Source organism: Pseudorca crassidens, chromosome Y, assembly GCF_039906515.1.
Source record: "Pseudorca crassidens isolate mPseCra1 chromosome Y, mPseCra1.hap1, whole genome shotgun sequence".
In the NCBI taxonomy this organism is placed as follows: domain Eukaryota; kingdom Metazoa; phylum Chordata; class Mammalia; order Artiodactyla; family Delphinidae; genus Pseudorca; species Pseudorca crassidens.
This window is the reverse complement of record NC_090318.1, coordinates 18758732-18902910: the sequence shown is the minus strand read 5'-3', so window position 1 is coordinate 18902910 and position 144179 is coordinate 18758732. Positions and strand designations below refer to the sequence as shown.

Below are 144179 nucleotides of genomic sequence, written 5' to 3'. Positions count from 1 at the left end.
AGAAATAAACTCAAAATAGATTAAAGACCTAAATGTAGAATGAATACTATAAAACTCTTAGAGGAAAACACAGGCAGAACATTCTCTGACATAAATCTCAGCAATACCTTTTTTTGGATCCATCTCCTAGAATAACGGAAATAAAAACAAAAATAAACAAGTGGGACCTAATTAAACTTAAAAGCTTTTGCACAGTAAAGGAAACCATAACCAAAACAAAAAGACAACCTACAGAATGGGAGAAAATATTTGCAAACGATGCAATAGACAAAGGATTTCCAAAATATACAAACAGCTCATACAGATTAATAACAAAAAACAAACAATACAATAAAAAAATGGGCAGAAGGCCTAAATAGACATTTCTCCAAAGAAGACATACACACAAGCCATACAGATGGTCAACAGGCACGTGAAAAGATATTCAGTATCGTTGATTATTAGATAATTGTAAATCAAAATTACAATGAGGAATCAATTCACTCCAGTCAGAATGGCTAATTATTAGATAAATGCAAATCAAAATTACAATGAGGAATCAATTCACTCCAGTCAGAATGGCCATCACCAAAATGTCTACAGATAATAAATGCTGGTGAGGGTGTGGAGAAAAGGGAACCCCCCTACACTGTTGGGGGGAATGTAAATTGGTGCAGTCACTAAGGAGAACAAAAACCCTAAAAACAAGAAGAACTCTAAAAATAGAGTTACCATATGATCCAGCAATCCTACTCCGGGCATATATATGAAGAAAATTCTAATTCGAAAAGATACATGCACCCCGATGTTCATAGTAGCACTTTTTATAATAGCCAAGACAGAGAAGCAACCTAAATGTCCATCGACAGATGAATGAATATAATGGATATATATATAATGGAATATTACTCAACCATCTGAAATATTATGCTGTACTTTTGTGCTGCATCATTTTGCTGTACACCTGAAACTAACACAACATTGTGAATTAACTGTACTTAAATTTAAAAAAAAGGATATTGCTAAGACCAATGTCAAAGAGCATACTGTCTATGCTTTCTTCTAAGAGTTTTATGATTTCAGGTCTCACAGTCAAGTCTTTAATGCATTCTGAATTGACTTTTGTGTACAATGTCAGACAAATATTTTCTGGTTTCATTGTTTTGCATGTGGCTATCCATTTTTTCCAACCCAATTTATTGCAGAGACTATCCTTTCTTCATTGTATGTTTTTTACTTATTTGTCATAAATTAATTGTCTATATATTTGGGGGGTTATTTCTGGGCTTTCATTCGGTTCCATTGATTTATGTCTCTTTTATAATAATACCATGCTGTTTTGATCATTATAGCTTTGGAATATAGTTTAAAATCAGGGAGAGTAATATCACTGGTTTTGTTTTTCTCTCAGGATTGCTTCAATAAAAAAATTAATGGAACCAGACATAAGATCAATAAAGAAATAAAAATGTGGAGCCATATTATTTAATACATCATAATCAATTGTAATTAGCAGACATATGTAGAAGATACCACCCAACAAAAACAGAACACAGATTCTTCTCATGTGAACAAGGAACATTCTCCTCAATAGAGCATAAGCTATGCCAGAAAACAAGTCTCAAAAAATTATTTCTTTAGAAAACTGAACACACACTTTTCTGAACACAGTAGAAGGACTCTAGAAATAAATAACCTGAGGAAAACTGAAAATTTCACAAATATATGCAAATTAAACTACATATGCTTAAATAACCTGTGGTTCAAAATAAATCAAGGAAAGTTAGAAAACAATTTTACACGAACAGCTGTACACCAACAAATTGGACAACCAAAAGAAATGGACAAATTCTTAGAATCATACAACTTTCCAAGACTGAATCATGAAGAAACAGGAAAACTGAATAGATCAATCATAGTCCAGAGATTGAAACAGTAATCAAAAAGCTGCCTCCTCCACCAAAAAAAAAGTCCAAGACCAGAGAGCTTCACAAGTGAATATTATGAAATATATTTTAAAGATTTAATACCTTTCCTTTCAAACTCTTCCAAAAAATTGTTGAGGGAGGAACACTTCCCAACTCATTTTATAAGATGAACATCATCCTGACACCAAAACCAGACAAAGTCAATGCAAATAAGAAAATTACAGGTTAATGTTTCTGATGAGCATAGATTCAAAAATCCTCAACAAAATATCAGCAAATCATATTCAGCAAACAACACAACAAAATGATCATACACCATGATCAAGGTGGGATCCATTCCAGGGATGCAAGGATAGCTCAACAACTGCAAAATAATCAACATTATACACCATATTAATAAAATGAAGGATAAAAACCAGAACATACAGAAAATGCAATTGACAAGATTCAACACTCATTTATAATAAATATTCTCAATAAAGTGGGTATAAAAATACCTCAACATAATAATGGCTACCTCGAATCCACAGCTAACATCATAATCAATGGTAAAAAACTATTCCTCTAAAATCTGGAACAAGACAAGGATGCCCACTTTCACCACTCTTATTCAGAAGCACAGAATTAGAAGTCCTAGCTAGAGTAATTAGGAAAGAAAAAGAAATCAAGGGCATCCAAATTGGAAAGGAAAGAGTAAAACTGTCACTGTTTGTGGATGACATGATTTTATACTCAGAAAAACCTAAAGACCACCAAAAAACTATTACAAAAATAAATGAATTCAGTAGAGTTTTATGGAACAAAATCAACATAAACCTGTTGAGGAGAGACCTTCAAGATGGCGGAGGAGTGAGACGTGGAGATCACCTTCCTCCCCACAAATGTATTAGAAAACATCTACATGTGGAACAACTCCTACAGAACAGCTACTGAATGCTGGCAGAAGACCTCAGACTTCCAAAAAGGCAAGAAACCCCCCACGTACCTGGGTAGGGCAAAAGAAAAAAGAAAAAACAGAGACAAAAGAATAGGGACAGGATCTGCACCTCTGGGAGGGAGCTGTGAAGGAGGAAAAGTTTCCACACACTAGAAAGCCCTTTCACTGGTGGAGATGAATGGTGGCGGGGGGGAAGCTTCAGAGCCATGGAGGAGAGTGCAACAATAGGGGTGCTGAGGGCAAAGCGGAGAGATTCCCGCACAGAGGATCAGTGCCGACCAGCACTCACCAGCCTGAGAGGCTTGTTTGCTCCCCCACCAGAGCAGGTGGGGTCTGGGAGCTGAGGCTCCGGCTCCAGAGGTCAGATCCCAGGGAGAGGACTGGTGTTGGCTGCATGAACACAGCCTGAACGGGGCTAGTGCACCACAGCTAGCTGGGAGGGAGTCCAGGAAAAAGTCTGGAACTGCCTAAGAAGCAAGAAACCATTGATTCTGGGTAAGCAAGGAGAGGGGATTCAGAGCACTGCCTAAACGAGTTAGAGAGACAGGCAGGAGCCACGGCTATCAGTGCAGACACAACAGACTGGCATGAAACACTAAGGCTACTGCTGCAGAACCAAGACATCTGTGTGCAAGCACAGGTCACTATGCACACCTCCGTGCTGGGAGCATATGCAATCTGCCACTGCCAGGGTCCCGTGATCCAGGGACAACTTCCCCAGGAGAACAGATGTCACGTCTCAGGCTGTTGCAATGTCATGCCAGCCTCTGCCACCGCAGGCTCCCTCTGCATTCCTTACCCCTCCATTGCCCCAGCCTGAGTGAGTCAGAGCCCCCTAATCAGCTGCTACTTTAACCCAGTCCTGTCTGAGTGAAGAATAGGCACCCCAGGGGACCTACATGTAGAGGCAGGGCCAAATACGAAGCTGAACCCCAGGAGCTTTGCAAACAAAGAAGAGAAAGGGAAATCTCTCCCAGCAGCCAAAGGAGCAGCGGATTAAAGCTCCACAATCAACTTGATGTACCCTGCTTCTCTGGAATACCTGAGTAGACAACAAATCATCCCAAATTGAGGTGGTGGATTTGGGGAGCAATTGTAGACATGGGGTTTGCTTTCTGCATCTAATTTCTTTCCAGTTTTATGTTTATCTTAGTTAACTATTTAGAGTTTCTTATCATTGTTAGATTGATTTATGGATTTGGTTGCTCTTTTTTAATCTATATATATATAGGTTATATTAAAAAATATATATATTTTTTTCTCTTTTTGTGAGGGTGTATGTGTATGCTTCTTTGTATAATTTTGTCTGTATACCTTTACTTCTACAATTTGTCCTAGGGTTCTCTCTGTCCTTTTTTTCTTGGATAGTTTTTAGTGCTTGCTATCATTGGTGGACTTGTTTTTTGGTTTGGTTGCTCTCTTCTTTGTTTCTTTTTTTTTTCTTTTTTTATTACTTTTTAATTGTTTTATTATCAACAATTTTTTATTTTAATAACTTTATTTTTCTTTTCTTCTTTCTTTTTTTCTTCGTTTTCTTCTGAACCTTGTGACTGACAGGGTCTTGGTGCTCCAGCCGGGTGTCAGGCCTGTGCCTCTGAGGTGGGAGAGCCAAATTTAGGACAACATTCACCAGAGACCTCCTGGCTCCACATAATATGAAACGGTGAAAGCCCTCCCAGAAATCTCCATCTCAACGCTAAGACCCAGCTCCACTCAATGACCAGCAAGCTACAGTGCTAGACACCCTATGCCAAACAACCAGCAACACAGGAGCACAACCCCACCAATTAGCAAAGAGACTGCCTAAAATCAAAATAGTCACAGACACCCAAAAACACAGGACTGTATGTGGTCCTGCCCACCAGAAAGACAAGATCCAGCCTCATCCACCAGAACACAGGCAACAATCCCTTCACCAGGAAGCCTAAACAACACACTGAACCAACCTTACTCACTGGGGGCAGACCAAAAACAACAGGAACTACGAACACACAGCCTGCAAAAAGGAGACCCCCAAACACAGTAATTTAAACAAAATGAAAAGAAAGAGAGAACACAGCAGATGAAGGAGCAAGGTAAAAACCCACCACAGCAAAACAAATGAAGAGGAAATAGGCAGTCTACCTGAAAAAGAATTCAGAGTAATGATAGTAAAGATGATCCAAAATCCTGGAAACAGAATGGAAAAAATACAAGAAACGTTTAACAAGGAACTAAAACAACTAAAAAGCAAACAAACAATGATGAACAGCAAAATAATTAAAATTTAAAATTCCCTAGAAGGAAACAATAGCAGAATAACTGAGGCAGAAGAACGGATAAGTGACCTGGAAGATAAAATAGTGGAAATAACTACCACAGAGCAGGATAAAGAAAAACGAATGAACAGAATTGAGGACAGTCTCAGAGACCTCTGGGACAACACTAAATGCACCAACATTCGAATTATAGGGGTCGCAGAACAAGAAGAGAAAAAGAAAGGGACTGAGAAAATATTTGAAGAAATTATAGTTGAAAACTTCCCTAACATGGGAAAGGAAACAGTCAACCAAGTCCAGGAAACTCAGAGAGTCCCATACAGGATAAATCCAAGGAGAAACACGCCAAGACACATATTAATCAAGCTATCAAAATTTAAATACAAAGAAAAATATTTAAAACACCAAGGGAAAAACAACAAATAACGTACAAGGGAATCCCCATGAGGTTAAAATCTGATCTTTCAGCAGAAACTCTGCAAGCCAGAAAGGAGTGGCAGGACATATTTAAAGTGATGAAAGGGAAAAACCTACAACGAAGATTACTCTACCCAGCTAGGATCTCATTCAGATTCAATGGAGAAATTAAAACCGTTACAGACAAGCAAAAGCTAAGAGACTTCAGCACCAACAAACCAGCTTTACAACAAATGCTAAAGGAACTTCTCTAGGCAGAAAACAAAAGAGAAGGAAAAGATCTACAATAACAAACCCAAAATAATTAAGAAAATGGTAACAGGGACTTACATATTGATAACTACCTTAAATGTAAATGGATTAAATGCTCCAAACAAAAGACACAGACTGGCAGAATGGATACAAAAACAAGACCCATATACACTGTCTACAAGAAACCCACCTCAGACCTAGGGACACATACAGACTGAAATTGAGGGGATGGAAAACATATTCCAATCAAATGGAAATCAAAAGAAAGCTGAGTAGCAATTCTCATATCAGACAAAACAGACTTTAAAGTAAAGAGTATTACAAGAGACAAAGAAGGACACTACATAATGATCAAGGGATAAATCCAAGAAGAATATATAACAATTGTAAATATATATGCACCCAAGATATGAGAACCTCAATACATAAAGCAAATGCTAATAGCCATAAAAGGGGAAAACGACAGTAACACAATCGTCGTAGGGGAATTTAATGCCCCACTTTCAACATTGGACAAATCATCCAAAATGAAAATAAATAAGGAAATGCAAGCTTTAGAAGAAACATTAAACAAAATGGATTTAATTGATATTTATAGGACATTCCATCCAAAAACAACAGAATAAACTTTCTTCCCAAGTGCTCATGGAACATTCTCCAGGATAGATTATATATTGAGTCACAAATCAAGCCTTGGTAAATTTAAGAAAACTGAAATCATATCAAGTATCTTTTCCGACCACAACGCTATGAGACTAGGTATCAATCACAGGAAAAAATCTGTAAAACATACAAACGTATGGAGGGTAAACAATACACTACTAAGTAACCAAGAGATCACTGAAGATATCACAGAGGAAATCAAAAAATACTTGGAAAAAATAACAATGAAAACATGACCCAAAACCTATGGTATGCATCAAAAGCAGTTTCAAGAGTGCAGTTTCTAGCAATACAATCCTACCTCAAGAAACAAGAAACATCTCAAATAAACAACCTAACCTTATACCTAAAGCAAATGGAAACTAAACCATATGCTGCTAAATAACCAAGAGATCACTGAAGAAATCAAGGAGGAAATCAAAAAATACCTAGAAACAAATGACAATGAAAACACGAAGACCCAAATCCTATGGGATACAGCAAAAGCAGTTCAAAGACAGAAGTTTATAGCAATACAATCCTACTTCAAGAAACAAGAAACATCTCAAATAAACAACCTAACCTTATACCAAAAGCAATACGAGAAAGAAGAACAAAAAAAGAAACCCAAAGTTAGCAGAAGGAAATATCATAAAGATCAGATCAGAAATTCATGAAAAAGAAATGAAGGAAACAATAGCAAAGATCAAAAAACTAAAAGCTGGTTCTTTGAGAAGATAAACAAAATTGATAAACCATTAGCCATTTCTCATTAAGAAAAAAAGGGAGAAGACTCAAATCAATGGAATTAGAAATGAAAAAGGACAGGTAACAACAGACACTGCATAAATACAACGGATCATGAGAGATTACTACAAGCAACTATATGCCGATAAAATGGACAACCTGGAAGAAATGGACAAATTCTTAGAAAAGCACAACCTTCAGAGACTGAAGCAGGAAGAAATAGAAAATATAAGCAGTCCACTCACAATCACTGAAATTGAGACTGTGATTAAAAATCTTGCAACAAAAAAGCCCAGGAGCAGATGGCTTCACAGGGAAATTCTATCAAACTTTTAGAGAAGAGTGAACACCTATCCTTCTCAAACTTTTCCAAAATTTTGAGGGAGATTTTGGAGGAAGGAACAGAGGGAGGAACACTCCTAAAACTCATTCAACAAGGCCACCATCTCCCTGATATCAAAAACCAGACAAAGATATCACAAAGAAAGAAAACTACAGGCCAATATCACTGATGAACATAAAGGCAAAAATCCTCAACAAAATACAAGCAAACAGAATCCAACACCATATTAAAAGGATCATACACCATGATCAAGTGGGTTTATCCTAGGAATGCAAGGATTCTTCAATATACCCAAATCAATCAATGTGATAAACCATATTAACAAACTGAAGGAGAAAAACCAAATGATCATCTCAATAGATGTAGAAAATGCTTTTGACAAAATTCAACACCAATTTATGATAAAAACCCTCCAGAAAGTAGGCATAGTGGGAACTTACCTCAACATAATAAAGCCCATACTTGACAAACCCACAGCCAACTTCGTTCTCAATGGTGAAAAATTGAAACAATTTCCTCTAAGATCAGGAATAAGACAAGGAAAACAAGGTTTTCCATGCTCACCAGTATTATTTAACATAGTTTTGGAAGTTTTAGCCACAGCAATCAGAGAAGAAAAAGAAATAAAATAAAACAAATACAAATCGGAAAAGAAGAAGTAAAGCTGTCACTGTTTGCAGATGACATGATCATATACATAGAGAATTCTAAACTTGCTACCAGAAAACTACTCGAGCTAATCATTGATTGGTAAAATAGCACAATACAAAATTAATGCACAGAAATCTCTTGCATTCCTATACATTAATGATGAAAACTCTGAAACAGAAATCAAGGAAACACTCCCATTTACCATTGCAACAAAAGAATAAAATACCTAGAAGTAAACCTACCTAAGGAGACAAAAGACCTCTATGCATAAAACTGTAAGACACTGATTAAAGAAATTAAAGATAGAAACAGATGGAGAGATATACCATGTTCTTGGATTGGAAGAATCAACATTGTGAACATGACTATACTACCCAAAGCAATCTACAGATTCAATGCAATCTACAGACTGCAAAGCTATCTACAGATTCAATGCAATCCCTATCAAACTACCAACCATATTTTTCACAGAACTAGAACAAAAATTTCACAATTTGTATGGACACACAAAAGACCCCAACTAGCCACGGCAATCTTGAGAAAGAAAAATGGAGTAGGAGGAATCAGGCTCCCAGAATTCAGACTATACTACAAAGCTACAGTAATCAAGACAGTAAGGCACTAGCACAAAAACAGAAATATAGACCAGTGGAACAGGATAGAAAAACCACAGATAAACCCACACACATATGGTCATCTTATCTTTGATAAAGGAGGCAAGAATATACAGTGGAAAAAAGATACCCTCTTCAATAAGTGGTGCTGGGAAAACTGGACAGCTAAAAGAATGAAATTAGAACACTCCTTAACACCATACACAAAAGTAAACTCAAAACGGATAAAGACCTATATATAAGGCCAGACACTATAAAACTCTTAGAGGAAAACATAGGGAGAACCCTCTATGACATAAATCACAGCAAGGTTTTTTTTTTTGTTTTTTTGTTTTTTCAGTACGCAGGCCTCTCACTGTTGTGGCCTCTCCTGTTGCAGAGCACAGGTTCCAGACGCGCAGGCTCAGCAGCCATGGCTCATGAGCACAGCCACTCCATGGCATGTGGGATCTTCCCGAACCAGGGCATGAACCCATGTCCCCTGCATCGGCAGGTGGACTCTTAACCACTGCACCACCAGGGAAGCTCGCACGATACTTTTTGACCCACCTCCTAGAGAAATGGAAATAAAAACAAAAATAAACAAATGGGACCTAAAAAGTTTTTGCACAGCAAAGAAAACCATAAACAAGACCAAAAGACAACCCTCAGAATAGTAGAAAATATTTGTAAATGAAGCAACTGACAGAGGATTAATCTCCAAAATTTACAAGCAGCTCATGCAGCTCAATATTAAAAAAACAAGCGACCCAAACCAAAAATGGGCAGAAGACCTAAATAGACATTTCTCCAAAGAAGATATACAGACTGCCAACAAACACATGAAAGAATGCTCAACATCATTAATCATTAGAGAAATGCAAATCAAAACTACAATGAGATATCATCTCACACCAGTCAGAATAGCCATCATCAAAAAATCTACAACAGGGCTTCCCTGGTGGCTCAGTGGTTGAGAGTCCGACTGCCGATGCAGGGAACATGGGTTTGTGCCCCGGTCTGGGAAGATCCCACATGCCGTGGAGCGGCTGGGCCCGTGAGCCATGGCCGCTGAGCCTGCACATCCGGAGCCTGTGCTCCACAATGGGAAAGGCTACAACAGTGTGAGTCCCGCGTAACGCCAAAAAAAAAAAAATCTACAAACAATAAATGCTGGAGAGGGTGTGGAGAAAAGGGAACCCTCTTGAACTGTTGGTGGGAATATAAGTTGATACCGCCACTATGGAGAACAGTATGGAGGTTCCTTAAAAAACTGAAAATAGAACTACCATATGACCCAGCAAACCCACTATCCCTGAGAAAACCATAATTAAAAAAGAGTCATGTACCACAGTATTCACTGCAGCTCTATTTACAATAGACAGGACATGGAAGCAACCTAAGTGCCCATCAACATATGAATGGATAAAGAAGATGTGGCACATATATACAATGCAGTATTACTCACCCATAAAAAGAAATGGAATTGAGTTATTTGTAGTGAGGTCGATGGACCTAGAGTCTGTCATACAGAGTGAAGTAAGTCAGAAAGGGAAAAACAAATATTGTATGCTAACACATATATATGGAATCTTACAAAGAAAAAAATGATTCTGAAGAACGTAGGGGCAGGACAGGAATAAAGACACAGACGTAGAGAACGGACTTGAGGACATGGGCAGACGGTAGGGTAAGTTGGCACAAAGTGAGAGAGTGGCATGGACATATATACACCACCACATGTAAAATAGACAGCTACTGGGAAGCAGCCACATAGCTCAGTGCTTTGTGACCACCTAGAGAGTTGGGATAGGGAGGGTGGGAGGGAGACGTAAGAGGTAGGAGATACGGGGATATATGTACAGGTAGAGCTGATTCACTTTGTTGTATAGCAGAAACTGACACACCATTGTAAAGCAATTGTACTCCAATAAAGATGTTAAAAAAAAAAACCAAAAACCTGTTGAGTTTCTATACAACAATGAGCTAGCAGAAAGAGAAATTAAGAAAACAATCCCATTTATAATCACACACAACAAAATAAAAAACCCTAGGAATAAATTATACCAAAGTTGTGAAAGACTCCCACCATTAAACCATAAGATATTTTTGAAAGAAATTGAAGAAGACATAAAGAAATGTAAAGATAGATATAAAAGGTTCATGAATTGGAAGAATTAACATTGTTTTAATGTCCATATTACCTAATGCAACCTACAGATCATTTCAATCCCTATCAAAATCATAAGGACATTTTTCACAAAAATACAATCAAAAAGTCTGAAATTTATACAAAACCACAAAAGACCCAAATAACCAAAAAGAAGAAAGCTGGAGGTACCACACTCCCTGATTTCAAACTATATTACAAAACCACAGTAATAACAACATCATGGTATTGGCAGGAAAACAGACATGTAAATCAGTGGAACAGAATTGAGAGACCAAAAATAATCGCACAGATATAGGTACAATTAATTTTCAACAAAGAGCAAAGAATACACAATGTAGAGAAGACAGTCTTTTCACTAAATGGAGCTGGGAAAACTGGACAGCCACATGCAAAATTAAAAAAAAAAATAAAAGTGAAGCTAGACAACTATCTCATACCACCCATAAAAAGGCAACTCAAAGTGAATTAAAGACTTGAATGTAAGACCTAGAACCCTGAAACTCTCGGAGGAAAATACAGGCAGTTATGCTCTTTGACACTGGTGTTGGCAATATCTTTCAACATATGATTCCTCAGGCAAGAGGAAAAACAAAATTAAACAAATGGGACTACATCAAACTGAAAAGTCTTCTGCACAGCAAAGGAATTTATCAACAAAAGGAAATGACAACATACTGAATGGGAGAAGTTAGTCACAAATCAAATATCCAATATCCAAAATATATAAGGAATTTATACAACTCAAAAACAAAAAGACAATCCAATTAAAAATGGGCAGAGGACTTAGACATTTTTCCAAGGAAAACATACAGATGTTCAACATGAAAAGATGTTCAACATCACTAATTATTGGGAAATCATTATCGAAACCACAATGAGATATCACCTGATGAACCTCCCAGAATGGCTATTATCAAAAAAAGGCAGGAAGAAACAAGTGTTGGCGAGAATGTGGAGACAAAAGAACCCTCCTACACTGTTGGTGGGAATATAAATTGGTGCAGGCTATGGAAAACAGTATAAAGTTTCCTCAAAAAATTAAGAATAGAACTAGCATATGATCTAGCCATCCCAATTCAGGGTATCTATCCAAAGAAAACGAAAACACTAATTCAAAAAGATACATGCACCCCAAATGTTGAGAATAGCATTATTCACAATAGCCAAGATATGGAAGCAACCCAAGTGTCCATTGACAGATGAACGGGTAAAGAATATGCGGTACATTTACACAATGGGATACTTACTCAGCCATAAAAAAAAGGTGACCTTGCCATTTGCTACAACATGGATTGACCTAGAGAGAATTATGCTAAGTGAAATAAGTCAGTCGGAGAAAGACAAATACCACGTTGATTCACTGACACGTAGAATGTGAGAATATTAAAAACAAACAAAAATAACAACTTAAAAATAAGTGAAAAAAGCAAAGAAAAATATGCAGATACAGGCAACAGAGTAGTGACTACCAGAGGGGAAGAAGTTGTGAGGGGAGGATAAAATGGGTATAGAGGATCAACTTCATGGTGAGAAATGGAAGCAGAATTTTTGGTGGTGAGCATGCCATAGGGTATATAGTAGAAATACAATGTTGTATACGTGAAATTTATGGAATGTTATAAAGCAATGTTACTGCAATTTTGAAAAACACCCTAAAATTAAAAAACAAAATAAATGAATATTAAAAAGCTGGAATTTACATAAAACTGAATATTATTCAGGCTTAAAAAGAAAAGTTCATAAACATGCTACATGTATGAGACTTGAGAACGTGACAATGAAATAAGTACACAAAAGGACCAATGTTGTATGATTCCATTTACATAAAGTATCTAGAATAGGGGAATTCATGAAGACAGACAACAGAATAGAAAATAATACAGAGGAGGGAGGAAAGGGAAATTATTGCTTAATGAATGCAGAATTTCTGTTTGGAATGATAAAATGTTCTGGAAATAGTGGTAATGATTGTATGAAATAACATTCATATTTTATGGCAAGACAAGAAAAATTTTAAAATAAAAAACTCTTCTCTGCCCTTTGGCCTCCGCTCTCTCCCACTGTGCATCAACCAAACTTCCCCATCAGTAGAAATACCTGCTTAACCATAAAGAGCAAGCATGTTTTCTAGAAACCATAAATAGTAATTACAAGCTTGCCAATCTACAGAATGTTAATGTAAAAGTACAGTTTATAAATGCTTACTTCTTATTTTTGCTAGAAACTAGGCTTTAAGGTTAAGATGATATTATATATGTAACTAAAGCTACTAAACTAGTGGGGGAAACATTTCAGTATACAAGGAAAATGGGAAGTGAGTTTTCAGAACAAGAGGATATACGGAATGGAAATGAATTTTGTAAAAGGAAAAAGAAGTGCTTTTGTCCTAGAGCTGGCTGTTTTTGAATGGAAAAGAGTGAGGACAAATTAATATGGATACAGAAAGCTATGAAACGTTTGTGAAGAAGGAACATTGAGGGCTTCCCTGGTGGCGCAGTGGTTGAGAGTCCGCCTGCCGATGCAGGGGACACGGGTTCGTGCCCCGGTCCGGGAAGATCCCACATGCCGCGGAGTGTCTGGGCCCGTGAGCCATGGCCGCTGAGCCTGCGCGTCCGGAGCCTGTGCTCCGCAACAGGAGAGGCCACAGCAGTGAGAGGCCCGCATACAGCAAAAAAAAAAAAAAGAAGGAACATTGAGAGAAGAGTTTTATGCATAGCCAGGATTGGCTAAGATTGTATTGAATTTAATAAGGTAAATGAATTTTGTTATTAAGAGTATGCTGATGCAAGACATGAGTTTGGTTTTCTCTCTCTGCTGGGAAAATAAAGTTTTCTTAAAATATTGACCTGTTTCTCATAGTAGGTTGTGTTAGTTGCTTTGACTTTAAATGATTCATTACAACCTTTGAAATCTTTTATCGTCCCTTTTGTTAAGTGAATGGGTATTGTTTCTTCAAACACCTGGTCAAATAGGATCATAGGTCATTGTGAACATATGAAACTTGTTTGATATTTTTGACAAACTTTCCAAACAGCAAATTCTACATGAAGTTCATTTGACCTCTAGCTAAACCTGGGACACCTCAAATATTTGTTTTCTCTCCATCTCAGAGAGAGGAATATTAAACTAATTAGGTTTATTTGGTATGTTATTACATGGGAACCATTGACAAATGGTGATAAAACTTCTTAGGTTATATTCTTGAGTTGTACAGGTAAGTATTATTAATATAGATAATCTAGAAATTATATGAAACTCCTGAATATCTGATATGTCCTTGCAAATGTTATCCATCATAATTCTAGTTATTATCTTAAACTGTTGTATGCCACAGCAATAGCCAAGTTTGTCAACTGCATTGTAATTAGGTCTTTAACCTTGCCTTTTTAAGTCTTTTATCATTCATAGACAGTGCTGTACTCCGACACTTTTGCAAAAAATGCTTCATCTTCAAGAGCATCCACAGAAAGGGCTTTCTGACAAGTACAGGTTTCTGATAACTTTCAGATCATACTGCTGAACTGGGTAAGAGATTAAAGAATTCTAATGGTAAACCTGTGGGCTTCTTACAACTATTAATGGCAGATAAAGATCAATGATAAAACTGAGCAAATTCTGTCTGAAATACTACTGGTTTTTAATGTGTTTTCCAGGCATAAGGAAACCTTCCCCCTTAAGATAATTATGATTTACAGCAATTTGGTAAATTATATCTTTTTAAGTAGAATTGAAATATTTATCTTTTCACTCTTTCTGATCCCTCCAGAATTTAGAAACTCTTAGGTTCCCAGGCACTTATCAAGTAAATAAGGAAGGCCGCCTCCTAAGGTATTCTGGGGACCTGGAGAAGAGAGGAATTCACTGAAACCTAACACCCAAATCTACAGATATTGCATGCAGAATCTGTGACACCCCCTTGGGATGACATTCTTTATCTTGATGGTTTTTTAAAAGTTCAATCTGAGATTCCTAATGAAAAATGCCAGAACATCCAATTTAAAAGACCTTATGTGGTCAATTAACCAGGTTTATTTTGCAAACAAATAAGGTGGAATATGGTTACATTTGGTAGAAATGATGGTAATTTTAGAGAAAAAAAAGATTATGTTTCAGTGGACATTAAATTCTAGTTTTTGTTAACTGAGGTCTGTATTTACTGCCTAAGACTCACTTCCCAGAAGGCTCCCTATTGTTATGTCATTATTGTAAAGTTTACTTGAGTTATTAAAAGGGCACTCTAAGTTTGTGTCTGAAGCTTACCACAGCAATCTAACTTTGGATGACAATCAGATGTCCCATGACCTGCAACCAAGAGATTACGTATACTGGAAATGACATCAGATAAAGGACTCTTTATAGCCACGTTGGAAGGAACCATATCAGGTCTCTCAGATGAACTACAACTCCCATTTCTGACACTCAACTTCAACTAACTGAGACCAGCACTACCAGACGAGGATCAGAAGAGGATGACACCTGAAGATGAGCCAAGATGCCAGACCAGGCCTGTTAATTACTATTAACAGGCCTATTAATTACTTTGATAATTATCTGTACTTTTGCTTATGAATGAAAAGTATTATTTCTTCCTTAGCCACAATGATTTGCAAATGTGAAAAATAAGTCCAGTTGCTGGATTTGTGGCCAATTATCTATGTCCAACACTTCTGGACTACCCTGGTGGATTACACCTCTTCAGTGTTCAGCCTGGCTAGCCCTACAGGATTTTTATCTTAGAAGAAACTCTAGTGCTCACAGCCAATATCACTGAGCCAGTCAATGACACCTGTTCTGAACCTGGCCATAAATACTGCTTTTCACTAGATGTTAAATACTGGGTACCTCCTAATGGAACCCAGTGTATTTATGGAACAAGTATATGGCCTTGACTCTCCCCAACTTGGTTAGAAAGACGCACAGTTAGTACCCCTTGGGCCCAAGGTCACCTACAAGTAGCCTTGGAAACAGCTCCTGTCAATCTGTCTTTAATATGAGCATACTGGTTTCTATCACTCTTCCCACAGTATGATCATTTGACCATGATATTTGTTAACTCATCTTATGACAAATGAAGAGTCAAATTTCCACTCTGAACAATCTTTTTCCCGGTTTAGGGTGAATACGAGGAACATGGTTTAGTTCAGGAGGATCTGGGCTTAAATCTTTGCTAATGACATTGTTCATCTTATTGGCAATTTTAAGTGTAGCTTGTGGAACTTATAAGCTGATAGTTTCTTGCCTTTCACATTGTGTGTCACCTACTTGTACTAAGATAATGATATCTAAATGACTTGAAAGTATAAATCACACCTATAGTTGTCTATAAAATAATGGTCATATACAGTGCACATAAATGGAAAATTGGCTTAAGTCTTATTTGGACAACGTAGAATTGACTCTAAGTCCTTGCCAGACATTCTGCCAGTAAAACCAAAAAAAAAGGAGAAAACCAGGCTATTAGGACCCAGCATCAAGGGATATGAGAAACCCAGAGCAAGTAAGCAACCACCCTGGCATCAAGGGACCAAATATTTGATCACCTGATGCTTTCTATCAAAAGATTTATAACCAAAAGGGAGAAATTGTAAAATAAAATTCATATTTTATGGAAAGATAAGAAAAATTTAAACATAAAAAAATTTTTCTGCCCTTTGGTATCCTTTCTCCCCTCTACTGCGCATTGTGTGTCTGCATTATGCACCTCCCCAAGCAGAAATACCTGCTCAACCATAAAAAGCGACATCCTTCTAGCACCAACAAGACAATTCCCTAAAAAATAACATTCCTTCTTAATCTTGTAATGGTCCACAATGACCCATGACCCACTACATGATACACAGAGGAGGACACATGTGACCACAAAGGTAGAGACTAGAGTGAGGTATCCACATGTTCAGGAATACCTACAGCAGCTAGAAGCAGGAAGAGGCAAAAAACATATTTTCCTTTAGAGCAGCCTGCTTGCTTTTAGACCATGGCCTCCAGAATTCTGAGAGAATAAATTTCTGTTGTTTATGTACAAAGTTTATGACAATTTGTTACAGAAGCACCTGAAAATTAATAATATATCACCCATGTGATTGATTCATAAAGTCTCACTCAGCACTCAGATGCTAGAATATGATGACAAGAACAAGGCACAAATGAAAAAGTCTCTTCCTAACTTCTCTCTCAGAAAGTATAATTGAAAGAATTAAGGGCAAGGGGAGAGTAGATGGAGGATTTTAGAAATTATCATCTGTGACTGTTAGGATTTTCACTGTCCTTTCAAAATGAAAAAGAAATAGCTGTAAGGCTAGCAGCCTGCACCTATAATACACCAATTAGAAAGTGTGGTCTCAGAAAATACAGTGGGTTTAAACAGTTTGATCCACCTAAAGGTGTTATTGCCCATGGAAAGGGACACTACTATTGACAATCACCAACAGTAGACATCCCTCAGGTTAAAACTCTTTTTGTTTCCTATTTTCTACCTAAAAGCCTAGGCCAGAATGCTTCCCTCTAATAAGTCTGTCTTGAGTAATGCCTCTTTAATTGGATTATATCCATGTTCTTCAGTAGAGAACAAGATCCTTTACTTCATTATTTTTGTTTGAACTTATTTTGAGCCTTCTCCAATTCTAAGTCAAAGTAGATTCTCAGTTAAGTGATGCTTTACTCAATGATGATTTGAAAAAATTGACTTGTTAATGTTTACAGATGACAACTCTATCATAACATCCTCTCAAAACTCTAAACCTCCACCAAAAAAAAAAAATCTCCTATATCTATAAAACTCAATTTTTGCTTCCTTATCTTCATGCTGGAAATAGTATCAAAAGATCAGGCATTTGCCTAAAGCAGCCCTGAAAATCTCTTGTCAGAGGTTCTGTAACTGTCACATCTATATATTAAGCTGGTAAGGACTACACTAGGGAATATGAACACAGAAGCTGTCTTCTATTTGTGTGTAAATTATACCCTGGTCTGTAATAATAATTATGTACAGTAACTGTAATGTTTATAATTGTAACAATAATTTTAATAGCAGTTATCACCATAAGAAACTGCACATCAACTCAAATGGAGGCATATCAAACCCAGCAGGCCCATTAATTATATGAAATGTCCAATTTGATTTAAATCAAGTTTTTGAATGTCCAGCCCCTTTTGGTAGCAGTCCAAGAAAATTCAATGTATTATAAATACCAGATCTATAACCAAGAATATAAGCCATGCTTAATAAAAGCGTTAAACTGTGTGAGTCAAAAACTGACAGAACTGAAAGGAGAAATAGATGACTCTACTGTCATAAGTGTAGATTTCAACACACCCCTAACAGAAATGGACATATCCAGCACGCTAAAAATCAGTAAGGACATAGCTGAACTCAACTACATCATCATTCAACTGGACATAACTGACATCTATATACTACCCCGCCCCAAAACAGCAAAATACACACTCTTCTCAAGTTTATGTGGAAGATTCATCACACACGCATGCCGAGGACCAGCCCCAGCTAGACAGGTTTCACCCAAAGGGGAGACGGAGTCGGCGTGGACAGAGCACAAGACACCTCAGAGGATGCAAGGATCTGACAAATTTATTTTCATGATTTCAAAGCATTTATACTGTAAAGCAATCTTATTTTCAATCTAAATAACCTCATTCCTATGCCAAAAAATTCCTTACACAAGCCATAAAACAAAAGTAATTTACATCAGCAATCAGCAGGTTAAACAGGTTAAGTAATCTTCTTATCGCTTCCAGTTTCTTTCATCCCCTATGATTAGGTACATCTAGTTCAGAAACTTTGTCTGCGGTTTCCTCATGCTTTTCATGCTTCTCAGGAGATTAAGGTGTTCTTGTACCTGCACATTCTGCTCAATCAAGCTATAAACTTAAGCATATTATTCTATTAACAATTAAAAGCAGTAATACAACATCTCATTCACAGGTTTTCTTACCCTACCATTATAATCCAAACAATGTACATTATTTTTTATACTTCTAGGAGACCACGGGAGCGGACATTGTACCGTAAACTCATTGATTAAACCCACCGTTGCATAAAACCTCCTTGCCACAATACCCAGGTATTTCCCAACATATTTACAACTCCCCTGGGGAGCCATAATTCTTTCAGTTTTTCTTCTAAAGTAAGTTCTTGCCACACAAATGTTCCCACCATTGTATTTCCCCAAGTCCACTGCCCTGGCCTGGGAATGAAAATTTCAGGTATAATCATTAAAGGAGCCGGAGTAGTTACAATCTTTTTTGGCTTTACCCTAAATCGGGGTCTTTCCTAAACCCCTGTACTAAAACTATACATATTTCCCAACACTAATAACAATCCTATAAAAATCACCTTAGGCAAAAGCAGGGGAAAACAGGGGGAACCACACAGAGGAGAGCTTTGCTTCTCCATATTTGTACCTGACAGTACCAGCTTTGCTTGGCACTATGGGTCTCGTCCGTGCTGAGACTCAAAGGCACTTCCTATACGGCTCCCGACATCTCCCCCTTTTTTATTTTTTAAAAAGGCGGTATGCAATTCCACTTTGGTATTATATACACTTTGAAGGGCAGCTTGAATTAATCGGATGATGACTGGAAAAGAAATAAGAAGCAAAATTATAACCACTCCGGCAGCCCCATAATTTATTAAAATATGCATAAAGGAATTATCCTTAAAATAACTTTGTAAATTTTGTAAAAATTCTGCAGCAGCCTTAGAGGGATTCATATCATATTGAGAGGCTGCAATATCATAAATTTGTTTATGTAAATGTTCCAAATCAATTCCCAAATCACTAGAATTCCATACATTTAAAATATGCATTTGAATTTTTTCCCAGGAGTATTCAGAATAATTTACTTTTAAGGGAGTAACACATATCCAAGAATATTTTTTATGACATGTTAAAGATAGGCGAATTTTTAAAGCAGTAAGTTCTTGACCAATATGTAAAACTGCTTCTTCAAGGGCATCAACTTTAGTTTCTAACTTTCTATCTATTGCTTCCTGGGTTGCTAAAGCCAAGGATATATTTTTTGATAAATCATTAGCATATTGTGCTGTTTGTACTTCCTTTACTAAAGCATATGTTGCAACAGTAAAAGAGCTCAGTATTCCTATCAAGGCGGAAATTCCCAAAATCAAAGTAGCCACAAATCTTTTTGGCCGTATGAGCTCTCCAACCTGTCTTATAATTTCCGCCCCTATATCTATATACCAAAATTCATTAAGCGCTACTGGCAGCACAATATAAGCTGGTCTTTTTAACACCATTATGGTTGATACATTCATTTCAGGAACAATGCAAGTGGTTAGTATGCATTGCTGACAAGTAATATAAAACCTCATATTATACTGCATAATCTGCAACTTTTCACTATCATTAGAAAGCAATAAGGAATACGGAGATGATACACAGGTTTGAATATAATACTCTTCCACATGGGTAGTAGCTCTAATTAACGTTATTTTATGAGTAGTTAAAGGCAATCTCCATAACTGAGATTGATAATAGGTTTTATTTTCATAAACAAAAGTATAAATAGGAGCCACCCATCCATGACTATTCCATCTATTTACCTTCAATGGATGGGGAATATTATTCTCCTATGCTTTTTATATTCGCCTTGGCTTTTATTAAAAGGTGGTGGAGGTGGTGGGCCCCTGACCTTTAAAGTTGGATGTCCTGACCTTTTTGAAGGGAGAAATGAAGAACTTAAAGATGCCGGTGGGGCGGTCGGTAGACGACCCAAAGGGCGCATATCCTGTAAATTAGGCCTATTTTTCTTAGTTTCTTGCATTGAAAAAGCACCATGGGGTTCATACTTCCTTCTTTCATAATCATATGCAGCAGCATCTAAATCATCCTGATCTGCAAAAGGCAATTCATCATCAAAAGGAGGATTCTTTAACAAATTAGGCTTAGTATCAGTAGGTGACTCATTTTCCTCCTCTGAATCATTATCATTAAGGTTACAATCTTTTAAAGCTGCAGCCAAAACCTCAGTTTCTTTTGATGTTTTTGGGGAAAGTAACGGAGTACATTCATCTATTACTTCTGCAGGATATTTATATGGGTTCTTTTGACCTTCAGGCAAGGGAGCAATGCTCTCTCTAATAAGGTTCCATAAAGTAAAAGTATCTACTGGAACCTTCTCAGGTCCAAAATGACTGTAATATACTTGCAAAGTTTGCCCCACCTTTTGCCAGGTTTCTATATTAACTGTTCCCTGTTCTGGAAACCATGGGCATTGTTCCTGTACAAACTGAAAAAACTGAGTTAGTTGCTTACTAGTTACCTTAATTCCTCTTCCATTTATCATATGTTTAACTATATCAATAAATAAGAGCCTCTCTTTGGACTCAGCGTGTCCCATCTTGACACCGCCTTACTCACCTTCCTAACCAGTATTCTTAACTGGGGGTCTGCAGCACCCTACGGTGAGACTCCTATCCGTCCGAGAAAGAAATAATACTTACCCCTTCAGGTCCCTGTTCGGGCGCCACTTGCCGAGGACCAGCCCCAGCTGGACAGGTTTCACCCAAAGGGGAGACGGAGTCGGCGTGGACAGAGCACAAGACACCTCAGAGGATGCAAGGATCTGACAAATTTATTTTCATGATTTCAAAGCATTTATACTGTAAAGCAATCTTATTTTCAATCTAAATAACCTCATTCCTATGCCAAAAAATCCCTTACACAAGCCATAAAACAAAAGTAATTTACATCAGCAATCAGCAGGTTAAACAGGTTAAGTAATCTTATCGCTTCCAGTTTCTTTCATCCCCTATGATTAGGTACATCTAGTTCAGAAACTTTGTCTGCGGTTTCCTCATGCTTTTCATGCTTCTCAGGAGATTAAGGTGTTCTTGTACCTGCACATTCTGCTCAATCAAGCTATAAACTTAAGCATATTATTCTATTAACAATTAAAAGCAGTAATACAACATCTCATTCACAGGTTTTCTTACCCTACCATTATAATCCAAACAATGTACATTATTTTTTATACTTCTAGGAGACCATGGGAGCGGACATTGTACCGTAAACTCATTGATTAAACCCACCGTTGCATAAAACCTCCTTGCCACAATACCCAGGTATTTCCCAACATATTTACAACTCCCCTGGGGAGCCATAATTCTTTCAGTTTTTCTTCTAAAGTAAGTTCTTGCCACACAAATGTTCCCACCATTGTATTTCCCCAAGTCCACTGCCCTGGCCTGGGAATGAAAATTTCAGGTATAATCATTAAAGGAGCCGGAGTAGTTACAATCTTTTTTGGCTTTACCCTAAATCGGGGTCTTTCCTAAACCCCTGTACTAAAACTATACATATTTCCCAACACTAATAACAATCCTATAAAAATCACCTTAGGCAAAAGCAGGGGAAAACAGGGGGAACCACACAGAGGAGAGCTTTGCTTCTCCATATTTGTACCTGACAGTACCAGCTTTGCTTGGCACTATGGGTCTCGTCCGTGCTGAGACTCAAAGGCACTTCCTATACGGCTCCCGACACACGCACACGCGCGCACACACACACACACACACACAGAAGTGCACACACACACCACATTCTGGGACATAAAACACACCTTAACAAATTTTAAAAAACAGAAATCATACAAAGGTCTGCTCTCACCACAATGGAATTTAACTAGAAATCAACAACAGAAAGACAGCTGGAAAATCTCAAAATACTTGGGAGATAAAACAGCATGGATCAATAGAGAAGTCTCAAGGGAAACTAAAAATATTTTGAATTAAGTGAAAATTAAAACACAACTTATCAAAATACCCTTTATGGAATATAACAAAAGCAGCACTTAGAGGGGAATTTATAGTATTAGAAGAGAAGAACAATCTAAAATCAATCATCTATGTTTCCATCTTAAAAAACTAGAAAAAGAGCAAATTAAATCCAAAGAAAGCAGAAAAATAATAGTAGAGCAGAAATCAAAGAAAATGAAAACAAGAACTCAAGACAGAAAATCAGTGAAACCAAAATCCTGTTTTTTTAAAAAATAAAGATCAGTAAAATTAATAAGACTCTAACCAGGCTAACTAACAAAAGAAGAGAAAAGACAAAAATAACAAATATCAGAAACAAAAGAGGGAACTCTTCACTAAAGATCACAAGGGCATTAAAAGGATAGTAAAGCAGCACTTGAACAATTCTATTCCCATCAATTTGAAAACTTAGAAGAAACGGACCAATTGCTGAAAACTAGAATGTTTATGCACACAACAGGAATACAAACAACATGAACAGGCCTATATCTATTTTAAAAATTGAATCGCTAATTAATAATCTTCCAAACCAGGAAGTAGTGGGCCCAGATGAGATCACTGGTAAATTCCACCAAACATTTAAGGAAGAAATTATACTAATGCTCTATAATGTCTCTCAGAGAATAGAAGCAGAAGTAATATATTTGAACTCATTTTATGTGGCCAACATTGCACTAATACCAAAACCAAAGACATCACATGAAAGATATCTACAAAAGATATCCTAATAATTCTCATAAACAAAGATCTTCAACAAAACATTAGCAAGTCAAATTCTACAATGTATAAGAAGAATTATACACCGTAACCAAGTGAGATTTATCTCAGGTATACAAAGTTGCTTCAATGTTTGAAAATCAATTAATGTAATCCATCACACCAACAGGTTAAAGCAGAAAAATCACATGATCATATCAATAGATGCAGTAAGAATATTTGAAAAAAATCTAACATTCTTTCATAATAAAAAGTCTCAGTAGATTAAGAATAGAGAGGAACTTCCTCAATTAGATAAGGAAGATCTAACGTCATACTTAACTGTGAGAATCTCAAAGCTTTCCCACTAAGATCAGGAATAAAACATGAAAATCGCTTATTAGCAGTGCTTTTCAACATTGTGCTGGACTTCCTAGCTAATGTAACAACACAACAAAAGGATATAAAAGCATATACATAAGGAAAGAAGAAATAAAACCATCTTTCCTCACAGATGACATGCTCATCCAAGTAGAAAATATTAAAGAACTGAAAAAAAAAAAAAAACCTCCTGGAACTAATAAGCAAGTATAGCAAGGTTGCAGCAACAAGTTAATATACCAAAGTAAATTGCTTTTGTATATAGCAGTAAGAACAAGTGGAATTTGAAATTTAAAATCCAATACCATTTACATTAGAACCCCCCAAATTAAATACTTAGGCATAAACCTAACAAAATATGTGCAAGATCCTCGTGAGGAAAACTATAAAACTCTGATGTACAAATCAAAGAAAAACTAAATAAGTGGAGGGATACTCCATACTGAATAGAAAGGCTCAATATTGTCAAGATGCCTGTTCTTCCCAACTTAATCTAAGGCAATCCCAATAAAAATCTCAGCAACTTATTTTGTGGATATCAACAAACTGATTCTAACATTTAAATGGAGAGGAAACACACCCAGAACAGCCAACACAATAATACAGAAGATTAAATTAAGAAGAATGACACTATCTAACTTCAATGTTAGCTACAGTAATCAACACAGTGTGGTATTGGTGAAAAAAAAGAGATAGAATAGAAACAGATCTATGGAACAGAGAGTCCAGAAATACACCCTGATCTTTGACAAAGAAGCAAAATCAATACAATGAATAAAAATAGTGTGTTCAACAAATGGTGCTGAAACAACTGGACACCTACATGCCTAAAAAAAAAAAAAAAAAAAAGAATGTAGATACAGCCCTTACACCTGCCACAAAAATTAATGCAAATTGAATCACAGATCTAAATATAAAACACAAAATTATAAAATTCCCAGAAAATAACACAGAAGAAAATCTAAAAGACCCTGGGTTTGGTGTTAGGAGGAGAAAAGCTCAAGGAGATGAAATGCCCTGTAAACAAGGATCTCTTGCCAGCACTAATGTATCAGCATCTGTGTTTGTTTAAAATATTGAGAGACAGAGAGAGAGAGAGAGAGAGAGAGAGAGAGAGATGGGGGAGAGAGAGAGATTTTTGCTTTCTTGCAGAACATTCAGCGCAAATTTCAGCACCCAGATCTTCAGAAAACCTCATGGAGCTTCTTGAGGTGTGACCGGGAGTTAAGGGAAGAATTTCCTGCCAGAATTGGAAAATTCTAATGATAACTGACGTTGGATTATTATTTTAAAGGAAAAAAGAAACTGCTACACACTTGAAATGACACAGGTGATCACAGTGATATTTATGCTGAGTCCTGGAATTTCAAGTACATTAATGGGCTTCAGCAGTTTGCAGAGTAGGTGCAAACTGCAGCAGCATCTGGGAGCTGGTTAGAAATACACATCTCTCCCAGATCATAGGAATCAGTAACTGCAATGGGGACCTGGCACCCTGCATTTAACCTGGAAGTTTAATCCTCCAGGGGATTCTGATGCCCACTCAAGTTTGAGAAACACTAAGTGCCTTTAAAAACCACCAGCAGAAATGATCTCTAGACTCAAACACTTATTCTTCCCTACTGATTACCCTCACCGTGTGCAAGACACTCTCCTTACCCTCAGCTACAATCAAAGCTAAGGAGGATACATCTTGCCAGCTACCAATTCTCTGGTCAATATGCAAATGTATCCCTTGCAAAGCCCTATGTCCTAGTTGCCAGAACAGCAGGAAGGAAGTCAAATGAATAAAAATTGCTCATTTGGCTATTCACGGACAGCCAGTGCAAGGTTTCTCATCCTGAGCATTATTGAGTTTGGGCACATGATAATATAATTCTTTGTCTTTGGGGGCTGCCCTGTTCATTGATCATATGTTTAGCAGCATCCCTGACCTCTATGTACTAGATATGTCAGTAGAGCCACACAACAGACATTGCCACAGGGGACAAAAACACCTCTGTTGAGAACACTGGGTTAAACCAAGTGAGCTGGTTCTGGAAACTAAACTACATTGGATAGTTAAGACTATGAATTCTATAAAGGCCTAAACTATACACAGTGCCAATATCCCACAACACTTACCCACCTCCTATCTCCAGCCTATGGAAATAGAATATAGGCAGACAACCCCAGATTTCAGGCTACATTGACAGAGCCAATCCATTCTCCTACCCAAATTTAGTCATGACTGTAATCCAAAAGAATGACCCTCAGTTTGCTATACTTCTCAAAATGTTATAATCTTTCAATCTGCTGCTCAAGATTTTCATTGTTATTTTCATAACATGTGATTAAAACAAATAAAAAGTTTATTGGGTTATAAAATGCCATGGAGTCATCACAACTCTTAGTTCACAGATAACATTTGTTTTGAAAATGTGAATCTGCACAACTAAAATTAACAAAATTAACAGAAAATTTAATCATAATATAAATTTACCATTTGCTTATGTGATTTCTGAATGCATATAACGACACCCGTCTGAGCCCAGTGGCACAAAAATATGCAAAACACACACCTGTTCACATAATACATCTGTAAGCTACCTCAGCTCATGTATATGCTAAGAGCCATACCTCTCTTCACAGTAAATCACAGTAACTCAGCGCTTTGATGCCTACTTCTACAAAAATTGTCAGGTCTTCCTTAATGTAAAGAATAACATATTTATTATAATATTTATGTATTTCTTATCCATTAAATGTGTAGAACTGTGCCATTTCTTCTATTAGGGTTGCATCTTGTGTGTGTCAGCCAAGTGTTTGAACGTTGTGCGTCTAACCCCATTTCTTTCATTAGCCCTGAGATTTTCGTTGCTCGTTTCTGCAGAAAGCCATGACTTGGAAGACGGGTATCCCAGTTCAGAGTCTGAACGTCTTCTGGCGCCAGAACCAGGGCACTGGAAAAGCAGCCAAAGCCCCTCCCCGTGGGCTCCTCCCCTCGGACTCCACCTTCAATCTCAGGGCAGAGACAGCAGCCCCACCTGGAAGCCTGAGTCCCAAGCTCGCTGGCAACTCCTCCTCCTGGGCTCACCTACGGACATCTCTTCCGAGCACTGCCACCCACCCCCCTGCCCCGGTCCCCGCCAGTCCCTCAAGGGCTGAGCCCGCGTCCCCTTCATCTTGTTCCCCCCAGGGTCCCGCCACTCACCCGCTCCGCGTCACAAGGCACTGACGGAGCCCCAGCTTCCGGAAGATGTCCACCACTGTCTCCATGGGGGTGTGGTCCGTGACGGTGAAAGGGCTGAGGTTCAGGAGGCGCCGCAGCTTCAGGGGCTGCGGGCTGTTGGCTGGCAGCTCAGGGGGCTCCTCGGTGAAGTACATGACCGAGTCGCTCACGATGCCCTCCTGCCTCTGTCTGGCGTTCTCTGCAATGGGCGAGCAGGACGGTGAGCCTCACGAGACTCCCTTGCGGAGTCCCTTCCCCCACCCCATCCCACCCCATCCCACAGCAACACGCGACTTCCCTCCCCCAGCAGCCTAGAATCCCACAGAGGAGGGGCGCGGAAGGCAGACTCTACATTCTTAACGAGGAGCTTCAGCCAAACATCTGTGAAACTGGCATCTCTCTCTCTCAAGCGAATGCTGCGCGAGACCCCCCTGCTGTGACCTGATCATTCACTGCCAAAGTCTTGCAACTCGGGCCTGACCAGGCTACTTCCTTTAGCGAAATGCACTGCTTCTGCCTGGAGGCCAGGGCGCCCAGCTGGCCCAGGGCCTGCCACCCTTGCTTTCCTGACACACCTTCACCTCATCAGGGGCTGTTTGACGTGAAAAGAAACCTCACTTAGCTGCCCAATGACCTTAATACATGGTTTGGTTTTTTTTTTTTTTTTTTAAAAACTAACGTATAACTGGCCCAGATGGCATTATAAATCCTGAAAGGAACAAGAAACCAAGAGGACCATCCTAGGCTCACAGCCCAGAAACACAGTTCAGTCTAACTATGACCCTTGGGACCAAAGAAATAACCCTAGAAAGAAAAGCTGCATTCCCCCCACCCCTAGAAAAGCTGCATTCCCCCCACCCCTTGGATCGCCTCTCTTAAATATGGGCCATTTGGTGGATTTCTCAAAGAAAGATAGGAAAACTGTTATGGTAACAATTAGCCTATTTCTATCTGTAGGCGGGTCCACGTGAAAGAAAGCTGAAGAAAAGTAGGGTAACAGGAACTCATTAGAAATACAGCTTTATGCGGTACTAGAAACCTAGGCTATTTTAAGTCACACATGAAATAAATCCATCGGTCTCAAGATATTTCTCCAAGGCGATTTTCCTTCTGTTGGAATTTTAATCTTTCTTTTGCTTCATGGGAAAAGGTTAGGGAAAATGTACAGCAAGGCTTGCCTTAAAATGGATCCTGCTTTCTATAATACTTTTTTTTTTTTTTTTGCCTTCTCAAAGACTACTATTCACCTATATTGTTCTTTGAAAAATAAAATTCTAACTGCTGGCTCTAAAGCTATTTATTACAACAGAGTACTCTAATGGAAAACTGGCAGCATTCGGGGTCAGACTGAGTTTGAAAAAGGGTCTCTGTTTAAAAGGGGAACAGAGGGCCCGCTGGGCAAATGCCTGCACAGTATGTGGGTCAGGTTCAATCGAGTTACATCAGATGGAGTACAATTCAACCACAAATACCAGATGACACTGATGCACAACATGCTTTCAGCCGTAGGTGCCACACAGTACACACTGCATTTCTCTCCTAAATCGAGATGGCTCTGTCCTGAAATGCTAAGGTGGGCGGCAAACAGTCAACACACACTTATCGCCCATTTTCATAGACCGCCTGATTCTCTAAAAGTCCCATGCAACAGGAATCCCATCTATTTCAACAATCCAGTTGAACATCAGGATTGGATCAAGCCACAAAACCCCATCAAGAACTGATCACATGGATTTGCTGAGCCCCCTCATAAAACCAAACACAACCTAGCCAACTGTCAATTCACTTGGTGAAATGAATAACAAGCTTCTATTGCCTCTGAATCTACCGATTGAGTTAGAAGCCCTGATGCGAACAGCACCTAGCTCCGTGAATTCTTGATCAGCACTGCAATCCCAGTGCCTGCACAATGCCGAGAATACAGCAGACACAAGACAGGTATTTGCCAAGTGCACACATGCGTCAGTCAACCAACAATTGGATGAACGAGTGGGTAGGTCTACTGAACGTCGGTGTCCTTGGCTCTGCCTGTCACGTAGAACAGAGCCTATCTTACAAAGGAGGCATTAGGAAGGAAAGCCCTGAGCTATCCACTGCCAAACAAGAATCAAAGGCAACAGCTGGGGTCAGAGCCGGAGACCTGAGCAGCGCTCCTTGGTACTCCAAGAGTAGCAGCTGTGGCTCTCTCCAGAAGCGCTCTCTGTGAGGCCACTAAGACCTATCTTAAAGACCTATCTTAAGACCTATCTTAAGACCTATCTTAAAGCCTTGATTGAACTTTGGGCGTGGAGGTATGACGCACAGCCAAAAGCTGGTGAATGGAAGAATCAGCAAGAAAGCTCTCCTCATCTCTCTACTGGGGGAACCATCTACTCCCACTTTGGACAAGAAATCATCTGTCACCAAAATGCCTGCAACAAACTCCAGCATGAAAGTTCACAGAGGGCAGAGCCTGGCTGCTGTCATCGCTGTGCTCCCAGTTCCCGGGACAGCACCAGCACATGGTGGAGGCTACACGAAATATTTCCTGTACGAAAGAGTAAACCAAGCCCTCACCCAGCACATGATCCAGTGCTATGAGAGTATAGGCTCCCAGACCCCAGGGACTCATGGGAACCTGTGTTAGAAAAGAAGCCAAAAAAAAAAAAAAAAAAAAGATAGCCCAACATTACATGTGTAAAAGGCCTAAAAGATAAGAAAAGCGCTAAATATTAACCAGAGCCTTCTACGGTGTTGAAAATGTGGGCACCTTTTTAATTTTCTCTTTTGCTTCTGATTTCCCCAACATTCTGAGTATTACTTTTACTTTAAAAAATGTAATAAACTTCATTTTTGTTGTAAAGATCATTTTGTTACATCTAAACTTTTGTTAGCCCCTAAACTTTTTTAAATTGTTGTTAGTATTGGGGGTCTGCCGTTCTATTCTACCACAACTACCATCAGTGGCTGCAGCTCCTGAAAAATGATGTACCTTTTACGAGTGCCTGTTAAGGTCATTCAACCTGACATTCCACTTGCTAGCAGCAGTACGATCATAAGGCCAGGTGCAGGGAGGGTAATGAGGAAAGTGTTGATAAAGTGAATTCCACAAACTGTGATAGGCCAAGAAATTTTAAAAGACTGGAAATAATCACATATCCAGTAAGTGATTACAATGGCTTTAGAGCAACGGTTCTCAACTGAGAGTAATTCTGCCTCCACCCTCAGGGTACACTTGGCAATATCCAGAGACATTTTGGGGTCTCATTTTGGGGTTGCTACTGACATCTAGTGGGTAAAGATCAGGGATGATCCTACAGTGCACAGGACAGCCCCTCTCAACAAAGAATGATCCAGCCCCAATGTTAATGGCGTTAAGGTTGAGAAACTCTAACCATGTTTTTAGAGGGGTAGTACGTTATCATCCTGTTCGTTCAAAATGCTTCCATAGGGACTTCCCTGGAGGCGCAGTGGTTAAGAATCTACCTGCCAATGAAGGGGACAAGGGTTCGAGCCCTGGTCCGGGAAGATCCCACATGCCGCGGAGCAACTGAGCCTGTGCGCCACAAAAACTGAGCGTGCACTCTAGAGCCTGAGAGCCACAACTACAGAGCCTGCATGCCTAGAGCCTGTGCTCCACAACGAGAGAAGCCACTGCAATGAGAAGCCAGCGCCCTGCAACGAAGAGTAGCCCCCGCTCATCGCAACCAGAGAAAGCCCGCGTGCAGCAACGAAGACCCAACACAGCCAAAAATAAATTAATTTTTAAAAAGAAAGAAAAAATAATGCTTCCATAGATAAACAACACAGTCCTACTGTATAGCACAGAGAACTATATTCAATATCCTGTGATAAACCATAACGGAAAAGAATATTAAAAAGAATGAATGTAATCTATATGCATAACTGAATCACTTTGCTGTACAGCAGAAATTAACACATTGTAAATCCACTCCACTTCAGTAAGAAAATCAAAATTTAAAAAATCTTTTTTAATTTTAAAAAAGCTTAGGCAGATGCCAGACATCAAAGGTTAAAAACATGCTTCCATAAAACAGACGTAATTGACAAGAAAGGTTAAAATGGAAAATTAGAAGCAACTATAGTGGTGGTCAGTACAAAGGTGATGTGGTAAAAAAGTAAAAACTATTTAGAAGAAAAAGCAGATGATTTTCTGACAAGTTATAGTTTATAAGGCATGGAGAAGTCCCTCTGCATGTATTTTTTCATCCCCAGCAGAAAGAAGCAGATGACACCACTGTTCTCCATGGCCTATCCCCATCATTAACAAACAGCTCTCCCAGGAAGAAACCTCTTTATCCCTAAAGAACCCATCCAACAGATCTGATACGTACATATCTTGTTGTTCAGTTCTGGACATAGATCCCTTTCTGCAAGTGGGCCTCTTCCACATGCTGGAGAATCACCATCAAATCATCCACCAGGCGAAAAAAATGAGAGTTCCCTTAACTCTGGCCCATGACTCTAACTTTCCATCCCTTTAATCATCTTTGCGGCTTCCCACGGAGTCCTTTCTGGATCCAGCCTCACTTAACTGTGGAACTCAAGACTAGAGGAGCCTGAGCCTGCTGAGCACAGAAAGAGCCTCGTGTTTGCAGAGAGCACCAAGAGGTAAAGTCCCATCTACCAGGAACTTGAACAAGGGCCACATATGGCCCTATGTGTGAGTACGTGATGGTGAAAGGGCCACGTTTCCGAGGTGCTGTGACTAATGGCTCTCCAGCAAAGACAACAGCTATGGTTTGGCATTCCAGAGATAGACTGAAAATAAGACATTTTCAGCTTCACGGGAGCAACTGACACCTTTTTAAACATGACACGTGAGAAAACAATCTTTGCCTCACTTACTACTCTTTTCTTATCTTGGATCTATGTAAAATCTCTGCTCCTCAGTGCCCTGAAAGGGAAATTGGCATGGGATCGTTACTAGCTAAATGCTCACGTCCTATTTCTATATTCGCAAAGGGCGTCTAAGTCTGCAAATACAGGTAATGCATTTCTCCACCGGAGTACAGGACTTTTCTATATCCACGGAGCAGGAAAACAGCTTTTCAAACTGCTCACAGCCAAACACTCCTTGCTTTCCTGCAAACCATGTAAATGGCAGCTTCCACACTCTTATCGGTCTGATGGAAAGCATAAAGGTATTATTTACACCCCGTGTTGCCTCTTCAGACATTCCAAACATAGCTTCTAGGAGGGCACTGGGTTGGCAAGCTTAAATTTCTTCTCTAACCGGCTGATGACAATTACTGCTTCCCACTTGATTGCAGTAATGGGTTTCAGCAAAATTAGTAAGCTCTCTCTTAGCAGGTGTGCCTGGAGCTACACAATAGGTAATGGATTCCGTGACATTTATTACTAGAGTGTTTAAATTTCAACCTTTGCTTAAAAGATTTTAAGGATTGAATAAATTTTTAAACTCTGCTGATTACATTAATTTAAAACAAACCCAACCTAGGCTTCCCTGGTGGCGCCGTGGTTGAGAGTCCACCTGCCGATGCAGGGGACACGGGTTCGTGTCCCGGTCTGGGAAAATCCCACATGCCGCGGAGTGGCTGGGCCTGTGAGCCATGGCCACTGGGCCTGTGCGTCCAGAGCCTGTGCTCCGCAACGGGAGAGGCCACAACAGTGAGAAGCCCGCGTACCGCAAAAAAAAAAAAAAAAAAAAAAACAAAAAAAAACCGTACTATACAGCTTTTTAAAAGAAAATCTCATTATTTATAAGGCAATGGTCATGACTAAAGGCACCTACCTGTTAAGGGACAGGACATATAATAAAGAGAAGCATCATGGAGCACTTAAAGCACAATGTACTTTCGTGTCTAAAATATAAAATCAACTGTTCCTTTGGGGGAGGTAAATATGTTTGAGCAACAAGCTAAAATTAGAGGCTATATAGCTTATTTAAACTTATTTTTATAAAGCCTTTGATGAAGATACTTTAAAAACATTTTACAAGCTATTTAACATAGCGAAGAGGCTTTAGAAAGTCAAAGGGCGAGCCTAAGAAATAGTTAACAAAGGGCAGGGATAAGCTAAGGTGTGTTCCCGGTGGGGCATTCTACCATCATACCTGAAAAAGTGCCCCTTCCACAAATGTCGTGGAAGTACAGTCATCAAGGGCACACGTGAGCCATGTCATGGGCCCCGGTGTACCGTGAGATGCAGAGGTGCTGAGCCAGAGGGCATTAGTGTTTACCATGCACCGCAGATGCGCTCTGCAGCTCCCTGCCCCCGCTGCATCAGGAAGTCCGGAGGGACCACCCTGGGGGAGCCCCGCTAAGATCTGCTGTCCCTCCCTCCTGGGCCTAGTAAGAAAACAAAGAGTTTATTTAACTCTTCTCCCATAACTCTGATTTTTCCATTCCCACTGGGTCTTGTTTGAGTCCTCATTTTGATAAAGTCCTTGATGAAGATAATTTCAAAATATTTACAAAGCTGTTTATAAACTTTTTTTAACATTGGGAAAAAGTTTCAGGAATTCAAAGGGAGTGCCTTATAAATAGTTAACAAAGAACAGGGATAAGCAAAAGGTTGTCTGGCCAAGGTATATTCCCAGGGGAGCATTTCACCATTATACCTCGACACGTCCCAGTGGCAAAATTCATAAATATTCTTGAAGATGACATACACAGTAAAATCAAGTGCACACATAAGCCATGTCATGGGCTACAGCCTACCCTGAAATGATGTGATAGTGAGGAGGATCTCATTTGCTGGTCCCTGCCCCCTCTCCACCTGGAGAAAATCCTCTAAGAGTCACTGCTCCTCCCTGCCTGGTCCTTCAAAGACTCACACCCAGGCCTCTGTCTGTGGAATTCTCCTACGTCTCGCTCCCCTTCCAAGGCGCTCATCCCTGGGCCACCGGGAGCCCCGGGCTTCTCTGAGCCGCCCGTGTCGGGAACATCCAGCTGGGCATCATCCCCTCTCTGCTCTCCCAACTCAACAGCCTGCCCCTCAGCCCAGCTGATCCAGTTAGCGCACGAGGAGGAAAAGCATCCCACGGAACTGACTGCACCCACGTGGGTCTCTAACTGATGGCACCGGACATCGTGGCGAAGTGACGGGCTTGAGCGGCGCCGAGGGAGGCGTCTGAGGCAAAGGGCTCAGCATCTGAGCCGGTCAGCCTGCCTGGAAGTCTATCTCTGCGAGCAGCTGGCCCGGCCAGCCCAAGCTCTCCCACCGCTTCCTGCTGAGCTTCGCCCAGCAAGTCCCTAAAAGGCGGAGCGCGTGTGTCCTAGCGGGAGCGGCCCAGGGGGCTGCTTGCAAATGTGGTGCTCGGTGTCCAGCCAAGAATGCCTCCGACAAGACACTGTCCCTCACGGTGTGACTTGGGGGCAGCAGCAGCAGCATTCACAGGGAGCTCGGGAGAAATGCAGAGTCTCGGGTCCCACCCCAGACCTACGGCATTCTGGCCAGACGCCCAGGTGAAACGGAATAAGCATTAAAGCGTGAGAGACCCTGGGCTGAAGCCCTCCGACCCTCGTGCACTCTGTCGAACCTCTTTGAGAATGTCGGGGCACAGAGCTGCTATTCGTCTCCGTGAAACGTGAGCCTCCCTGCTTTACTCACTTATGGCAGGAATCAGCTCCCTCCTCTGGGCGAACCCGATGAGGCGCTCCGAGTCCCTGGAGACGACCACGGGGAAGCCGTTGTAGTCGGTCTCCTTGATGAGCGTCTCCACGTCCTCGACGGTCATGCTGCCCTGGGTGAGCACGGACAGCGGCGGCTCCCCCCGCCTTGGCCGCATGACGTCAGTGGCCAGCGTGCGGTGGGTGAACTCGTCCTTCACGTCCAGGAACGGGTACCCATTTAAGTGGATGTGGGCCTCGTAGATGCCTTCCTTCCCAAAGGCATCAGCCACCCACTTGCTGGTCACGGCTGCCGCCATCATGAGCACGATGTACTCGAGACCACCCGTCCATTCAAACACGATGATCACCAATGACACCGTCATCCTGGTAACTCCACCTGCAACCAAAGGGAGGAATGAAATTGCAGGACTCGACTCCACACCTGCAAGAGGACATGAACTGTGGAAACCGAGAAGCCGGCTCTACCCTCCCGGCACCTGTTCTACTGAGACAGTCCAACACGGCGCCCAGGCTCGGACCTCTGGGCCAGAGGCCAGACTCGATAAACACAGCCTTGCATTAGGAGCCGTAAGTCACATCTCCCTGAGGGGCTCTTCTCCCATGAGGGACAGCAAGTTGTCTATTCACCCAGGACCACACGCCTTGCTTTTTGGTGAGTGGAGCCTACTTGGGCTTTGCAGGTTTCTGACTCAGCAAGCATCGCTCTCTACCAGAACCCCTCGAGCTGGAAAATTGCAGAGACTATCCACTATTGTAGATGGTACAGCTGCAAGATGGTGGAGACCCCATCAGCCTGGGTCCCTGGATGACTGAGCAGAGAAAAGCCCTCTGCTACTCACATTACACACACACACACACACACACACACACACACACACACACACACACGGTACCTAGGCAGGCGGCAGCTCCCACCATGGCATAGAGCCCTGGGGTGACGCAGTCTGCTCCGGGCCTGCACCAATTCCTAAAGATGATCCAGTCGTGGTGATGGTAAGCCAGTTGCTCCACGCCAATTCCCACCATCCTGCCTGCCATGGCCCCCACAGCCATGCTGGGGATGAAGAGACCGGACGGGATCTGCGGGGAGCGCAGGGGAGAGAAGCATGAGGGAAGGGGGCCCCGTTCCCGCCGCCCCGCCGCCGGGAAACTCAGGCCCCCCTCGACGAGCTTGCATTTTGCTTCGGTCTTCAAAGGAGGGGCAACGCTTCGAAGCATGGGTCACCTGGGCAACCATGGGACCAGTGATTTCACCTGCTTGGTCGTATCTACTGTGACCTGGAGAAAATGCAATTTTACACTTTCATTTCCTCGCCTTCAAAAGCTGGCCTAGTTTGTCTGCTGTGGATAAAAGAATGATAAGCCCCACTGCAAATAACATTCAAACTGCACATCTGTCACTTGAGATACTCACCACTTTCTCTCTCTCCTCACATGTCATTCAGATTAGCTTTTAAAATTAAATGTCAAGCCACAGCATGAAAATGGAAAAGCAAGGCCTCAACTGTTCACAGGTCAAAGAAAGAAGCTAAAAGCATCAGTGTAGCTGCCCTGCATCTTCCAAAAACCTTGGCACGGGCTTACTGCCCTCTTGTATGTACAGTGGCCAAACACCTGTCAGAGAGAGATGGGGGGGCAGGTCCGTCTTCCTAAAAAATTCCATTTTCCAAAAAGTATTCTGAATATTTTCAAGCCAGGCTAGATGCAGCAAAGAAATAGACATTGAAACTGAAAGGCCTTGGTAATAGCGTGTTTTATATTTGCTGTGTGAAAAACATGTTCATTCCTCTAGTGATCAGACATGTGCTACAGAACAGACTTGACTCTGTTCGTGGAGACTGCATGTGACCGCCGATCCTGACTGGGAGCTGCATTTATGTCACCCCTACCCACCCCCACCCCCCAGCTGTCATCAATCTGAGGATGCAAGTGGATCTTTACCCAAATTCAAGTTAAGTTTGGATCCTGGGGTGTGATTTCCAGAGTGTGAGACATTCCTGAGGAAATTGTTCCTTTCTGAGCACCCCTTATCCCCCCCATCATTTAATCCCCTGTACCTTCACAGCAGACTTCTCCCAGCAGGAACCATAAGAAAATAAATCCCTTTGCATCAGACGTCACCTAGTTAATAACGTTCATCCTTCCTTGTTCTTAAAGCAAAAATTCAGGTTTGTGTTTGACCACTGCCCCCAAGTGCACAGCTTCTCAGACTTTTTTTAATATTTATTTATTTATATTTATTTATTTACTTTGGCTGTGTCGGGTCTCAGTTGCGGTACGCAGGATCTTTCGTTGCTGCGCGCAGGCTTCTCTCTAGTTGTGGCATGGGGGCTCCAGATCGCGTGGGCTCTGTAGTCTGTGGCAGGCGGGCTTAGTTGCCCCTCGGCATGTGGAATCTTAGTTACCACTAGGGATTGAACCCATGTCGCCTGCATTGGAAGGCAGATTCTCAACCACTGGACCACCAGGGAAGTGCCTAGACTTTTTTTTTTTTTTAATTCGTAAGAATACCACAAAAAGCAACAGTCATGGAATACAAGGGGGTTCTGGAGGGTTCCCAGTGTTCTGCTCCTGACCCTGGGTGCTGGTCACACAAGTGTGTATGTTTTGTGAGAATTCACCAAGCTGTACACGTCTCCATATGAATGATATACTCCAAGCCTTAGCTTCTTCACTTGTAAAATGGGATTATAAATCTCTATTCCATAGGCTTGCTGTTTATCAAAAGCGTTGTTTCTTGTTGATTAAAAGAATGTCAAGTGCCCTGCGCATAAGAACGTTCAATAAGGTCACCTCCCCTTTTCCCCTCGTCACAATCTTATTCTGGGGAGTAGGGTGCTATCCCCAGAAGTACAAAGGTTGCCTCCCTCCCCTGACACCTTCCCTCCCCTTCACTTACCTTCATGCCAAAGGTAAATATGGTATTGATGATTTTGAAGATCAGCGCCAGGGCCAGCTGCCACATGGCTGTGTAAACCCTGACCCCGGCCGGGCGGTCGGGGATGTCGTCCACGGGCCACGTCATGTTGGGGTCATTGATGTAGTCACAGAGCTGGGAGGACTCGAGGGCCCCGCAGTCATTGAAGAGCTCGGATATGAGCTCGCTCGTGCTGCGGCGCGTGTAGGGGTTGGGGTAGGCGACGATGGCAGTGATGGCGGTCACCGCAATGACCTCCAGCACCGGGTACTTCCCCAGCTTGGTGGTTTTGCGCCTCCTGCACCAGGCGATGTTGCAGCAGATGAAGAGGGTTCCCCACAAGCCCCTGAAGACCCCAAGCAGGATGAAGGGGAAGAGCTCGGCCATGTACTAGGGCGTGTGATACTCCATGTAAAAGAGGACAAGGCGGCTGTTCCCAAAGGGATCGATGGATCGCAGCGTGAAGGCTGCCACCAGGGCCGCAAAAAAGGACCGCCACAAGGTCTTTAAGGGAAAGTAGTAGCTGACCTGCGACCAACGAACAGGTGGAAAATCAGAGACTGGCGGAAGAAAGAGCTGCCCAGAGCCCCAGCCCCTGATCAGCAGCCACCTGCTGGCATCGGCCACAAAGTCACACTCAAGACCAAAGATGGGCACTTCCTCAACCTAGGTGTGAGTATGGCCCAAATGCACTAACAAAGATATTTAAAGGACTCTATGTCTAAAATTGGAATGGATACTAGTCAAGGTGTGTTTGAGCTATTTTTTAAGAGAAATGAGAACACTTCATCATAATTCTGTTTATGGCACAGAGACCCTCCTAAAAGAAAAGAAACCTCTGATTTGATTCTCCAGACAACAGATCATGGGTTGAAACCCCTGGCCCAGCAAACGTATCTGGAGGGCACATGAGTTAAGAATGGTTTGTACATTTTTAAATGGTTGGGGAAAGAGAATTATTTTGTGACATGTAAAATATTCAAAAGAACAAGACTTAGTGACAAGTGGTAATGATATAAAATCCAAACTTCAGCATCCGTAAGGAAGGTCTTGTGGGAAGGCAGCCACGCCGCGCACGTGCGTGTTGTCTGCGGCACCCTCCACGCTACAAGGGCAGAGCCCAGTGGTTGCGACCGAGCCCTGAGACCCGCAAAGCCTAAAATATTTGCTACCTGGCCCTTTACAGACAACGTGGGCCAACTGCTGGACTAGATCCATTTGCGTTGCAAAACATAAAAATGCTTCATTGTGTTGTTTATGAAAACGAGAGAGGAGACTGCAAATCTCCCCCAGAAATCACACTGGCAAGTTTTCAACAGGACTCGAAAACACGTATTTCATGGCGAACACTGCGGCTCCTTAATGAGCTGCAGGAATCTCTCAATCCTCCTTCGCATCTAGTCCTCAGAGGGCTAGAGAGGGAAGCCTCCTGCCGCCCTGACCCCCCATGTGTTCCTTGGCGCTCAGAACCACGGGGCCCTCCAGAGCCCACGCTCACCTCTTCCAGACTGAAAAGCACACCCCCGATCGGAGCACCAAAGGCGACAGAGACCCCAGCAGCGGCCGCAGCTGACAGCACCTGCGAAGCAAAGAGCTCCCCGTCAGCCCGAGGCCTTTCCGGCAAATCAGCGGGTACTGGTGAGCCCGGAGAGGGTGGGAGGGCGCTTCATCCTGCACCTGCTCACCTCGCGCCTCTTGCCCTCGTTCTTGCTGTACTTGGAGAAGAGGCTGCTGAAGAAGTTGCCACAGCAGCATGCCACGTGCACCAGCGGCCCTTCCTTGCCAAGGCTCAGGCCCGAGGACACCACCAGCACCAGGGTGACAGTCTTGATCAGCAGGGTCCACTTGCCCCAGTAGCCCCTGATGATGAAGCCCCTCAAGATGGTCTTTATCTGAAACACAGGATGGAGAACGATAGGGAGTGAGCCGCTTCAGCGCCACGGCTAGGACAGTAACCTCTCCCTCCTCTGAAAAGCATCTTTCAAACTGAGATTCACTAATCATATGGAGGACAGGCTGCTTTAGTTGTTAATTTAGCTATAATTTTATATTGAGAATTTATATTAACGCCTAATTTTATATATTAATGGAACCCTGAAACAATTTCAATGCATAGTAAATCTTAATAATTCCGAGAGTAATGAGAGATCATAACGAGGACTGAGTAATTATCAGAGTCTCATTTTATTTATGGCATTTATCCTGTGCATTTTACCCTCTGTTGTGTTGAAAATTGATTTTAACTGTTCTGTATCTATTGATTTTAACTGTTAATTTTTCACTACTGAAAGATGGCCAAGATAAAGGGACATCTGGCTGGATATGTGACAAAGCAAATACAACAAAGTATCAACTGAACTTTAGATCAGGGTCTGCAAACTATGGCCCACGGGCCAAATCCAGCCGACGGCCTGTTGTGTATGGCACAAGACAGAGATCTTGATAGAGATCTGTTTCTTAATTCAAGGACAAAGACCAACAGTGAGCGAGCGTGTGGGCATCCGTTCGAAAGAACTCACTAAGATCCTTCCTAGAGAACACGAGTGAGGTCTTCCAGCTCTACAATCAGATGGTATTTCTTGAACTAGCCTTTAACTAAAGGCAGACAAACTAGCAGTGGTTAAACTGGTCTTTAACTAGTGCTAGTGGGCCTATTTGAGCCTGTGCTCTGGGGATCTCAGATCCCTTTACTTAAGGGACGTTTTAGTATGCCTGCCACTATCCTGCCCTTTTGTGTTGCCTAGAATAAAATTATCTATAATTTTTTGTCAGTTAGTTAATGTGGATTTGGACCCCAGGGTACAGTTGAAGAGCGTAATACCATTTAGAAAATTACAAGCATCTAAATTACCTGAGCCTTTGCCAGCCATGACATGTGGTGAATTGAACAATGTAAGAGGTATTTTGTAATTCTCTAAAATGACTTTATAAAATTGTCATGATCAAACTAGGGACTAAAGAAGGCAAATTCATTCCCAGTAGATGCCAAAATCCAATCGCTTGCTTTAATTTGGATCAACAGAGACTGAGTCAAGCAGGGCTTTAGGGCGATGTATTGCAGCACATTTGTGACTTGATGGTGGTACCTTTAAAACCTCTCTGGCAAATAAATATTTGTGAGAGAGTTCACATTGTATAGAACTGAAACATCAACTCAAAGTAAGTTCTAGGGGGGCATGATTACTTTTTTTTCCTTCATTTTATTTATTTGGCTGCATTGGGTCTTCGTTGCTGCGTGCGGGCTTTCTCTAGTTGCAGTGAGCGGGGGCTAGTCTTTGTTGCAGTGCACGGGCTTCTCATTGCAGTGGCGTCTCTTGTTGCGGAGCATGGGTTCTAGGCGCATGGGTTTCAGTAGTTGTGGCACATGGGCTCAGTAGTTGTGGCTCGCGGGCTCTAGAGTACAGGCTCAGTAGTTGTGATGCACGGGCTTAGTTGCTCCACGGCATGTAGGATCTTCCCGGACCAGGGCTCAAACCCGTGTCCCCTGCACAGGCAGGCGGACTCTCAACCACTGCGCCTCCAGGGAAACCCCTGGCAGGTAGATTCTTAACCACTGTGCCACCAGGCAAGTCCGTAGGAGGACGTGATTTCTTATACGGTCCACAGTGGTTCTATGAATGAAGCAGACAGTAGTAGAGTCATCCTTGCCCAGTTCGTTCTAAGTTCTGAAGCCCAAGAACTAGTGTGGACTTTTAAATGTGCTTTGTAGAGCTAATACAAGAGCATTTATTACACAGAAAAGAAATGGTCTCTAAATTTGTATTTTTTTTAATGTTTCAAAGGAGTTTTTGACACTGGCTGGGACCTGGGACCCTTTGCTGCAGTGCTGCAGTGCTTGCACCTGGACAAACACCTAGCAACAAAATACAGAGAAATTATAAGGGACTAAAAGTAACTGCATGCATGCCCGGTTGGGGCAAATTCTGGACAACAAGATACAAAGAGACCAAAAAGCCCCACTGCCACTTCTGAAGAGCCAGGAGCAAAAGCAGGGCACTGCGCATGCCCCCTGCACTCAACACCACCAAAGGGGTGGGCAGATCCCCTAAGCCTCCCCTCCGGCCGGACCCCTGGACACACCCCTCCCCTCACCGCATATCAGGAACCAGCTCGCCCTGCCCCCCAGCAAGTAAGCCAGCAAGGGCACATGTTACTTGTTCTCCCTCCCCCCCTGCTGCAGCTCTGGCCCCAATAAAGCCTTGCCTGAATTTCTTGCCTGGCCTCTGATCACATTCTATTGATTAAGGAGGTCAAGAACCCTGGTCAGTAACGCTGTCATCCAAAGTAATCTAAATGTTTCAGAAGCAAACATTATAAAGGATGAGTGATTTTTAAACTGTTCAGAAGTGCACTGCATTCAAAGTTTGTTCCGACACTGCCGATCACCTCCTACGATGGGAAGTTTATTTTCTAAAGATCTCATTTAGTATCTTTCCTGAAGTGAAGAATAGCCCTGTATCTCAAACTGAGTAGAGCTGTTTGCATGGTCCGTTGGGTTTTAACTGGAAGGACATCCTTTATATCCAGGAACTACTTATTTGCACTTACTTTTCACTCTGCCCCTCTCCTCCAAGAACTGGGGTAGGTATTGCACCCTTAGGTTAGGAATTTCAAGCTCTACTATAATAACAGGGAAAATTTTCTACTACTGAGTCATAATAACCAAAGCTTAATTATGAAATCTCCACTGGGCTCCTGGTACTTGAAAAGATTATTGTGAACTCTTTTATAAATAGAGACATGAACCTGTTACATATTATATACGGCTGAAAGCATGTTCATGTACCCACTACCAAGTTTAGGACAGAAGAGCAGGTACCTTTGAAAGCCCTGTTTGCTTCCTCAGTGGAACCTTCCTCCTCCCGCCTCCAATCATTCCCTTGCCTTTCTCTATAGCTTTAGCACATATGTATATCACTAAACAGTATGCTTGTTTCATTTTGGCTCTTTTAGGGACTCTACATAAATAGATTCATACTTTATTTAGATATTCTTCTGCAACTTACTTTTTTCACTTGATACCGCTTTTATGAGTTTTATCCATGTCAGTGTGTTCCTTGTGCTTTGTCACACGGGAAACAATGCTCAACTCAGTAGTTTATTCCTTTTGAGTTCAGCTGTCACAAATAAAGATGCCCGCTTTGGACGAAGACCAGGTCCGGCTAGCCCCTCCCAGATAGAGTTCCCTGTCTGTCTAAGAGCTGAGCCACGCACCTCTGGTTCTTGGAAGGGGAAGATGGGATTGCCCCCACATCTTTTATTGCTGCTTTAAATTCCCCACCAGTTCCCCACTGGCCATCTCCTTATTTTGATAGGCGGCTGGAGTCCAAAAGCGCGTGCTGTTGGGCATTGCGATCAGAAACCGAGATGCCAACAGTCATCTGTTCTTTTTAGTGTCCCGGGTGCCTTCGGTCTTCGATATCCAATAAAACGCAGTCAGTTCTGCCTGAACACTTGTTTGGAAAACCCAAATTTGTTCCAGTGTGATTCATGCAGTCAGGGCAGAACTTGAGCATAATGCCAATTTCGCATCTGTTTCTGCACAATTTCATCTGGGAGAAACACAAGGCAGAAAACTGCAGCTGCGAATCGAGCCGTGCAGGGCTACACAAAATGCACACAGGCACACGTCTCAGACGACTCCCAGCTCACGCATGCACTAGGGGAGTATTCACACATTTCTTAACCATTTAACGTGTGTCTAACTCTGCTACTGCTTTTATGAAGTTCCCGTCTTTTTCATGTGTCACCAGTGAAGTTTCTGAGTGCTGTGCCCCCCGCCCCATCTTCCCCACAAGCTCTGTGGTTTTGATGATGCAGTTTTGTGATTTTTAGGAATGCATATGGTGCCTTAGAGCAGCAGTGGCTGTACCGAGGAAACAGGATGGTATTGCAGCTTATTTTTCAGGCTCCTGCAGCAACACGCTCATATAAACCATCCAAAGTTCAACATGAAATAGTCTTTTCTTTTTTTAATCCTTTCCTGGATCAAGACAATGTTGAGCTTTCCTTTCGATGATCCTTTAATTACCCCAGCCCTTTGCATGAACTGCCCAGACCAGCGGCGGTGCTGGCGACACCACCAAAGAGTGTGGGTGCACTGCCATGACCGCTCACATCTTTATCGACTCGGCATCTCCGCCGTCTACGGGCGCTGCTGAAGCACCGACTTGAAGGAGAATGGAACAGCAATGATTAGAATGATCATCTAAGTGCTTTTAAAATGATTTCTGGCTAAAAGTTTTACTATGTGGGCTTTTCGGGAATTTGCTCAAGCATCGTTATTCTAACCCAGCAGATCTCCTTGGTCTGAAGTTTGCTCTTGGGCATTCCTCCTGATCGATGAGGTCACTTCCATCATACTCTGGTTATAAGAAAGTGCTGAAAAATATTTAGAAGAACTCTGAACCCACAAGGGTGCATTCACGGCACATGTACTGAACGTGGAATTCATTTTTTAAAGATTGCTATTACCCTGTCACCAGAAGAGCAAAACGTGGTGAGGGAGTCTACTCATCAGTAAGCTTTCTGAGCAGTAAACCTCCACTGTTGTCCTCTTTCACGTTCTATCACAGACGCACTTATGAGTTACTAGAGTGCCACGTTTGTGTGTGTGGTTAACGGACTCTGACTCCACAGGCTTTAAGAGTTATGCCTGGTTTGTAAAGACAAGAATTTAAGCATCTGAGAAGCAACAGAGCATAAAGCCAGACAGCTGGATTCGACTCCCAGCTCACCGGCTTAGTGACCTTGGGCAAGTTACTTAACCTCTGTGTGCTTCAGTTTCCCCAACCGTCAAATGAAGAATAACAGTACCTACCTCATAGGTTCCCTGTGAGGACTAAATGAGTGAACAGATGTCCAATGCTTGGAACCGTGCTTAGCACAGAAGTGCCACATAAGCATTTGCTATTCTTATTATTGGCACAAAAGAAATTCATTCAGCCCCCACTCACCTCGGGTATACCAGAGCCACAGGTGTATGGTGCAAATACTCGTACCAGGGAGACGGCCAAAAACGCAAACAGCAACGCCCACAGGATGTACATTAGGTAATTCAGAATGTAAGCGCTGGCACCCTAAACGAGACACAGAACAAGAAAGAACACGTGAGCCACCGCAGAACCGAGCGACGCACCTGCCCCTCCGCCAGGCAGCTTCTCTCCGGGTCCTGTGTCAGCGAAGAGGCAGGGTTGGCTTTATCAGCTGCTGCTATTGCTACAGTCGGTTCACACACACAGCGCTGGCTGCTTCTCCGGGAGCTGTGTACACACACCTTCTACCAGGTGAGATCTCAGCAGTCATAGAAACTGTGAATGAGGCTTGGTTTTAATGGCTCCGGGCCCTCAAGTTAATGAAAGGTGTAAGAGAAATTTCTGCCTTCGAGCCCCGGGAAGGTTTGTTTGGTCTCGTGTATGGTGGATCAGCCTCTTTGCTTTCATGAAGGCCACATCCGTGCCGCAGCACGCAGCTGCCCTGCCAGTGAGGAAGTGTGGGAACTGCATTTTAGAATACTGCTACCCAGATGTGGTCCCTGGACCTGGGCGTGGGCTGGAAATGCAGAGTCTCAGGCACCGCCCCAATAGTTCAAATTATCTGATGTGTGGGGAACATTTTCTGAACCAAATACACAGTCTGGGGTCTCTGAGGCTGAGGACCTGGTCTGTGGGCAGAGACCACAATTCTCCAGGCCTCAGCTTCTTGCCACCATCTGGATGCCGCACGTGATGGAGAGGGAAAGTGAGGGCACCTACAAGCCAGGCTGTGGGCACGGCTACACGTGTGCCTGTAAAATGCAAAAACACGCTCCAGGAGATGGCTCTAGCCTTAACAATCACAGATATTCACACCCTATGTGGTGAGAAATCAGACAGAGAAATACATTTCACCTAGTGAAAAATGGACTTTTTTTTTTTTTTTTGCAGTATGCGGGCCTCTCACTGTTGTGGCCTCTGCCATTGCGGAGCCCAGGCTCCGGACGAGCAGGCTCAGCGGCCATGGCTCACGGGCCCAGCCGCACCGCGGCATGTGGGATCTTCCCGGACCGGGGCACGAACCAGTGTCCCCCGCATCGGCAGGTGGACTCTCAACCACTGCGCCACCAGGGAAGCCCGAAAAATGGACTTTTTTGAGACTAAAAATAACGTCTCACCCTTGATAACAGTAATTCTTTGAATCAAAGTATAAATCTTAGAAATGGCTGAAAAGTTAGACGGCCATGTTTCCCCCCAAATTAGGAGAGAAGAAATCAAACATGGCGCCCAGCCAATTCTGCCTGCCCACCTCCATCAACTCAAGTAGAGAATTTATTTTTGGAAGTAATGGAGAGCACTGAGAACGTATGAGATTTCAAGATCCCGGTCTACTTCTGAGATTTGAAGGAATTAATTTTCAACTCCACTGAGAAAGAGCTTTAGCAAATGCCAAAGTGCATTCCAAATGTCTTCAGCTGCATTAAGTCAATCGGGCAAGAGAGCGGGAGAGGGAAGAGGAGAATAAAGGGATCACATCTATCTTCCAAGAACACTTCTAGCTTGAATGGTCCTCACATTGCCCCTAATGTGAATCGTTCCAACCTAACTCCCCCTCACCTGGGCTTCTGATCTGTCGATGACCCACAGTCATTGTGGTAACCACTGAATTCGGTTAGAAATTAACCCTTTTCCCCAGCTAAGATGTGTATGTGGATCTGAAGCTTGGAGTGCCATGAAGGCAAGCAACAGGTCTGTGCTTCACTGCTACATCCCCTGGGCCTGGGATATTCCCATCACAGAAGGCCCACAAACATCCTCTGTAACGTGCTCCTAAGATGCACTGGAAGATGGTAACTTAATCCACAATGAGACAGCACTTCACACCTGTTAGGAGGGCTATAATCCAAACCAGATAACAACTGGGGTCGGTGAGGATGTGGGGAAACTGGAACCCACATACACTGCTGCTGGAGTCTCAAGTGGTGCAGCCACTCTGGAAGAGAGTCTGGCAGCTCCTCAGAAGGTTAAATATAGAGTTGCCATGTGACCCAGCAATTCCCCTCCTAGGTATCTACCCAAAAGAAATGAAAACATATGTCCACACAAAAACCTGTAGACAAACGTTGAAAGCAAAATCATTCATAATAGCCCAAAAGTGGAAGCAACCCATGTTACTCAGCTGATGAGTGGAGAAATGAAATGTGCTCTATCCAGACAATGGAATGTTATTTGGCCATGAAAAGGAATAAAGTACCAATCTATGGTATGACACGAACGAATCTGGAAGACATTACGCTAAGTGAATGAAGCCAGACACAAAAGTCCACTGATTGATTGTATGATTCCATTTACATGAAATGTCCAGAACAGGGAAATCTGCAGAGACAAGAAAGTGGATTCGTGGTTGCCTAGGGCTGGCGGACAGTGGGGAAATGGGGAGTGACTGCCGATCCAAAAAGGATTCTTTGGGGGCGATGACAATGTTCTAGACATTCACAGAAAGACAGACAAGATGAAAAGGCAGAGGCCTATGTACCAGATGAAGGAACAAAATAAAACCCCAGAAAAACAACTAAATGAAGTAGAGATAGGCAACCTTCCAGAAAAATAATTCAGAATAATGATAGTGAAGATGATCCAGGACCTTGGAAAAAGAATGGAGGCAAAGACCGAGAAGATGCAAGAAATGTTTAAAAAAGACCTAGAAGAATTAAAGAACAAACAAACAGAGATGAACAACACAATAACTAAAATGAAAAATACACTACAGGGAATTAATAGCAGAATAACTGAAGCAGAAGAATGGATAAGTGACCTGGAAGACAGGAATGGTGGAAGTCATTGCTGCGGAACAGAATAAAGAAAACAGAATGAAAAGAAATGAAGACAGCCTAAGAGACCTCTGGGACAACATTAAACACAACAACATTAGCATTATAGGGGTCCTAGAAGTAGAAGAGAGAGAGAAAGGACCAGAGAAAATATTTGAATAGATTATAGTTGAAACTTCCCTAACATGGTAAAGGAAATAGCCACCCAAGTCCAGGAAGCGCAGTGAGTCCCATTCAGGATAAACCCAAGGAGAAACACACCAAGACACAGCGTAATCAAATTGGAAAAATTAAAGACAAAGAAAAATTATTGAAAGCAGTAAGGGAAAAAGGAAAAATAACATACAAGGGAACTCCCATAAGGTGAAGAGCTGATTTCTCAGCAGAAACTCTACAAGTCAGAAGGGAGTGGCATGATATACTTAAAGTGATGAAAAGGAAGAAACTACAACCAAGATTACTCTACCCTGCAAGGATCTCATTCAGATTTGATGGAGAAATCAAAAGCTTTATAGGCAAGCAAAAGCTAAGAGAATTCAGCATCACCAAACCAACTCTACAACAAATGCTAAAGGAACTTCTCTAAGTGGGAAACACAAGAGAAGAAAAGGACCTACAAAAACAAACCCAAAACAATTAAGAAAATGGTCATAGGAACATACATATCCATAATTACCTTAAACGTGAATGGATGAAATGCTCCAACCAAAAGGCACAGGCTTGCTGAATGGATACAAAAACAAGACCCATCTACATGCTGTCTACAAGAGACGCACTTCAGACCTAGGGACACATTCAGACTGAAAGTGAGGGGATGGAGAAAGATATTCCATGCCAATGGAAATCAAAAGAAAGCTGGAGTAGGAATACTCATATCAGATAAAATAGACTTTAAAATAAAGAATGTTACAAGAGACAAGGAAGGACACTACATAATGATCAAGGGATCAATCCAAGAAGAAGATATAACAATTATAAATATATATGCACCCAACATAGGAGTACCTCAATACATAAGGCAACTGCTAACAGCTATAAAAAAGCAAATCGACAGTAACACAATAATAGTGGGAGACATTAACATCTCACTTACACCAATGGACAGATCATCCAAAAAGAAAATAAATAAGGAAAGAGAAGCTTTAAATGACACAATAGACCAGATAGATTTAATTGATATTTATAGGACATTCCATCCCAAAACAGCAGATTACACTTTCTTCTCAAGTGTGCATGAAACATTCTCCAGAATAGATCACATCTTGGGTCACAAATCAAGCCTCAGTAAATTTAAGAAAACTGAAATCATATCAAGCATCTTCTCTGACCACAAGGCTATGAGATTAGAAATGAATTACAGGGGAAAAAAAGTAAAAAGCACAAATACATGGATGCTAAACAAGACGTTACTAAATAACCAAGAGATCACTGAGGAAATCAAAGAGGAAATCAAAAAATACCTAGAGACAAATGACAGTGAAAACACGGTGATCCAAAACCTATGGGATGCAGCAAAAGCAGTTCTAAGAGGGAAGTTTATAGCTATACAAGCCTACCTCAAGAAACAAGAAACATCTCAAATAAACAATCTAATGTTAAACCTAAGGGAACTAGAGAAAGAAGAACAAACAAAACCCAGAGTTAGCAGAAGGAAAGAAATCATAAAGATCAGAGCAGAAATCAATGAAATAGAAACAAAGAATACAATAGCAAAGGTCAATAAAACTAAAAGCTGGTTCTTTGAGAAGACAAACAAAATTGCTAAACCATTAGCCAGACTCATCAAGAAAGAGGGAGAGGACTCAAATCAATAAATTTAGAAATGAAAAAGGAGAAGTTATAACAGACACTGCAGAAATACAAAGCATCCTAAGAGACTACTAAAAGCAACTCTATGCCAATAAAATGGAAAACCTGAAAGAAATGGACAAATTCTTACAAAGGTATAAACTTCCAAGACTGAACCAGGAAGAAATAGAAAATATGAACATACCAATCACAAGTAATGACATTGAAACTGTGATTAAAAACCTTCCAACAAACAAAAGTCCAGGACCAGATGGCTTCACAGGTGAATTCTGTCAAACATTTAGGGAAGAGCCATCCTTCTCAAACTCTTCCAAAAAATTGCAGAGGAAGGAACACTCCCACACTCATTCTATGAGGCCACCATCACCCTGATACCAAACGCAGACAAAGATACTACAAAAAAAGAAAATTAGAGGCCAATATCACTGATGAATATAGATGCAAAAATCCTCAACAAAATACTAGCAAATAGAATCTTACAACACATTAAAAGGATCATACACCATGATCAAGTGGGAGTTATCCCAGGGATGCAAGGATTCTTCGACATACGCAAATCAATCAATGTGATTCACTGTATTAACAAATTGAAGAATAAAAACCATATGATCATCTCAATAGATGCAGAAAAAGCTTTTGACAAAATTCAACGCCCATGTACGATAAAACTCTCCAGACAGTGGGCATAGAGGGAACCTACCTCAACATAATAAAGGCCATATATGACAAACCCACAGCAAACATCATTCTCAATGGTGAAACACTGAAAGCATTTCCTCTAAGATCAGGAACAAGACAAGAATGTACATTCTCACCACTCTTATTCAACATAGTTTTGGAAGTCCTAGCCATGGCAATCAGAGAAGAAAAAGAAACAAAAGGAATACAAATCGGAAAAGAAGATGTAAAACTGTCACCAGAAAACTACTAGAGCTACGCAATGAATTTGGTAAAGTAGCAGGATACAAAATGAATGCACAGAAATCTCTTGCATTCCTATACACTAAGGATGAAAAATCTGACAGAGAAATTAAGGAAACACTCCCATTTACCACTGCAACAAAAGGAATAAAATACCTAGGAATAAACCTACCTAGGGAGACAAAAGACCTGTATGAAGAAAACTATAAGACACTGATGAAAGAAACTAAAGATGATACCAACAGATGGAGAGATATATCATGTTCTTGGATTGGAAGAATCAACATTGTGAAAATGACCATACTACCCAAAGCCATCTACAGATTCAATGCAATCCCTATCAAATTACCAATGGCATTTTTTACGGAACTAGAACAAATCATCTTAAAATTTGTATGGAGACACAAAAGACCCCGAATAGCCAAAGCAGTCTTGACAGAAAAAAACGGAGCTGGGACTTCCGGGAAGATGGCGGAAGAGTAAGACGCGGAGATCACCTTCCTCCCCACAGATACACCAGAAATACATCTACGCGTGGAACAACTCCTACGGAGCACCTACTGAACGCTGGCAGAAGACCTCAGACCTCCCAAAAGGCAAGAAACCCCCCACGTACCTGGGTAGGGCAAAAGAAAAAACTAAACAGAGACAAAAGGATAGGGACGGGTCCTGCACCAGCGGGAGAGAGCTGCGAAGGAGGAAAAGTGTCCACACACTAGGAAGCCCCTTCGCGGGCGGAGGCTTCGGGAGGCGGAGTGGGGGAGCTTGGGAGCCGCGGAGGAGAGCACAGCAACAGGGGTGCGGAGGGCAAAGCGGGCAGATTCCAGCGCAGAGGATCGGGCCGACCGGAACTCGCCAGCCGAGAGGCTTGTCTGCTCGCCCGCCGGGGCGGGCGGGACTGGGAGCTGAGGCTCCGGCTTTTGTCGGAGCGCCGGGAGAGGACTGAGGTTGGCGGCGTGAACACAGCCTGCAGGGCGTTAGCGCACCGCGGCTGGCCGGGAGAGAGTCCGGGGAGAAGTTTGGAACTGCCGAAGAGGCAAGAGACTTTTACGTCCCTCTTTGTTTCCTGCTGCACGAGGAGAGGGGATTAAGAACGCTGCTTGAGAGAGCTCCAGGGACGGGCGCGAGCCGCGGCTAAAAGTGCGGAGCCCAGAGACAGACATGAGACGCTAGGGCCGCTGCTGCCGCCACCGGGAGGCCTGTGTGCGAACACAGGTCACTAGCCGCACGCCCTTCCGGGGAGCCTGTGCAGCCCGCCACTGCCAGGGTCCCGGGATCCAGGGACAACTCCCCCTGGAGAACGCACAGGCGCGCCTCAGGCTGCAACTTCTCGCCGGCCTCTGCCGCCGCAGGCCCGCCCCACACTCCGTGCCCCTCCCTACCCCCGGGCCTGAGTGAGCCAGAGCCTCCGAATCAGCGGCTCCTTTAACCCCGTCCTGTCTGAGCAAAGAACAGACGCCCTCCGGCGACCTACACGCACAGGCGGGGCTAAATCCAAAGCTGAGCCCCTGGGAGCTGTGAGAACAAAGAAGAGAAAGGGAAATCTCTCCCAGCAGCCTCAGAAGCAGCGGATTAAAGCTCCACAATCAACTTGATGTACCCTGCATCTGTGGAATACCTGAAAAGACAACCAATCATCCCAAATTAAGGAGCCCTGTGGATGAAAGGCTCTTGGTGCTGCAGCCAGGAGTCAGTGCTGTGCCTCTGAGGTGGGAGAGCCAACTTCAGGACACTGATCCACAAGAGACCTCCCAGCTGCACATAATATCAAACAGCAAAAATTTCCGAGAGATCTCCATCTCAACGCCAGCACCCAGCTTCACTCAACGACCAGCAAGCTACAGTGCTGGACATCCTATGCCAAACAACTAGCAAGACAGGAACACAACCCCACCCATTAGCAGAGAGGCGGCCCAAAATCATAATAAGTCTACAGACACCCCAAAACACACCACCAGACGTGGACCTGCCCACCAGAAAGACAAGATCTAGCCTCATCCACCAGAACACAGGCACTAGTACCCTCCACCAGGAAGCCTACACAACCCACTGAACCAACCTTAGCCACTGGGGACAGACACAACAAACAACAGGAACTACGAACCTTCAGCCTGCAAAAAAGGAGACCCCAAACACACTAAGATAAGCAAAATGAAAAGACAGAAAAACACACCGCAGATGAAGGAGCAAGATAAAAACCCATCAGACCTAACAAATGAAGAGGAAATAGGCAGTCTACCTGAAAAAGAATTCAAAATAATGATAGTAAGGTTGATCCGAAATCTTGGAGATAGAATGGACAATAGAATGGACAAAATGCAAGAATCAGTTAACAAGGACCTAGAAGAACTAAAGATGAAACAAGCAACGATGAACAACACAATAAATGAAATTAAAAGTACTCTAGATGGGATCAATAGCAGAATAACTGAGGCAGAAGAACGGATAAGTGACCTGGAAGATAAAATAGTGGAAATAACTACTGCAGAGCAGAATAAAGAAAAAAGAATGAAAAGAACTGAGGACAGTCTCAGAGACCTCTGGGACAACATTAAACGTACCAACATTCGAATTATAGGGGTTCCAGAAGAAGAAGAGAAAAAGAAAGGGACTGAGAAAATATTTGAAGAGATTATAGTTGAAAACTTCCCTAATATGGGAAAGGAAATAGTTAATCAAGTCCAGGAAGCACAGAGAGTCCCATACAGGATAAATCCAAGGAGAAATACGCCAAGACACATATTAATCAAACTGTCAAAAATTAAATACAAAGAAAACATATTAAAAGCAGCAAGGGAAAAACAACAAATAACACACAAGGGAATCCCCATAAGGTTAACAGCTGATCTTTCAGCAGAAACTCTGCAAGCCAGAAGGGAGTGGCAGGACATATTGAAAGTGTTGAAGGAGAAAAACCTGCAACCAAGATTACTCTACCCAGCAAGGATCTCATTCAGATTTGATGGAGAAATTAAAACCTTTACAGACAAGCAAAAGCTGAGAGAGTTCAGCACCACCAAACCAGCTCTACAACAACTGCTAAAGGAACTTCTCTAGGCAAGAAACACAAAAGAAGGAAAAGACCTACAATAACAAACCCAAAACAATTAAGAAAATGGGAATGGGAACACACATATCGATAATTACCTTAAATGTAAATGGACTAAATGCTCCCACCAAAAGACACAGATTGGCTGAATGGATACAAAAACAAGACCCATATATTTGCTGTCTACAAGAGACCCGTATGCTAACACATATATATGGAATTTAAGAAAAAAAAAAAATGTCATGAAAAACCTAGGGGTGAAACAGGAATAAAGACACAGACTTACTAGAGAATGGACTTGAGGCTATGGGGAGGGGGAAGGGTAAACGGTGACAAAGCAATAAAGAGGCATGGACATGTATACACTACCAAACGTAAGGTAGATAGCTAGTGGGAAGCAGCCGCATAGCACAGGGAGATCAGCTCGGTGCTGTGTGACCGCCTGGAGGGGTGGGATAGGGAGGGTGGGAGGGAGGGTGACGCAAGCGGGAAGAGATATGGGAACATATGTATATATATAACTGATTCATTTTGTTGTGAAGCTGAAACTAACATACCATTGTAAAGCAATTATGCTCCAATAAAGATGTTTAAAAAAAAAACAAAAAAAACGGAGCTGGAGGAATCAGACTCCCTGACTTCAGACTACACTAAAAAACTACAGTAATCAAGACAATATGGTACTGGCACAAAAACAGAAACACAGATCAATGGAACAAGATAGAAAGCCTGGAGATAAACCTACCTATGGTCAACTAATCTACGACAAAGGAGGCAAAGATATACAATGGAGAATAGACAGTCTCTTCAATGAGTGGTGCTGGGAAAACTGGACAGCTACATGTAAAAGAATGAAATTAGAACACTCCCTAACACCATACATAAAAATAAACTCAAAATAGATTCGAGACCTAAATGTTAAGACTGGACACTATAAAACTCTTAGAGGAAAACAAAGGAAGAACACTCTTTGACATAAATCACAGCAAGATCTTTTTTGATCCACCTCCTAGAGTAATGGAAATAAAAACAAAAATAAACAAATGGGACCTAATGAAACTTAAAAGCTTTTGCACAGCAAATGAAACCATAAACAAGATGAAAAGACAACCCTCAGAATGGGAGAAAATATTGCAAATGAATCAATGGACAAAGGATTACTCTCCAAAATATATAAACAGCTCATGCAGCTCAATATTAAAGAAACAAACAACCCAATCCAAAAATGGGCGGAAGACCTAAATAGACATTTCTCCAAAGAAGACATACAGATGGCCAAGAGGCACATGAAAAGCTGATCAACATAACTAATTATTAGAGAAATGCAAATCAAAACTGCAATGAGGTATCACCTCACACGAGTTAGAATGGGCATCATCAGAAAATCTACAAACAACAAATGCTGGAGACGGTGTGGAGAAAAGGGAACCCTCTTGCACTGTTGGTGGGAATGTAAATTGATACAGCCACTATGGAGAACAGTATGGAGGTTCCTTAAAAAACTAAAAATAGAATTACCATATGATCCAGCAAACCCACTACTGGGCATATACCCAGAGAAAGCCATAATTCAAAAAGACACATGCATCCCAGTATTCATTGCAGCACTATTTACAACAGCCAGGTCATGGAAGCAACCTAAGTGCCCACTGACAGACAAATGGATAAAGAAGATGGATAAAGAATGGATAAAGAATACAATGAAATATTTCTCAGCCATAAAAATGGATAAAGAATACAATGGAATATTACTCAGCCATAAAAAGGAACGAAATTGAGTCATGTTTAGATGTGGATGATGTGGATGGATCTAGAGACTGTCATACAGAGTGAAGTAAGTCAGAAAGAGAAAAACAAATATAGTATATTAACGCATGTATGTGGAACCTAGAAAAATGGTACAGATGAACCGGTTTGCAGGGCAGAATTTGAGACACAGATGTAGAGAACAAACATATGGACGCCAAGGGGGGAAAACCGCGGTGGGGTGGGGATGGTGGTGTGCTGTACTGGGCGACTGGGATTGACATGCATACACTGATGTGTATAAAACTGATGACTCATAAGAACGTGTTGTATTAAAAAAAAAAAAAGAAACTAATACTAAACTTTCTTTGGGTTATTTGTATGGAAATATGTTAATATAAATGTTTCAGACATTACATGAAATTCTAAAAATCTTATATGCCCTGGTATAATGTTATAAGTCATAATTCTAGTTATTACTTTAAAACGTATATCTCAGAAATAACTAAATTTCTTTGTCAACTGCATTATTATGAACTTTCATCAAATCTTTAACCGTGGCCATTTTTAAGTCTTTTGTCATTTACAGACAGTTCTGGGTATACTCTGATGCTTTTGCAAAAATGTTCCTATAAAAGGGTTTCATCTTCAAGGAATTCATGGAAAAGGTTCTGACAAGTACAGGTTTCTGGTAATTGACTATACTGCTGAACTGAATGAATAAGCATTTTCAGAACTCTAATGGAAAACTGATGAATTCATAAAAGTGCTAACAAAAGACCAAGATGAAAAAATTAATAACATGGGACTGAGTGAACTGATGAGGATAATTATAATTTTTGCGACTTTCTGTTTGAATAAAAAAAACTGTTAAAAAAAAACAGTTCTAAAATTAGATCGAGGGGATGGTGGCACAACTCTGTGAATATCCTAAAAGCCATCGCATTGTACCCGTTAATGGGTACGCCCCACGGAATATGGATCATGTCTTACTAAATCTGTTATTAAAAAACTTTTCTTCTCAATCAGAAGGGATAAAAATCAACCCTATTTCTTCAGCATGATCAAGAGATCTCTCTCAGTAAGAAAAATAAAGCCAAACAAAAGGCTTTAAAGAAAATACATACATAGTGCACATGAAATAGTGGAAAAGGATTTTCCAAGTGAAGTTTGAACCCTAGAGCTAGAAAAAGCCAAGTGGCACTCGTAGTAGCCACAACGACGGTCAGGAGAGACACTGCAAGGTGAGAGCTCGGACGTCCCCCCACACCAGCCACGGGGCTCCCAGCCAGGACCCGCCCCTGCACCCATCTCCGACTGTTTCACCAGCAGCTCCGACCACTTCTGCCACAGGGGACACCTGTCCCTGTCCTCAAACGTGGTCTCACTGGAAGTCCAGCAGCACTGCTCATGGCTGTACCAGAAGGCGGACAGGCAGATGCCCTCCTTCAGGTCTGTCATCCAGTCGACGGCGAGATCGATGACCCCGGCCAGGGTGCCTGGAAGAAGCAGTGAGAGCCACTCAGGGACGGCAGGCATGGGCCAGGGCAGCACGTGCGCCCAGAGGGCCAGGCGGAGATGCCCGTGCCCCGGGCTGCCACGCACCCAGGAAGCCTCTTTCTTCAGTCTTGAGGTCACCTGAGCGAGTGGCAGGGCACCAGGTGTGGCAAAAGTGGTGCCCAGCCCAGTGAGACACAAAGGCCAATGATACGCTGTCCTCGGGGGTCTTCGATAGGGTGGGAGGGAGAGACCTGCAGCGCTGACCCCCACCGCAAGCCCCTGGGGCCGAGCAGCTTTCAGAACCAGCCCTCCGAATCTTAGAAACAGGGTACCTACACCCTATAAATCACGTAACCCCCTCAGCGGCTTCTGGGGCAGGATGCTGGCATCACACACATGAATATCCTCCAGGAAACCTGACAATTCAGACAAAATGGAGACAAAACCATTTATAACTGCCTTGTCATTGAAATAAAGTTTTGCCATCAAATGGAATCCAGCTTGAAAAATCTCACTTGTTAGAACTTTCTGGATTTTTAAAAAATTATGGATAAAGGACTGAGGAGCTACATAAGTAAATAACTACTTGAAAGGCCGATAGGAGTGGGATAAAATCGAGTGTGCAGTGGGTCAGAGAAGGCCATTTTAGGTCTCTTTCTAGAATAACCCATTCCAGTCTTTTACGAAGGCAGGGAATACCTTTGCGCTACCAAACTTTTCACAGTTTTACTGGGTCCTTATTAGAACATCAATTCCCAAAGGCAGCCATACGCCAGCCTCAGGCGACCTGGCCTTGCCACTCTCCTGGTTCCATCAGCAGTCGCCCACTGTTCTAGCCAGAACACCCGAATCCTCAGCAGCGTGCAGGCTCTGACCGCCGTTCCCACGTTTCTCTCCAGGCTCCTCTCTCTCCATCACGAATCCCACGCACAGTGTTCCTTGGCACACCAGGCCCTCCTCTCTGCACCGCCTCAGATAGCACTGTCCTCCCCCAACCCGGCAAGCTCCTATTTATCTTCCAGATGCTGGCATTTATATCACCTCCTTCAGGAAGCCTCCCCTGATTTCCTAAGTCTGGGCTAAGTATACTTCCCAGGCACTCCCCATCACCATACCTATCACATCCTGATATGATCAGTATTTATATATATGTGTATACACACACACACACACACACACACACACACACACACACACCCCTCACATGCACACACACACACTCCAACTAGTCTATAAGGGTGGGGGGAGTCTCTTGTCTGGTTTGTGTGCCACGGTGGGGATCAAGCCAGGTGTCTAGACCCTGTGTCCCCTTTAAGTGGGCAAGGGCCATTGTATTCACGTCAGGTACACAGCTGGAACTATATATCCATGTTGAATGAATGAGAGCAACAAACGAATGAAAATCAGGAAACTCAGGTCCATCCATTCACTCAAGGGCTATTTATTGAGCACCTACGTACTACATGCCACGTACTGTTCCACACCCTGGGGTACAGCAGTGAACAAAGCAAACTCAGGTCCCTGCCTTCGTGGACTCTCAGCTTGTGCGAGAAGACACTAGATTGAATAAGTAAGTAAATGAGGGGCTCCAACAGAAGGTGGTAGGTGCTAGAGAGGAGAATACAGCACGTTCCAATGGCAGCCACTTCCTACGATGGTGCAGGAGAACAGTCGGACACGTCCTCAAAAAGTTAAACAAGGAGTCACCACCTGACCAAACACTTCCATTCCTAGGCATCTGCCCACGAGAAATGAAAACATACACCCAACACAAGACATGTACGCAAATGTTCACAACTGCATATTCACAAAAGCCGAACAGTGGAAACAACCCATATGCCCATCAATTGCTGAATGGAGAAACAAAATGTGGTCCACCTACAATGGCAACCAAAAGGAATGAAGCGCTGACACATGCGACAGCATGGATGAACCTTGGAAACGTTATGCTGTAAAAGAAGCCAGTCACAAAAGACCATATATTGTATGCTTCCATTTTATGAAATGTCCAGAGTAGGCAAATCTACAGAGACAGCAAGTAGATTAGCGGTTGCCCAGGACTGAGCGGAGGCTAGGGGCACTGGGGCTGATAGCTAAAGGGTAGGAAGGTTCTTTGGGAGCTGATGAAAATGTTCTAAAATTGGCCTTGGTGATGGTTGCAAAACTGTGAATACGCTAAAAACCACCAAGTTGTACACTTTAGGTGAACTGTATGGTATGTGAGTTATATCTCAATAAAGCTGTTACGTACACACACACATACATACATATAGTGGGCGAGGGCGACGAGGCTCAGAGAGGGAGACGTGCTTTTAGAAAAGGTGGTCAGAGAACACCTCAAGCAGATGACGACATTGGAACAAAAACTGCCCTGTGTGGAACAACAGCGACACCCAGTGGTGGCTCCTGGTTAACGCCCTGCAGAGGAGCCGCAGCTTGGGCCTCTCCGTCTTGGGCGTCGGAATATAATGCCGGGCTGCCTGCCACTACGGAGGTGACAAGCCAGACAGTGGGACCCCTGGGGCTCGCCACTGGGGAACGGGAAGGTGAATGGGGCAGTTTTCTGGCTTTTCCTTCATCCAGATCAAAAGAACACTTTCGCCACCTTCACTGCCAAGATCATCTCTTTCTTGCCTCCCTCCTATACTCATCTGCTGATGTGACCATGGGATCGCCCTTCTCCAGCAGTCCTCACCCCTGGCTGCATATCAGAATCACAGGGGAAAGGGGGCTTTACTCAATGCTAGGGTGTCATCTCCAGGGAGCTACTATTTAATTGAAGCCTGGGCAGCAGCATTTTTTTTTAATTCCCCAGGTGATTCTTCCTGAAAGAACTGATGGAAATCGGATTAACAGTGAAGCCCGATGGTCGGTATCTGACTTGCTAAAGATAGCCCGACAGGCCTCTGAGATCAGTTGATAAATCTATGCTGTGTGACTCCAGCAGGACGCCAAGACATCTACTCTGATTCCTTCATTTCCCGTATTCATCCCTCCTTCCCAGGAGCCAAGAATAACACAGGGTACAGTTTTATAAATCTATTCTAAAGAAAGACATCGAAGTTCGCAGCAAACTACCCTCCCCGCCCTCCCCCCACCCCACCTACCTTTAAAGGACTTCATAGAGCCTAATGAATGGGTGGCAAAACGCCATATGTCCATGAACTCGAATTCCCTCCCAGCACTGCTCCCAATATATACTGGGAGTGCCACTGGGAGGGGAAGGACAGGATGGGCGGAATGGGTGGGTAGCTGCTGTGGCCGGAAGGAGAGGACTGCCCCTTCAGCACTCTCCTGGGCCCTTTAGGACATGCCAGGCAGAGGGAGCCCCTCCCCGGCAACCAGGCCCCTCTTACCACTGTAGATGTAACGAGTGACAGGGCAGCCAGAAATCAAAGTCCTCTAATCACAAAATTTTACCCTATGCCCCGCAGGTGCTCTGCGAGTACGTACTATATTCAACCTGTATCACACAGCCATTCTCTGATCAGTCCTATAAGCAGAACTAGTGTGTTACTACAGGCAGGGGGAGTTTCTTAAGGGAATCTCTTCAGCATGATCAAATTTTTTTCTCCTTAGACATTAACCTTCACAGCCTCCTAAAAGCAAGTAAGTTTCAGGAAACAATTTCCATGGAGGGCTGTGCATTTTCTATGAAAAGGGGAGGTGTCCCCTCCAGATACTCATTCATTCATTCTGGAAACAGCTACTGCTCACAAACATGGTGCTGGGATTATAAAAATGAAGGACACGGAGTCCCTGAGGGTCAGAACAACCCATGGGCTGGAGGCACCCCCCCGCCCCGGGCCTACCTCAGACCCTGTGGTGTCTCGCATTACCGTGAGCGTCTCTCGATGTTTACAATTCATCTCAGGGCCTGCCGGTGTTAGTAAAGGCCAGTCTCATATGTTTTATTTTTAGAGACCAACATGTTCCCGTCCTTTCTCGCCTTCTACGTGGCCAAGTACTATAGAAGGTGTGTTTTCAATAAAATCCAGCATGGCGGTAAACCTTTGTACAGTGTGGAAAGGGCCAACCCGCCTTCTCGGTACTGCGCTCCAATGACCGTACCTGGGCCTGTCCATGCCTTGGGGTCTTTTTGCTTTACTGATGATAGATTTATGTTACGTGTATCGTCGTGTACTGTGCCCTTAGGTATTTCAAGTAACAGCCCCCTTGCCTGAAGTACAAGAGAAACACTCCACGTACCTGCCAGCAGGCCGATGAGCAGCATCACCGCCCATCCCGACCAGGCGTCCAGCAAGCTCTTGATGAACTCCCATATGGACTCCTTGCTTTTGCTGGTTATCTAGAAGCAGAAAGACATCGGAGCTGATGTGGATACACTTTCCAATTCAGGCTTCCTTCTCTGAAACTGTTTCCTCAGGAAACACGGTGATTGAGAAAACGAATATAATGAAGCAACTAGACTGCCGCTAACGTGACTCTTTCAGTTACCTAGCACAGTGGTTAAATGGGCTTTCTAGTTCACAGAGCTAGAAAGATGCCATGGTAGTCTCCAAAGAATCCAAAAAAGTTCACTTACTTAAAAAAACCTCACTAAGTGTGATGTGATCTTTGTTTTGGCTGTGTTGGGTCTTCATTGCTGCACGTGGGCTTTCTCTAGTTGTGGCGAGCGGGGGTTCCTCTTTGTTGTGGTGCGCTGGCTTCTCATTGAGGTGGCTTCTCTTGTTGTGGAACATGGGCTGTAGGCGCACGGGCTTCAGTAGTTGCGGTGTGTGGGCTCAGTAGTTGTGGCTCGTGGGCTCTAGAGTGCAGACTCAGTAGTTGGGGTGCACGGGCTTAGCTGCTCTGCAGCATGTGGGATCTTCCTGGACCGGGGCTCGAACCCGTGTCTCCTGCAATGGAAGGTGGATTCTCAACCGCTGTGCCACCGGGAAAGCCCTGGATTTCGTTTTCATGGCCACAGGATACAAGAGAGATGCACTGCCAGGGGAGAAACAGGAAGCTTGGAAATGAGCTCAGGAGAAAGAGGAAGAAGATCTGACAGAGGGCAGTGAAGTGCCGATGGAGAGAGGCTTGGGGTCCAGATCCTTCACAGGAGCCGTTGCCAGGATGGAGGTGGGCAGTGGGGCCAGGATGACGCCCTGGCTGTGGTCAGAAGAGGGTGATGCCTTGGATGACGAGAGGAGGGAAAGGGGACGCAGCAGATTTCAGGGGGAGGCCACTGAGTTCGGTTTCAGGCGCTGTGAGTTTGAACTGTTTGTCCAGCCTGTGGCTGGAGCGGGTAGGCAGGCGAGAGAAGCCTGTGCAGTTCAAGGGCAGGGTCAGGGCTGTTGGTGGAGCGTGAGGGGTCCTTGGCATGCGACTGGCTGCTGAAGCTTTAGAAGCGGCCCAGGTGGCCTGGGTCTGGAGAGAGAGGTCAGGAGCAGTTGGGCCCCAGAGCAGTGCCAGAGTTAGTGGGTTCTGGGGGGCAGGCTGGGGCTCAGTGACGGATGCTTAGCGGAAGCAGATAGAGGTGAAGGAGGGCAGCCAGCAGAGTGGCCACAAGTGAAAGGCGGGAGAGAGTGGCGAGGACGGGGCCCCCTCCACGGAGGGGTCAAGTCGGAGACGAAGCAGCCGTGAGGGGGCCGTCGGCGACCGAGGGCGAGCAAATCCAGCGCAGCGCGTGTCCGCTCAGCGCCGGTTCCTTGGCTCGCAGCCTCGCCCGCACGTGCGCATGCTCTATATGGCTGCTCCTGTGCTACAACAGCAGAGTCCAGTAGTTGCCACGGAGACCATCTGACCTGCCGAACTGAAAATATTTACCTTCTGTCTCTTTACAGAAAATGTTTGCCAGCCCTTGCTCTAAAGGGTTATGAGGGGAATGATGATCTCAGGAATGTAGGTTTCTGTTAACACAGGGAGGCAAACGGGTGCTCTTACAATGTGTTTAGATGTAACCATCTGCCTGGAAAGCGTGATCCAGGCTGGCTCATTCAGCCTTCTTGCTGTTAATCAAAACTACAGTGAGGTATCACCGCACACTGGTCAGAATGGCCATCATCAAAAAATCTACAAACAACAGTGCTGGAGCGGGTGTGGAGAAAAGGGGACCCTCCTACACTGTTGGTGGGAATGTAAGTTGATACAGCCAGTATGGAGACCAGTATGGAGGTTCCTTAAAAAACTGAAATTAGAGTTATCACGTGATCCGGCAATCCCACTCCTGGGCATGTATCCAGAGAAAACTCTAACTTGAATATATACATGCACTCCAATGTTCATAGCAGCGCTATTTACAATTAGCAGTAATCACGCCTCGGATAAACCTCATTGGCTATGATACTGCCACTGCACAAAGCTAACAGCACTATTGACAATAGCCACGACATGGAAGCAACCTGAATGTCCACTGACAGAGGAATGGATAAAGAAGGTGTGGTACACGTATACAACGGAATATTACTCAGCCGTGAAAAAGAATGAAATAATGCCACTTGCAGCAACATGGATGGACCTAGAGATTATCATACTGAGTGAAGTAAGTCAGAGAAAAACAAATATCATATGATGTTGCTTATATGTGGAATCTAAAAAACTGGCACAAGTCAACTTATTTACAAAACAGAAACAGACTCACAGACATAGAAAACCAACTTATGGTTACCAAAGGGGAAAGAGGGTGGGGGAGGGATAAATTAGGAGTTCGGATGAACAGATACACACTACCGTATATAAAATGGATAAACAATAAGGTCCTACTCTATAGCACAGGGAACTATATTTAATATTTTGTAATAACCTATAATGGAAAAGAATTGGGAAAAGAATATATAGGTATAACTGAATCACTTTGCTGTACACCTGAAATTAACATTGTAAATCAATTATACTTCAGTTAAAAAAAGAAAGCTCTTGGGACTTCTCTGGTGGTGCAGTGGTTAAGAATCCACCTGCCAATGCAGGGGACATGGGTTTGAGCCCTTGTCTGGGAAGATCCCACATGCCGCGGAGCAACTAAACCCGCGTGCCACAGCTACTGAGCCTGCGCTCTAGAGCCCACGAGCCACAGCTGCTGAGCCCATGTGCCACAACTACTGAAGCCCACACGCCTAGAGCCTGTGCTCCGCAACAAGAGAAGCCACTGCAATGAGAAGCCCATGCACCTCAACGAAGAGTAGGCCCTGCTCGCCACAACTAAGAGAAAGCCCGCGCACAGCAACGAAGACCCAACGCAGCCATGAAGAAAGGAAGGAAAGGAAGGAAGGAAGGAGGGAAGGAGGGAGGGAGAGAGGGAGGGAGGGAGGGAGGAGGGAGGGAGGAAGAAATGAAGAAAGAGAAGGAAAGTTCGTTCTTGTTGTTAACGTGTAGCTTGGAAAATGAAAGAAGGAATTGAAGTCTTTGTCGAAGAGGGTCTTTTGTGAACAGACCTTACGATTTAGGCTAAAATAATGATTTGTATTCAAAACGGTGACACCGAAGTGATGTCTTCCTTCAGAATGGCTTTGAAAAATAAATAAATAAGTAAACAGGAAATCCAGGGACTTCCCTGGTGGTCCTGTGGTGGAGAGTCCACCTTACAATGCAGGGGCCACAGGTTCGATCCCTGGTCAGGAAACTAAGATCCCAAATGCTGTGAGGCAACTAAGCCCACGCACCACAACTACTGAGCTGGCGCACCTCAACTCTAGTTGAGCCCACGTGCCATAAACTACAGAGCCCACGTGCTCTGCAGCCCGTGTGCCACAACTACAGACCACAATTACAGAGCCCACGCACCCTGGAGCCTGTGAGCCACAAGTAGAGAGAGAAAACCCACCCACCACAACTAGAGAGAAGCCCACGCGCCACAACGAAAAGATCCCGCATGTCTCAACGAAGATCCCGTGTGCTGCTGCTAAGACCCGCCGCAGCCAAAAATAAATAAAATTTTAAAATAATAAAATAAATCTTAAAAAAAAAAAAGGAAATCTAAACTCCTCTTCATGGTCTACTCAGTGGTTCCCAATGTGGCCCCATCGCCCACGTGGCCGGACTCATCTCTAGTCCTCCCCTTCCGTGAATCTGCCACCAAACCTTAGAGCTCCTTGAACTGCCTAAATGTGCCACGGTATTTCATGCCTCTGTGACCTAAAAAAGCCACTCCTGATGAGAATCCTTTCCCCTTCCTCTGCCTGGCAAATTCTTAGTCATCCTTCAAGACCCCACTGAGATCACACCCTCTCTAAAAACTCCCTCCCTAACCATCCCTCCTAAATGATCCCACAGCACTTGATAACATAACCTTACTGCAGCCCATAAAAATATATATTGACTGCCTACGAGAGGCCAGGCACTGTAATATGTGCTTTCATACACATAGAGCCCGATTTAATCTTCTGGTATAATTAACTCCATCCTTACAGATGAGAAGATGGGGTCCAGAAATGGCACCCCAGAAGTCAGCCAACCTAAAGATGTCAAAGTCAGGATGCACCCAATCTGTCTGGTTCCAGAGCCCCACTCCTTGCCCTCCACACCACAGCTCTGTATGACATAGCCTTCCACCCAAAGCACCTGGTATTAGAATTACCTGTCCACATCTCTGCCTCTCCCACTAGCCCTTCTCTTCTCTAGAACCTAGCTCAGCACATGACACATGAACCCAAGCTCTAGCTCAGTGACTGTCCGATAGAAGCATGGCCCAGCCCTCCGAAGGGATTCCCCTCACAGTGTCCTTATGAACAGCATGTACCTTTCTGTGTCTGTCGGTGTCCCGTGACTTCTCCCTCAGCCAGTCGATGGTGTGGAAGTCCTCATACGTCCCCACATCAGGGAACGGCTCGTCAAGGAAATCCATCAGGTTTCCAGAGCCACTCATCGCTCCTGCATTGACCATGCTACTTACACCTGGGAGAGAAAACCTGTCGTTAAAAACGTGAGCAGAACATCTGCACCGACCTGGCAGAACAATCCACGTGTGCTATTTTTTTGCACAGGAAAGACATTTCAGCATAGGCACCTCTGCTGTGATGAAAGATACATACAGTCTGTCTTAGTGAGCACAGGCTGCTGTAACAAAAATACCACAGACTGGGTGGCTCATCAACAACACACATTTATTTCTCACAGTTCCGGAGGCTGTGAAGTCCAAGATCAAGGCACTTACTTAGAGATTCAGTGTCTGGTGAGAGCCCACTTCCTGTTCACAGATGGCCATCTACTCACTGTGTCCTCATCTGGTGGAGCTCTCTGGGGTCTCTTTTATAAGGTCACTAATCCCATCCATGAGGACTCAGCTTTCATGACCTCATCACCTCCCAAAGGCCCCTCCTCCCAACACCATCACATTGGGGATTAGGTTTCAACATATGAATTTTGGGGAGACACAAACGTTAATTTTTTTTTTTAAATCTTTATGTTATATTGGAGTATAGTTGATTAACAATGTTGTGATAGTTTCAGGTGTACAGCAAAATGATTCAGTTATACATATACATGTATCTTTTTCCAATTCTTTTCCCATTTAGGTTGTTACAGGATATTGAGCAGAGTTCCCTGTGCTACACAGTAGGTCCTTGTTGGTTACCTATTTTATATACAGCAGGTGTACATGTCAATCCCCAACTCCCTAACTATCCCTTTCCTCCACCCTTCCCCTCAGTAACCGTAAGTTCATTCTCTAAGTCTGTGAGTCTGTTTCTGACAAATGTTACTTTCTTATTATTTGTGGTAGTTTTGTGCTATAAAGTCACCATGGCCACCTAATTAGTGAGTACTAAATCACCGTCCCCAAGAGAAATTACAGGGATAGGTTCCTTCGAGCCTCTGGTCAGAACATCTTCAGCAATCAATCAATATACAACCTTGTTTTGTGTGTTTCTGTTTAAAGACACCTTATCAAATATATATCGTTGGTTCATCCACTGAACTCATAGCCAAACAGCACTGTTACTCACGCTGTAGGAAGCTTGTCTAACAAACATATTTTCTCCATGAGGCCCAGCACAGCCTTCTCGTGAAGGCTACAGACAGAAGGCTTCTCGAAACACTACAGACACTCCTGCCCTGCATTTCAAGGCCGCTGCAAACGGCAAAATTACCAATAAAAAAAGCACAAAAATGCGAAAAATATGGCACTAAAGAGACTGTGAAAAGAACGCTTGTTTCTGGTCTGGGCACTGAAACAAGACGGCAGAGCACCAATTTCTCCAACCTTAGCTGGGATCGTGCATTCCTGGCAACTCAAACTTTTTGAGGCTCTGCACGTGCACTGTGCGAATGACTGGGCAAGCGCCCCATGTATTGCGCTGGATGTTACAAATACATTTTAGTGAGCAGGCAAATTCACAAATACGGAACCAACCGCTCATAATGAGGGTCAACTATAACCATTTCTGGAAAACCTCACCTTCTGCAAAAGCAGGGCATCAACATGAGAGGCCTGGGGGAAACAGGGTTGAGGCATACCACTCAAAACCAAATCACTGTAGTCAAACCAGTAACCCGTTCTCCTGGGAGATAAAGCGGACCACTGAGGCAGACAACCTCTGCGGATACTCGAGACGTACAGCAACAGCAGAGTGAAAATGCTAAGACTTAACTCACTGGTGGGAGCCAAGGTGATCCACAGAGGGAGTGGTCCTCTGCACTGGGGGCGGGGGGGATGCCATGGGCATGACAAGGAGGCAGGACAACCTGCCACGTGAGCCATGCTATGGTCTGAACGTGTGTGTCTCCCCACCCAAATTCATACATTGAAAGCCTAACCCCCAAAAGATGGTATTAGAAGATGGGGTCTTTGGGAGGTGACTGGGTCATAAGGGCAGTACCTTCAAGAATGGGACTAGTGCCCTTATAAAAGAGGCCCCAGGGAGCTCCTCTGCCCCTTCCACCATGTAAGGACACAATAGGAAATCTGTGACTGGAAAAAGAACCATCACCTGACCATGCTGGCACCCTGATCTCAGACTGCCAGCCTCCCGAACTGTGAGGAATAAATGTCTGTTGTTTATAAGCCATCCAGTCTGTGGTATTTTGTTATAGCAGCAGGAACAGACTAAGACAAAGAGCCATACCAGGCTGGCAGCACACTGCCCCGGGCAAGCAGCCCTGAGTGCAGGCCCTCACTTCTAATTTTCCTTAAAATACAGTCAAAAGGGTGCCTGCTGCCAGGGCAGTAAGCAAAGTGGAGGATTTCTTCCTTTCCTGCCTAAGATAATAATTCCGCTCCTATTATTCCGCCTCCCATTGTCTGGAAAACAATCTCAAATAAACCAAGTCATCTTCCATGTTACACCACCATCAGAACCTGATTTACAGATCACACAGGAAATAATCAGACACAGAGAAAACGCTTTGCAGCAGGACCAATGTTCACCACCAGTTAGCAAGAAAAATAATACACTCTTACAAAGACAAGAGGTTGGAATAAACACTAAACCAAAATTTCTTTGGCAAAGAGCATGGAAATTTGAATTATAGGACGGAAACCACAAAAGTGCCGGAATAAGATGGTTAAAGAAGTGCAGGGTAGTTATTAAAATATTTGAGCACAGGCTTCTCTCAATTGCTTTATGTATTTTTATATCTGGAGGACTCAACCACGACCTGACAAAACTGCATTTTGATCAAATTGAAAAGTCGCTACAGGCAAAGTGGAGTAATCACCTTACAAGCAATAAAATGGCGATAGTTATTGATTTATTGACTGTCTATGCAACTTTGCTACTTTAAAAGTTTGAAGTCTGAGCCATGTCAAGCTGAAAACTATACCCACTGATTAATGTCCAGGGAAGAATCATATTGCAGAAGTCAGTGGCAACCAATAATAAAAGGGAAGGAATAAAATTAGAAAGCAAAGATTTCATTTTCATTTCTAGAAAAACAAGATGGTAATAGCCTTGTATTTTATGCGGTAAAGAAAATCTCTGAGGGGAAAAAGAAGATGGCAGGCTGCTGACCCACAATGGGTAGCCCGTGTAAGAAAACCCGAGCCAGCAGATCGAAGAATTGCAGAGACCTGGACATTCTATTAAAAAGAAGTTCATGGGCTTCCCTGGTGCCGCAGTGGTTGAGAGTCCGCCTGCCGATGCAGGGGACACGGGTTCGTGCCCCGGTCCGGGAAGATCCCACATGCCGCGGAGCGGCTGCGCCCGTGAGCCATGGCCGCTGAGCCTGCGCGTCCGGAGCCTGTGCTCCACAACGGGAGAGGCCACAACAGTGAGAGGCCTGCGTACCGCAAAAAAAAAAAAAAAAAAGAAGATCATGTTACCTGAAATTTAACCAAATCTCTAGTCAAGCAACAACTCCAGGCAATAATGATTGAAACAAAAAGTCACTCTGGAGAACAAATGTATCTTTAAACTTTGGTGGAGCATGTCATCGTCCTGACAATCAGACGCATAATTGGTAAAGGAAAATAAACATGATCTAATCCGTAGATCTAATTGGAGGCTTTCCCTGGGGGCCCAGAAGGAGGTGGTGACTTCGCTTCTGAAGCTCGGGTTAAGAAAGACAGGAGGACCAGAAGCGTAAGAAGAGGGCATCCAGGTCAGAAATAACGGAAAGAGGGAATTCCCTGGTGGTCCAGTGGTTAGGACTCAGCACTTTCACTGCTGAGGGCAGGGGTTCGAACCCTGGTCAAGGAAGTAGGATCCTGCAAGCTGTGTGGCATGGCCAAAAACTTTAAGAAAAGAAAAATGGAAAGAATTCTATCTGGGATCCCCTGGGAGATATAGATGGATAGGAAATGAGAATCCAGCCAAACACAGGAACAAAAAGGAATGAACTCCAGGGACTTGATGAGAAATAAACTTAACCTGTGTAAGTTCAATACGGCACCCAAAGGGATGCAAAGACTGCTGACCCCTGAACAACCCAGGTTTGAACTGGGTGGGTCCACTTATACGTGGATTTAGTTCGATAAATATCATACCTGTATTTTCGTTTTACAGATCTTTACCTACGTGAGGGGAAAAGTTTGTGTTCGATTAGAGAGCCCAATATGTAGAATCACAAGAACTAGGGTTTGAGTCCTGATTCTATCCAGACTGTTTCAGCTTCCTGCCCTTGGGTGAGTCATTCATCAATTCCTTTGGTTTTGAGGCAGTGAGAGCAGGATGCGGCTTTTCGACTGCGCTGGGGGTCAGTGTCCCTAACTCCCACGTTGTTCAAGGGTCAACTATAGTCATCTGCACCCTAGAGGGGAGCCCTTGCTCCTCTCACCTGGTTTTATTTCTTCTCGCCAATAAGAGCACTTCTGCTGGCAGATGACACCTCTGCTTATGATTTCAGGAAGGACAGCATCCTAGATCCTGCATCTGAGATTCCTACTTGGTCTGGATCGTCGAGGTCAGAGCACAGCAAACTGCAGGCTGTGGGCTAAATCCAGCCTGCTGCCTGACTTTGTAAATCAGTTCTAGAGGAACACAGCCATGCCCACTCCACATATTGTCTATGGCTGCTTTCACATCGCAACGGCACAGTTGAGTAGTTATGACAAAGGCCAAATGGCCCCCAAAGCCTCAAATGTTTACTATTTGGCCATTTACAGAAAACGTTTGCTGACTCCCGATCTACACGGTGCACTGAACACAGAACCAGCTCAGATTCTCTACCTGTCCCTGCATCTACAGCATTTTCAGTGGGACCTTGCGGCTCCTCTTCATTAAGAGGTAGAGTCTATTTCTCCAGCTCCTGAATCAGGGCTGGCCTTGGGACATGCAGTGGAAGTGACAGCATGCATGTACTGAGTCTAGACCCCGAAGGCGACGTGGCCTCTGCTTTCTTCCTGGGCCTTCTGCCATGAGCAGAAGCCAGGCTAGATGCTGGAAGATGAGCGACCACAGGGAGTCAAGGTGGGTCATCTCAACTGAGGCCATCCTAGATCATCCAGGCTCACCAAGCACAGATTCATGAGTGAGCCCAGCCAAGAGCAGCTGGCTTTGACCCAATCAAACCACCCAGCTGACCTGCAGACCGTGAGAAAAATGAATGGTTATTGTTTTAAGCCACCGGGTTTTTTTGAAAAGGTTGTCATGTAGCAGCATCATAACAATGTTTAACAGGTATGATTTACGTGGGCTCCAAGGGAGAGAAGAAATGAAGATGGCTAAGTTAGTTGCAAGGGAGGACAACTAACTTAGTTGCAGCAACAGATAACACAGCTGGCAACAGAGACAGGATGGAATCGAACTTCACACTGGAGGTGACCATCCTGAAGAAAGAGCATCTCTCTTACACAACCATATTTACACAGGGACTTTGGAAGACACAAAGGACACCTAGGTCTTTTATCCAATCCTTAAAGGCAAGAGAGGATCTACAGAGTATGAGGGTAGCTGTGGGCTTTTCATATTCAACAAGCTATCCTAGCTTGTTGAATGTTTTTAATCACGAAAGGGTGTTGAATTTTGTCAAATGTTTTTTCTGCATCTATTGAGATGATTATGTAATTTTTATTCTTCATTCTGTTAATGTAGTGTATCACATGGGTTTATTTTCAGATGTTGAACCATCATGGCACCTAGTGATAAATCCCATTTGGTCATGGTGTAAGATCCTTTTAATATGCTGTTGAATTCAGTTTGTAGTATTTTGTTGAGGATTTTTGCATCTATACTCATCAGGGATACTGGTCTCCAATTTTATTTTCTTGTAGTGTCTTTTTCTGGCTTTGGTATCAGGGTAATGCTGGCTTCATAAAAGAGTCTGGAAGTGTTCCCTCTTCTTCAATTTCTTTTAGAAGAGTTTGAAAAGAAACTGAATTAATTCTTCTTTAAAAATTTGATAGAATTCACCAATGAAACCATCTGGTCCTGGGCTTTTCTATGTTGGGAGGCTTTTTTATCACAAAGTCCACCTCTTTACTAGTTACAGGTCTGTTCACATTTTCTATTCTTCATTATTCAGTCTTGGCAGGTTGTATAGTTCTAGGCATTTATCATTTTTTTCTAGATTATCCAGTTTCCTGGCATATAACTCCTTATAGGAGTCTCTTATAATCCTTCTTATTTTTGTGGCATCAGTTGCAATGTCTCCTCCTTCATTGCCGATTTTATCTGAGTCTTCTCCTTTTTTTTCTTAGTCTAGCTAAAGCTTTGTCAATTTTGTTGACCTTTAACAAAAAGATGGGGCTATTTAACAAAAAATTGATGTTAACACCAACTCTTAGTCTCATTGATTTTTCAACTGCTTTTCTATTCTGTATTTCATTTATTTCCCCTAATCACTATTATGTCCTTCCTTCTGCTAACTTTGGGCTTAGTTTGTTCTTTTTTTGGTCATTGAGGTGTAAAGTCAGGTTGTTTATTTAGAATCTTCTTTTTAAATGTAGGTGTTTATCACTATAAACTTCCCTCTTAATACTGCTTTTGCTGCATCCCATAAGTTTTGGTATGCTGTGTTTTTGTTTTCATTTGTCTCAAGATATTTTCTAATTTTCCTTTTGGTTTCTTCTATGACCCACTGGTTGTTCAAGAGTGCGTTGTTTCATTTCCATATGTTTGTGAACTTTCCTATTTTCCTTCCACTGATTTATCGTTTCATTCCATTGTGATCAGAGAGCATAGCTGGTATAATTTCAATCTTCTTAAATTTGTTGAGACTTATTCTGTTGACATAACATGAGATCTATCCTGGAGAATGTTGTGTGTGCTTGAGAAGAATGTGTATTCTGCTACTGTTGGGTGGAACATTCGACAAATGTCTGTTAGGTCCACTTGATCTATACCACTGTTCAAGTCCTCTGTTTCTTCTGGCCATCTTGCTCTCTTGGTTGTCATTTGTATGGAATATCTTTTTCTATCCTTTCACTTTCAGCTTCTATTTGTCCTTAATTCTAAAGTGAGTCTCTTACAGCCTGCATAGAGTTGGATCTTGGTTTTTTTTTAATCCATTCAGCCACGTGAAGTCTTTTGATTAGGGAGTTTAATCCATTTACATTTAAAATAATTATTGATAAGAAAGATCTTACTACTGCCATTTTGTTCATTGTTTTCTGCCTGTCTTGTAGCTCTTTTGTTCCTCTTTTCCTTTCTTACTGTTTTCCTTTGTGTTTCATTTGATTTTTTTCTTTGGTAGGTACATGCTTTGATTCCTTTTCATTTTCTTTTGTGTATCTTCTATAAGTATTTTCTTGTGGTTACCATGGGGCTTACATAAAACATAGTGATAAAAATTTACTTTAAGTTGATAACAACTTACTTCAATCACATACAGAAACTCTACACTTTTACCTCTCCCCCCATACACATTTTATATTATTGATGTCATGAGTTACATATTTTATATTGTGCACCTGTTAACATTTTTTATAGGTATAGTTCTTTTTTATACTTTATTTTTTTAACTTCTATACCAGAATTCACTGATTTACACACCTCCACTGCAGCATTACAGTATTCTGTATTTGTCCATATGATTACCAGCGAGCTTTAGACTTTCAAATGTTTTTGTGTTGCTGTTTAGCATCCTTTCATTCCACCTCAAAGGACTCCCTTTAGCATTTCCTAAGGCAAGTCTCTTGGTGATGAACTCCCTCAGCTTTTGTTTATCTGGGAGTCTTTATCTATCCTTGATTTTTTTAAGGACAGTTTTGCCAGATATAGAATTCCTGGTTAGCTGGGGTTTCTTTTTTTTTTTTTTCCCCCAGCACTTTGAATATGTCATCCCACTCTCTTATGGCCTGCAAAGGTTCTGCTGAGAAATCCACTGACAGTCTTATGGGGGTCTTTGTATGACATGAGTGGATTTCTCTTGTTGCTTTCACAGTTCTGTCTTTGACTCCTGACAGTTTGATTACAATGTGACTCAGTGTGGACTTCTTTCATTCAACTTTTACAGAATTTTTTTGGTTTCTTGGATCTGGATGTCCATTTTCCTTCCCAGATTTGGTAAGTTTTCTGTCATTATTTCTTTAAATAAGCTTTCTGCCCTTTTCTTTCTCTTCTTCTTCTTCTGAGACTCCCATATACATGTACTTTTTCACCTGATGGAGGAGTCCCTTAAGTCCCTTAGGCTTTCTTCACTCTTTTTTTTTTTTTTGGTCCTCTGATTGGATAATTTCCAATTACCTGCTTTTGAGGTCACTGATTCTTTCTTCTGTTCCATCAAGTCTGTTGTTGAACACCTCAAGTGAGGTTTTCTGTTCTACTATTATATTCTTCAGCTCCAAAATTTCTGTTTCTTTTTTATATTTTCTATCTCTTTGTTAAAATGCTCGTTTTATTCATGGATTGTTTTCCTGAGCTTGTTGAGCATCTTTATGACAGTTTACTTTGAATTCTTTATCAGGTAAATCATATACCTGTGTTTCTTTGGGATTGGTTTCTGGTTATTTATTTTGTTTATTTGGTTGAGTCGTGTTTGCCCATTCATCATGTTCTTTCAACTTTGCTATTGGTATCTACACATGTGAAAAGAGAGCCACCTCTCTCAGTCTTTACAAACTAGTTTTGTACCGAGAAGGACCTTCACTAGTCAGCCCAACTAGAAAATCTGGAGGCCTCTCAAACCTTTTCTGCTGATGCATTTTCTCTGGACCTGTGCGTGTAAAGTACTAATTAAAGGAACTTGCCAGTTTATTTGTTCACGAGATTTGTTCTCTTGCTCCCTCTGGTATCTGTCCTTGGCTCTGCAAGTTCTCTGGTTCTATAGCAGCAAGCCACCTCACTCTCCTGGGTTCTCAGTGGCAACCAGGCAGCTCCTTGTCCGTACCTCTAATCAGACCAAAGAGAAATCAATTCCTCAGGCAGCCCTGCAAAAATCCAGAGAGCTGGATGCAAACTCCACCTCTCTTCCTGTCTCTTGCTCCAAATGAGGAATGAAGTTAAACAGAAACCAGTCCCCTCAGGCTGTCCTCAGAAAAGCCAGGACATTGGACGCACTCTTTACTCCTCTCCCTCATGAGTGAGAAGCCTCAAGTTGAGGGTCTTCTCCCAATCATGCAAATCCATGCCAGCTGCCACAAGCCACCCACCACTTTCACTGTTCTCAGCTACCCTCAGGCCTCCAACCTATGCTGGTTCCATCAGTGCTATAAGTGGGGAGGAAGGCGAGCCCTGAGGTAGGGCTCTGAAAGGTTGAGATGTTGGAGACACGTTCTACTCTCTCTTTCCCCAGGAGGAGAAACTGCAGGCAGTCTCTCTCACTGCTGAACTGTGCCATCTTGGAGGAGGGGCCGACACAGGTAAAGTGAAATCACTCCTCTTATCTGTTTCAAAGCAACTGTTTTTGGCTTTGTGCTCTTCTGGGGTCCTGCAACTTCCTGACTGGAATCTAGAATTCTCATAAAGGTCTCTATATCATTGTTATTGCTGTTTCTGTGAGGGAACAATAGCCACAGCTTTCTATCTTACCATTTTGCTGATGTCACTCTGCCCCAAAGCATTATCAGAACTCCTAATTACATTGTGGCTGGAACATCTTCCCACTCCACCATGACCCTCTGCAGTGACGAAAAATGACTTACTTATATTTGCACTCCCATCACTGTCTCTGGCATGTGGTCAATCTTCACTGAAGTGTTTTGAGTTCCTTTAAGTGTGTGGTTATCTCTGAACCGCTGCGGTAACAAAGGCAAGGCCCCATTACAGAATTTTTTTAGGTTCCATCTACGCACCTACCAAAAATGTCTAAGTCCCAATTTTATCACACATAGGATAAACAGACTCAAAAATAAATATGTGAGCAGATGAGACAGCCTAGAAAAAAAAAAGTACAAAGAGAATTAGCTTGTCAGTTTGACTCCTGCACAGCCTCATAAGTCCAGACCAGTCTCCTCTGCACTGGCATCCTCAGGATGATTTGGGGGACATCTGACCCTCAGAAAAGGATGGTAGGAGCCACCAAGAACACCCCCAAGCAGTCCCTGGCTCTGTGCCATGGCTTCCAGGAGCACTTCAGGTACAGAGAACAGAGAGCACCTTTCCTGAAAATTCTAGCCCACGCCTCATTCTGAGTTACTAAATCAGCATTCAAGTTAACAACAAAGTTTCTTTTAACAGTTTTTGGTTTGTCCATCCTCTTAAATCTGATTGGCTCTGCTTCCCGGGAAAAACCAGACTTCTGTGCTAAGGTCCAGGCCAACTTATGTCTGCCATGGGGTTCTACCCAAGCCTTAAACTCTCTGTGCCTCAATTTCCTTATCTGTAAAATGGGTACAGTAATAGTTCATATCCCTCCTGGACTCATCAGGCATCTTTTCCGACCACAATGCTATGAGATTAGAAATCAATCACAGGAAAAAAAAACTGTAAAAAACACAAACACGTGGAAGCTAAACACTATGCTGCTAAATGACCAAGCGATCACTGAAGAAATCAAAGAAGAAACTAAAAAATACACAAAAACAAATGACAATGAAAACACAAAAACTCAAAACCTATGGGACGCAGCAAAAGCAGTTCTAAAAGGGAAGTTTATAGCAATTTAATCTCACCTCAAGAAACAAGAAAAATCTCAAATAAACAATCTAAACTTAAATCTAAAGCAAGTAGAGAAAGAAGAACAACAACAACAAAAAAAAACTCCAAAGTTAGTAGAAGGAAAGAAATCATAAAGATCAGAGAAGAAATAAATGAAATAGAAAAGAAGAACACATAGCAAAGATCAATAAAACTAAAAGTTGGTTCTTTGAGAAGATAAACAAAATTGATAAACCTTTAGCCAGACTCTAAGAAAAAAAGGGAGAGGATTTAAATCAATGAAATTACAAATGAAAAAGGAGAAATAACAACTGACACCGCAGAAATACAAAGGATCATAAGAGACTACTACAAGCAACTATATGCCAATAAAATGGCCAACCTGGAAGAATGGACAAATTCTTAGAAAGATACAACTTTCCAACACTGAACTAGGAAGAATTAGAAAATATAAACAGACCAATCACAAGTAATGAAATTGAAACTGTAATTAAAAATCTTCCAGCAAATAAAAGTCCAGGACCAGACGGCTTCACAAGCGAATTCTATCAAACATTTAGAGAACAGCCAACACCTATCCTTCTCAAACTCCCCCAAAAATATGCAGAGGGAAGAACACTCCCAAACTTGTTCTACGAGGCCACCATCACCCTGATACCAAGATCAAAGATATCACAAAAAAAGAAAATTACAGACCAACATCATTGATGACCGTAGACGCAAAAAAAACTCAACAAAAGCAAACAGAATCCAACAACACATTAAAGGATCATACACTATGATCAAGTGGGAGTTATCCCAGGGAAGCAAGGATTCTTCAACATACACAAATCAATCAATGTGATACAGCATATTAACAAACTGAAGAATAAAAAACGTGATCATCTCAACAGATGCAGAAAAAGCTTTTGACAAAATTCAACACCCATTTATGATAAAACTCTCCAGAAAGTGGGCATAGAGGGAACCTACCTCAACATAATAAAGGCCATATATGACAAACCCACAGCAAACATCATTCTCAATGTTGAAACACTGAAAGCATTTCCTCTAAGATCAGGAACAAGACAAGGATGTCCACTCTCACCACTATTATTCAACATAGTTTTTTGAAGTCCTAGCCATGGCAATCAGAGAAGAAAAAGAAATAAAAGGAATACAAATTGGAAAAGAAAAAGTAAAACTGTCACTGTTTGCAGATGACATGATACTATACAAAGAAAATCCTAAAGATGCCACCAGAAAACTACTAGAGCTAATCAATGAGTTTGGTAAAGTTGCAGGATACCAAATTAATGCACAGAAATCTCTTGCATTCCTATACACTAACAACAAAAGATCAGAAAGAGAAATCAAAGAAACGATCCCATTTACCATCACAACAAAAAGAATAAAATACCTAGGAATAAATGTACCTAAGAAGGGAAAAGACCTGTATTCAGAAAACTATAAAACACTGATGAAAGAAATCAAAGATGACACAAACACATGGAAAGATATACCATGTTCTTGGACTGGAAGAATCAACATTGTGAAAATGACTATACTACCCAGAGCAATCTACAGATTCAATGCCATCCCTATCAAATTACCGATGGCATTTTTCACAGAAATAGAACAAATCATTTTACAATTTGTATGGAAACACAAAAGACCCCAAATAGCCAAAGCAATCTTGAGAAACAAAAATGGAGCTGGAGGAATCAGGCTCCCTGACTTCAGACTATACTACAAAGCTACAGTCATCAAGACAGTATGGTACTGGCACAAACACAGAAATATAGATCAATGGTACAGGATAGAAAGCTCAGAGATAAACCCACACACCTCTGGTCAAAAAATCTATGACAAAGGAGGCAAGAATATACAATGGAAAAGAGGCAGTCTCTTCAATAAGTGGTGCTGGGAAAACTGGACAGCTACATGTAAAAGAATGAAATTAGAACACTCCCTAACACCATACACAAAAATAAACTCAAAATGCAGTAAAGACCTAAATGTAAGACCAGGCACTATAAAACTCTTAGAGGAAAACATAGGAAAAACACTCTTTGACATAAATCACAGCAAGATCTTTTTGGACTCCCCTCCTAGAATAATGAAAATAAAAACAAAAATAAACAAATGGGACCTAACGAAACTTAAAAGCTTTTGCACAGCAAAGGAAACCATAAACAAGACCAAAAGAAAACCCTCAGAATGGGAAAAAATATTTGCAAATGAAGCAACCAACAACAGATTAATCTCCAAAATATACAAACAGCTCATGCAGCTCAATATCAAAAAAACAAACAACCCAATCAAAAAATGGGCAGAAGACCTAAATAGACATTTCACCAAAGAAGACATACAGATGGCCAAGAGGTACCTGAAAAGATGCTCAACATCACTAATTATTAGAGAAATGGAGATCAAAACTACAATGAGGTATCACCTCACACCAGTCAGAACGCCATCATCAAAACACCTACGGACAATAAATGCTGGAGAGGGTGTGGAGAAAAGGGAACCCTCTTGCACTTTTGGTGGGAGTGTAAACTGATACAGCCACTATGGAGAACAGTATGGAGGTTCCTTAAAAAAGTAAAAATAGGGGCTTCCCAGGTGGCGCCGTGGTTGAGAGTCCGCCTGCCGATGCAGAGGACACGGGTTCGTGCCCTGGTCCGGGAGGATCCCACATGCCGCGGAGTGGCTGGGCCCATGAGCCGTGGCCGCTGGGCCTGCGCTTCTGGAGCCTGTGCTCGGCAGCGGGTTGGGGCCACAGCAGTGAGAGGCCCATGTACTGCAAAAAAAAAAAAAAATGTGAAACTAGAACCACCATATGACCCAGCAACACCACTACTAGGCATATACCCAGAGAAAACCATAATTCAAAAAGAGACATGTACCCCAATGTTTATTGCAGCACTATTTACAATAGCCAGGACATGGAAGGAACCTAAGTGTCCACCGACAGATGAATGGATAAAGAAGATGTGGCACATATATATAATGGAATATTACTCAGCCATAAAAAGAAACAAAATTGAGTTACTTGTAGTGAGGTGGATGGACCTAGAGTCTGTCATACAGAGTGAAGTAAGTCAGAAAGAGAAAAATAAATACCGTATGCTAACACATATATATGGAATCTAAAAAAAAAAAAAAACGGTCAGGAGAACCTAGGGGCAAGACGGTAATAAAGATGCAGACCTACTAGAGAATGGACTTGAGGATATGGGGAGGGGGAAGGGTAAGCTGGGACAAAGTAAGAGAGCGGCATGGACATATATACACTACCAAATGTAAAACAGATAGCTAGTGGGAAGCAGCCGCATAGCATAAGGAGATCAGCTCGGTGGTTTGTGACCACCTAGAGGGGTGGGATAGGGAGGGTGGGAGGCAGACACAAGAGGGAGGAGATACGGGGATATATGTATACATATAGCTGATTCACTTTGTTATACAGCAGAAACTAACATACCATTGTAAAGCAATTACACTCCAATAAATATGTTAAAAAAAACAACAACAGATGAATGGATAAAGATGTGGCACATATATACAATGGGATATTACTCAGCCATAACAAAGAATGAAACTGGGTCATTTGTAGAGATGTGGATGGACCTAGAGCCTGTCATATAGAGTGGAGTAAGTCAGAAAGAGAAAAACAAATATCGTTGTGTTAATGCATACATGTGGAACCTAGAAAAATGGTACAGATGAACCTATTTGCAGGGCAGGAATAGAGACCCAGACATAGAGAATGGACATGGGGGGTGGAATGGGAGGGTGGGATGAATTGGGAGATTAGAATTGACATATATACACTACCACGTGTAAAACAGATAGCTAGTGGGAACCTGCTGTGCGGCACAGGGACCTCAGCTCAGTGCTCTGTGATGAACTAGATGGGCGAGATTGCGGGGGGCGGGGGGGGGGGGGGAGGGAGGTCCAACAGGGAGGGGATATATGTATACGTATAGCTGATTCACTTTGTTGTACAGCAGAAACTAACACAACATTGGAAAGCAACTACACTCCAATAAAATAATAATAATAATGTTTAAAAAAAAAAACCCCTTAAGTATTTCATGGAAACACATTTTCCTTACCACCCTGCATGTTCCCTCATTCCCAAAGTTTATCTAATCAGTCCTTTGATGTCTGTAGCTCACAGAAGGGACCTGATGGATTCCAGTTCTGCTCAGGGAGATTAAGCAAGTCAAACTGAACGTTTGGGGGACCTGCTGCGATTTCTGTTCACCAAGAACTCGTGAGGCCATTAAAACATGAATCCATGCCTGGCATTTTAAATATCTTCTCCTGAAAACTCCTCAAAGTGTTTACATTTATTAGAGACTATTTTCTTTCAAATGAAATACATCTACTCAAAATGAAAAGACCACTAACCGAGAAATTTGCGTGAATCCCATCTGGCTGTGTGACCTCCGCTGACCCCCGCTGACCCTCACCGCCCTCCTCTCAAAAACTACAGTCCTGGGCTGGACTGTTTCTCAGGTGCTTTCCACCCAGAGCAGATGTCACAGAGACTGAATCTTAGTACCCGCCCCTTCCACACGCTCTGGGACAAGCAAAGAATCTTTATTCATCAAAACTTTTTGTCTCTGCACAAATACTGGTTAAGCCTAGGGAACTTTCCAGAAATTTCAGAGCTGTCTTCACTGACAACTGTTTCTATCAGTCATTACAGAGCAGAAAATCATTTGAAAAAAGAACATAATCTTCACTGTTGGCAAAATTGAGATCATCTGAGTGATAATCTCACATCCTCAAAAGCTATAGTGATATCTGTGAGCATTATTGCCCTTAACAGTTAGAAATGGGAACCCAAAAGTGCAACTCAGAAAAGATTACTAAAAACATAGAAAAAGCAAGCCCCAGGTAAGCAGGGGGATCTTGTAACCAGCAAGAAGCCAAGAGTCCACGCTCCTGTCCTTGATGGAAATGCATGCGCACCAGTAGCTGCTAGGAAGATGCTTGCTCCTCTCCAATCAAGCCAGAGGGAAATAGAGACCAGGGACGCCGGACTGGCCTGGGCATAATCACAGGGCAAGTCCAGGAAGTGAGTTATCTACAATCTTCCAACTTGCCCTGTTTTTCGTGCAACTGCTATTTTAGTAAACAAAAGTAGCAAATCTAACGTCCTCATTTTACTTACGTTCTGGAAACTGCTCTGCATTACTCATCTGGCCTGGATCTGGGGGCAGGTCTGGATTACCTGGTGGAGAAGTCAGGCCTTCGCCCTGTCAACCTTCGAGTCACCTGTGCTTGGAAGGGCAGCACGAAAGAGCAGGCGAGGTGGCTGTCATCTTGGGACCTTCTCCTTCTGGCTACAGAGGTGCACTATCTAATTCCAGAAGTTTTCATCCTCTACAAGTAACCCCATGCCCACAGCAGTCCCTCTCCTGGCCCAGCCCCTCGTAACCACTCATCTGCTTTCCTTCTCTACAGATTTGCCTCTTCTGGACACGTCACAGAAATGGCATCATATCATATGCGGCCTTTTGTGTCTGGCTTCTTTCTGTTATTATAATGTTTTCAAGTTTTGCCCATGTTGGAGCATCAGTGCTTCACTCCTTTTTATGGGTGAATAATACTCCGTTGTATTTGATATACACACGTTGTGTTTGTCTACTCATCAGCTGATGGACATCTGGGCTGTTTCCACTTTGGGGCTATGGTGACTAATGCTGCTATGGTCATTCCAGTCTTCACGTAGACATGTATTTTCAGTTCTCCTGGGTAGACACCTAGGAACAGAATTACTGGGTCATATGGTAACTCTACATTTAACCTTTTGAGGAGCTGTCAGACTGAAATCACTTTTCTTAAGTAAGCTTTTCATTGAAATAAACATCTATCCATAAAAAGGCAAAAGTCCTAAGTGTACACCTCCTCAAATTTTCACAAAGTGAGCTCACGCACATAACCAGCTCCCAGATCAAGGACAGAACGTGACCAGCGCCCAGAAGCTCCCTCACGGCCCCTTCCGGGCCCCTACCCCACCCGTAAAGGTAATCACTATCCTCACACCACAGATGAATTTTGCCCGTTTTTGAACTTTATATAAACGGGATATTTTGTTTCCAGCTTCTTCTGTTCTACACTGTGTTGTAAGATCTACCCATGGTGTTGAGTTTATCTAACTATCGTTCGTTCATTCTCTATGCTCTACAACAGTGAACTTTTTCTATTAAGGGCCAGAGAGTAAATATCTGTAGCTTCGTGGGCCACGTGGCCTCTGTCGGGACTACTCAACTCTGCCACTGTCACGTAAAAGCAGCCAGAGACAATACACAAATTAATGGCTGGGGCTATGTGGCAATGAAACTCGACTTATCGACAATGAAGTCTGAATTTCATATAATCTTCACCTGTCACCAAGTATTATTCTTCCTTCAGTTTCTTTGCATCATTAAAAAATATAAAAATCAATTCTTAGCTCATTTTGGCTCAGGCAGTGAGCTGGATTTGGCCCACGGGATGACGTTCTTTGCCGCTTCCTGTCCTATAGTATTCAATGGTGCAAACAGACCACAGTGAGTTTATCCAGTCTACTGTGGATGGACATTTGGCTGGTTTCCCACTTGGAACCATGACACTACTAGCTAATCCCCAGATGACTTGGGCAGATGGAACGAAAAGTCATCACCCAGATTAAAATATTAAAAGTCTCGGAATTCCGCGGCGGTCCAGTGGTTAGGACTCTGCGCTTTCACTGCCAAGGGCCCGGGCTCGATCCCTGGTCGGGGAGATAAGATCTTGCAGGCTGCACAGTGCGGCCAAAAAAAAAGTCGAAAGTCTCCAATCAGCAAGGAAGGCTGGTCACCCCAAGGGTGAGTTCCAGCAGGTTCCTCTGGCAGTGTGGGCGTGGGAGAAACTGCCACCAAAACCTCATCCCGGCCCCGTGAGCCTTTCCAGCAAGCTGGCCTTGCCGTCTGTCTCCTCCCTGTGCCCTCGCAGTAACTCAACTGCCATTCAGGGCTTGGCAAATGTTTCCTACAAAGGGCCAGATGAGAAATATTTTCAGCTCAGGGGCCATGCAGCCTCGGTTACAATTCGTCTACTCAGCCCTTCGGTCATTGAAACACAGAGCAGCCCAGACAGAGCAGAAAGAAGACATGTGCCTGTGTGCCCTGACGTGCGACCTACAGAAAGAGGCCGCGCTCGGGGGCTGCTGGGCGCTACTTGACACAAGCAGTCACGGGGCATCTGCCACCTGCCAGGCCCTTGTCCACAGTGCCAGAGCCACTGGCAAGCCTTCAAGCCTCACCTACCAACAGAAGCAGCAAAGCAAGCATCACCAATCACTGGGAATGTACAAAGATGAAGAGGCGGGCTTCCCTGGTGGCGCAGTGGTTGAGAGACTGCCTGCCGATGCAGCGGATACGGGTTCGTGCCCCGGTCCGGGAGGATCCCACAGGCCGCGGAGCGGCTGGGCCCGTGAGCCATGGCCGCTGGGCCTGTGCGTCCGGAGCCTGTGCTCCGCAACGGGAGAGCGCGCAACAGTGAGAGGCCCGCGTACAGCAAAAAAAAAAAAAAAAGATGAAGAGGTATGGCTGTCCTGCACAGGATTCTGGAAAGGAAGGATGGGACCCTGCAAATGCAAGCACAGGACCTCCCGAGCGACGTTTCAACCTGGAAGCTGCAAGGGAATAAAAGGTAGTTCTTAACACACACACATACACATCAAGGTTTCTAGGATATCCTACCATCAGAAAAGTTTCTCCAACAAGTTAGGTATCCTAATGCTTCAAGACACCAGATGCCCCTGGCTTGTGAATACAAATATGGTCATAGCATCACTTTGACAAAGTGGTCAAGGCCATCAGGGCTAGAGATCACACATACTCACAAGAGACCGTGAAAGGAGTAGGACACAAGGAGGAGAGGATCCCAGAACACTGAGTTCAGAGCCAGGCCTTAGATGACAACTAAAAACAAAATATATGGAAAAAAGCTTCATGTCTTACAGATTTTCCAGAAGCTCCAACAACCAATCACAAGTCACTTTTCTTGCAACCTGCATGGATTACAGCAGGCACTAAACTCAGGGCTGATGTCTGCTGGCCGCCAGCTCCTTGGTGCTGGCCGCTCCTCTGAAGGCTACCAGCCTGGGCTCCCTGGGGCTCAGAGGGGGTGTCACTGCACCACGGGGCCACCAGAGGGTGCTGTGTGAGCAGCCCTGCTGCCTGGGGCAGCTGAGTCCACTGGGCGGGGCCTGCCTCCTCTCCATCTGCTCCAACCAGTACCCTGCCCTGCCTCACCTGCCATCCTTCCCTCAGCCTCCTTTAGCCCCAGCTCCTGCCTCAGGTCACAGGAACTCCTGTCTCCACAGCCCATGGCTTCTGCTCTGTGCCCTGAGCAACTCAAGGCCAATTCCCGCTCCGACCCGTGGCCACTCCTCTGTCACCTTCAGTGGCTTCTCGGCTTCTACACACCCTCTGACTCCAGTGCTTCCCAAGGTATGCTTGCAGTGGGTGTGTCTCACACAGCCTGCTGACCGAAGAGTCGAGTCGCGTCAGAATCCACACTGTGTGATTCCATCTACGTGGCATCCTATAAATTATACGTTAGGCGTGACACGGAGGCTTCGTGTTCGATCCATTAAGCCATACAGTCAGGTGTTATGCACTTGGGGCGTGTTTGCTATACTTTGCAATTTGAAGAAGTGTTTGAAAATGTGGGCTGCCCATCAGGAAATGCAGCTTCTTAGGCACGATTCTCATTTGTGGCTTTTGCCCAGCACGCATCTGTTCCTTCTTCCAGCGATAGCAGTGTCATTTTTCTTTGGAGCACAATCCCTTCCCCACTCTCCACCGTCCTGGAGGTTTGGGTAGAAGGGGACTATGGAGGGAAGAAAAGCTCCAGTTCAATGGGCAGGGACTTCGGGGCTGCCTAAAAACGCTCGCTTTCTTTTGAGATGCGGAAGTGTTTGGAGAAGAAGAGGATGCTCTGAAAGAGCCCTCTGACAGGCCCGTGGAGGGAGGCCTGGAGGAAGAAGCTGAAGGGGGCATGGGGGCTTAGGACACCTGGGCCCTGCAGGCCAATGTGGGTGCCTCCAGCCCCGCCGAGCCTGGGCTGCTCACCTGTAAAAGGGCTGAGCGCCCTCCAAGGTGGCCTGGAAACAGGCAGAGAAACGCTGGCACCTGGCATTCGCTAGACGAGCTGGTTACTGACTAGATGGCAGTGCAGCCGAGCATTTACCTGCGCACAGGAGTGCAAGGGCAGGCCATTCTCGCCCCCCCCCCCAGAATTATCCCCCCCCTCCATTTGGTACCAAAGCTTCCCCTCCCCACCGTGGGCACGTGACCCAGGCTGGCCAATGACAGTCTCCAACCGCCAGGCACAGCGACTGGCTGTGGGGCGAGCAGGGGACCCATGCAGTGCCACATGCGGACGACAGAGAAAAGGAGGACCCTCTTTCCAGGGGAGTGGCTACCCTGGGAGCCACCACCTCTACGGCGGGTCTACAGCGGGGGGATGAGACTGGGCGACACAGACCAACGATGGACGGACCAGTGGCTCCCAACAGGCAATTCTGCCCCCAGAGGTCACTGGGCACATTTTGTCACCTCAGACAGGGGTGCTGCTGGTATCTAGTGGGTGGAGGCCAGGGATACTGCTCAGCACCCTACAGTGACCAGGTCGGCCCCAAGTGCCGACAGCGCTGAGGCGGAGAAATTCTGCCTTAATTCAAAACTGGACCAAACGAGCCTTTTGGGCACTTCCCTGCAGGGGTTATATTTGGGGGCCCCAGAGTCAACTGGTGACCTTTGAACCATGTGGATTCACAGGTCATTTCTCCCCAAAGTGGCCTTCCAGGACCAACTGTGTCCCTAAGCAGCCACTTGGCAGTGCCTGGAGACATTCTCAGATGTCACAATTGCGGGGGAGGTCGGAGAGTGGCATCAAGTGGGTACAGGCCAGGGATGCTGATAAACATCCTAAATGCGCAGGACGGCCGAACAGCAAAGAACGGCCCGTGCCAATGTCAACAGCGACAGCCGAGAAACTGAATAAGTAAAGGTCTTCCAGTTCCTGAGGCCGGGTTCCCTGGCTCCCGCCAACGCCACCAGTTCTCCCCGCCCTGACAGCGAGAGCTGCGCCCCTCCCACCAGTTCTCCCCGCCCTGGCAGGCAAAGCGGCGCCCCTCCCACCAGTTCTCACGGCCCTGACGGCCAGAGCGGCGCCCCTCCCACCAGTTCTCCCCGCCCTGACAGCCAGAGCGGCGCCCCTCCTACCAGTTCTTCCGGCCCTGACGGCCAGAGCGGCGCCCCTCCCACCAGTTCTCCCCGCCCTGACAGGCAGAGCGGCGCCCCTCCCACCAGTTCTCCCCGCCCTGACAGCCAGAGCGGCGCCCCTCCCACCAGTTCTCCCCACACTGACAGGCAGAGCGGCGACCCTCCCACCAGTTCTCCCCGCACTGACAGCCAGAGCGGCGCCCCTCCTACCAGTTCTTCCGGCCCTGACGGCCAGAGCGGCGCCCCTCCCACCAGTTCTCCCCGCCCTGACAGGCAAAGCGGCGCCCCTCCCACCAGTTCTCCCCACACTGACAAGGCAGAGCGGCGACCCTCCCACCAGTTCTCCCCGCACTGACAGCCAGAGCGGCGCCCCTCCTACCAGTTCTTCCGGCCCTGACGGCCAGAGCGGCGCCCCTCCCACCAGTTCTCCCCGCCCTGACAGGCAGAGCGGCGCCCCTCCCACCAGTTCTCCCCGCCCTGACGGCCAGAGCGGCGCCCCTCCCACCAGTTCTCCCCGCCCTGACGGCCAGAGCGGCGCCCCTCCCACCAGTCCTCCCCGCCCTGACAGCGAGAGCGGCGCCCCTCCCTCCAGTTCTCCCCGCCCTGACAGCGAGAGCAGCGCCTCTCCCACCTTCCTGCACATTTGGAGCACTGGACAGCTGGCTAAAATGCGGATTCTGATCCAGCATGGCCAGGGTAGGGCCTGAGACTCTGCATTTCTCACAAGCTATTGCTGCCAGTCTGCGGACCACACTCTGACTATAGAAAAGGGACCGGGCTGAAGTCAGAAACCTAGGGAGGAGGGAGGGGTGAATTGGGAGATCGGCGCTGACATATACACACACTACTAGATATAAAGCAGATACTAGATATAAAGCAGATAGCTAGTTAAGAACCTGCTGTACAGCACAGGGAACTCTACTCAGTGCTCTCTAATAGCCTATATGGGAAAAGAATCTCAAAAGAAGAAACGCGGGGAGCCAGGCGGGACTGGGGGCCAGAGACAGAATCACGGACCAAGCAGATTAAGAAGCCGTGGTCAGGGGCTTCCCTGGGGGCTCAGTGGTTGAGAATCTGCCTGCCAATGCAAGGGACACAGGTTCGAGCCCTGGTCCGGGAAAAACCCACATGCCACGAGGCAACTAAGCCCGTATGCCACAACTACTGAGTCTGCGCTCTAGAGCCCGCGAGCCACAACTACTGAGCCCACGTGCCACAACTACTGAAGTCCGTGCACCTAGAGCCCATGCTCCGCAACAAGAGAAGCCATCACAATGAGATGCCTGTGAACCGCAACAAAGAGTAGCCCCCGCTCGCCACAACTGGAGAAAGCCGGCGTGCAGCAATGAAGACCCAACGCAGCCTAATTAATTAATTAATTAATTTAAAAAAGAAGCCATGGTCAGAGGCAGGCAGGAGGGCAGGTGTCTTGGTGGCTGAGAAAGGAGAGTTCTGTGGAGGTGCAGTGAGCAGGTCCCAGGCCTGTCCCAGCCCTGGCTGCACAGCCCAATCACCTGGGGCCTTTCACAAAGGCCCCCAACCCCAGGTCCAGCCCGGAGTAGTTAAAGCCGGGTCTGGGGGGCCCAGTCATCAGCATTTCTAAAGCTCCCCAGGTGCTTCCAAAGTGCAGCCTCTCAGCTGAGAGCCTGAATCAGGCTGGGATGAGCCCATGAATGCCCTGGGGTCTTATTAAAATGCAGATTGTGATCCTGGAGGGGGGACTGGGGAAGAGGGCAGTCTTGGAGCTCCTGCCTTTGAAGAGTGTCACACCTCTACTCGAGGCCTGCATTACCACGATCATCATCATGAATTTGTGATCCAGTGTAAACCCTTTCCCCCCAGCCCCTCCTCCTAGGGCAGCCAGGCCAGCTCCCCATCCACTCAGTTCTCTGACGGGTGGGGGGGGGAGGAAATCAGGACCTTAAAATGAATGAGGGGACGCGGGCCTGCCTTTATTCATGCCCTGGATCTCTGTGCACACAACCCCATGACACGCTTCAAAAATGCAATCCAATACAAATTCACAGCTAACTTCAAATTACACAGCAGACACGGGTCTCCCAATGTGCTCGTGTGGATAAAGAAAAAAAATTATTTTGCCATGCATGTTTGAGGCTATAGCAAACATTTGTTAAACATACAAGTATCTTCTGCCCCCACAATGCTCGCTCACTCACACACACACACACACACACACACTAAGGGACTTATGGGACTCCATCAAGTGAACAAATATATGCATATGAGAGGCTCAGAAGAAGAGAAAGAAACAGGCAGACACAGGGAGGAGGTGCCCATCCATGGCTCTCCCTGTGCCTCCCACCCAGCATTCCTGCCACACCCCAAGGAAGTTAGAGGGAAGCCTTGACCTTGGTCGTTTCACCCACAGTTGTAATACTGCTGCATGACTACACGCATGTGAACTGCCCTGGACACACGGCTCTGTCGTCCCCACCCAATTTCTAGAATAACTACTGTACCTGATGCTTCCAGTGCCCCACCCATATCCCTCAAGACCTTCCAGTGAGCTCCAGCTGATTCCCAACTGTATGTGTGTGCCTGAGGTCACTGCCTCCGGCCCCGTGGAAGGTGGCTCTGCTGGCGTGGCACGCCTGAAGAACATTACTGGGAGCAGGTATTAACCGATGTCTCGAGAACTGGTGCATAAATACTCCCACTGCCTCGCCCCCTGAATGGGGTCATTTCAAGGCATGTGTTTCATACCTGTGCAGAAAAGACTTAGCACTGCAGGCCAGAGACTGCTCTCTTCAGGAAGGCCTGCTGGCAAGGCTGGCCCTCGGCTGGCACCTGGGAACGTGGATTTCGGGAGGGTTGACACCATCCCCAGAACTGATAAGAATGGCTCGCGGTACCTAAACTGGCTGTCCAAATACTGTGACTGATACTGAACCCCTGCTCTCCTTCTGGGAGTCTGGAATTTTGATACAAGCTGGACAGAGAGTGCCTACAGGACCCGCCCCCCAACAGAAATGTGGGCACTGAGACTAACAGGCTTCCTGGGTAGAGAGCACTTCACCCGTGTTGCCTCAGCTCACTGTGGGAAAAGGAAGCGCATCCCTGTGGGACTCCACGGGAAGAGGACTCTGGCAGCCGGAGCCTGGTTTCCTCCAGACTTTGCCCCATCGCCTTTTCCCTTTGCTGATTTTGCTTTATATCCTTCCATCAGAGGAAGTCACAGCAGCGAAGACAACTATACACCGAGTCCCCTAGGTCCTCCTAGTGAACCCACAGGTGACTTGAGGAGCTCGTGACACTGCAAGCATCATTTCCTAGAGTTTCCAAAGCATGCAGTTAAGCTCCGGCTGCCCACATGGTGAGCTGCATTAACAGCCCAGGCTCTAACGGGTGCCTTCTTCTCCCAGTCGCCCCTCCCAGGGTCCCTGCAGCACCCAAGAAACGCCCTGCACCAGAATCCTCATCTCAGGCTCCGCTTCTGAGAGAACCCAAATGAAGGCAGCATCGCAGGCCATTTTCTCTTTCTTCAACCAGGGATGCCTTTGCCTGCGTAAATCCCTGAATGATGTTTATGGCCCTGTACAAATGGGCAAAAATCTTCGTGACCTAGGGCTAGGCAGAGTTTTTAGGGATGACACCAAAGCACGACCCTTAAAAGAAACCAAATGGGTAAGTTGTACTAATGGGCAAAGTAAAACCTGCCATCCATGTAAGAACGCAGGAAAACTCCCTGATACAGTTTATTGATTGCAACAGGTGACCTGGCAAATCGTGAGGGCTGGGTCCCCGTCCCGCCCGCAGACATTCAGCTTCAGCAGCTCTGGGGCACGGTCCGAGAATCTGCCTTTCTTACAAGCTCCCAGGAAGGCTGCTGCTGCTGCTGGCCCGCAGACCGGGCTTTAACAACCAGGGGCCCTTATAACCCTTCATTCCGCTCCTGTTCCCCACTCCATTTCCTTCCCTGCATCCTTCCCGTCGTGTTTTAATTACTACTATTTTGATTACCGATCTTACTTATAAACTGGAATCATTGTTTCAAAGCTTGCTGCCTCTGAGCTCCTGAGGGCAGAGGCCTGCGTTACTCACCCCCATCCACCATCTGCACCTTTGAGGCAGTGTTTGCTGAGCCTGCTGTACAGTTACAATATCCGTTAACCCTAGAAAGCTTCACCCACCGCATACACGATCTCTCCTCTACAAGGAGCGTTATTAAAACTACATCCATCTAGACCCAGAGATGATCACACTCAGTGAAGTAAGTCAGACAGACAAATACCATATGACATCACCTATATGTGGAATCTTAAAAAATGATACACGTGAACTTCCTTACAAAACAGAAATAGACCCACAGACTCAGAACACAAACTTACGGCTCCCAAAGGGGAAAGGGGGAGGGAGGGATAAATTCAGAGTTTGGGATTAAAATATGAAATACATAACCCACGAGGACCTACTGTACAGCACAGGGAACTCTACTCAATATCTTATAATAACCTGTAATGGAAGAGAATGTAAAAAAAAGAATACATATATTTACATATATACGTATAACTGAATCACTCTGCTGTACACCTGAAACTAACACAACATTGTAAATCAACCACATTTAAATAAACATTTTTTTAAAAAAACAAACAATATTATATCCATCTAGAGATAGAAAACTCTATCAAGAAGTCAGCTCAATCCTTGGGACATCACTGCACAGGCACACTCAAAAATACATACAAGCAAGATAGCTTACCTGTGAGTATACACAGGACAAAAAGAATACGAAAACCATACTCAAGTCACTAGACGTGAAAATGAGAGGTTGGGACACGTCTCTTTGATTGCATCGCCTTTCACATGCACCATGGTCTGCAGTTTTATCCTCTGTAGCAATGCAAGTGCGCCTGTGAACTACTTTCTTTCTCTTTTAAAATACCTAACTAGAAAAACTGATCTCCCACTGAAATAATTCATGTCCAAAGTCTAAACCCTCTGACGGAGCAAGGGCACTGGGATTGGCAAACCCACCATGACATGGGCTCCAAGCTGCATTACAGGCCGGAGCACATTTCACTGGTGCAGGGAGAAAAGGGGAGATGCTCCCAAAGAAAGTGGCATCTCAGATTTGCAATGCTGGGTGCTTGAAGTGACAGCAGACATCCAGACCCCACTGGCATTTGCGGGCTAGTGGAGACTGAAGTCTCCAGGCTATGAAGATCCACAGGGAAGTAGACATTTTCCTGAAATATACACAGTTGTCCATTTACTTAAATCAGTACACTGGAGCTCATCATCAATATGCCCTAACTTAACACTCAATAACCTAAACTGTGCATGGAGCTCCTCTCCTCCCCAGGTGTATTATCTAGAATGCTACATAACAAACCACCTCAGAACTCAGCAGCTTAAAATCATACACATATAATCTTACACAGTATCTATGGGTTGGGGATTCAGGAGCAGCTTGGCTGGGTCTTTCTGGTTCGAGGTCTCTCCGGAGGTTGTTGCCCAGGGCCGCAGGCATCTGAAGGCAAGGCAGTGCTGGCTGTTGGCGCGAGGGCTCAGTTCCACTGCACCCTGCGCCTCCACGGGACTGCTTGAGCGTCCTCGGGACATGGCAGTCAGCTTCCTCTAGAACAAGTGCTCCACGGGAGCGAGGTGGAAGCAGCCGTCTCTTATGACCTAGCCTGGCGAGTCACACGCCGTCCCTTCCAGCGCACCCCGCCGGTGGCAGTCAGCCCTGAGGGACTCAGTGTGGGAGAGGCTGCACCTGGCCATGAACACAGGAGGCAGTCATCGGGCCCGTCCTGGAGGCCAGTTCCCCCACTAGTCAAAGCTCCTCCCCTCCCCTTGCCATCTCACCTGAAACCCCAGCAACTTCAAATTCATTTGAGATGATGGAGTCTCGCTTTCAAGATGCAGACACCTTTAGGCGACGGGCCACGCTTCATCCACCCCCTCCAGCCAATGCTCCAGCCACCGCACGGCGCTCCCCGGGGGTGTTAGGCCCAGCGGCGCTGACACTGAGACGAGCCCCCTGGTGGCCACGTGGCGAGAGGCCGAGGGCCACGGCACCCTCGGGCGTCCCCAAGAGAAGAAAGCTTAGACCGCAGGATGCGCAGAAAGAGACGTGAGAATTAAAGTTTGTCAGCTTCAAAATGGTGCCTGGAGAGGGCACAGAGGGGTAGGGTCACTTCTACCCCGCCCCCTGCTTCCGCCTTGGCCCCTGCCCAGCACCCAGCCCTCCCCGCACCCCTTCTGCCCCCCAAGGCTGGCGAGCTGGTGCAGGGCGCGGCCGCCCTCCGTGGCACGGTTCCTGTGGCCCCAGGGCTGCGCGGCTATGTGGCCCCTTTCGGAACACGGCCTGCGTGCTGGGAAGCGGCCGAGGCCAACTGCACACGGCCTCCGGTGACGCAATGGACTCTGTTCTCACATCCCCCCCACCAGAGGGCAGGGAGATGGCCATGAGTTCTCCGCGTTCCCGGCACCCAGAGCCAAGGATGGAGACCGTCCCCAGAGCCCCCTCCTCACAGTAATAAGAACAACAACGGCTCTGTACAGGGCTCCCGTCCTAAGCGCTTCACACGCATCCAGCACCAGGGGTCCTGACACTCTCTGAAGCAAATGCCGTCACCCTCAGGCCCACGTTACAGATCAGCAAACTGAGGCAGAGGGGAGGTTCGGTCTCAAGCCCAAGTCCCACAGACAGTGAGCAGGGAGCCAGATTCCCACCGGGGCCCTGAGGGCCCTTCCTCTTGGGTCGTGAGAGGACTGAACACGCCTCGTTCCTCTCGGGACCCAAGAGCTACCTGCTTCCACGGAGAGGGCACTGCTCGCCAAGCCTCTCCTAAACTGCGCGGAAAGCGCTCAAGTAAAGGCTGCTGGGTTACCGTCCAACCTCCCGGGTGGGCGATGGCTCGTGTGCCCTGGAAAACACCGCTGGATTAGTTCACCTGGGTTGCCCTGACCAGCCCCACAGGCCAGGTGGCTCAAATGGCAGAAACTTCTTGTCTCCCAATGCTGGAGGCCAGAAGCCTGAGATCCAGGCGACAGTACGCCTGGATTGGTTCCTTGGGGGCTGTGAGGGCAGGATCCATCCCAGGCCTCTCTCCCTGGCTGGTAGACGGCCGTCTTCTCCTCGTGCCCCTTCACACCCTCTTCGCTCTGCGCCTGTCTGTGCAGAAACCTCCTCTTCTTATAAAGACCCCAGTCACGCTGGACTGCGGCCACCCTCGTGGCCTCGTTCTAAGTTGATTACCTCTATAAAGATCTCGTCTCCAAGTAAGGTCGTATTCTGAGGTACTACGGGTTAGGACTTCACCACGTGAGCTCTGAGAGACACGGTATCAGCCCATAACAGCGGCTGAAGACGATGCCCGTGAGAAACGCCGCGGCGTCCCTCCCTCTCCTGGGACCTCTGCAGACCATCTTCCTCCGCAACAATCTACTTCCTGCTCATGTGGGCTACTCCCCCTCGTGGATGAAAACAACGTCACAGACACTCACAACTAGCATCTCCGTGAAGGTTAAATGCACGGAGTCCTCCAATGCAGCCTCGAGGCGTCCTTCACAGTGTCCTCAGAGCAAGGCCACAGCGGGAACACGGCCACGGGGTGGCTTCACCGTATTCCAGCGGGGCTACCAAGGTGAGGGCTGAAATGTCAGTCAACTCCTATGTTTTGGGCAAAAGGCAGGCTGGTGGGAGGCCTGACGGAGCTAAGAGGAAAATAATGTGTCTGGGATCGCTGCGGTGGCCCCTCTCGTCCTAACCCAACCAGCACCTCCAAGGGCTCCGGTGGATGGAAACAATAAATTTTACACTGACCATCGCAACCCAGAAGGGAGGCTAAGATCCCGGCAGGAGGTAAGCTCCGGCCACCCCCAGAGACGTGGTAAAAAGTGAGGGGCGAGCCCAGGAGAAGCAACAGCAGCCACGAGAAATGAGTCAGCAGGTCCCCGGGCACCAGGGCAAGGAACAGACCTCCCGAGGGGATTAACAGAACTCCGCGTGTCTGTGTCACGCTCCCTCCAGCCAAAGCCCACCCCCACCCCCGGATCAGCGCTGCCGCTGGTGGGAGTGGGCCCCGCAGCATCCTCGGGGGTTCGAGGGCCCGGCCTAGCCTGCGGGGCTCTCCCCGCACGGGACCCCAGGAGGCGGACAGTCACCTCCAACAGGGAAGGCTCTGGTCTCAAACTTCCATCAGTCCAACCGACGGCCAGCTCCCTGCTCTCAGGACCGGCACAAGGACCTGCACGGGAGGGCTCGGCGACAGTGGACCGTGGTTGACCCAAGCTGGCCAGCACAGGGGGTGGCGTAGCCCTCCAGACAGAGAACAGCCAATTCACGGGGAAAGAGGCAGGCGGCAGGCTCAAGGGCCCGCGAGAAAGCTCGAGCGACTTCATCCACACCAGGAGGCCGGAAGGGGAGCCTTTCCAGTGTCGTATGTGGAATACAAGAGCTGTCGCCTCTGCTGTCCCTGCGAACTGCCGCCGTCACTGGTGACACTGTCCTGACAGGTGCGGCAGGTGGCCTCCAGCTCGAGGCGCTGTAGTCACACACTCACAGTGTGACCTGACCACACGTGCTCCTCTGATGTCCAAGGCCCGCCTGGCTCCGAGCACGACGTGGCTGCTAACTTAGTTAAGGGCACGGTCCTCTAAGCTACAGCTCACGTGGCCACCGTCCCCACCTCCTCGCTGGCCACCCTGCTTTCTCTCTCTCACCCACCTCTGACTTTTCTCCTTACAGCAGCCACAGCCATCCTTTCAAACACAAGTCCAGAAGTGTCACTCTCCCACTCAAGAGCACCCAGTGTCTTGCCATCACACCTAGAGTCACCAGGGTTGGTGCCACTCCTTCCAAGTCCCCACAGGGTCCCCCCAGCCACCCTTCCAAGCACCTCTCCCACCACGCTTCTCTGGGTGGTTCTTCTCTGGACACGCCCACCTCCTTGCTGCCTCGCCTCAGGGCCTTTGCACTGGCTGTTCCCTCAGCCCGAGCTCTCTGCCCCCTCGATGTTCACGTGTCTCCCCCTCAGTCCCTGGTCACATGTGAGCCCTCAGACGGGCCTCCGTGACCGCCCTGTCTAACCAGGGTTCTGAATCCACCACTGCCCACCCTCCGCCTCCCGCTATATTTCATGCGACAGCACAACCTATCAGTTATCTTCTCTTTCCTCGACTTGAATGTCACTTCCACCGAGGCACGAACCTTGGCCATTTGGTTCCATGGTAAACCCCAGTGCCTAGACTGGTAGTCTCAACTGGGGTCAATTTTCCCTACCAGGGGATACTTGGCAATGTCTGGAGTTCAGCTGTCACAAGTGGAGAACGGTTGCAACCCACATCGAGTGGGTGGAGGCCAGGGATGCTGCTAAACATCCTACAGGACAGCCCTCACCACAGAGAATCATCCAGCCCGAGAGCCCATAGCGTCCAGGGTGAGAAACCCTGGCCTAGACACACAGCAGGGACCCAACAGATACTGGTTGAACAAAGAAGTAAATGAGGGAGTGAATGAATGAATGAACGAATGAATATCGAGGCTCACGTCTCATGGAAACGCCTTTGCAGTTCTCAGGATATCGGTGGTCTTTTCTCAGGGTACTAACATTTCACTTAATTTTTCATCCAACGAAAATTTAATGAGCACTTACTCTGCCACGTGCTATGTGCTGGGTTTACAGTGCTGAACAAAGCACACACGGTTCCTTCCCTCACAGAGCCTACAGTGCAAAAAAGAACATTCTGTACAAGGCATCTGGGGACCTGGGCTGTTCCCCAACTCTGTCGCCACTGGTCACGTGACCTTGGGCAAGTCACCTGACTTCTCGGGACATCTCTTGGTCATATGTAAAATATAAGGGTTGCTTTGATTTTTGAAGCTAGCTAGTTTCCAACATCTAAATTCTATGCATTTAATTAATCCCAGAGGTCTTTTCCTGTTTGGCATTTTTACATTGGCATTAATACCACAAGCATTGATTACAAAAGCTTGAGGAATCCACACACCCATCAAGAGGGGACTGGTTAAGTAAACTTGCACACCGTCCACACTCTGGAACATGCTGTGAGCGAGCTGATGTACAACAGCTTCCAAACAGCAGGACTAAGAGAAACGAGGTCTATCAAGTATATTACTCTCCCAAGTACTTTCACAAGAAGATGGAATGAATGAATGAATCGGTGCTACATGATACAACACAGATGAATCTCACAATCATGCACAATCAGTGCAGAAGCCAGGCATAAGCGTGTACAGATCATAGGACTCCAGGTATATGAAGTTCAAGAACAGGCGAAAGTAAACTGTGCTGACAGAAATCAGCATGGTGGTACCCTCCAGCCAGAGGATTTGACTAAAGGAGGGCAAGATGAGGCCCTGTGGGAGTACCAAGAATGTTCTCTTCAGTTGGTCAAAACCAACTGAATTAAGATCTATGCATTTCATTCCACGTAAATTACATCCTAGTGAAGAAAAAAGAAAAAGGAAAGTGCTATGTACATTCTATAGATGGATGTATTTGCACAGACATTTTCTGAAACAGTATATAAGACAGTTATCAGTGGTTGCCTTTGCAAGTGGGATGGGGGACCGGGAATGGGAAAGAGACTTTGTTTTCTTTCCATAACCTTTATCCTGCGTGAAATCCTCCCAGAAAGCATCTATTACTATTTCGATGGAAAACAAGTCATTCAAAAACTACTTATCACTCTCTAGAAAGGAAACCACCCCTGCCCTCAGAAAGGACAACTTATCTCTGGCCAGGCCGACAACACAGTCAAGCAAGGGTTTGATAATAAGGCCTTTCCCGCAGCCCACATGCCAGAATTTGCAGAGGGCTCATACACCCACCCTCCTCGCCACTAACTAATCCCCCTGGGTCTGGTTTGGGAGGGTGCAGGGCTGGAGGGCTGTTGGGCAACCTGGGAACCTCCAGGCCAGCAGGTCTCACCTGGGGCCTCAGGTTCGTGCGGTCAAGGGCACCTGGAGCTCAGGTTAAGAATGCTCCCCTTGGGCTTCACCCTCAGATCTCAATCAGAATCCCTCACATGTCCAAGAGTCTACATTTCTTTTCTACCTTCTTTTGAACTTCCTATTGTGCACATTTTCAAATACACAGCACATTATGGAGAAGAGTCCAATTAATAACACCAATCAGATTCAACCAGTGTTCCTATTTGACTGTATTTGCCTCTTCTCGCTCTCTCTCCATTCAATTGAACCATTTAAAAGTAAATTACTGTGGTTCTCAAAGTGTAGTCTGGGAACACCCTGAGGTCCCCAAGGCCTTTTAAGGGGGTCCATGCTGCCGAAAACATTCTTATAATAATTGTACATTTTTATTTGCCTTTTTCCATTCTCATTCTCTCATGAGTGTACAGTGGAATTTTCCAGAGGCTACATGACATGTGATACTGCAACAGACTGAACGCAGAAGCAGGTTTGAGAATTCATCTGTCTTCTCTTCAGCCATACATTAAAAAGATCTCCAAAAATGTTAAAAAAAAAAAAATTTAAAAGTTTTTGCTCTCATGACACTTCACCCCTAACTACTTCAGCATGCATCACTGAAAAATAAGACTCCTGTACATATACACGTGTTAGTTATCTACTGCTGTGTAACAAATCACCCTGAAACATGGCAGCAGGAAACAACCATGTCTCATCTCACTGTTTCGGTGTCAGGAATGAGGAGTGGCTGAGCTGGATGCCTACCACACCACGAGATTATGGCATCTAATCAAATTTACAAGTCTCCTCGCATGATCTAGAAGGCAGGCACATAAAAATAACCCAGGTGTCCCCAAAGCCTATTACTGACGTTTGTTCAAGCCAGGATCCAATCAAGGGCACAAGTTACAGCTGGTTATTGTCATGGACTGAATGTATCCCCCAGAATTCATATATTGAAATCCCAATCCCCAATGTGATGGTATTAGGAGGTGGGGCCTTTGGCAGGTGATTAAGTAATGAAGATGGAGCACTCACGATGCAACTAGTGCCCTTATAAGAAGAGGCCAGAGAGCTCTCTTCCCACCATGCGAGGACACAAGAAGGCAGCCATTTGCAATGCAGAAGAGAGCCCTCACCAGAACCCAGCTATGCGGGCACCCTGAGCTCAGACTTCCAGCCTCCAGAACTGTGAGAAATAAATGTCTGTCGTTGATGAGCCACCCGGTGTGTGGTACTCTGTCACAGCAGCAGAGCTGCCTAGGACAGTCATTCCATCGCTTAAGTCGCTTTTGATGGAGAATCCTCCTCCATTTTTTTTTCTTTTTTAACTTATTTTTTATTTATTTTTGGCTGCATTAGGTCGTCCTTGCTGCGCGGGGCCTTTCTCTAGTTGTGGCGAGCGGGGGCTACTCTTCCTTGCCGTGTGCAGGCTTCTCACTCCAGTGGCTTCTCCTGTTGCGGAGCACGGGCTCTAGGCGTGCGGGCTTCAGTAGTTGTGGCACGTGGGCTCAGTAGTTGTGGCTCGTGGGCTGTAGACCGCAGGCTCGGTAGTTGTGGCGCACGGGCTTAGCTGCTCCACGGCACGTGGGATCTTCCCGGACCAGGGCTCAAACCCGTGTCCCCTGCATTGGCAGGCGGATTCTTAACCACTGCGCCACCAGGGAAGCCCTCCTCCTCTTTCATTTTCTTTCACATCATTGACTGGGTGCAGAGACAACGCCCAATGACCCACATAGCGTGCCAAGCCATTCTGGGGACAAGCTACCTGGCCGGCTGTGGGCGCCACCTGTAAAGAAAATGGCTGGAAGTGGACAAAGGAGGCTGCCTGTGCCCCGGCCTCTGCACACTGGCTCCTTCTCGCTAAAGAACCAACCCTCCCCCAGGAGAGCAGTTTTTATGGGGCCAGGAAGAGGCTGAGAGAGCGAGCTGAGGGCAAGGGTACTGGGGGAGGGGCACACCACAGTCCCAGGCCCGTGGGGGGGACAAGGATAATTGTTTGATTATAAGCTCCCTCCCCCAAACCCACTACACATAGCCCATGCCTCGCAATGCCACTGCCATGACTGCTTCCTGTCTCCCGGGAGTTTCCAGCTTGCTGACCCTCTTACATCCATCTGATCCCCCCAAGAGCCAAAGAAGCAGGACCAGCAAGTACAGTAGCCCCATTTACATTTTCGGCAACGGTTCCAAGAGGTGAAGTGGTGCAGCAAAAGCCGCTCTCTGAAGTGTCAGAGCCAGACCTTTAGCGGCCAGTCCTACACTGGAGCGTAAAGCGCGTGACCGTGACGGCCACAACGGGCACCAGCACCCGCGTTACCTCACTCCCTCCCCTCGACACCTGCACACGGGTCCTATTCCCACTTTTGCAGATAAGGATGGGGACTCTGGTCTACCCCAGTTCCGGACACGGTGGTCTACTGCTTGTGCTCTTCCCTCCTTCCCTGACACTCTGGCAAGCTAGCTTCCCAACTACGACTGGCACACAAAACAGGCCTCCCCTTTTTGACTGAAGCTACTTCTGGAACCCCAGAGCATAAAAAAGTCTCTGCATTGACAACATCATGAAAGGGAATCGGATCTCTGACTAAGGGCTCAGCATGAAACAAATCATAGGAAAATGAATTCTAGAATACCAGAGCCAGAACATCTAAGATCGTCCAAATCAGTGGTTCTCAACCAGGGGCAATGGAGCCCCACGAGGGAACAAGTGGCAGGGTCTGGAAACATTTTTCATTGTCACAACTTGGGGGGCGGGGGCCACTGGCATCTAGTGGGTGGAGGCCAGTGATGCAGCTAAAGAAACATCCTCCAGGGCACAGGACGGTGCCCACAACAAACAGATTTATCCAGCCCCAAACGTCAATAGTGCCAAGGCTGAGAAACCCTGATATAAATTTCTTGGTCACTCTGGGGACAAGAAAACTGACTCCCAAAGACACAAAGTGACTTGTCCCAGGTTCCACAGTCCCAAAGCCAGAAGTGGAATCAGGTCTCTACTACATCTGTCTCTCATCTGCTGTCTAGGGTTGGGCTGGGGAACAAGGGAAGGTAGGGGCCTGAGGACCTTGACTCTAATAGCCAACCTGAACCAAATGAAGAAAACTGCAGTAAATTAATTACTGAATTACTGCAGCAACACATCAGGGTGTCCAACCGCTGAAAAAAATGCCTTATTTAATTATCAACTAAAATACCATTGTTTTACAGGTCCTCCCACAGTTGCTGGATGGGTCAAATAATACATGGTGTGCGTTCCAATACAATTCAGTGATACCACGGCTTCCAGAGGGGTCACGTTTTACAGGAAAGAAGGCCACATTCTCCTCTTAAGGGTACCCACACATGTCCTGGCCTCGGGTCGTATGTGAACCAGAGAAAGGAATGTAAACACAGGTGTGAACTCTCAAAAGAGTCCATTAAAATCCCACCTCCTGTCCTGCTAAAATTGAAGTCAGCTGATCCCTCCTCCATCTGCCACTGCAGTCATCAAGCCCCTTCTTTCAGCAAGCAAATTACTTAGCAATGGAATTAAAAAGAACACTGGAGGGCTTCTCTGGTGGCGCAGTGGTTGAGAGTCCGCCTGCCGATGCAGGGGACACGGGTTCGTGCCCCGGTCCGGGAAGATCCCACATGCCGCGGAGCGGCTGGGCCCGTGAGCCATGGCCACTGAGCCTGTGCGTCCGTCCGGGGCCTGTGCTCCGCGACGGGAGAGGCCACAACAGTGAGAGGTCCGCGTAAAAAACAAAATGAACACTGGAAATTCATGGCTTTTGGTGTTCATTTCCAGCTCCACCCCCTTCTAAAGACCTTTTTGATCTTAACAGATGTAGCTGGTTTGCACTCTCCTACACGCACATTGGGAGCTTTATTTTATTGGATACTGTTATATTTTAATCTATTTAAAACACCTGGAGAAAACAAACACATTTCTGACATATCCCCTTTAAATGCCGGAACCTTGCAAAAGAATGCCAAACAATTTAGACCGCACATCTAGCTCTTCAAATGCTAACCAAGAATTTTCCACTCCATTTCAAGCAAAGCAGCTTGGCTTTGAAAGAAATCAGGCTGACTACTGAGGACAAACCCCTGTAAGGAGAATCACTAAATGTGTCATTATTTAAGAAGCACAATGACCGTCGGTAAACAGTTATCTTTGCCAAGCAGCCCCTGTCTCTCCTTACAATGCGTGTACTGTGATCATTTCTGATTTTTTTTCCCCTCCTGTGAAAGAAGCCCCGGTCTTTTAGTCTGGCCCCTGCCCACTTTCCCAGGGTGCGCCTGCCAAGACCCAAGTCACGCGTGAGCCTGCAGCCGCCCTCTGCGCCCTCCCTGCTGCCTCGTGCCTGCAGCATCCGCAGCAGCCAGAAAAACCCCACTCTGGGGCGCCGACGGGCTGCAGGGGCTCCTCCTGCAGAGTCCCTTACCTGCAGTGCCGCATGGCGCAGGCCGGTCGCCCACCTGCGCCGCATCCTTTCTTCGGTGCAATGGCTGCTGACGTCACCGGGAGGCGGGCCCACGCCGCCACGTAACGCCCTCGGGGCGAGGAGGGGAGGGAGGGAAGACCCTGGAAGTCACTGGAGGCGAAGAGCGAGTGGCCGGGAAGCCTCGCTCTGGCCTCCTTTCAGGGCGGTGTGTTTGGTGTGGGCAGCTGGCCTAGCCTTCCACCAACTGTGGGAAACAAACAGCACACAGAAGGGGAGACCCAAATGACTCCAGGCTCCACGGAGGTAATAGGATTTCAATAAGGTGATTAGTAATGAAAGGAAATAATTTAGTCTTTTATTTTTAAAGAGTCTTTATCAAATGCAGTGGAGAACTAAATAAACAAACCTATTTTGTGCAAATCAAAATGACCGTTAAAATACAGAGTGCGTATACATATTTTGCATAGAGGGTCCATGTTTCAAACCGTATATCAAATACATTAATTTGAAGCATATTCACTGTGGAATGTAATACTAATTGCACTGATGAATAATGCTTGTAATTACTCTCAATACCTGCATTCCAATATCAACGTGTTTTTGCCGAAGAAAACAACAGTGACACTACGTAGTTATACTTCTTACTTGAACATTTGACTGTTTAAAGTAAAGCGCTAGTGCATGAGCACGGTTGTACTTGTGTATTTTCCTAAATCTTCTGGCAAAGAATTTGATCTCTCAGACATGAAAGTTAATTCGCAATAACTCATTATTATACGTTTTCTAATTTTTATCACATTCTGCGAAAGTGAGTCATCTATTAAAGAAAATATGTACAATGTCAATATTTCTCATTCACAACTGAAATAGCCTTGCCTAGAGGGACTTAGAAAATTCCAACTGTGATCATTTCATAAATCTGAAACGGCATATTTCAGACTTAATAAGTGAAGATATCAACTTTCTTGCCAAACCACATAAACGTTTTTGAAATGTGAAAGAGCAAAAGCAGGAACTGTTTTTATTTGTATTCCAGTTTCATATAGATTAGTTTCCTTTCGTTTGAATTTAAATTGCAATTTTAACATCACCTTCGCTGGCGCCCCTGAAAGAGGTGTGAAACGGGCTGTTTCACAAGCAGGCCAGGGTTATTACTTACTTGCTATTTATTGCGGCAGCTTTCATGTCCTTCTATATTTAACCCCGGGCCCTTTTACCACCATCCCCTCCTGATTTAACCACATTTCTGTTCAGAAGGTCAGTCTCTAATTTGGGGCTAAATAACAGCCCTTGTCTCGCACAGCGATCGATTATTTTCAACTCGATTTTAAAAATCAACAAAGTGGCCGTACGGTATTCCAGGTCCTTCCTCTCATTTGTTTTTCTGAGTGATAAACAACTTACCTTTTGCTTTCAGATTCCTGAGATATAAAATGTAAATGCTACCGAAATCCCATGCTCCAGTGGGTTGAGGGCCCACTAGAGACAGAAACTGACAAGCTCATTTTCCTGGAGGCAGAAGCCGATTTCAGCCTTCGGCGCGTGGGGCGGGCCCCCACTACCCCGAGCCAAGAGCCAGGCTGCGAGCGTCACGTGCTCCGTGCAGCCACTCGGCCCTGCCCGGCAGGCTGGGTCACCTCGGCTCTGGAGGCCGGCCCTTCCAAGCCTCGTACAGTCGGTTCCTTCGGGTGCACAGAGAACCCCGCGTCCCCGACACGGAACGCGCTGCCCGCTGGGGTTGGGCTGCCGGGACTATGGTGGTGGGAGTTCCAAGAATCGACGGGAGCTGGGACGCGGGGCGGTCTATAAAATGCCCTCCGAGGTCCGAAGTGACTTGCTCTGTGTTCCGGCTTGGCGGAAATGACTCAAGCGGAGGCACCTTCCTCGTCGTGGGGCGATTTTTTTGCCAGTAGGTTAGTTTCACCTTCTCTTCTCCAGGTGATTGTTCAAGTGTGAAGAACATTGCAGCAAACAGGCAATTCAGGAAAAGCCTAAAACTGGGGCGCACAGTTTTCAACAGAATGAGATCACTTCCAACATCCTCCACCTCCACCCATGAAATTGTCCTTTTGGCAAGGACTTAAAAAAAAAGATTCCCCCCCCCCCCGCCCCGCCATAAGAATGTAAATTGAACAATCTTCCTGGTGGGATGTTTAGCAATTCCTACCAAAAACCTTGCAAATATGCGCGGGTTGAAACATAGAGTGGGCCCGACAGCTATTGCTGTCATTTGCTCCAGGAACTAGCCTCATTAGGAAAAAAGAATCGTGAAAGGAAGAATTGCTGCAATATTATTTATGACCTCAAAGCACCAGCAGCAAGTTAAGTGGCCAGAAACAGAGGATAGGTTAGGTTTATAAGACATCGGTACAACACAAGAATTAAAACAGATATGGTAATAGATACTTTTCGACATGGAAGGACATTCACGGTGTCTTAAATGAAAAAAAGCAAGCTCCAAAGCATTATGTGCTGAATGATCCGACGAATGTATGTAGGTGTTGAAGGGAAGCAGAAGATGCCACCCCCAAAATAGGCCACTTGGCATACTGATTATTTTGAATTAAAGTTACTTAAGAAACAGCCTGTGCAAATAAAAGACACTCTGACCTTCCTTGGTCCCCCCAAAGGCATGTGAAGGTACCCTGCCCCCCACCAGGTGGATAAAAGGCATCCTTATTGCGGAGACAGGAAATTCACCACCTGGAAGGCTGTATAAACAAACCTTGTTACTTGCACTAATTTGCTAGCCCAAGCCCAAACCCCTTTGTTTCTCCAATTCTACACAAACTTATGGTTTTCTTGTCTAGAAGGTATAAAAGCTGCCTGCTTTGGTGACTTCTTGGAGTCTCAGAATTCTATGGGCTCCCCTACCACAGGAAATTAAATTTGTTTCTCTCCTGTTAATCCATCTTATGTCAATTTAATTATTAGACCAGTCAAGAAACCTAGAAGGGAAGAAGGGAAGAGTTTCCCCCCCCCCACAGTTTAATATATTTATATCTACGCAAATACTTTTGAACAGAGAAAACAGCTGGGAAGCAAATTCACTTAAGTATCAACCTTAGTATTTCACTCATTAGTGAGATTAAGGGTATTTCTCATTTTCTTCTTTTTAGCTTAGCAGCATTTTCTAGTTTTTCTACGATTAACATGCATTGCTTTGATAACAAGAAACAGCTATTGCTTTTTTTTTTTAAGCACTGTAGGAGGCATGATCATGGATTATGTACATTTTGCTACTTTTTAACGCAGATTTCATTCCTTGAAGATTCTCAAATCTTAACCGCAAAGCCCGGAGAGAACAATTCCTAATCATCCTAGGTTATTCTGCTCATAAAAATCTTTAGGAAGGAAGATGGCAGCTCAGAACTGATGTTACCATTTCATCGTCCGTAGGTCCAGCCTTAATTTCTCTTCCACTTAAATTCACTTCTTATTCTGCTATGTGCGAAGACTGAAAGATAGCCGTTAAGATCCTTCCTGAAAAGATTCTTCAAACACTTACGTAATAACCTTTGAGCTTTAATTTCTCCATACTGGCACCTTCTGCTTTCTTCACAGACTTCTACTTGTTAATCCCTTTGAATCTTTTACATTTTTTTCCTCTTATCTGCTGCTGGTACATGGGACACTGTCTGGGGACAGTTTTGGCTGCCACACCTCGGGGCGGGGGGGGGGGGGGGCCCTGGCATCTGGTGGGTGGAGGCCCGGGATGCTGCTCACCAACCTACAGTGCCCAGGACAGCCTTGCAACAGAGAAGGTTCCAGCCCAGAATATCACTAGTGCCGAAGCAGAGAAACCCTGCTTATACAGTATAATTTCATTCACTCAAATCTTCCATTTCCCAGGCTTTGTTTTTCTTTTTTTTTTTTTTTGGCCAGGTCCCGCAGCATGAGGGATCTTAATCCCCCGGGCGACCAGGGATCAAACCCAGGCCCCCTGCAGTGGAAGCGCGGAGTCTTAACCACTGGACCTCCAGGGCAGGCCCTTCCCAGTCATTTTAAAGAGTTCACCATTGTATAACATGCTGGAAGCTCTGCTTCATTATAATCCCTTAAATGTGGTACTGCTGGCACGTGGGAAGTATGATTCCCTGTATCTTCATAGACTATTTCAGAATTGATGCACAGGAAGCTGCAAAGGGTGGTTATCTCTGGGGAGCGGAACCCAGTGACTGGGACACAGAGAGGGAAGGGAAGTTTTCATAGACATGGAAGCACACTACATGGTAAAACAAACGAACAAACAAAAAACTGTCTCTGGGATACAGTGTTACACCAGAACCAACATTGTCTTCAAATGTTCTCAGACACCATCTTGAAGTATTACATAACAACCATATTACAGTATTATTGTCTGTGCTATTTGTCAAGCTTCTGCAAGCCTCGATTTTCCCTTCTAGAAAGTGGGGAGCAGTAGAGGTAGTAAAAGGATCCACCACCTGGGGGCGTTTTGAGGCTTAAGTGAGGGCTCTGGAAAGAGTAAGCACCGCTTTGCAGAGCCTTACTGGAGCCTGAGACGCAAGGAAAAATGTGTACCCCTATATCTGCTTATCAAAATACCTAGCATATTTTGAGCCGAGTGGAAAAAGTTATAAAGACTCACAATCTAACACACACACACCTATATATAAAGCCCCACGTGGCCCAGTTCATTTGCACACCATTGTCAACTCACATAAACCCACCCACGGGGAAAGCAGGGCATGTAACCCCTGGCCAGTTGGACATAATTATTCCCCTTACACAGTAATACAGGGTAAAATTGCACTGCTTCAATATGGTAGCCACTAGCCACAAGCTGCTATTCAAGTTTAAATTAATTTAAATTAATAAAATTTAAAATTCAGGGACTTCCCTGATGGTCCAGGGGGTAAGACTCTGCACTCCCAATGCGGGGACCCCAGGTTAAATCCCTGGTCGGGGAGCTGGGTCCCACATGTACGCCACACCTAAGACCTGGCACAGCCTAAATAAATTAAAAAAATTTTTTTAAATAAATAAAGTTCAGTTCCTTAGTCACATTAGCCACATGTCAAGTGCCTGATCGCCACATATGGCTAGTGGCTACTATATTTTAGTGCAGATATAAAACAATTCCATAATTGCAGATAGTTCTATTGGGCAGTGCTGCAAAGCGTTTCTTTTAAACTAATTCCATTGCAATAAAACAATTTGTGTTTATTACCCAGGGGATTCTGTCTGTAACTGCAGAGTAGGAAAAGCAATCTGGCCAGAGTGTCTGTTGGTGGGAAGGACGGAAAACCATAGATTCTAAAAGGCTGTGTGCCTCTCGCCACAGGTCCCAGACACGATGTTTCCAAACCAAAAGACGTGCAGCCTCTGCCTTTGGATGCAACCAAGGGCCTGCAAATCTTGCTCCAAAATGAGGCGGCAGTGTATGATCACTTGTTTCAAAGCAAAAATTGAGATGCGTGACAAGAAAATATTGTCAGTCTACTTAAGAGACAGACAATAAATCTAAAAACAATGACTAACCCAGCAGTAACGAGTACTCCTGCCACCAAGAAACCAAGTCTCCCTGGAGAAATGACCATTTCCAGGTCACAAACATCTGGTCAAGCAGGGTAGTGTTACCGAACCAAACTTGGTCCCCTCGCCCATAGAGCAGCAAAACCAATGTACTGACACTGGCTTGTGGTGAAGGAAAGCGCAGCGTTTGTTTCAAGGCCAAGGAAGAACTGGCGGCTTAGCTCAAAAGATCCAAGCTCCCCAGTGGCTTTCAGGGAAGGGTTTTTAAAGACAGTGTGAGCGAGAGGGTGACAGGGTGTGTGATCAGCTAGCTCGTGCACAATTCTCTCATGGGTTGATGGTGAGGTAACAGGGTGATTTTAAAAATCAGGAATCTCGATCTCAACCTTCTGGTTCCAACTGGTCTGGGGTCTATGTGACCAGCATGCAATTAACTTCTTCCACCTGGTGGAGGTTTTAGTGCCTGCAGACAATTGAAGGGTACGGCCCAGGGTATTATCTGTAGCCCCTGAGGAAGAACCAAAGGCCCTTGACCTTGTTTTATGGCTAAACTGTTATTCTAAGTCTTACTTGAATATTTTTTGTTTCTGTTTATTTTTTTTCTTCTCTTATTAAATTTTTCTTTTTGGAACTCAGGGAAGGTCTAAGATGCTAAAGATTTTCTACACACAAGAGGTGGGCAGGGGACACAGGGCCTGGGCAAGTGTCTGTCCCTGGGAAAGCTCTGTAGGGTCCCGCTCCGTTTCAGTAGCAAGGAAGCCGTCTCAGACTCCTGAGGACATATAAAAAGGACCCAGCAGTCAACCAGCAGTCTGCCTCAGCTACAGAGGAGGGAATTTGAGCATTAATAAGGATAACCACTCCAGTGGATTAAAGCACACCAAACATATTTAAATTTGTGTTAATAACGATACTAAAAAAAAAAAAAATCCATAAACAAATTGGTCACCACTGTAACAGTGCTGGGGAAACCATTATTTTCAAAACTGGTCAATAAAGAAAAAATTCAAGCATTTATCTTGCTTTTCCCATATAAACTGTACCACTGGATAACCAAATAGACTAGTAAGTTTCTCTTAATAAAAGCATTTCAAAGTAAATAATAATGTTTTAAAAATTGAGAGAACATCATCATTTTGCAACCCTTAGTGAAATAATGGATCTAGGTATTGATTATCAATAGTTGCAAACCCTATAAAAAGAAACATTATAAGCTACCTGATGGATGAAGATATGTCTTGCCACCCATCCCAGCCCCCAAAAAAGAAAGGAAAAAAACAAAAGGGAATCTGATCAAGCTTTTAGGTTCAACAACAGCTTTTTTCAGCATTTATTTTTAGGAAATAAAGTTCAGAGGAACATGTTAAGCTACACCCAGGGATACAATGAGCCAAGTCCAGGCTGTGGGAGATCAGAAAACACACAAATTACAAAGGTGTGTGTGTGGTAGGGGGCGTGGGTCCTGTGAATTAAAAACCGACACAGTGCTCGCTTCGGCAGCACATATACTAAAAAAATTGGAACGATACAGAGAAGATTAGCATGGCCCCTGTGCAAGGATGACACGCAAATTCGTGAAGCGTTCCATAAAAAAAAAAAAAAAAAACCGACACAACTGCGCTGAGATGGCACTGTGCACCTATGAAGATGACAATGATCAAAATGACAAATGTTGGCCAGGAAGTGGAGAAATTGAAGCCCTTGTACACTGCTGGTAGGAATATAAAATGGGCAGCTGCTTTGGAAATAGTCTGGCAGTTCTCCAAATGGTTAAACATAGAATTACCATATGATCTAGAAATTCTACTTTTATGTATAGACCCAAGAGAAATAAAGACCTGTGTCCACACAAAAACTTGTACACAAATGTACACAGCAACATTATCCCTATCAGCCAAAAAGTGGAAACAACCCAAATGGCCATCAACTGCCGAACAAATAAACATGATGTGGTCTATCTACACAAAGGAATATTACTCAGCAATAGAAAGGAGTGAAGTCCTGACACAGGCTACAATGTGGACGAGCCCAGAAGACATGATGCTGAGCGAACAAAGCCAGCACACATAGCATGTGATTCTATTTCCAGGAAACGTCCACGATAGGCAAATCCACAGAGAGAGAAAGATTGGCAGTTACCGGGGGTGGGGGGGGGAGGCGGAGAAATGGGGTGACGGTTAACCGGCACAGGGTTTCTTTTTGGGGTGAGGAAAAAGTTTTACAATTGATTGTAGCATCTGCACTACGAACATACTAAACTCCGAATATACTAAAAACTGATGAATTACATGCTTTAAAAGGGTGAATTGTATGGTATGTGAATTCTATCTCAAGAAAGCTCCCCCTCCCCCCAAAACACCACAGACTTAAAAAAAAAATCCCAATAAACAGATATTTAGATTCTGTTCAGTTAAAAAAAAAAAAAAAAGGAATGATCTTGAGGCAAGTGAAAAGGTGAACCATGGATGATGAATGCCATTGAGGAGTTATTAAATGTTATGATGTGATAAGGATACTGTGTGTGTCTTTCTCTCTTAGCCATATGTACTGAAATGTTTCCAGCTCAACCAGAAAGGTGTATGGTATTTGCTTCAGAACTCGGGAAGGTGGGGCGGGCGGAGGTGTAGACCAAACAAGATGGGCCAAGAGTGATCCATGTTGAAGGGGTAGGGGAGAGGGCTGCATGTGTCTTCATTGTACTATTCTATTTTCATACCTCTATTTTTTATGTTGAATACAATTATATACATTTTAATATATTTAAGTCTCTAATTACATTTTTTTTTAATCACACACATTTCCATTCTGTTCTTAAGGCAGGTTAGTTTAATTTTGTAGAAGAAATGCTTTCAAACAATACAAATGACACAATTAGAACAGTGATAAAAACAGAGATGAATACTGATTATAACTTATTCCCACAACAGAAGGTTACTTATTTCGGTGGTGACAATTACGTGACCAGATGAAGTGAAGACCGAATTCCCTTTTACTCATCACACTGATTCTAAAGGACCCTGGTGGCAGACTTCGGATTGTCCAAGGCACGATTACGGGCAAACTTAAACATAAGAAAATACGCCTTAAGACGACTGGACTTCACTTTTCGGACATGTGGGATATTTTCCAGGGGGTGACAGTCTTAACTAGTGGGAAGCTGCACAATCGATCACGAAAGAGAAGCCAGTTAGGGTGCCTCGTGCCCTGCCTGCTGGCCTGGCCTCTGTCGCTGTCCACGTGCCACCTCCAGCACGGCCTGCGAGCAGCACGGACCCGTCACCTCCCCGTCCTTCATCAGCCTGGCTTTTCCTTCCTTTCTGACTATGGTCCCATTCAGGTGCAAAAGCAGACAGGAGGGAGGCGGAGAAGCACAGGGGAAAGGCGCAAAACACAGCGCTCCTTGAACTGACACCAAAGCTGGGGCTGCATTTGTTTCTGGTGGGGCAAAGGAGGGATTTCCTTTTTTTTTTTTTTTTTTATCTCTGGGATGGGGAAGCATTCCAAACAGAAACCTGTGTCTAGTGGGCAGTGACATTTGAAAACCCTTGCGGGCTTTCTGTATTGGCACAGTGGGTTTCCCCACGTTGCTACTTTGTAGGGGTTAGCAGGAAAGCTACCTCAACCTTTCCACCCACTTAGAGCTTCAACTGGCAGTGCCTAAACACAGGCCCGGCAACGCGGCCGGGGCTCTCCCACGTCTGGGGAGCCATGTACCTCAGACGCATATGACTTGCTCTCCACACACCCCCGAGTCCAGCGGCAGCCAACCCATCAATCTGAAGTTTCAACAGCTGGGGACAGAGAGGGCCTGCCACCAACCTGACCCGAGCAGCAACGCTGTCTCCTGGGGGTGTGTCACTTCTGGCAAGCACTCATGTGTTTTGTGTCTCTACCTCTGTTGTGGGTATATATGCAGAGAAATTAGCAAAAGAAAAAAGAGAAAAAACCGGGACTAGAGGCAGAAATACATAGCAAGAAGTGACAAGTGTGAAAAAGCACACAGTTTTCAGCCTTACCACCACAGACAACTTCACTGTCCGTGATAGGTCACATATCAATGAAATGCTTTTACAAAATTCATTTTTAATAAATGTGAAAAGGAAGGTGGGTTATACAAGGGAGTGCTTACAGACCAAGGAGAAGAGAGATGCTGCTGATTAAGGGGGGAGGGGCACTTTCAAGGGAGGGGCACAAAGACCCAGGAGGAGGGTTCCGTTTTCTCTTACATTTTGTGTGACTCACCTCGTTTACTCCTCTGAGGCCTCATGAAGGAGAGTGCATTTCATATATAATAAATACGTATTAGGCAAACTATAACATCTGGCATTTTAAAAGAATGGTATAGTTTTATTTCATAAAGAATTCCCCCCCCCCAAAAATTTTTTTCCTCATGAGCTAGTTCTAAGATTTCTTAAGAAACGTTGGCAAGACTCCAGCATGGGCGGGGGGCCTTCTGAGCGAAAGCACACGCTCTCCTGTGAGTGACTCGCCTGGTAGCTGTAGTTCCCACGGAAGCTGGCTTCCTCAAGAAAGCGCCTTCAAAGGTTATCGTGTCCATGTCGTGACTGCTCTATCCATCAGCGGATCCAGTGACTCAGTGAAAACACACCTTCCTTCTTCTATTTTCACTTTCCTGCAGGGCAGAGCAGCAGAGCAGAAGCTCCACCACTGCCCTCCTTGTCGGTCAGGATCAGATGGGGCGGACTGGAAAGGCAGGCGGGGCTGCCGAGGCCGGGTGAGGGTGGGCTGTGTGCCTGCCGGGGGCTCCGTGACCAGCCTCAGACCCGGGGTGGGCACGGAAAGGTGCACGGAAACCAGGGGCTATGGGTGCCCAGCCCGCGCGGGAGACCAAGCTCCGCAAAGCGCACCCCGCACTGACTTAGGACTGAGCCCCTAAGGTGGCATCTTAACAGAACATAAAGGGTGCGAAAGTGTACACTATACATGATAAATGCACACAGGAGAAACGGGACGAGTGACGAGTTCAGCACATAGTGTTTGCATTTCCGATGTCAGAACACAAAACCGGCCCCAAAGATCCATTCTACCACATGGCAAATACTGAAGAACCAAGTTTCAGTCTTAAAATACATCTTAAAGTCAGTATTCTCCTTCAAGGAGGAAGAAAAGAACCATGAATAAATGACAATAGAGTGAATTTGCCTGAGTTTCTGTCTTCCACCCTTCAAGTCAAAGAAAACAGCATGGAAACTGTCGAATCTTCACACAACAGCTACTCTTTTATAAAATAACCTGTTTGAGATGTTAATTTAACAACAAGGAAAAGCCAAGCCCTGCTCCTGTCACTATCAAAAAATACATATTTATAGACTTTCGAAAAAAAAATTGTATATTAATAACTTTGCACACATATTTGAAAGACAATTTTAGCTAGACAATTTTAGAACTTCGCAGAAATAAAATAGGCAGATAAATACTCCAGCAAACATCATCAACAGGCAGCAGGGGTATGTTAGCCCGTGGTCTCGTGAAAAATGTTATCTTCTCCCTGGGTGGGCATGGAGAAAATTATGTTAGAAGGTGATATGCAGACACTGAAAGCTGGCAGGAAGCTCTCATATCAATGATGGCTTTCCTTGTTCAAAGAACAATCAGAATTTGAATTTCCATAATATATGTTCGTATACAAATTTTCAAAATTTTAATAGAAGTTATGATACTCCTAGGAGGGCAGGGACTTATCTCCAGTGGCTGGAAGAGTGCCTGCTACATAGTAAGTGTTCATTCTTGTTCTATCAACAAATGAATACATTTTAAAAATGTATCAATATATGAATTCTAAATCAAAACTGAAGAAAGTGCTTATAATATCTTGTGTTATTTATGATAAGGACATAAAAATTACAGGTATAGACAAAAACAAAGCTAAAAGTCAGGCACAAAGTAGTATGGATAGAACTGTGTTAACTGCGGCTGTATAAAAGAACAAAACCATGCAAAACTAATTTATGTCATTAGAATTCAACACAGTGTTTAAGGAAATTTGCAGAGTAATCTGGAAATGCTGATAATGTTTTGATTTCTGTCATGTTCAGTTTATGAGAACTCACTGAACTATCTTCGTAAGAAAAGAACATTTTCCTGAATATAGAGTATGCTTCACTCTAAATTTTAAAAAGCAAAGATAACACATACTGTACATATGTAAATTGCTGTTATTTATGATCATAAACATAAAAGATGTTACAAGAGCCGGTAAGTGAATTATGTTTATTAGATGAAATCAGTCATGAAAAAAATAACAGGTTAGGTAGTAACATGTGGTATGTTAATTCTTAATAAGCTGAATGCAAAATTAAACAAAAATGATCATACCTGGCCTTAATTAAAGCTCCACAGAAAATAAATCAGGAGAAAAATCGCACAATGCTAACAGCAGTGGGGATTCCAGCTTTGTTCTCGACTTCCTTGTGGGTCTCTCTCAATACTTACTTTACTCTTCATAATGACAAAGGTATGACAGTAAAAATCAAGCGCGAGAGTGAGGCCTGGGCTTCTCCCCACCTGAACGCCTGCACCCAGCTGGATGGGTTCTTTGAGGTTCCGCCCGCGCAGCTGGCACACCCCTTTGGAGGCCTTCTTCAGCGTCTTCTCAGCTGCCTGTTCTTGAATGCAAGTCAAGTTTGGTCTGTCTCGTCTGGAACAGCAACGCGGGGTGAACCAGACGGGTTTGCTTCCAGTTTTAAGGAAGAGCGATGGAAGCCCCTGCCAGCTCCGGGCACCGGGAGGAGAGAAAGGCCCGGCCGCCTGCCCCCTCCCCGCGTTGGCGGGCCGGGGCCTCACCTGCCTCTCGGCCTCCCGCAGCAGGCTCCGGAAGCGCTCGTCGCGCAGCAGCCAGGCCGGGGGCTCGGCGTGGCCGCGGAGCTGGGCGTCCTCCAGGCGCTGGCGCAGCTCGCGCAGGTCGCACAGCTCCTCGGTCAGCTGCCGCTGCCGCTGCCGCGTCCGCGACGCCTGGAGGTCCAGCTCCAGGTCCAGGGACGTGCGCGCCGCCAGCGCCGCCACGGAGGACCTGCAGGGCTGCGAGACCGCGGCCGTGAGCGCCTCCACCCCGCCCGCGCCCTTCCCGCGGCTTCTTCCCCGAGTGACCGACCCCACTGGAGAGAGACAGCCGCAGCGTGGCCCGACGCCAACACAACACGGATGTGGGCCACACGGGTTCAAACCTCCACTCCGGTAACGAGCCAGTGACAGCAAGCTGTCCGCTGTAATGACGACCTAGGCTTTGGCTAAAGCGCAGAGAAACAGACCCTCTCACACGGGGCAGGAGGGCGTCATCTTTCTCAAGTGCTACTTGACACTATAAGCAAGAGCCACAAAATGTTGTGTTTTCTTTGGTTCTGAAATTTCATGTGACTTGCACCTGAAAGGCACAGCTGATGATGTGCAAAAGCTTTATGACAGAAAAATTCTAAATACCTGACAAGAGAAAAGTGATCAAATACATTATAAGGCCCGCAGAAAACGCAGCTACTGTAGAAAGATGAAAAATAGACCGACATGGCAAAATCTTAATGGCCTACTGTATAACGGGAAAAAAGCACGTTATAAACCACGTTGAGGGCTTTCTGGTTAAACACACACAAGCTGTCAAAAACGTTCCTCCCCAGGGAATTCCCTGGTAGTCCGATGGTTAGGACTCCCCGCTTCCAATGCTGGGCTGCAAATTCAATCCCTGGTCAGAGAACTACAACTGCAAGCCGCGCAGCGAGGCCGAACATCAACAACAACAACAACAAAAAACGCTCCTCCCCACACACGCCTGAAGTAAGCAAGTCTCCTGTTTTCAAGAAAGCTCTAAGACGACAGTAGAATTTTGTACACGGAGCTGAGAGCAGTACTTCCCACGCCACGGCTAACAACGCTGGGGAAGGCAGTTAGTGCAACAAAATCACAAATCCACGAGCGTTGTTGGGAGGACTGAATAACTGTGTGCGTTTTACACACCCATAACGCTATTTTGCACATATACAGAAGTTAAATGCAAATCTAAGTGACTTAATAAACACAAACTCATTTAAAAGCTCTCCTGAATTCATAGTAGAGCTCACTGGTTCCCAACCACGGGTGACTTGGGCCCTCCGGGGACATTTTTGGTCGTCACAACTGGGGGAGGGGGTGGTACCGGCAACTAGTGGGTCAAGGCCAGGGATGCAGCTCAACAGCCCACAGTGCACAGGACAGCCCCCAACAAAGACAGACCTAGGCCAAAATGCCAACAGCATGGCTGCTGAGAAATACTTTCGTTGCTGAGTTATGTATTTTCTTATCACTCTCAGTCAGCGGCTACTCTAAATACAACCACCACAAGGAGATCTGGGAATTTCTTTTTCTTTCAAAGAATTCTTGCCCGGGAAAGTCAGGGAACCACTACCTTACAAATTAAAAGGAGCAAAACTGTGTACACTGGCGTGACGTGGAGAAAAAATCCGGTGTATATAAAGGAAAACTGTAGAACAGTCCTATGTAGGAGAATGCGCCACGGTGAAAGACCCAAATTTTCTAAACTGTATATACTCCCTTGTCAAAAAAGAAAGAAGAATCTCTTATACAGAATGGCTGTTTATTAATTTATTATATTTTAAAATGTAAAGATCATGTATTATCTTAGATTACGACATTATCTTAGGAAATTAACAAATACTGGTAACATTGACATTATATACACTTTTAAAAATTATATCTAAGTAAACAAGGAAATAAACATATTACCTTTCAATTAATCTTACCTAAAATATTACCCCTTCAGGTTTGTGGAAATAACTCCCAGCGTACATACAGACGGCAGATTAGTCTACGTGGCACATACCTGCTTATAGCGAAGGGTTCGTCTTTCCAAAGTGTTTCGGACAAGGGGGGACTTGCGGGCCAGCATTGAACTGTCGCTGTCACTACGATAAAGCTACACCAAATGACGGCGGTTCAGAAACACTTCCTCAAGAGTTCAACATTCATTCTCTGTGTACTCTGAACTGGATTATTTTGGTTCTCGTGCAGGTACTCAAACAGTTATGACGTTTAGAGCTTTTACCAAGACTTCGGGTTTCGCGTACAAGAAAACCCCACACAAGAGTTTCAGGCCAAACAAAGACAAACCAAATAAGCAGACCAACCCCCGGCCCCACCCCTGCTTCAGGTCCATCAACCGAACCAGCTGAGGTTTTCCAGGCTAATCGCGCAACACAATTTCGGTCCTATCAATGCCAACTGCCACTTGGTACGGTGTGACGCTCATGAAAACCCGCACTCTCCTCAGCGCTTTTCACTTTTTATCAGTCATTCTCATTTGCTGTGTTTCTAGCTTTGGCAAGAGCTGGGAAGAGTGGCGTTCCAGATAAGAGCCTCGTTCCTGGCAGGAGGACAAGACCACACCACTAACACCCACCCTGCCCGTCAAGGGAAAAGGCCTGTCTTTAAAAAGAAAAATAAATAATGCCGACTTCACGGGAGCCGAGACGTTACGTATTTCATTTGGCGGCAGGTTTTCATTTCAGGAACAACATGTATCTGTGTGAAAGCAAAGTCCTGGCCTTCACGGCCTTACTTTCCATGCCAGTGAGCCCCAGATAGCAGGAAATGTTGCAGCACTGCACTTACGTGCCTCCCAGTCATCACAAACATATATAAAAACAGAGGCCTCTAGAAGCATCGCCGGTCAGTGCGTGTGCCTTTGTGCTGGGCGCAAAGCACAGTGCAGGGGCTGGAGGCCTGTCTCTGGGGAGGTGAAGGGCTTCCTCCTTCACCGCCCCGTCCTCCTCAGCAAGCAGGCAGGAGGCTGCTCCACAGGGGTTCGGCAGGAGTCTAGGATAAGGAAGGATGGCCTTCGATCAGGCACCTCCAGCCGCGTGATGAAGCATCAGGCCCCACAGGGCCGCAGCCTGATGGGGCGGGAGTGCCCCGCCTGACCCTGGGCTGCCCGGGGCAGCGCGACCGGGACACCTCACTGCGTGGGGAGAGGAGCTGCAGGCCTCGCAAACGTGGCCACCCGGGCCCCAGCCCCTGTTGCTCCCTCCTGTGAGTAAAGGATTCCCTGCCCAAGAAAGATGGGCTCCCTGCTCAGCTCCTGGGCAGTGACCTGTAAGTCCCTAGAACGTTCTAAGTGTCTCTGTTTACCTGGGGACCTTGGCCCGGCCGCACAGTCTCTGCTGACAATGTGAGGGGGGCCCTGGGCCACCAGCTTGACCCTGGAGGGGCTGCAGACGAAGGTCAGCCACGCCGGCCACCAGCTGTGCCCCATGACCACCCCTACAAAACGCCTGGGCACCAAGCCTCGGGTGAGCGTCCCTGGTCGGCTGTGCTCCGGGCACGCTGCCACTGCTCCGGGAAGTGAGAGCTGCCGCACAACTCCGCTGCGGGAGAAGGGTCCACTGACAGACGAAGGGATAAAGCAGGTGTGGCACATATATAGAGTGGAATATTCCTCAGCCATAAAAAGAAACGAAATTGAGTTAACTTGTAGTGAGGTGGATGCACCTAGAGTCTGTCATACAAAGTAAAGTAAGTCAGAAAGAGAGAAACAAATACCCGTATGCTAACACATATATATGGAATCTAAAAAAAAAGGCTCTGAAGAACCTAGGGGCAGGACAGGAATAAAGACACAGACGTAGAGGATGGACTTGAGGACATGGGGAGGGGGAAGGGTAAGCTAGGACAAAGTGAGAGAGAGGCATGTACTTATATATACACTACCAAATGCAAAACAGATAGCTAGTGGGAAGCAGTCGCATAGCACAGGGAGATCAGCTCCCTGCTTTGTGACCACCTAGAAGGGTGGAGTAGAAAGGGTGGGAGGGAGACGCAAGAGGGAGGGGATATGCGGATGTATGCACACATATAGCTGATTCACTTTGTTATACAGCAGAAGCTAACACAACAATGTAAAGCAATTATACTCCAATAAAGATCTATTAAAAAAAATACCACAGACTAGGGAGATTAAACAACAGAAAAGTATTTTTTCACAATTATGGAACTCAAGTCCTAGGTCAGGAGGGCTGTCAGCAGGGTTGATTTCTATTTTATTTATGTCTGGTTTAATCATTATTTCCTTCCTTCTGCTAGTTCTCATTTATTTGCTCCTCTTTTCTAGTTTTTTAAGTTGTAAGGTTTTGGTTTGTTGATTTGAGATATTTCTTCCTTTGTAAGGTAAGAGTTTATAGCCATTAATTTCCATCTTAGTAGAGAGGAGGAAAACTTGCCACAACGTGGCAATGATGTTCTAGATATGACACCAAAAGCACAGGCCACAAAAGTAAAAAGGGCACAATCAACAGACCTCAAAGACAACCCACTGAATGGGAGAAAATATACCCAAATCAGGTATCCAGTAAAGAATTAATATCCAAAGTATCTGAAGAACTCCTACGAGTCAAAAACAAACAAATCTGATTTTAAAACTGGCAAAGAACTTAAAGAAGATATACAAAGAGCCATTAAGCTACATGAAAATATGATCACACTATGAATCCCTAGGGAAATAAAAAGCAATTCCACAACGAATACTACTTTACATCCATTAGGATAATTATTGTGAAAGAAGCAGAAAATAACAAGTTTTGGCAAAGACTGGGAGAAAATGGAACTTCAAGTGCACTGCTCACAGGAATGCAAAATTGTGCAGCCACTGTAGAAGAAAATATGATGGATTCTTAAAACATTTACTGTTGAATTACCATATGATGACCCATTTTTATCTCTAGGTATATACCCAAAAGAAATGAAAGCAGGGACTGAAACAGATATTTGTATAACAATTTTCTAGCAACATTATTCATCATAGCCAAAAGATGGATGCAACTCAAGTGTACATCGACAGATGAATGTATAAACAAAATGTGTCACATATGTACAGAGGAATATTGTTCAGCCTTAAAAAGAAAGGAAATTCTGATGCAACCAACATGGATGAACGCTGAAGACATATGCTAAGTGAAATAATTCAGACACAAAATGATAAATATTGTATGACCGCATTTATAGCAGGTAGCCAAACTAGGCAATCTCATAGAAACAGAAAGTGGAACAGTGTTTACTAAGACCTGGTTTGGGAAGAACTGGGAGTTACTATTCAATGGGTACAGAGTTTCAGTTTGAGATGACGGAAAAGTTCTGGAAATGTAATGGCAATGACTGTACAACATTATGAACGTACTTAATGCCACTAAATTATACACCTGAAAGGGTTAAATAGGTAAATTTTATATTTGCCACAATGAAAAACTTAATAAAGCTTTAAAAGCTCAAAAGAATCAGTATTATACTTTACTGATTTATTTGGTCTCTTGCATGCATGCTTTTGAAAGCAGGGCTGTTTCTTTTCTGTGCTGTTGCATGTGCAATCGGTGGTACATAACAGGTGTTCAATAAATACTTGAGGAAAGAATAGATATGGAGAGTAGGTACTGGTATCTACAAAAATTAAAGAAAACTATATATTGTCCCTGCTATCAATAAATGTATCATCCATTGAGCAGATCAGTTACACGCATTAAATACCTGAAGAATTCCAAAGAAACATGAAAACAATATGCAACAGTGTAGTATTGACTGTAATATGTAAATACTCACGGAATTCAGGATGAATTACTACGGAAAATCATCAAGAAGAAAATCTGAGTAATGTGCGACATAAAAGGAAAAAGAACGCAGTCTGAAATGGCATAGAGTGGGCACAAAGCAAATGTAAAAATTCAGGAGAAAATTTTAAAGTGGCACCAAAAAGACTAGGGGGTTGGGGGAAGCCATAAAAAGCCTATTAGATCTATTTAGCTAATAGGAGGTCTGCAAGTTAGGATAAAGTACCTAGGTTTGCACTGATGAGTCAGAAAAAAGATACAGTATCCTAAGCAAAGTGATGACCTAAGGGAAAGATGTTTAAGGGAATCAATCTGAGGCTGAAATGAAAAATAAACTAATGTGGGTGGAATATAAAGGCAATTTATGCAAAAAGTTCCCATAATGATCCGTTAAAGATATACTGAAGCCTATGGATCCTCTCCCCAAGAAAAAAATCCGTATACTTTGTTTGGCATATGATTATCAGGTTGAGGACCTCAGACCTAGGCTAAAGAACTGGCTGTGAAAAGAGAATGGCATGATTAAATCTAGGAGTTTACAATAAAGTAATGTAAAAAAAACTTAAAATCAGACACTTGTACTATGGATCCATTCACATAAATCAAATAGGACTAAAATTGACTGATATTTTGATTTTTAGATCTATAAACTGTTTGCTCTCTAGGGACATGGTTTCCTAGGACTGCTTCAGGATTTTTAGTGAAGACTGAAACTCACAACTTCATGTTTTCTTTTAAAAGCATAAAACTAGCATCAAAATAAATGACAGTGTTGGATTATGATACAGAGGACAGGAAAACAAAGCTGTGATTCCAAACTTATAACAAAAAATTTACTTTTAAAAATTAAGGGGGACGATCTCCCCCCAAGACACTTATTAACTACAAGGGAAAAATATTAATTTTATTGTGGAGAAACGCTGACAGACGTCATTTTAACAACATAAATAAAGCTGACTTCTTCAGCGGTATAGCAAATTCACAACATGTGTCTCCTGATAGTATACATATGACTCAACGTCACTTCTAGATATTTCTGCCAAAAACACAAACCTGAATCTAATGAGGAAAAATCAGACAAAGCCACATGGAGGGACATCCCACAAAATAATGGGCCTGAATTTGTCAAACATGTTAAGGTCATAAAAGACAAAAATGTTCCAGAATAATGAAGATAAAGGGACTTGAGAGGTAAAAGCAAAGCATAAACCTTTATTGGAACCTTGACAAAATTTTTTTTCTTTTTCTTTAAACCATATTTGTGTTTCAATTGGTTAAATTTAAATATGTCTATAGATTTGAAAATAGTACTAATTAGTTAATTTTCTGATTTTGATTACTATGGTAATGAGGCAGAATCATTGTCTCTAGGAAAATACACTGAAGAATTTGACTGGAAAAGGGTATGATATCTATAAGGTATTCTCAAATCAGAAAAGAAATTATATCATGTTAAGTAAATGGAACACTTGATTGTTAACTGGATCCCAAATAAACAACAAAAGAAACAAACCAAAATGCAACTAAATAATAAACAAATAGGACTTCAAAGGAAATACCTAACTTTTTAAAAATACTTATGAAGCTGTGGACTAAGGATGCCACCTGCCATATCAGTGAACAACAGCCATCAGCCACTACAGCTGCCCCCAGTGCTGAGCCCTGAGGGAACTCAAGATAAAAACAGGAAGCCCACCATCAAGCCCTCAGCCACTACAGCCGCCCCCGATGGTGCACCCAGAGGGGACTCAGGATGGGAAAGAACACGATTCTGACCCTAGATAGCTAAGGTGCATATCAAAGGAATGCTTTCAGTGAGCCCAGACTCTTGTATCTTCCCCTATGTAGAAAAGTGCTGCATTCATTCACTTGAGATGTCCGGTTTTCTATAATTAACTTGCAGCAGTGGTGGAGGCAAGTCCTTGTACTGTGCAACCATCCCTATGCGGAAACCCACTCATTTTAACGAAAGCTTGCTCTGCTGGGAGCACGGATAAGTTCTGAGCATTGTGGTGGTTTTACACTACCAGAGGGAAAACCCAAGACACGTAAAAGGAGCTAAAACGACTTTAGGGCAAAATCCCGGAGGAGTTAGACTCACAAGCAGCACACTGGCCCACCCCACAATTTCACTAGAAAATTTTATCCCCAACAAATTCAACTTTAAAATGGGAAACAGAGAAAGATTCAGGTGGGACTTCCGGGAAGATGGCGGAAGAGTAAGACGCGGAGATCACCTTCCTCCCCACAGATACACCAGAAATACATCTACGCGTGGAACAACTCCTACGGAGCACCTACTGAACGCTGGCAGAAGACCTCAGACCTCCCAAAAGGCAAGGAACCCCCCACGTACCTGGTTAGGGCAAAAGAAAAAACTAAACAGAGACAAAAGGATAGGGACGGGTCCTGCACCAGCGGGAGAGAGCTGCGAAGGAGGAAAAGTGTCCACACACTAGGAAGCCCCTTCGCGGGTGGAGACTTCGGGAGGCGGAGTGGGGGAGCTTGGGAGCCGCGGAGGAGAGCACAGCAACAGGGGTGCGGAGGGCAAAGCGGGCAGATTCCAGCGCAGAGGATCGGGCCGACTGGAACTCACCAGCCGAGAGGCTTGTCTGCTCGCCCGCCGGGGCGGGCGGGACTGGGAGCTGAGGCTCCGGCTTTTGTCGGAGCGCCGGGAGAGGACTGAGGTTGGCGGCGTGAACACAGCCTGCAGGGCGTTGGTGCGCCGCGGCTGGCCGGGAGAGAGTCCGGGGGGGAGATCTGGACCTGCCGAGGAGGCAAGAGACTTTTGCGTCCCTCTTTGTTTCCTGGTGCACGAGGAGAGGGGATTAAGAACGCTGCTTGGGAGGGCTCCAGAGACGGGCGCGAGCCGTGGCTAAAAGTGCGGAGCCCACAGACGGACATGGGACGCTAGGGCCGCTGCTGCCGCCACCGGGAGGCCTGTGTGCGAACACAGGTCACTAGCCACACGCCCTTCCGGGGGGCCTGTGCAGCCCGCCACTGCCAGGGTCCCGGGATCCAGGGACAACTCCCCCGGGAGAACGCACAGCGCGCCTCAGGCTGCAACGTCACGCCGGCCTCTGCCGCCGCAGGCCCGCCCCACACTCCGTGACCCTCCTTACCCCCCGGCCTGAGTGAGCCAGAGCCTCCGAATCAGCGGCTCCTTTAACCCCGGCCTGTCTGAGCAAAGAACAGACGCCCTCCGGCGACCTACATGCACAGGCGGGGCCAAATCCAAAGCTGAGCCCCTGGGAACTGTGAGAACAAAGAAGAGAAAGGGAAATCTCTCCCAGCAGCCTCAGAAGCAGCGGATTAAAGCTCCACAATCAACTTGATATACCCTGCATCTGTGGAATACCTGAATAGACAACCAATCATCCCAAATTAAGGAGCCCTGTGGATGAAAGGCTCTTGGTGCTGCAGCGAGGAGTCAGTGCTGTGCCTCTGAGGTGGGAGAGCCAACTTCAGGACACTGGTCCACAAGAGGCCTCCCAGAACAGACCAATCACAAGCACTGAAATTGAAACTGTGATTAAAAACCTTCCAACAAGCAAAAGCCCAGGACCAGATGGCTTCACAGGCAAATTCTATCAAACATTTAGAGAAGAGCTATCACCTATCCTTCTTAGACTCTTCCAAAATATAGCAGAGGGAGGAACACTCCCCAACTCATTCTACGAGGCCACCATCACTCTGATACCAAAACCAGACAAGGATGTCACAAAGAAAGAAAACTACAGGCCAATATCACTGATGAACATAGATGCAAAGATCCTCAACAAAATACTAGCAAAGAGAATGCAACAGCACATTAAACGGATCATACAACATGATCAAGTGGGATTTATTCCAGGAATGCAAGGATTCTTCAATATACGCAAATCAATCAACGTGATACACCATATTAACAAACTGAAGGAGAAAAACCATATGATCATCTCAATAGATGCAGAGAAAACTTTCGACAAAATTCAACACCTATTTATGATAAAAACCCTGCAGAAAGTAGGCATAGAGGGAAATTTCCTCAACATAATAAAGGCCATATATGACAAGCCCACAGCAAACTACATCCTCAATGGTGAAAAACTGAAAGAATTTCCACTAAGATCAGGAACAAGACAAGGTTGCCCACTCTCACCACTCTTATTCAACATAGTTTTGGAAGTTTTAGCCACAGCAATCAGAGAAGAAAAGGAAATAAAAGGAATCCAAATCAGAAAAGAAGAAGTAAAGCTGTCACTGTTTGCAGATGACATGATCCTATACATAGAGAATCCTAAAGATGCTACCAGAAAACTACTAGAGCTAATCAATGAATTTGGTAAAGTGGCAGGATACAAAATTAATGCACAGAAATCTCTGGCATTCCTATACACTAAGGATGAAAAATCTGAAGGTGAAATCAAGAAAACACTCCCATTTACCATTGCAACAAAAAGAATAAAATATCTAGGAATAAACCTACCTAAGGAGACAAAAGACCTGTATGCAGAAAATTATAAGACACTGATGAAAGAAATTAAAGATGATACAAATAGATGGAGAGATATACCATGTTCCTGGATTGGAAGAATCAACATTGTGAAAATGACTCTACTACCCAAAGCAATCTACAGATTCAATGCAATCCCTATGAAACTACCACTGGCATTTTTCACAGAACTAGAACAAAAAATTTCACAATTTGTATGGAAACACAAAAGACCCCGAATAGCCAAATCAATCTTGAGAACGAAAAATGGAGCTGGAGGAATCAGGCTCCCTGACTTCAGACTATACTACAAAGCTACAGTAATCAAGACAGTATGATACTGGCACAAAAACAGAAATATAGGTCAATGGAACAGGATAGAAAGCCCAGAGATAAACCCACGCACATAATGTCACCTTATCTTTGACAAAGGAGGCAGAAATGTACAGTGGAGAAAGGACAGCCTCTTCAATAAGTGGTGCTGGGAAAACTGCACAGGTACATGTAAAAGTATGAGATTAGATCACTCCCTAACACCATACACAAAAATAAGCTCAAAATGGATTAAAGACCTAAATGTAAGGCCAGAAACTATCAAACTCTTAGAGGAAAACATAGGCAGAACACTATATGACATAAATCACAGCCAGGTCCCTTTTGACCCACCTCCTAGAGAAGTGGAAATAAAAACAAAAGTAAAGAAATGGGACCTAATGAAACTTCAAAGCTTTTGCACAGCAAAGGAAACAATAAAGAAGATGAAAAGACAACCCTCAGAATGGGAGAAAATATTTGCAAATGAAGCAACTGACAAAGGATTACTCTCCAAAATTTATAAGCAGCTCATGCAGCTTAATAACAAAAAAACAAACAACCCAATCCAAAAATGGGCAGAAGACCTAAATAGACATTTCTCCAAAGAAGATATACAGAGTGCCAACAAACACATGAAAGAATGCTCAACATCACTAATCATTAGAGAAATGCAAATCAAAACTACAATGAGATATCATCTCACACCAGTCAGAATGGCCATCATCAAAAAATCTAGAAACAATAAATGCTGGAGAGTGTGTGGAGAAAAGGGAACTTACACTGTTGGTGGGAATGTAAATTGATACAGCCACTGTGGAGAACAGTATGGAGGTTCCTTAAAAAGCTAGAAATAGAACTACCATATGACCCAGCAATCCCACTACTGGGCATATACCCTGAGAAAACCAAAATTCAAAAAGAGTCATGTACCAAAATGTTCATTGCAGCTCTATTTACAATAGCCCAGAGATGGAAACAACCTAAGTGTCCATCATCGAATGAATGGATAAAGAAGATGTGGCACATATATACAATGGAGTATTACTCAGCCATAAAAAGAGACGAAATTGAGCTATTTTAATGAGGTGGATGGACCTAGAGTCTGTCATACAGAGTGAAGTAAGTCAGAAAGAGAGAGACAAATACCATATGCTAACACATATATATGGAATTTAAGAAAAAAAAAAGTCATGAAAAACCTAGGGGTGAAACAGGAATAAAGACACAGACTTACTAGAGAATGGACTTGAGGCTATGGGGAGGGGGAAGGGTAAACGGTGACAAAGCGATAAAGAGGCATGGACATTAATATACACTACCAAACGTAAGGTAGATAGCTAGTGGGAAGTAGCCGCATAGCACAGGGAGATCAGCTCGGTGCTTTGTGACCGACTGGAGGGGTGGGATAGGGAGGGTGGGAGGGAGGGAGACGCAAGCGGGAAGAGATATGGGAACATATGTATATATAAAACTGATTCATTTTGTTGTGAAGCTTAAACTAACATACCATTGTAAAGCAATTATACTCCAATAAAGATGTTTAAAAAAAAAAATGGGAAACAGATACTCTCAAACAGAGAAACATGGAATGTCAGAAAGCCAGCCTCCACACTAACACTCTAGCCAGATTCACGTGCAATACGTATGGAGCTCACGCTTGCAAGGACCAACCGAATTAGGGCAATTACACTAAGAGATCTCAACCTTAAATGGCTCAATTGGGTCTGTTTCGACATTTGAAAACCGGGGGATTTTTTTTTGCATATGCAGCTAGAAAAAGATCAAACAGAAATGGAATGCTTATTTCAATTGGTATTTAGAAGCGTCTAAAAGGGGAAATGATAAAGTAACTTCTTCGAAAAAAATCAACAAAAGGTTGCTCAAAATGCTACTAGAATTTTTAAAAGCCACTAGCGTTAACCTTGTCTCTCACTCCGTTCCTTCTTTATATCCTCCTTTATCCGAACTGCCTAACCCAGACGCGCTCTCTTTCTCTTCCACCATTCTCCTGCTGATTCCCCTTCCCCAGAAAAGGAAGACATAAGATCAGAAGTACTCATAGCTCCCTTGAAGGAGAAACCTATTACAGGAAGAGGTGAACTGTACTCTGCGCTTACGTACACATCCTGGACCCGAGCAGAACTTAGTTTAGCTAAGGACTTTCTCGAATGTAGTCAAGATCCATTGGGATTTGCTAAGGAATTTGAGCTAATCGTCCAAACCTATGAGCTCAGGTTTTCCGATTTGTATCAAGTAATACAGCTATTAGTTTCTAAAAGTCAAACAAAGGAATAAGTAGAGAAAGCAGGATGGAGAGACCCCTTAACAAATTTTGATTTATACAGCCCACAGCCTCAAGGTGAATGCAAGGAGTTAGCTCACAAATTACTCAGAATTATCACAGAGCTTTTTCCAAAAACTGCCGACTGGTCAAAGATTCAGCAATGTAAACAAACACGAGATGAATCAATCCTGGATCACTATGAGAGGTTCAAGGAAACTTTTAAACAATATTACGGCATGACACCCGAATCATTCTTTAACCACCAAGATGATTCTTTGCTTAACTCCATCTTTTTAGAAGGTCTGGATGAGGAATCGGCTGCTCTAAACAACACGATTTAGGCATGTTAATCATTTAGACATGATTTGTCTGTATCACATACAAATGCCCTTGTCATGCTGGCTGACCAACTTTTCAAAAGTACTAAAAAGAAAAAGATGCCTCTATAAAAATTATGAACATTCAGTTGCAACAATTAAATAATCAACGTCAGTCTAAAGTTAACCCAACCCTATTCAATCCGCGACTGGTAAATTCTAAAATTTGCTTTTACTGAACAACACCGGGTCATTACTGGGGAAACTGCAAGACAAGAAAAGAGAGACCTAGAAGGGAAACCAGATACAGACTGTAATTTCAAGTTAAACAAGAGTAAGGCTGATCTGAGGGAACCTTCTCCTCTCTAACACCCTGGAAGAAATACAAATGATTATATGAGGAGAAAACAATTAAAGCAGTAATAGATACAGAAGCTACCTTTTACATTTTGAACCCTATCAAAATTAAAGGCTCTCTCTCTCTAACACCTCAGGACAGATGGTAGGGGTTTCTAATGCAAATATTAAGACGCTCAGATCATTACCTTTAGAATTATAACTAGGAGAACTTAAACAAAGGAACTCCTTTTTCCTAGTAGAATATACCCCTATGAACCTGAAAGGTATAGATTTATTAGGAACTTATGATGCTCATATTTCTTTTACTGTTAAGGGAGAAATGGTTTTAGCCCTAAAAGATTACTCAGATTTCTTCATCATATAATGTTTGTGACTGAGAGTGATGCTGAACAAGAAACTGCCAGGCTTAGTACCTGAAGAATTGGGGTCACTTGATCCTACTGACATAGGGAAAATACATTCTGCAGCAGCCATTAAAATTACCACAGACCAAAATAATCCCGTGTCCAATATCAGTCAATACCTATCGAGTCGGGAAGCCACAGAAGTAACAGAACTTTTGATATCAGCTTACATTAAGAAGGGGCTTACTGTGCCTTACACTAGCCCTGGTGACACTGCCATTCTGCCAGTTAAAAATCGAATGGCAAGAAAATTGAAATTGTCTCAAGCATCTTTTCCGACCACAACGCTATGAGGCTAGATATCAATTACAGGAAAAGATCTTTAAAAAATACAAACACATGGAGGCTAAACAATACACTACTTAATAACGAAGTCATCACTGAAGAAATCAAAGAGGAAATAAAAAATACCTAGAAACAAATGACAATGGAGGCACAATGACCCAAAACCTATGGGATGCAGCAAGGGCAGTTCTAAGAAGGAAGTTTGTAGCTATACAATCCTACCTTAAGAAACAGGAAACGTCTCGAATAACAACCTAACCATGCACCTAAAGCAATTAGAGAAAGAAGAACAAAAAAAAACCCCAAAGTTAGCAGAAGCAAAGAAATAATAAAGATCTGATCAGAAATAAATGAAAAAGAAATGAAGGAAACGATAGCAAAGATCAATAAAACTAAAAGCTGGTTCTTTAAGAAGAGAAACGAAATAGATAAACCATTAGCCAGACTCATCAAGAAAAAAAGGGAGAAGACTCAAATAAATAGAATTAGAAATGAAAAAGGGGAAGTAACAACTGACACTGCAGAAATACAAAAGATCATGAGAGATTACTACAAGCAACTCTATGCCAATAAAATGGACAACTAGAAGAAGCAGACAAATTCTTAGAAATGCACAACCTGCCAAGACTGAATCAGGAAGAAATAGAAAATATGAAGAGGCCAATCACAAGCACTGAAATTGAAACTGTGATTAAAAACCTTCCAACAAACAAAAGCCCAGGACCAGATGGCTTCACAGGCGAATTCTTTCAAACATTTAGAGAAGAGCTAACACCTATCCTTCTCAAACTCTTCTAAAATATAGCAGAGGAAGGAACACTCCCAATCTCATTCTATGAGGCCACCATCACCCTGATACCAAAAGCAGACAAAGATGTCACAAAGAAAGAAAACTACAGGCCAATATCACTGATGAACATAGATGCAAAAATCCTCAACAAAATACTAGCAAAGAGAATGCAACAGCACATTAAAAGGATCATACACCATGATCAAGTGGGATTTATTCCAGGAATGCAAGGATTCTTCAATATAAGCAAATCAATCAACGTGATACACCATATTAACAAACTGAAGGAGAAAAACCATATGGTCATCTCAATAGATGCAGAGAAAACTTTCGACAAAATTCAACACCCATTTATGATAAAAACCCACCAGAAAGTAGGCATAGAGGGAACTTTCCTCAACATAATAAAGGCCATATATGACAAGCCCACAGCAAACTACATCCTCAATGGTGAAAAACTGAAAGAATTTCCACTAAGATCAGGAACAAGACAAGGTTGCCCACTCTCACCACTCTTATTCAACATAGTTTTGGAAGTTTTAGCCACAGCAATCAGAGAAGAAAAGGAAATAAAAGGAATCCAAATCAGAAAAGAAGAAGTAAAGCTGTCACTGTTTGCAGATTACATGATACTATACACAGAGAATCCTAAAGATGCTACCAGAAATCTACTAGAGCTACTCAATGAATTTGGTAAAGTAGCAGAATACAAAATTTAATGCATAGAAATCTCTGGCATTCCTATACACTAAGGATGAAAAATCTGAAGGTGAAATCAAGAAAACACTCCTACTTATCACTGCAACAAAAAAAATAAAATACCTAGGAATAAACCTACCTACGGAGACAAAAGACCTGTATGCAGAAAATTATAAGACACTGATGAAAGAAATTAAAGATGATACAAATAGATGGAGAGATATACCATGTTCCTGGATTGGAAGAATCAACATTGTGAAAATGACTCTACTACCCAAAGCAATCTACAGATTCAATGCAATCCCTATGAAACTACCACTGGCATTTTTCACAGAACTAGAACTAAACATTTCACAATTTGTATGGAAACACCAAAGACCCCGAATAGACAAAGCAATCTCGAGAAAGAAAAACGGAGCTGGAGCAATCAGGCTCCCTGACTTCAGACTATACTACAAAGCTACAGTAATCAAGACAGTGTGGTACTGGCAAAAAATCAGAAAGATAGATCAATGGAACAGGATAGAAAGCCCAGAGACAAACTCATGCACATATGGTCACCTTATCTTTGATAAAGGAGGCAGGAATGTACAGTGGAGAAAGGACAGCCTCTTCAATAAGTGGTACTGGGAAAACTGCACAGGTACATGTAAAAGTATGAGATTGGATCACTCCCTAACACCATATACAAAAATAAGCTCAAAATGGATTAAAGACCTAAATGTAAGGCTGGAAACTATCAACATCATAGAGGAAAACGTAGGCAGAACACTCTATGACATAAATCACAACAAGATCCTTTTTGACCCACCTCCTAGAGAAATGGAAATAAAAACAAACATAAGCAAATGGGACTTAAGGAAACTTCAAAGCTTTTTCACAGCAAAGGAAACCATAAACAAGATGAAAAGACAACCCTCAGAATGGGAGAAAATATTTGCAAATGAAGCAACTGACAAAGGATTACTCTCCAAAATTTATAAGCAGCTCATGCTGCTCAATAACAAAACAACAAACAACCAATCCAAAAATGGGCAGAAGATCTAAATAGACATTTCTCGAGAGAAGATATACAGACTGCCAACAAACACATGAAAGAATGCTCAACATCATTAATCATTAGAGAAATGCAAATCAAAACTACGATGAGATATCATCTCACACCAGTCAGAATGGCCATATCATGAAAAAATCTAGAAACAATAAATGCTGGAGAGGGTGCAGAGAAAAGGGAACACTGTTGCACTGCTGGTTGGAATGTGAATTGATACAGCCACTATGGAGAACAGTATGGAGGTTCCTTAAAAAACTACAAATAGAACTACCATATGACCCAGCAATTCCACTACTGGGCATATACCCTGAGAAAACCATAATTCAAAGAGTCATGTACCAAAATGTTCATTGCAGCTCTATTTACAATAGCCCACAGATGGAAACACCCTAAGTGTCCATCATCAGATGAATAGATAAAGAAGATGTGGCACATATATACAATGGAATATTACTCAGCCATAAAAAGAAACAAAATTGAATTATCTGTAATGAGGTGGATGGACCTAGAGTCTGTCATAGAAAGTGAAGTAAGTCAGGAAGAGAAAGACAAATACCGTATGCTAACACATATATATGGAATTTAAGAAAAAAAAAAGTCATGAAGAACCTAGGGGTAAGACAGGAATAAAGACACAGATCTACTAGGGAATGGACTTGAGGATATGTGGAGTGGGAAGGATAAGCTGTGACAAAGCGAGAGAGAGGCATGGACGTATATACACTACCAAATGTAAGGTAGATAGCTGGTGGGAAGCAGCCGCATAGCACAGGGAGATCAGCTCGGTGCTTTGTGACCGACTGGAGGGGTGGGATAGGGAGAGTGGGAGGGAGGAAGACGCGACAGGGAAGAGATATGGGAACATATGTATATGTATAACTGATTCACTTTGTTATAGAGCAGAAACTAACACACCATTGTAAAGCAATTATACTCCAATAAAGATATAAAAAGAAAAAAAGAGTCATGTACCAATATGTTCATTGCAGCTCTGTTTACAATAGGCAGGAGATGGAAACAAACTAAGTGTCCATCATCGAATGAATGGATAAAGAAGATGTGGCACATATATACAATGGAATATTACTCAGCCATAAAAAGAAACGAAATTGAGCTATTTGTAATGAGGTGGATGGACCTAGAGTCTGTCATACAGAGTGAAGTCAGTCAGAAAGAGAAAGACAAATACTGTATACTAACACATATATACGGAATTTAAGGGAAAAAATGTCATGAAGAACCTAGGGGTAAGACAGGAATAAAGACACAGACCTATCTTGACACTTTAAACCTATGAATGGTCAGTTTTCTCTGAGTAAAACGGTTGGGAGTTGACATCGTGGAATTAAAGACATAGCTATTTCCTAGATTCTGCAAGCACACCTGGACAGGGAGAGCGCTTCAGGACGGCTTCCAAAACGCGGTGCAGCCCCACCAGGGAACAGTATTTGGCAACGAAAGGGAATGGAGCCCTGATCCACTCTGCGACTCGGACAAATCTCGAAAACATGATGCTGAGTGAGATAAGCCAGACGCAGAAGGCCACAGACTGCACGACTCCAAGTACATGAAATGTCTAGAACAGACAAATCTATAGAGACAGAGAACAGATTCGTGGTTGCCAGGAGCTGAGGGAGATGGGAGTTATTGCTAAAGGGCACAGGGTTTCTTTTTGAGGCAATGAAAATGTTCTGGAATTAGATAGTGGTGATGGGTGCACAACCTTGTGAGTGCACGAAAAACCACTAAGCAGGGCACTTTAAAATGGCACATTTTATGGTATGTGAAGCATGTCTCAATTTTTAAAAACCGCGGTAATTTTCAGGACAAACCCAGTTGACCCGTACACTAGAGGGCTGCCCCACACTGCAGACAGGCACCTTTGCACAGGACGGAGCTCACCTCCTGCAGTGGTTCTCTGGTGTCCTGCCCGAGCTCCAGGTGGCCTGGAAATGTCACACTCACCGGGGCAGTGCCCGATCTCCTGACAGCACTGAGGCTGGCACACAGGAGCCCTCTGCCTGGCTCGATGTCCCACCCACTGAACTGTGGGGCTTGTCCCCCAGGGGTTGGCCCAGCCAGCTCCCTTCTTCTTTCCCTCTCCCTCCCTGAACCCCTTGAGCTTTAAGGAAATAGAAAGAGGGCCCTCCAGACGGAAAATGTTGAGGATTCCACAGCTCCACAAGCAACCTTTCAGGATGCCCTTGCCCTGTCTTTCTACAGCTTCTGAGCAAAGGCAGAGGCCATCCTCTCACCAGTGGTTCCGTCCACAGAGGGATGGGGATGTCTCTTGGGGGCATCCCAGGCAACCTGATCCCTGTCTCTCTCTCTCTCTCTCTCTCTCTCTGACTGACACAGACACACACACAGACACACACACGCAGAAGGCCAGGCCAGCTCTATCTGGGTTACTGCGGAACACTGAAGTATTAACATTCATTTTCTTTCTTCGGCTGTGTTGGGTCTTCGTTGCTGTGCGTGGGCTTTCTCTAGTTCCGGCAAGCGGGGGTTACTCTTTGCTGTGGTGCACGGGCTTCTCATTGTGGTGGCTTGTCTTGTTGCGGAGTATGGGCTCTAGGCATGCGGACTTCAGCAGTTGCACCACGTGGGAGTAGTTGTGGCTCGCAGGCCCTAGAGTACAGGCTCGGTAGTTGTGGTGCACAGGCTTAGCTTCTCCGCAGCATGTGGGATCTTCCCGGACCAGGGCTCGAACCCGTGTCCCCTGCATTGGCAGGCAGATTCTTAACCACTGCACCACCAAGGAAGTCCCAAGGTTCATTTTCTTCTGTTCCACTGCATATACACTTGTATACACTTGACATTCAGTATCTACCCATTGATTGAGAATATTCTACAAATTGAAGAATACATTCATACTACTTTTCCAAAGTTTCATGTACTCGTATCACCATTTGCATGGTTAGTAAATTCAGGGGTTTTCACATAAATACGTTTAACGTCCGTTCTTCATGGAAAAAACAGACAGCAGGTCTCTGTGGTCTTACCCCCTGTTATGGAACATCTTAGTAACCACCAATCTGCTCGAAACAAATTCAGCTCCTAAATGTATCATTGCAACCAGGTAGATAGAAGGAGCTCAGCGAGTCTCCATCAGACCATCTGGCTCCCAGAGGACACCTGGCAATGTCGGAAGACACTTTTGGTTGTCAAGACTTGGAGGGGTGTGCTACTGGCAGGCACTAGGTAGAGACCAGGGACACTGCGAAATATGCTACACTACACAGGACAGCATGACAACAAAGAATTACCCACCCCCAAATATTATCAACGGACACCAAGCTGACCACATGCTTCCACTGTCTCTGGGAGAACAACACATGGGGCGAATCGGTTTCCTACTGCTGCTGTAACAAACTGCCACAAACCAGGTGGCCTAAAACAACACACATTTATTACCTCACAGTTCCGGAGGTCAGAAGTCAAAAATCAGTTTCATTCTGCCAAAATCAAGGTGTCAGCAGGGCCGTGTTCCATCTGCAAGCTCTGGAAAAATACACCTCCTTGGCTCTCGCAGCTTCCAGAAACTGCCTGCATTCCTCAGCTCGTGGCCACATGACTCCAACATCTGATTCTGCTGGCACATCTTCTTCTCTGACTCTGACCCTCCTGCTGCCCTCTTGTAAGGATTCTTCTGATGACACTGAGCCCACCCAGATAATCCAGGATGATCACCTCATTTCAAGACTCTTAACTTAATCCCACCTACAAATGCCATTTGTGTTGGAAGGTAACTTACTAACAGGTTTAGGAGACTAGGACATGGCCATCTTTGGAGGGCCATTATTCTATCGGGGTGGCGGGGGGCAGGTGTCTGTTAAATATCAAACAACAGTGAATATAAGATAAAAGTAACCAGTGGGTATAACACAGTACAAGGGGCACACAGTTACCTAGCCAAGGGAAGGAAGGTCAGGTTAGGTAGTGGATTTGGGCTCAACTCCGGAGTCAGACAGACGCCTCCTCGTTGGCTCTGGGAAGCGAGGTTACTAAGTCAACCCCCTTGGCCTCAGCTCCACCACCTGTCCACCTACAACTCATGCAGCCCCCGTGGGCTTTCAGGGAGAGCATCCACCAAGTGCCTAGAGTGCCTGGCACATGATACGCACTCCACGTGGTCCTAAGACCCAAGGGATCCCAGCGGGGAGAACAGGAGGCAGGAACACCACGGTGAGGCCTCAGGGAAGAGGACACGGGCACGTGTGAGCGCCATGGAGGCAGGGACCTGTCTGCTGGTGGTCACCACTGGAGTCCTGAACCCGGAAGCGTGCCTGAGATGGAGAGGCTGTGCAACAGTTACTGAACGAATGAATGGGTGATCGAATGAACAAACGAACAGAGGCGGTATGCTTAAACTGAGTAGGGACTGGGCAATGGGGTGGCGTACAGGACAGAGCACTGCATCAGGGTCAGAAGACTCAGCTCAAGTCCCTGTGCTTCCCACAGCCGGTGGGGCGCACGCCTTGGCTACAGCCCTCAGATACAAGATGAGGGGTTTGAAGGAAGAGGCCCTGGCTCCTCCAAGAACAAAGCTGGAGCATTCAAGCCACGTGTGGTCTTGCCCGAGCCTGACCTGCCGCACACGAAGACTCGGGGTCAGTCAAACTGAACGGTTCGCTCTCTTATTCCAAACGCACCCAGCACTTCCTCTTCCGCAGCACTTTCCTCACATTCCCCCTTCTCAGCCCCAGCACTGAGAAAGCACGAGAAACGCTCGACCTAGGAGATGATGGACAAGGATGCAGAACCCCCAGGCTCGAGTGAGCCCTCCTCCTTTCTCTGAAGCCATCACCACATGAAAATGGTGCCTGGCGACCATCACTGTCTCCATTTTATGTGTCTCCCATCTCCCAGACAAACTTGGTCTCCATCCACCATCCCAGCACACAGAAGGCCAAGAATCTATAACTATCACTTCATTTTACTGGATTTGAATGGGAATAACTGAACTCAGGAAAACTTAGCTCTGCTTTTATGCCATCAGATTAATTTTACTGAATTTACTGGAAAGGCAGCCAATTAGCAAAAGGACCCAGGCTAGAAGCAGCTCACCGGGCTCACCCGGTGACCTTTAACATGTCACTTGACCCAACGGTTTATGCACTAGAACCTGCCAGAGGTGAAACACAGTTTCCACTTCCAAAATCAGAGCAAAAGGGAAGAAAAGGAAACTTAGAGATTTCCAAGCATCCGGGAGCTATTTTTGGAAATGAATGACTTTTCCATTCACTCCTCTTAAAGAAAAAAAAAAAAAAGAGAGAGAAATGAAAGATATTAGATGGAGAACAAACCAAGAAGTGGTTGTTGATCATCTAAATGGAAGAAGATTCTTACAGAAGCCCACTCCTTATAGCCTGAAAAACAAGACACTCCCCCATGTATACAGAAACTACCTATAATCTTAAAGAATGAAAAATGGAAAAATCATTATTTGCTTATCAGAAAGTTTATATAATCCCAAAATAGACTCTGCGGGGTAAATATAGTAAGCCTCCTATTAATTAACACCAAATAAAGGCTCCAAGAAGGTAGCAATGATGCCATCTTGCCCTGTTATGTGGGGCTCCAACCTGGCAATTTCCAGAACCGTGGATTGTTTTCTCCTTAAAGCAACAGCCTGTTCAAAAGACTTTTAATATATCACAGAATTTCTCCATGTGGCACAGGTCAAGCCCCATCTCATGAACAAATGGATCCCTAAAAGCTTTTGTCATGATATAATCTGGGCCTCCCACCATCATCCTGATCATTTAATACTCTGCTTTGATCTCAAATGTGACACGGTCCACCACTCAGACTGCTCGAGGTTGGCATTTCCAGTAACGTACAACCCCAACTGAGCTATCGGAAACAGAACACTACGTTTCAACAGCTCAGTCCACCTATAGGTTAATGTCAATACAGCCCTGCAAGAAGCAGACATATACATGTCAAAGGCACTGAATTTTTCCAAAAGAGGCAAAAAAGTTCTTGCCATATTATCCACCTGAATGGTAAATACCTTTTTATAAAGTGGCCATTGAACTCTGAGTTGATGTATGTGGAACACATACGTGTCACTAATGTAAACCACATACAACTCACCCACAGAAACTACCAGTCACAAAAATGGTGAATTAACCTTATTTTTAATCTTATTTATTTATTTATTTGGCCACGCCATGCAGCACGTGGGATTCTTAGTTCCCTAACCAGGGATCAAACCCGGCCCCCTAATTGGGAGCGAGGAGTCTTAATCACTGGACCACCAGGGAAGTCCCAACGTTATATTTTTTAACAAAGTTTTTGGGTATGATTCCCAGAAAACTAACCACGAAAATTATATGCACAGTACTGATCTGCAGACATAGTGAATTTAAACCTAAGTGGGTTCATACTCCAACTAAAGAAATTCCATTTTGAAAATATTGAGATTTTTTTTTACACATCTGTAGCCACATCTGTAAAGATGTCTCCTCACGTTTGCAACTTCTTTGTTGTAGCTTGAAAAAGAAAGTACAGCTACAATAATTCACCAACACACCCTGAGCTGGTAAGACCCAATGTTGTTAAATACAACATTGAATGGAATTACTATAAAACCCTAGAAGAGTTTGTTTACAGTGGAAACTCTTACATTTATACTTTTCATCATGAATCCACACTCCAATGTAACCACAACTTTTATATTACCCTCATAAAATGAGTCTTTGCCTTTTCTAAGCAAAACAGTATTTTTTAATTGGTTCATTTTCCAGTTGTTTGGATTTTTAACAGACACACAGCATAAGGGCACCACATTCCAAGCAGTTCTACCAACTCCAGAACCATCCAAGGCTTGATCAGACAGCTGTGGCTCTAGCCTTTGGTTAAAATTATAATATGATCTCACCTGATTTTCAAAATAACTATGCATCTTTTTAAGCCAATAAACTGTGCTATAATCTCTCTAAGTTTCTGAGTCCGGAAGCTTGCCATGTTCAAAGAGAATGTTAGGGAACCATGATCCTTTTGCCTTTCTTTGTTTTTCCCTATCTGAACCCATGCAGTGCTGCCTTTCCAGTGCAGGTAGGAGGAAGCAGGAGCCTCTCACCACGCTGGGCCTTTTCAACTCTCAAAATCACTGGGAAGCTTGCAGTATTTCCTTTCTGGCACTCAGGCCCAGTGTGGAAAGAAGTTGCTCCAGACAGGACAAGATATCAGATCATCACTGTAATCCCTTGGTTTCAACAGAATTCCAGCTCCACAAAAAAATGCCTCTCCCCAAAAGCAGCTGAACCACTGAAACCAACAGACAATCGAACAAAAACTTAACGAAGAAGTCATTACATGAACTTAATTAATCGTAATCTGGTGGTGCTTTTAGAAGCATCCGTTTTTCACTCCGTAGGATTTATTTACTTGAATAATAAGACAATTTAATGCTCTACTCGGATCTTGCACAAAAAGGAAACCTAAAATTCAACTCTTGTGTTCCCGTTATTCCAAAAGCATATGGGTCTAATCATAGCCCATTCTGACCGCAGTACACAGGCTTTTTCAATCAGATTTTTAACTCAATTTTTAAGGCGCTAAAGAGTAACCGTCACAAGTTTCATGGTTACTCCAAAGAATCGGGAATCCCTGAAGTACCCATCTGGCACAGTCTTCGAATGGAAACTAGGTTCAGCCCGCCAGACAAGGAGCCCACACCACGAGGCTGGGGCGCACGTTTGTGCTCCAAGATGACAGCTCATCTGGCCACCGCGAGGTCGGGGGCGCCTGTAGGGCCACAGCCTGGGGACGGTGGGCCGCGGAGGCCCGACAGGGATGGGCGAGACCGCGGAGGAAAAAGGAAGAGAGGGCCATCCGTCAGCCCCTGGAGAGGAAATTCCAGACGCCCAGCTCCCAGGCTTCGGTCAGCGGGTGACGTGAGGGAACCAAGTCAGAGTGTCCGCCCCGCGGTGGAGGCCGGGGATTCCGCACTCCTGGGGCTCGAGGCCGGGAGAGGGGGAGCCTCGACCCTCGGCCAGGGGTCCGGGGATGGGGGCGCCCGGATCGTCGCCGGGCGCGGAGGACTCACGATCTTCGCCCACACGCGGAGGACTCACGATCTTCGCCCACACCCGGAGGCCTCCCGGATCCTCGATCCTCTCCCTGGGCCCAAGGTATGGGGCGCCCTAATCCTGGTCGGGGTCCGCGCCCCCCTTACCGGTCGCGGGGGTCGATCCACGACGTCTGGCGCGTGTTGTGGTCGATGTAGAAGACGCGGCCGTCGTTGTCGCGCGCCTCCTCCCTGCCGGTGGGCAGCGGCAGCTCGGCGCTCTCCCGGGCCCATGCGGGTGGCGGCGCGGAGGGTGCCGGGGTCGCGGGGGCCGCGACTGGGGCGCGAGCTGCGGCGTCTCCCGGGGGGGCTGCGCGGGCTGAGGCGGCCCCCGCCGGGCCTCGCGCGGCTGTCCCGGCCGCCGCCGCTCAGCCACCGCATGACGGCGCGGGCCCCGCCGCCGCCCGGCCGCCCCATGCGCGCCGCCTCCTCCGCCAGCACCCGCGCACCGGCGTGCGCCTGCCGCCCGTCTGCCGCCTGGCTCACTCGAGTCGCCGTCGCTCGTGGAGTCACAGCCCCAGAGCTGCCGCAGTCGCTACCGGCGGCCCCTCACACCCCGCCAACCCCGCTCAGTGTTCTTCCGTCTTCCGCTCCTACTCCGCGCGCTCCTCCCTCTTCTCTCCCGCTCCACCACCTCCTTGGGCCTCGCCGGGAAACCGCATGGGAGCCAGGATGGGCGCCTCCGCGTCCGTCCGCCCCCGGGCCACATTGGAGAGGAAGGAGGGCCGGGAGGACGGCGCCCCACCCGAGCTGCAGGCGGGGCCTGCCGGGGGCTGACTCTTGAGGCCCAAACAACTCCCGGGGGAGAGGGCAGTCACCTCACTGCACCCATTCTCAGGCCTTGCGTGTCTGTGGTCCTCCTCTCTGCCCACTTGGTGGGGGAGGGGAGCTGCGCCCTGGGTCTCCCGAATACCCAGGATGGTCCCGCAAGGGTGGGTAAGTCCCCAGAAGGGAGGCCGAGGAGGCTCTGTAGCTGGAGGAGGAACCCGAGGCCGGTCCTCTTGGGTGGGACCTGGAGGACACACGTGGAAGTGGGGAGCTGGGCAGGTGGGCACTTCTCATGCCTGCCAGGAGAGCCCCAGCAGGGCTGATCCGAAGTCCCCACTCTGGGCCACGCCCCCTGCCCTGCCCTGAGCTCTTGCATCTTCCAGTTTGGAAGATCCAATAGTGTGAGTGGAGACCCAAATAGGCCACTGCTCGGGCGGAAGCCAGGTCAGCTCCTAAAACATGAAACCTCTATGGTAATTGGTAATTATGTTCCACTCACATCTCATAGCTGGAGAAACTGAAGTCCAAAGACGGGGCTCTCTCTTCCTCCAAATCTCCCAGCTACTACTTCGTGCTCCAGATCCCTGGCCACAAGACTTAATGCCGGGAAATGCAGGAAAGTATCAGGGAGGTTTTAAAACACTGTTACAGTGATACAAAAAGATCTGATAAAAACCCTAACAGCAATCCATATCTAGCTACATAGGGGAAGAGACTAGAGGAAAACCTCCCCAAATGCTCACAGCCGTTTGCATTCCTTCAGTGGGATGATTTTTTTTTAATTATCGTATTTACTGTCTAAATTGTTTGTAAAAGGGTTGTATTACTTTTATAAGGGGAAAAGTTGTTTTAAAAAAGAATGTGAAGGCATGGAGACTGTAATTGGGACATATCCGAGGGAGGCCTTTCCTCCTCTTCTCCCACCACAACGCAGAAACTTCCTTGCTCCACAAGAATCTAGCCCCACCCGAACATCATATGCCGGAAATTCCACCACAGGAGTCCTTTTAGTTACACATGCACAGTTATTAAATGTCCAGGGAAAAGGGATGGAGCGTATCAAAAAAGCAAATACTTTGTGATCTTGCATGTTCCAGAGAATGCCCATGTGCTGAGTGTCCCTACCCTGACATCTTCCCTTCTGATCGGCATGCTTTACTACCAAGGAGGCTGCCACTGCCTTGTCCCTCCCTCCCGGCCCACGCTGCAGTCACCTTACCACCCAACATGGCTGGGCTGAAGCTGCAATCCCGCCCTCCCTGCCAGGCATCGTGTCCTTTCAGAATTTTGCAAATCTGGGCGCTATCACTAAAAATTATCCTGAATGGGGCTGGAGCGCATTGGAGTGATGCCAACCTCAACAGAGAGAGAGAACAGCCACACACATCAAAGGACTCACAGAAGGAAAGGCAAGATGAAAAAGTATCAGATAAAGAATAAGGGGTGGGGGAAGCTACACCCCATGAGGAGCTAAGAGGCAAGTGCTGATGGGCCTTTCCCTGAGGATGAGATCTTCTGGACTCCTCAGACTGGCTGCAGACCCACCATATGCAGGCACTGTGCTGGGCGTTGCGATGCTGCAGAGAACAGGAAAGAGTCTGTGCACCCCCAGCCCGCAAGTCGGGGACTAAACTAAGAATAGGCATTTAGGACTGTGGCCTGTCTACAGACCAAGCCAGGGTGCCAGTTCAGACTGGGAACTCAGGGGAGGCCTTGTGAGACCGAAAGGAAGATGGCTTGGATGAGGAAGCTGAGGCTCCGGTCCTTAGATTCTCGAGTCCTGAGCCCTTGCCCCTTGGCACGTGTAGCCGCAGTCCTCAAATACTTGCTGATTTACTAGCAGATACGGCGCCTCAGCCAGATCTCCCTGGCTGGGGCGCACACCCTTCTCAGAGGATTACCCTTGGCTGACAGATGTCTGAGAGGTGATACTCCCTGCCCCCGCCCCAGGACTGCTCCTGCAGTATGACAGACCAGGCCCCTGGCCTTGGTGGGACAAAGTGTAGTGCACCTCACCCTCCAGGGCCCCCACCTGGGCTACCATGGCTTTGCTAGCTCCTTTCCTCTCTAGCCTGCCTCCCCTACCCCCATCCATCACTTGCATGAGAACTACCCCTCCTTGAGCACTGCTTCTAGGGAGCCTGAACCCAGAGAGTCTGCTGTGCTTATTCTTCCAAGCACTTAGCAAATATAAACCGTTTGACCATCGTGACGACATCTACACATAGTCCTAACTTCATTTGCACATTAACAGAGGAGAATTGGGAAGAAATGTCACATGGCGTGCCAGTAGAGACAGATGGAAGCCCCTCACTGAAAAGGCTTTATCCACAGGCCCACCCATGGCCCCTGGACCTCTCTGAGTCAGAGAAGTGAAGCAGGCCAGCCGCATTTGTCTTCCTAAAATGAGCCAACAAAAGGAAGAGACCAGAACTTGGGATGACCGAGGCCTCCATCTTCCCTTGTAATGTTTGCCCCAGGCAGAAACGGATGGTCCCTAAAGACCTGTGCGGGGCATTGGGATGGTAGAGATGTTGGTGGGGGGGGGGGGGTGAGAGGAATCTTGCCTCCCCAGCTTTGCCATATATTGGGAAGTCTTGTGTGCGTGTGTTAATTGTTAGGGAGAATAAAGCCTGTCTTTCTCACAGTCAAGTGGGGCTTTCCATGTTGGACTGAAAAACACAAGCATACACAAAGCACTGCAGGGAAAGGAGGCTTTCGTCTGAGCCGAAGGCACAATTATGCATTCTTTATTGCCTCCATGTTCATACCACAGCCTTGCCAACAAGGAAAAGTACAAACATTGTAGCGACCTCTCCTGGCACCAAGATTTCTGATGGAAAAACAGCTCAGGAAAAATCCACTTAGGCCCTGGGTACTGGAGATGCAAATATTGATACTTGTTCTCCTTGCAGACCCTTTGGGGAATCCCCTTGCGCAAACTGTTAAAATGCCCTCACGTGGAGCTTGCAGAATATTTTCTTTAAAATGCTTCTTAAGGAGTAAATCCAACACACTCTTTGCATGCCAGGCAAGCATGCCCAGAGTTTGAAGATATTTACTCGGATTCTGCCTTCTCTTCCCAAAGGATAACCTTGAGTTATCAAGGAAGGTACAAAATTGCCTCTATCCACATTCAATACTTGGGAAGCTTCTGGAAAAGGGAGCACCGGGAGGGCTGCAATCCTCATGTCGAAAATGAGAGAAATAAATACTGCTGGAGAAGTCTTGCCTGCCTAACCTGAGACCTCTCCTGTGGCTCAGGAACTAAAAGCGGGAGGGTGGGGCTATTCCCTGAGGTTATTTTTCCTGACTTTAAGTCTTCAACTTTAGACACTTATTTGACTTGTGATCAGAAACGCCCTTGTTTGGATTTTGAGTGTTGACAGGGAGCCTGGGAGCATTTTTCTCAAATGGGACTTCCTTGACTTGGATAAATTTGTGCAGTTTTGAGATGAGGTTTTTCTCATGTCCTGATCTTCCATTCCAAAGAGATGCAGAGTATTCTGAAAGAGTCAGCTGTGGGCTTCCCTGGTGGCGCAGTGGTTGAGAGTCTACCTGCCGATGCAGGGGACACAGGTTCATGCCCCGGTCCGGGAAGATCCCACATGCCACTGAGCGGCTGGGCCCGTAAGCCATGGCCGCTGAGCCTGCGTGTCCGGAGCCTGTGCTCCGCAACGGGAGAGGCCACAGCGGTGAGAGGCCCGCGAAAGAGTGAACCCTCATGTAAACTATGCACATTGGGTGTTTATGATGTGTCAGGGTAGGTTCATCAGTTGTAACAAATGGACCACTCTGGTGGGGGGATGCTGATGATAACACGGGAAGCTGTGTATATGTCGGGCTAAGGGTATGTGGGAACTCTCGGTTCCTTCCTCTCCATTTCGCTGTGAATCTAAAACTGCTCTAAAAAATAACGTCTATTAAAAAAAAAAAAAAGAGTCAGCTGTGTGAGTAAACCAGGCCATCTGTTTGGCCATTTTAGTGCTTTATTCTGCTGTGTGTTGGCTTCTTCGCGTACAGCAATGCCCTTGGCGTTGGTTCATGGCTGTCATGTTGTAGGCGGACTCGGCATTTGTACCTGGGTTATTAAACTTCAGTTTTAAGAAAAAAAAACGTAAGACCAATTTTTCTCCCAAACTTAGAATATTTGCTGTCACCCACTTGCTTCCTCTCTAGGTCTCCCCTCCCAAAGCTATATTTTTACTTCTCCTTCCCAACCCTTGGGTTGTGTTGCACAAAATGGTAATGAGCCAAATGGAAATGTATTCCAGGCAAACCATAATTTTCAGAAGACACAGCTGCCATGAGCCGGCATACTACACGATGCTTCCTCCTGGCTGGGTTCTCTCCTGTTTAGGATTATGACTCTGGTCCCCTGTGGATTTGGAAAAACAGATTCTTCAACTGCAGACCTCTGCTTTAAGAGCCAAGCAGACCAGCTTGGAAGCCTCAGGCTTACAGAAACAGGAAGGCGGATTTATCCGACACAGAAATGAGCAGTCTCTGGGTTATTAACATTTGATGACACCAGCATTATAAATTAGTCCCTTTTGTAGCATGAATGGAACAGTTTCGGAACACAGGCAACGTCGGTAGATCCTGAAACAACCACCCCGAGATGTTTGTTATATATCAGTGCTTTTCAACCAGGGGCGACTGTGGTCCCCAGGGAACATTTGGCAACACCTGGAGATGTTTGCTATGGGCATCCAGTGAGTAGAAGCCAGGGCTGCCGCTCAACATCCTACAGGGCCCAGGACAACCCCACAACAGAGAATTATCCAGCCCAAATGTCAGTGCTGATGTAGAGAAGCCCTGTAATACGCGTGTAATTGATGGTAACATTTGTTCTACCTAGGCTTTTAGTGGGGAAATCAAGGCCCAGACAATGTAAGTAACTAGGCCAATGTGATCTGGCCACTGCTAAAAAGCATCAGCCCTGAGATCAAAGCTC

General features: G+C 44.7%; 1 protein-coding gene, 1 non-coding gene and 2 pseudogenes across 2 annotated transcripts; 1 reads left to right on the top strand and 3 right to left on the bottom strand.

Annotated features, from left to right (window-relative positions):
* Window positions 1-26980: 26980 nt before the first annotated feature.
* LOC137217813 (H(+)/Cl(-) exchange transporter 4-like) lies at window positions 26981-101343 on the bottom strand. The gene is given in 12 exon segments (XM_067724773.1): window positions 26981-27201; window positions 34578-34976; window positions 35494-35680; window positions 37500-38045; window positions 39016-39096; window positions 39203-39409; window positions 44474-44596; window positions 50632-50638; window positions 56166-56346; window positions 60557-60656; window positions 65025-65179; window positions 101301-101343. Coding segments are annotated over 11 exon segments (2196 nt in total). The 5' UTR covers window positions 65169-65179; window positions 101301-101343.
* On the bottom strand, window positions 62531-62653 carry LOC137217925 (U4 spliceosomal RNA; annotated as a pseudogene).
* Window positions 101344-108280: 6937 nt separating the features above from the next.
* On the top strand, window positions 108281-108390 carry LOC137217919 (U6 spliceosomal RNA). The gene has a single exon (XR_010940311.1). It is a non-coding gene; the product is annotated as a U6 spliceosomal RNA (small nuclear RNA).
* A 4586-nt stretch (window positions 108391-112976) lies between these two features.
* LOC137217903 (protein WWC3-like) lies at window positions 112977-117051 on the bottom strand (annotated as a pseudogene).
* Between the last annotated feature and the right edge of the window lie 27128 nt (window positions 117052-144179).